This window comes from Beta vulgaris, chromosome 2 (assembly GCF_026745355.1).
Source record: "Beta vulgaris subsp. vulgaris cultivar EL10 chromosome 2, EL10.2, whole genome shotgun sequence".
Lineage (NCBI taxonomy): Eukaryota > Viridiplantae > Streptophyta > Magnoliopsida > Caryophyllales > Amaranthaceae > Beta > Beta vulgaris.
The window spans coordinates 14292675-14421259 of record NC_079203.1 but is presented as its reverse complement, the minus strand read 5'-3'; the positions used below and the strand labels follow the sequence as shown (position 1 = coordinate 14421259).

Genomic DNA, 128585 nt, shown 5'->3' with positions numbered 1-128585 from the left:
TTGAATTTGGTAGTTTTCCGGGGTGAAGGAGTGGAGAGGGTGGTTTTCGGGGGTGAACGAGTGGTGGGGATGGTTTTCGGGGATGGGAAGGGAGACGTGGTGTTTTCGAGGGTAGGGGAGGGGAGCAGTGATGTGGAGGAGGGGAGATGTGGTGTTGTCGGTGGTTGAGAGGGCAATTTCGTAGTGGGGGAAGGCGTGGTGACGATGGCCTGGCGGTTTCGTCCGTGGGGGAGGTGGGGTTAGGGTGGGGGAGGGGTGGGGTTTCAGTTGGTAGGGGAGAGGAGGAAAGGAGAGAGAAAGAGAATTTGGGTTTTTTTTAAAAAAATTACTTGTTTTACAGGTTGAAGTTGACATTGATCTACTGGAGGAATTTTGGACAAAAGTTTGTATTATTTGAAAATAATTAGAAGTTTGTATTATTGCAAGAGAACGAACAAGAGTTTATCATATGTCTCCCTTATTGTTTTCTTTGGGAATAGAGTATTTATCTAGATGTATACAGAAGCTTAAGTATAATTTTGAGTTCCATTTTCATCCAAGGTTTGATGGGTTTAGCATCATTCATCTGATGTTTGCTGATGACTTGGTGATGTTTGCTAGGGATGATATAAGGTCACTACAACTCCTTTTTTAATGCTTTTACTAAGTTCTCTCTTGCTTCTGGTCTTGAAGCAAATTTGGACAAGAGTAATATCTACATCACTGGGGTTGATATGCCTACCAAAGAGGTTCTTCAATATGTGGTCAACATGCCTCAGGGGACCTTTCCCTTCAAGTACCTAGGATCCCCCTTTGTACTAGGAAGTTATTCTATCATGAGCGTAAACCAATAATAGATAAAACCATGGCTAGAGTCGGGCTTTGATCTATTAAAAAGCTCACTGATGCTGCTAGACTTCAATTAGTCGCTTCTATCTTGCATGTCTTTCAGTCATAATGGTGTCAGATCTTTATCATGCCTAAGAAGGTTTTTAAAGAAATCCAGATCATTTGTGCAGGTTTTTTATGGACGGGTTAAGGTGATAGCTCTAAAAAAGCTCTTATTGTATGGGAAACTCTTTGTTTGCCTAAGGTGTGTGGTGGGTGGAACATCAAGGACCTTGCATTATGGAACAAAGCTGCCATTGCTAAACAATTTTGGGCAGTTTCAGGATAAGCTCTAGATAAAGTGGTTGCATGTTTATTACATCAAGCATCATATTGTGCTTACCATTGATATTCCAAATAGACTTTCGTGGTCTATGAAGAAGATCCTTTCTACCAGGATGATTTTCATTAAGAGTCAGGCTCCTTAGACTCTATTAACTGCTCCTAAGTTCTCCATTAAGGGAATATATTCTATGTTATTGAGTGACCATCCTAGGTTCATGTGGAGAAGAATCATTTGTAATATAAAAGCTAGTCCCAAAGCCCTTTTTATTAATTGGTTCGCTCTTCATGGGAGACTAGCAACCAAAGACAGGTTGTGCGCTTGGTGGGTGATTGCAGACAACAGATGTGTGTTCTGCCACACTGCTAGCGAGACCATTGCTCACCTCTTTTTTGGGTGACCTACTACTTTGAAGATTTGAAGAATCTGTCAGCAGCAACTTTTGATTGTGTTGTCTATGTCCAATCCGAAAAGTGTGATAAGCTTGACCCAAAGGTCATTAAATGCTACTTCATAGGATATGGTTGTGAAAAATATGAGTACCGTGTGGTGATTAGTCATTGTGATGTGACCTTTGATGAAAAATCCTTGCATAAGGATAATTTTGGTGGAGATTCAATTAAGAGAGGGTGGATTAGAGAAGAGCGATAATATTTGAGGTAGATGATGTTCAAGCTTCTCAACAAGATGTTCAAACTCCTAATGTTGATGAATCTATTGATTTGGAGGATGATCCTCTTGATGACATAGATGCTGAGGTTCAAGGGGAACCAAACACTCCACATGCTAGCTACACTACTCAAGTGATGAGATCTTCAAGGTTTATGAAGCCACTAAATTGATACTATCTATCATTGTATTACTTGTTGTTAACCGATGTGGGTGAACCGGAGTACTATGGTGAAGCAATGAAGTCTAGTGAATCTTCTAAATGGGAGCAAGCCATGAAAGATGAGATGAAATCATTGGTGAAAAATAAGACTTGAGTGTTGTGTGAAGTACCCAAGGGAAAGATATAGCACTATTCAACAAGTGGATGTTTCGTAAGAAGGCGTTTCAAGGCAAGGCTTGTGGTAAAAGGATTTTCAAAAAAGAAAGGGGTTGATTATCAAGAGATTTTTGCTTCGGTTGTGAACGTCATCACTATTGGAATCTTCTTGACGATAGTGGCTTCTGGAAATCTTTTTCTTGAGCTAATGGATATGAAAACCGCGTTTTTAGATGGGATTTGGAAGAGGATCTCTACATGAAGCAACCGGAACAGTTTCAAGATTCGGGTAAAGAGAACTTGGTGTGCAAGCTCATGAGGAGCTTATATGGGTTGAAGCAAGCTCCAAGACAATGATACAAGAAGTTTGACATGTTCATGCTAGGAAACGATTTTGAGAGATCGGATGGAGACCATTCTTGCTACTTTCAAAAGTACTTAAATGGTTGAAGTTATTCGCTTCTCTATGTTGATGACATGCTTAGTGTGGGTTCTAGTATGGATCTTGTGAATAGGTTGAAAGAAAAGTTGTCAAAGAAGTTTGAGATGGACTTGGGTAATAAGGTGAAGCAAATACTTGGCATGAGAATCTTGAGAGATAAATCGGCTGGTTCGTTGACGTTATCTTAAGAGGAGTATGTAAAGAAGGTGATAAAGAGGTTCGACATGGTTGATGCAAAGCCTCGAAGTTCTCCTCTTTTTATTGACCATAAGTTGTCAAAGGAGGATTCACCCAAAAGAAAAGGAACAAATGGCCATTGTTCGTTATGCTTCGGTCGTTGGTAGCATGATGTATGCTATGGTGTGCACAAGGGCCGACATCGCTCATGCGGTGGGAGTTGTGAGTATGTTCATGGCCAATCCGGGTTAGCAAAATTAGGAAGCCATGAAATGGCTCATGAGGCACTTGCAAGGTACTTCTTCCATCGCTCTTTGTTTTGGGAGAAAAGAGGTAATCTTGGAAGGGTTTGTTGATGCCGATTTTAGAGGATGCGTTGATTTAAGCAAGAGCACTTCAGGTATATTTTCACAATTGGTGCTACGGACATTCGTTGGATGTCCAAGCTCCAAAAGTGTGTCTCCATGTCTACTATGGAGTCCGAGTATGTCGCTATGTCAGAGGCTGGAAAGGAGATGGCATGGTTGAAGAAATTTCTTGATGAAATGGACATGAAGCAACAACAATGTGTGTTGCATAGTGATGCCCAAACTGCGGTTTAATTGGCTAAAAATCCTATGTTTCACTATCGAACCAAGCACATAAAGAGGGACTACCACTAAACTAGAAGTTTGGTGGATGATGGTGTCTTGGTTTTGAAGAAGATAGCTGGTTCAAGGAATTCGGCGGACATGCTTACTAAGGTGATTCCTAGTGAGAAATTGAGGTTGAGTAGGACCTCAATTGGTCTCTATTGCTAGATAGAGGGGAGTAAGCATCTTTGGTGATAATGGATTTGGATGATTTTTTTTTTATTTGTATATGGTGTTAGATTTGGGTTGCAGATGGGTCGTATGTGTTTTTAACTTGTTGCATTGTGTTCATATTAGCCCCAACTCCAATTGGGAGATTGTTGGGTCATGATGGAGTTGAGCCAACATCAAGCGTCAAAGGAAGAAGCTCACGGAGGCAAGGGAGCCCCAAATCCCAGCTGCGCGGGCGAGCCAGCTTGGGCTCGGGCGGGCCGGGACAAGCTCTCGGGGGAGCTGCTGAAGCAAGTCAAGTTCTACCTCAAAGGCAGATTATGGTATGGACGCCTGCACGGGGCGGGCTATGTCTGGCTCGAGCGGGCTGTCTAAGGTTGTTCTTTGGGTAGTATGTTGTAGGGCCCATTCGCCCGGGCGGGTAATTTGGCTCGTTCGGGCGATTCCTTTTGCTCGCCCTGGTAATCCAGATCTATTGGGACTTTTTTCGTCTTTCATCTTTAATCTCGACCCTTGATTTGTAATAACCCCCCTAAAGTATATAAACCCCTTATTTTATGTTTCAGGATCTCAACAACTCAAAAAGACATCAACATAGGGTTTAGTGAAAGAGGAGAGAGAAAATAGCATTAAATCTTCCATTAATGTTTGTATTGTTATTTTTCATCTTTTCTTCATTAATCAAAGGTGCTTACTTGGTGGGTTTGTTCTCCCGGTGCTTGGGTTTTCCCACGTTACTCGGTGTGTTTTTCATTACTTTCTCATTTGGTCTTAGTTTAATTACCTTTTCATTTGAATGTTGATTAGTGGTAATTACAAGTAATTAATTGGTTTGTTCAATCTAATTCTCAACACTTATGACTCACTTGCCTTTTTATTTTATAAGTACATTTAAGGTTGTGCTATTAGTTATTGTATTAGATTGAAAACTTACAAGTAGTATTGTATAACTTGTTTCTGGAAGCAGTAGTATTCCATACTTAATCATTCATTTTTTTTACTAATGAGCAAATTGTCAAAGCAATGTGTGATTCTTCTTCTCTTTTTTATCTTTTGAAAAAAACTGTTCATTCTTTGATAGTGTTTAATTATTTTAATTATGTAAAAGCGTAGGAAAATATTATATGTAAGCGCTAAAAGTTAAACACTTGCGTTTCTTATAAAACGTAATAGTTGGTTTCCACCTCTAATTCCGTAAGCATGAATGGCAAATAATTATGCTAAAAAACGTGTTAAATGGTCAAGGGGGAGGGGAATCATGCCCAATATCAGGGTAAAATGCCTAGAATTTTTAGCCTCCAACATAATATTTCATCGGTTTTGAAATATGTGAAATATTTTTACTTTTATATTACTCAAGCACTTCCTTAGACAATGTTTATGACATTTTGTAAAATAAAATATAGTCATGTATGATCTTGTTAGATCCATCTCAACATATAGTTAAATTTATCAACTTTGTATAATATAAATCATAGAAAATTAAAGATTTTAATGTTTGAGGTCATACATTGACAATTGTGCTTTAAGAAGTGTTTGAAGTAATATGGAACGGGGACATAGATGAAGTGTTTATCTATGATATTATGGATTGAAAATATATGACAATATGTATGATCATATTATCCTAACATTATATCTATTTGCGATATTATTAGATCATATGAGGCTATGAGCCATGGCGACAATATAACATCCACTCTCCCATCAAGAAGAATAAAAGAGAAATCACGTGCAAACTATCATTCCTTTTTCAAACTTCTCTTTTGACCTCAATATTGAGTAAAACTGTGGTATTGGTTGCCCATGCCAAGAATGGGACAATTATTTTTCCAGATTAGGGTGCATGATGGTGATGGTTTGACATAAAATTAAAGTGACATGGATTATCCAAAAGAAACATTGACAAGATTGCTAATTGTACTATAACTCAAGTTATGTTTATAATCTACAACACTCAAGTTTTTGTTCTTTCCTCTATGCTGACCTTATTAGAAGCACCAAGATTTCTTTATCAGATCATGGAATTAAAAGAAAGAATAGATCCATTTGTGAGTTTGTGTCATATTCACCTTAAGAAACTAAGTTTGAAGCTAAGTACAATAATAAAATTAGATAAATTAACATAGACAAGTGCAGTAGTGGACTTCCTCTATTTTTTTTAAATAAAAGACACGTTTTCCTTATAGGAAAATGTCACAATAAGTGACACATAGCTCAAAGTAGTAAAGAATAGTTCTCTTTTATTATATTTTTTCCGTCATTTTATTGGGTCACCTACCTACATTATTCAATACTAAAATTTGATTTGTTAAACAAGTGGTTTCAACTTTCTCTCTCTGGACTCCTTGGTATTCCCCCCACTTTTTTTTGTGTCACTTATTAAAAACAAAGGAATTATAATGTTATCTAAATTATTTTTTTGGATAATAATACATCCGATCTTTATTAGTTTACCCGTATTGCTTTTTTTGAGGAAAAACCGCAACGAACGGTCTACTTTAATAAATCAGAACGAGCACATCCAAAACAACAGAAGGGGAATCATGGTCCCAAGTATGCTCACCCACCTCAACAGGCTGAAAATGGGCTAACAAATGAGCAACCTTTTTAACTACGTGTTTAATGAAATACCAAATATACTATCAAACCAAGAAATAAATCAAGAATATCCTCTACAATAAGAAAAAAAAAGTGCTCGTTCCAGAAGCTTTTTGCTTCAAAGTCGAAACAACGGTCAAATTGTCACACTCCACGATTACCTTGTGCTTTTCTTGAGCTTGAGCAAGTTTAAGACCCTATCGTATTGCCATAGCTTCAGCAGTAGTAGCATCAAACACCGAGAGAGAGAAATACGTCCCACAACTCAGTACCTAATCACCATGATCGTCCCGTATCACCACTCCTATATTTGTGTCTCATCCCTCCTTGCACCTTGCATCTGAAGTCACCTTTACCCAGCCCATTTCGGAGCCTGCCACACCAACTGCCTCACGTTCCCACCTTCTTTCTTTCCCACCTTGACCCTTCTCTCAAGACCCTGCGTTACTTTTCCATGCACCCGCAAAGCATAGTTACAAACCTTTTCAACACTACACACTTCTCCCGCCATGACCCATTTATTCCTTTCCCCCCATATAGCCAACACATGCATCACAAAGCACGTCCCATATAGTCATAATGTCTCACTTGAACATGAGAAAAAATACTCTCATCTCAGATGGGCGAAGCCAACTTACAGCCCAACAATGCGTGCATTTTGTCCTCTATAAGGTTATCACACACACCACAAGCTGCAGCTTTACTAGACACTTTATGATTCAAATTTTTACGAGTGGAGAAGGCTTGATGGCACGCCCTCCAAGCGAAGATTTTAACTTGTGGGAGCATGGGAGCACTCCACACTTTGTTCCATAGCGAGCTTGAATAGGAACAAGATGCATCATTGCAACGAGCATCATCAAAGAAAATGGCTTTGTAGGCCTATTTAACTGTGTATTCACCTTTCTTTTCCAAGGCCTAAATCACCTTGTCTGGCGGAAAATGAGTGCTAAGAGGGATTCTAAGGATCCTCTCTTGTTCGAATGGTAGGAACATTTCAGAAATCAAGGACGTATCCAATGTTCTTGAGATAGGGTGAATAAGAGTGCAAACATCTAAATTCTCCGCATTGGAAAAAATAATATGTGTCGAGCACATCTTTTATAATATCTACATTAGAGTTAGAGGCTTTGGAAAAAATAATACAATAATCAGCAAAGAGTATATGAGAGACAACAGCGGCCCCCAGAGCAATAGTCACACCACTTAAACCTCGAGACTCTTCAGCTTTCCTAATCAAATGCGAGAAAATTTCAGCACACAGAATAAAAAGGTAGGGAGATATGGGGTCTCCCTGCCTAATCCCTCTCCCAGGGGTAAAGATTCGGTAGGCTTTCTGTTCACTAACACCAAAAAAGAGACCAAACGGATACACTTCATCACACAAGTACACCAACCCTCGTCAAAACCGAACTTTTTCAATGTAGCCTCCAGAAAATCCCACTCAATTCATAGGCTTTAGACATTTCAAGCTTCAAAGCCATGCACCCACCCACTTGATTAATGTTCTTCATGTGATGGAACAATTCAAAAGCCACAAGAATGTTGTCAGTAATTAATCTTCTTGGAACAAAAGCACTCCGGTTTACAAAAATTATTTGCGACAAGAAGACTTTTGAGACCAGCTTATACACCACATTACACAAGGACATCGGCCTAAAATCCCCCATCTGATCAGGTTCACTCTTTTTTGGGATGAGAGCAAAGAAAGTCTTACTAAAATTCGGAGGGATAGGATAACCATTTAAAAGTTTCAACACAGCAAGAATAACGGCAGGACCAACAATGTGCCAATAAGATTGAAAAAATAGAGGACACATACCATTTGAGCTAGGGGCTTTAATAACATGCATCTGACTAAGTGCCAATCTTACGTCCCCCTTCGCATAAGGTTTTTTAAGTCCAACATCCATGTCATCAGTCACACGTGTCTCGAACTCACGAGGACTTGGGAAATCATGGATGAATAAGTAGTAGTAAACATAGAATGATAGCAGCTAACTGCCACCCTTCCAATATCTCCGTGCTCCTCAACTAAAATCCCATTATGATCTTTTATTTTGTGAATTGTATTTTTACTTTTCTGTTGCGAGGCTCGTTGATGAAAAAAATTCGTTTTACGATCGCCTTCCTACAACCACAACGCACGTGACCTTTGTTTCCAAAACACCTCCTCCTGCTGGACATGGTTCAGAATTAACTGCCACCCTTCCAATATCTTCGTGCTCCTCAACTAAAATCCCATTATGATCTTTTATTTTGTGAATTGTATTTTTTACTTTTACATTGCGGGGCTCGTTGATGAAAAATTTCATATTACAATCGCCTTCCTACAACCACAACACACGTGACCTTTGCTTCCAAAACACCTCCTCCTATTAGACAAGGTTGCAACTTCCTTCACCAATGCACGCCTTTCTTCAATTTGACGTAAAGTAACTGAATAAGCCCGCCCACATTTAGAGCCTCAAGTTGTTGCCTTTTTTTTTCAACACTTCTGTCACATTCTGAACTTTAAACCGCCCCACTACTTTAGTTTACCCGCACAAGCCTCAAGCTTCGAGTTCAAATCAACCCCCCCAAACTCCTACGCTTGCGCAATGATCCCCTCACACTCATTATCACCCGCCCAAATCCGCTCGAACCAAATGGGCTTAGCTCCCAGCCCAAAATTATCTTCTCGATGGGTAAAGGTAAGCTTAAGTGGCGCATGATCCGACCACTCTCGGTCCATATTAAATAGATGGGCCATAGGAAAGCTCTCTAGCCAAGAAGCATTAGCTTTTTGGGATGTCCCTTATTAGTTTACCCTTTTTTCTATTTTTTGAATGAGACCACTAACTTTTTATCACACATACATTCAACTTTAACATAAAATAATAGTTTATATTTCTTTCTATGTCCCACAATATTGTTTCTCCTAAAACTTTGTGCAAAAAAAAAAACCGATGAAGTAATATAGACCTAAGGGAGTATTCATTATCAAAAATCTTTTTACGTTTTGGTGGTCAATTATTATTGTGTAGTAACTAACAGGTCTGCGCTTCCATTGTTTACCAAATGGCGAAAAAACTACTCGTTTTATATTTTAAGTAATGAGTTATTGCTGTTGTTTTACAGCCTTATAGGTTATGCTGAAGATAGTATAAGAGTGACGAAGTTCTCCTAATGTTTTAAAATCCTTGACGTTATTTTTTTTCAAAAGATTAAAGAAATTTTTTTACAGCAAATGAGGAAAGCATTAACTTTATTAGAGCATGTACAATGGTACATGGCTTTCCAATTAGCTCTCCATTCTCTCTCATCTATTCTCTTTCTTCACACTACTCTCAAGAACTAAAACACCCAACAACAATAAAACTCTTTAAACAGCTCTCCATTTAACTTTTCATTGTTTTGTGGTCCTCATATCAATAAATGAACCTCGTTTTATACTATGATTAAAGTTATATAAATAAAGTTATTCATGTAAATTAAATATAATTACAAAAAAAATTATCTTTTTCATAATTTATGTAATGTGGAATTTTTTTTTAAAAAAAATATTAATTTTGAATGCTAATATTTAATTTCATAAATTAAATAAAGATAGTAGATTTCGTGTAAGAAATGTATCCAATATTAAGCTCATTTTATAAATAAAGAAAAATTATAGTTGTTGGCATATTAATTAGGAAAAATTATTTTAAATAAGTCAACCTTTGTGCGGTCTTCCCATTTTAAGTATACCTTTTGATTATCCTTGATTGAGTTAGGCTTGTATTTTTATTTTCTTCTATTAAGTTTTAAGCTGTTTGTGACTTGTTTAGCAGGTTACTTATGATACGTGTTACAATGTCCCACCCCCACTCTCGCCTGTATTAGAAGAACGGACATGGTAACATGTATCATAAGTAACTTACTGAACATGTTACAAACAAGTTAAAACTCAATAAAAAAAACAGACATACAAGCCTAACTCAATTAGTGATAATCAAAAGGTAGACTTAAAATGGGAATATCGCGCAAAGGTTGACTTATTTAAAACAAATTTTCATATTAATTATTACCATGTTTTTTTATTTTTATAAAAAAGAGCATTAAATGGTGGTAAGACAAAAAGAAAACTTAAGTAATTGCAATAGCATGTGGACCCCAAACATTGGAGAGTTATCTCTCCTTACTTCAACCCCAAAGGTATCTCCCCCAAGAGCCACTTTGCAAAGTGTTTCCATGGAGAGACACCCAAGACACTACCGTCTACCAAGAGCTCCATTGTTGGGTAAGAAGTGGCTCTCCATTTTCTCTCTCTTTGGAGAGCTAGTTGGAGAACTAATTAGAAAGCCCAATTATACATAGTCATAAGTATTGCTTTCCAACTTTTCTCTTTCCTCTATCCTCTATCCTCTATCCTCTATCCTTTATCCTATATCCTCGTTCCCCTTTTCTTCTATGAAATTACTCATCAATCAATTTATTCTAATCTATTGGTAGTGATCAAAAGATGATTAGAAGTGAATATTTTTTCTTTGTTTCGGATCGGCTTTAGAGGCATGGTCCGCGGATGCTTCAAGCTCCTGTGTGGTGGTGGCCTTGTGCTTTGCAGCAAATAGGGAAAGCTTTAACTGATTGGTCGTGATCTATGGATCTAAAAGTTACAAAAGGTATTCCATATAATTATTCATGTACGGAGAGTTAAGGGGGCCTAATGAATAATGATAGGTGTTGTTATTGAAGATATACTACGATTGGTCGTGATCTATGGGCTTTACCACTTTTCCGTACACTTAACCACCTTTCTTTGTTTCAACACACTCTACTCTACTTTCAATATTCTTTTGAAAAAACTTTCTCTACCCAATGGAACAACAACCCACTATTAATAGAAATAAATAAATAGTGGGATCTAATTTATCAATTTTAATACTTCCTTCATTTCATAATAGATGCTACATTGTTGTTAAAACAGACTCCTAGGCAAAATTTTCTAAGCATGTTTAAGTAGTATAAAGTGAAGTAGATTAATTGTAGTGTTCCCATATGAAAGGAGGGAAAAAAAACTGTTGGGGACCACATATAAAGTGAAGTAGATTAGTGTACTTAAAACAAGTTAGTAAGGGTAAAATGGTAAAAGTATAAGGCAAAAGTTACTAAATAAGGAAAAAAATATATTATTGCATCTATTTTAAAACACCCAAAAATGTACAATGTGACATCTATTATGAAACGGAGGAAGTTGTTTTTTAATGCTCTATTTCCAGTGAGTTAACTACCCACCGGGTAAATGTAGCATTGCCCTCTTTCCTTCTATATTTTTTGATCTAATTTAAATGGTTCCTTTACAACGTTGGCTTAAAAGCTTACTAACATTTCAGTCAAATGTTACCCAAAAATTAATCAAAGTTACCCTACTGCTAGTCAATATCACCCATAGTAAATTTATCAAAGTTATTGTAAAATTAGTCAAAGATACCTAAATTAAGGTATCCTACAACTATTTTAAGTTACCCTTAAAACTATCTAAAGTTATCATAAATTTATTTAAAATTACCGTTATACTGCCTCCATTCTTGAGTTGCACATTTTTCAAAAAGATGAGAGAGATTAAAAAAGAAACCTATCTAATAAGGTTAGAAATAGAGAGAAAACATAATTAAATTTAGTAATTTTGCAATTAATATGAATCTTCCAAATAAGGGAAATGTTGCAATAATAAAAAAAATGGAGGAAGTATCTATCAAGATTGCCCTAAAATTAACTAAAGTTATCCTTAAATTAACTAAAATATCTTGAAATTAATCAAACTAGAATTTTTTGCACGCGATGCGTGCTTGAATTTTTTGTCGAAACAGAAACTCGATTTTCTCCGACATAAGAGTTGAAATTTGAACATTAGACATACGAAGTAGACTTGTTTTTAGTTGCAAAATTTGATTGGTTTAGTTTTTGTCACTTAAGTGTCTCACCATTCTTTTTTTTTTTTTACTTTTGAAAGTTAAATTCTATAAAAATAGAAATTTTATTGAATTTATTTATGATTTCTAATATTATAATTTTTTAGTCTATTTTTGAATTAAGTACAATACTTCATAAATTGTAAAGAAAGTGGACACTTTGATTTCAAGTCAATTTTTTCATAGGTTGTAGTTTGTAAGTAAGTTTTTATGTTTTTGTAAAGTTTTCTTCATTTTAGTGATTTGCATAACAATTTATGCAATTTTATGATTTTAGTTGACTTGTGATGACTGATTGTTATAATTATATTTTTGGTATTTTTGTTTGAAGCCCCCTTTCGTTTGTAAGTGAATTTGTAATTTAGAATAGGAATAGGGTAACATAGTCTCTTTTTTCATTCGGGGACACCATAACTCCCCTCTTCCCTTATATAATAGAGATATATTGTACTTTAATTCTTGAATGATATTCTACATAAACCTTTTTACCTTGATAATTAATCGCTGTTATATAATAGAAAAATATAGGTCCAAATATATGTAAAAGTTTCATTATATATAGGAAACACTATAAAAAAAAGTAAATAATCTTTTTCTTTGTCTAACTTCTAAATTCTGATTTCACTACATATACACCTCTATTTTTTTTTATCATGACCCATGTAATCCCCAAAAATTTTAAAGGATTTTCATAAATATATTAAGGTATTTATGTAGTTATATTTAAATCCAAATGAGTTTGGAAAATGATTTGACTTTTAAAAGGGTTGACTATTTTAAAAGTCAACTAAAAATATTTTCATAGCTTAATAAAATTGAAAATGTTTTAATTAAGCATGTCTTAATAAAAGCTTTAAGTATTAAAAGTATTTATTGAAAAAGAAGTTTAATGGAATCAAAACTCCTAAAAAGATAAAAAGGAAAAGAGTCTGGTTGATGATTAAAGTCCTAAGTTGATCATCTTATTAATCATCAAATCCTTTTCAAATCTTATCTCTTTTCCTAAACCTAAAAGGATTAGCTTTTATGTAATTATCCTAAAACCCAATTATTTTATCCCACACAATTATTTTATATACATCACGCCATTCATATTTTCCTCCTCCTCTCACTCGACATTTTTCTCTCTCCTCTTTCCTTGTGCGTGATTTCCATATTTTCCTCCCAAAGCTTGTTTCTTCTTCGCTAAGTAACATTTCTTGTTGAACAAGAAACGTCAAAAATATTTTCTTGAAGCCGAGACCTTGCTGCCGCCGGTCCTTTCTTGCTGTCACTGCTGCCGGCGCCCTCTTGTCCTCCTTGTTGTGGTTGTTTTCTTTTCTTCTTCTCTAAGATTCCATTAAAGTATTATTTTTACATTATTTTATTGTTTTTAGCATGTGATTTAAATTATTATTTTATACGAAGAATATATTTTCGGTTTTCATATGTGTAAAAATAATAATTTCAGATTTATTATTTTCAGTTTTTATTATGAAAGATATAGTTTTTAGGGTTTTCAATCACTAGAAACTATATATTTAAAGTATAAATATGAGTTTTGATTAGAATATGATTTTTATATGCATTAAATATATTTTCAGAAGGTTTATAAATTTTTATAAGTGTTGGAATTTCAGAAAGTATGTATTTTAAGGGTTTTTAATGATTTTTAATCACTAGAATAGTTGTACTATACTAGGGGTTAAAAATAACGAAAGTTTAATACATAAAAACGATTTTAAAGACGTTTAAAAGGGTTTGAGACGTTTTTAAAGTTGCTGTAAATTTTTAGTTTAAGTATTTAACTGGTTATTTTATTTTTCTAGGCGGAGAATTCATAGTAGGGGACTTTTAGATCGAAAAAGTGGTCTACCGTTTCGTTTACACAAGCTACGTACATAGTCTACGTGCTATATGGTTTAGAAACATGCCTTAGGGATGTTTTTATTTATTAGTATCATGTATAGGACTTTGTTGCTCATATATATGTTTTACTGAAATTGTTTTACATGTTATTACTTGCTTGTGTGCTACATGTAAACTAAGAATATTTATGAGTATGACTGTTTGTATGGAAGTTTGATGCAAGCAGATAAGTTCAGTTTTTGGTATTAATTCGTGAGTGAATTAATGTAAGTAGGAATCATGTGTTACATAGATTCTTGGAGATTATTTATTTATCTTATAAGAACCGGGGATCTTATTTGGTAAGTATGAGTTATACCTATATAAAGGTACGGATTTCTGTTGGCTAGGTTCAACAAAGGATAAAAAGAAATAAAAGGAGTCTTGATTGATAAGTTGTGAACACTTGTTAATCCAAAGATAAAAAGGATTCTTGTTATGATTGTGTGATTACTATTTATGTGTTATTTGCTTGGTTGTGTCAATACCAATAATAAAATATATTTTACGTAAAGTGAAACGAGAATAAGTTATAGACTTTAGACTAGTGCACGTCTAGAGTTGGATACTAAGGGTTGGAGTACATGGTGGTAGCCCATGGCTTTTCTAGGATTGGATTGATCACCATTCCTCTTTAGTTCAAAGGTTCCTCGATATCGCAGGTCATTCTGGAATATGTGGTAGCTCCCGTATTTCCTATTTTCAGGTTGGGTCAACTCGTCCAATAACTATTCCATTAAAGTAATAAAAGTTGGGTCAAGTGTAGTTCAGTAAAAGTTGTCTGTAGAGTATTATTTACTTATGTTATTATTTATTCCTGCATGTTATATTTGTAGTATCATGCTTAGGATTATTTATGTCTGATATGTAGTACTCAGCTTTGCTGATTACGTGCTTGTTTGTGTGTGTGATCATGGCTTTGCCTATTGGTCCTGTGATGATCCTTCTGGTGAGCAGAGTCAGTATTGCATTGACATTACAGGTTCGCAGATGCATCTCATTGGGAATCTAGAATGGAGAGGCTTATACTTAGCATAGTTTAAGTTGTTTTCGTAGGGACATCTTTACTTAAGTTTGAGGTTTATTTAGTTGGTGTGTTTTAGTTTTCAAACACTTGTCTTATATTTAGTGAGTTTCAATAAAGTTGGTTTTAGTAAATTGTTTTCCGCTGCAAAATTCTGAGTAAGCCGAAACGTTATCACACGGGCGATAATGCCTGGGTAATTCTCTAAGGTTTATTATAAAGTTATTTCTAGAAAAAGAGAATTATCGGGGTGTTACAAAGTGGTATCTGGGAGCTTTAGGTTAGTTTAAGACTTATAGGCGCCTAACTAACTAGCTTATTAAGTGATTTTAACTTCTTAAGTTACCTAGCTTATGGGTTATTTCAAGGAAACCTTAGTATTGCTCCTACGTTTCATTTCGAAAAGTTAAGACACAAAATATTTTGAGGATCAAAATTTCTTTTTAAGAACTGATTTTTCGGAAATTGGGGTTCAAAAATTGTGTTTTTCGAAAGTTTGAAGGGTTCGAAAAAAAAAAAAGAAAAAAAAAATTTCAAGTGAAATTTTTTTGGAGTAACCTTGGAGTCCGAATTTTTTTTATTATTTCGAAAAATTATTTTTGGCACAAAAGTAATGTTATTTGTAAAAAAGTGTCTGCATTATTTTTCATGCCTTTGAGGTTTATAGAATGGCATTGTGAGAATGGGTAGTATAAGAAGGGCATATAGGATAGAAATATTTATGCCTGCATTAAAAAGTTAGTTCAGCATCATCATTATTTCTTCCCTGCAAATAAGTGCATTATTATTTTACTTCCCTGCTAATAATGCATGAATGTTTTTCTTCCCTGCTAATTGTTTATAATTCTTGCTTGCAAAGTGTATAACTAGATGCCTTTGTTTTTGTTTACCTTTTGATTATTGGTGGGAACACGTTAGAGAGAGTGCTAAACCATTATAGGTTTATTTGTTGTAGATCTCTAACCATGTCTGTTAGGCAAGTTAATAGAGTAGGAAGCTATCATAACTCAATTATATTGAGCGATGATGAGAATATTCGATGTCATGAGCCTCGAAGTTATAGTCATTTAGCCTGGAGATCATTATGCATTATGGGTTAAAAGTAGGTATCCTTGTTAGCGATATATGAAGTAATTCAAGAGTTTGATTGTACTAGAGCGCAAACTTGAAAGGATATCTACAATGTTACTTGGAGATCTTATCTGAGCAATGTAAGTGATTTAGAGGTGGATGAAAATGGACATCATCCTAAAAGTGTTTGAAGATATACTAGATCTAGGAATTCAGATTATTATTGTTACTATTATTATTATTCTAGTGAAGACTTTGGAGACTTTGGAGATGAAATGTTTACTCCATAAAAGTATAAAGGAAATAAGGATAGGAATGATAATGTAACTCCATCGAGTATTTATTTATGGTTTAAGATTAGTTGTTGGAAAGTAGTCAAGCTACAATGGCTTAAATTTCCTCCTCTAGCATTCTTTACATTATTGAGGAATAAGATGGTTATTTTGGATTGAGAGAATATTCTTATTATCGATTGAGGAATAAAAGTTATTATTTCTTTATATGAGTGAGTAAGAATTTATTCTGGGCACGTGATGGGAAAATTTTTATTATTTAATTATTTTTCATTATGTGATTATATTCTTGCTTGCTTGTTTCCATTTGCACGTTGATGCGAATATATTTTACATGGATGATTACGTGATTATTAGAGAACACTTCTTGTTGAAACTTAGTGGAATTGTATGTTGATGCGATCTTTAATGATCAAATCAAGTGTTGCCTTATTAGATGGACATGTAAGTTATGCTGGAACCCAAAGTAGAGTTACGTTAGATTTCAGTCACGAAGTAGAGCGTCAAACAATAATGATGCCTTAGCTTCTGCTATTCGCCTGTTGGCAAAGAATAAACTGTCGTACCTTAGGGGTAAGCTGACCCTATCCTCTTAGAAAGTCGGATTAGGGCGTTTTAAAAGATTTTTGGGGCTGTGAACTGTCCTGAGAGTGTGAAAGTAGGTCAATTTATACTGTATCTGAAAGATGAGACTAGACTCGGTATTACGAAAGAGTTTATTTGGGAATCCTTTATTGCTGCTTTAAGAGAAAAGTTTTACCCTGCTTTTATGAGGAAACTAAAAGCTCAAGAGTTCATCAACCTTAGGATGAGAAGTATGACCATCTCTAAGTATTATAGCAAGTTTATAGCATTGTCTAGATTTGCACTTGAGGTAATAGCCATTGAGGAGTTAAAGGCTCAGTTATTTGAGCAAGGCTTGACTGAGGAAAATTCAATTGGGGTTTAGTAGATTTTGAAGTGTTGGATTTGCCTATTAGCATACCTATTGGAGAAATCATAAGGTATACCGAGTTGTTTAGAAATTGCCTTTAAAGATAGGAGACTTTGTATTTTCGTATGACTTAATAGAATTGAATTTGGGAGACTTAGACGTGATTCTTGGGATGAACTGGTTGAGTCATTACAAGGCCAGGATCGATTGTGAAGTTCAGAAAGTAGTGTTGAGAAACCCTTTGGGAAAATTGACCTCATATAGACGATTTGGGAAACCTAAGAACTTTGGAGTGATCGCTGCTCTGCCAGTGCAGAAGTTGATGAGAAAGGGGTGTGAGCTGTTTTTCTGTAGCGTGCAAGATATGAGTAAGGAAGCTGAGTTGAAACTTGAGGATGTTCTAATAGTAAATGAGTTCATGGACGTATTTCCGAGTGAAATTTCAAGTATGCCGCTTGCAAGAGCTGTTGAGTTTACCATAGACTTAGTTCCTGGAACTGCACCTATATCTAAGGCACCTTATAGAATGGCACCTCCTGAGATGAGTGAGTTGAAGACGTAATTATTGCAAGAACTTTTAGAAAAGGGTTATATCAGACCTAGTGCATCGCCTTGGGTGAAGAAAAAGGATGGGAGTATGAGATTATGTATAGACTATAGGGAGTTGAACAATGTTACCATCAAAAACAAGTATCCTTTGCCTAGAATAGATGACCTATTCGATCAACTGAATGGAGCGAGTGTGTTCTCGAAGATTGACTTACGTTCAGGATATCATCAATTGAGGGTAGCTGATAAGGATGTACCTAAGACTGCCTTTAGAACGCGTTATGGTCACTACGTGTTCACTGTAATGCCATTTGGATTAACAAATGCTCCTGCTATATTTATGGACTTGATGAATAGAATCTTTCATGAGTTTTTAGATAAGTTCGTAGTGGTTTTCATTGATGACATTTTGATATATTCGAGGAATGAAACCGAGCATGATGAACATTTGAGAACTATCTTGGAAACCTTGAGGAAGAACCAACTATATGCCAAGTTCTCTAAGTGTGAGTTTCGTTTGGAGAAAGTAGCATTCTTGGGTCATTTTGTGTCTAAGGAAGGAGTCTCTGTAGATCCTGCTAAGATTCAAGCTGTGAGTGAGTGGCCAACTCCAAAGAGTGTGCTGACATTAGGAGTTTCTTGGGTTTAGCTGGCTATTATAGGAGATTTGTGAGAGATTTCTCGAAGATAGCAAGACCTATGACTAATTTGATGAAAAAGGAGTCCAAGTTTGAGTGGAATGAGAAGTGTGAGGAAGCTTTTCAGATCTTGAAGGATCGTTTAACCACTGCACCTGTTTAACCCTACCGATGGAATGAGGGATTTGAGGTCTATAGTGATGCTTCAAAGAATGGTTTGGGTTGTGTGTTGCAACAGAATGGTAAGGTAATAGCTTATGCGTCGCGTCAATTGAAACCTTATGAGGCTAATTACCCTACCCATGATCTAGAGTTAGCTGCCATAGTGTTGCATTGAAGATTTGGAGACATTATCTTTATGGAGCAACTTGCAAGATATTTACAGACCATAAGAGCTTGAAGTACATATTTACCCAAAAAGACTTGAATATGAGGCAAAGAACACTAGGGGAAAAAACATAAAGGGCTGCGCAGGAAGGGCTGCACTTTTCGTAAAAGCGCAGCCCTACTAGTGAAGGGCTGCGCTTTTTTAAAAAAGCGCAGCCTTTCACTAGTAAGGCTGCACTTTTTTTAAAAAGCGCAGCCCTTCTGTAGGTAAGAAGGGCTGCGCTTTTTTAAAAAAGCGCAGCCCTTCACTGAAAAAATTTGAAATTTCGGAATCGCGGGCTTTGAAATATTGAGCGGGGATTCGTCAAATATATTATCCCTATTCTCTCTCCTCTCTCACGTCCCTCATTATTCTTTCCTCCTTTCTCTCTCATCCTCTCTTCTCTCTCATCCTCTCTTCTCTCTCAAAAACTCCCATAAACATTTGCGACAAAAACCTTGAAATGATTTGCACTAAACATGGCGACGGAGTCCGATTGCCTATTGTGATACCTTTTCGGAAGCGGAACGGGCCAACGAGTCAAACTCACTGCTATGCTGTGATGTTTAGGCTTTTTAAGCCATCCGAGTTCGTTTAAGCCTCCAAATAGCCATTTTAAGTTTTTCCGAAATTTTTTTTTTCCCCTTAAATTATGTATTTGGGTTTTGTTTTATGTATTTAAATATTATTAGGTTGTAGTTCTTGTATTTTCAGATCTATAATGTTCTTGTATACTTCTCTTTGTTTATATATTTTGATTAATGTTCTTGTATACTTCTCTTTGTTTTGATTAATGTTCTTGTATACTTCTCTTTGTTTATTTTGATTAATGTTATTCTTGTATACTTCTCTTTGTTTATTTTGATTAATGTTATTCTTGTATACTTCTCTTTGTTTATTTTGATTAATGTTCTTGTATACTTCTCTTTGTATATAATTTCTTGTATTTTCATCTGTGTTTTGATTAATGTTCTTGTATACTTCTTGTATACTTATTGTATACTTCTCTTTGTATATTAGTTTTTGTTCCTTTTTTTCATTTTCGTTTCATTCTTTTTATTGTTTTGGGTTTAGTATTTTCGTTTCGTTTCTCTTTTCTTCTGTTTAATTTCAGAAAATGTGAGATTATGAGTAAAAAAATGTCAAAAAAAAATTTTTTTTTTTAATTTTTTTTTTGGTAGGAAGGGCTGCGCTAGTTAGGAAAAAGCGCAGCCCTTCTAGCTCAGAAGGGCTGCGCTTTTTCCTAACTAGCGCAGCCCTTGTAGCTTAAGGGCTGCGCTTTTCTAGCGCAGCCCTACTTAAAAAGTGAAGGGCTGCTACTGAAAGGGCTGCTGTCAAAAAGCGCAGCCCTACATGCATTTTTTAGCGCAGCCCTTCTTCATTTTTCCACTAGTGGAAGATGGCTAGAGTTGATTAAGGATTATGATCTGGATATCCAGTATCATGAGGGGAAAGCAAATGTGGTTGCTGACGCCTTGAGTCGAAAATCGAGTCATAGCTTGAGTGCTTTGATAGTCCCTGAGGAGTTGTGTAGAGATATGCAAAGGTTGAGCCTAGAAATTCTAAATCCTGGGGAAAGTGAGGCTAGACTTAGTAATCTTTCTTTGGGAGTGTCAGTTTTCGATGAGATTATTGAGGGTCAAGCCGGTGATGAGCATCTAGATAAGATTAAAGAGAAAATGAAGCAAGGTAAGGAAGTAGACTTCAAGATTCATGATGATGGGAGTCTAAGGTTTAAAGGGAGGTGGTGTGTACCACAGAAGTGCAATGACCTTAAGAGACGTCTTATGGACGAGGGGCACAACACTCCATATTCTGTGCACCCTGGGGGTGACAAGCTGTATAAAGACCTTAAGGTGATCTATTGGTGGCCGAACATGAAGCGAGAAGTAGCTGAATATGTGTCTAAGTGTCTAACCTGTCAGAAAGTGAAGATAGACCATAAGAGACCCATGGGGAAAGTTCACTCGTTAGAGGTTACTAGATGGAAGTGGGATTCGATTTCTATGGACTTTGTGACTGCCTTACCCAAGTCGAGGAGTGGAAATGATACCATTTGGGTTTGTGGATAGACTGACCAAGTCCGCTGTTTTCATACCTATTAAGGAGACATGGAAGAAGAAGCAACTCGCTACAACCTATATCAAGCATGTAGTGAGATTGCATGGAGTTCCAAAGGACATTATCTCGGATCGTGACTCTAGATTTCTATCTAAGTTTTGGAAAAAGGTCCAATAAACCTTGGGACAACATTAAAGATGAGTACCGCCTTTCACCCTGCGACCATGGTCAGACTGAGAGGACTAACCAAACTATGGAGGATATGTTGCGAGCTTGTGCTATAGATTTTCAAGGAAGTTGGGAGGACCAATTAGATTTGATTGAGTTTTCTTACAACAATAGTTACCATGCGAGTATAAAGATGGCACCTTTTGAGGCGTTATATGGACGGAAGTGTAGAAGTCCCATTTGCTGGAATGACTATAGTGAGAATATAGTTTTGGGGACTGAATTTATTGAGGAGACCGTCAAGAATGTTAGATTGATTCAGGCTCGAATTCAAGCTGCGCAAGATAGGCAGAAGAGTTATGCAGACTTAAAACGGCGCGAAGATGAGTTCGCTGTAGGTGATAAAGTATTCCTGAAAGTATCACCCACCAAAGGCGTTATGAGATTTGGGAAAAAGGGCAAGCTGAGTGCTAAATATGTAGGCCCATATGAGATTTTGGAGGCATTGGGAAAGTAGCTTATAGATTGGCATTGCCAATGGAGTTTGAAAAGATGCATGATGTGTTTCATATATCCCAACTAAAGCGCTATATCCCTGATGAGCGCCATGTGTTAGAGCCTGAACGAGTTCAGATAGATAGTAGCCTCACTTATGAGGAAAGACCTGTCAAGATTCTCGACAGGAAAGTGCGTAGTACGCGTAACAAGATGTTCATATTGTCAAAGTTCTTGGTCTAACCACGAGTCAGAAGAGGCAACGTGGGAAGCCGAAGAGGATATGAAGAAAAAGTATCCAGACCTATTCCTTGAGGTGAGTTACGAGGGCGTAACTCGTTTTCTTTAAGGGGGGTAGAATGCGATAAATTTCGCGCTTTTGTGTATTTTTATGAGATTTTCATGCATATGTATGCCTATGTTGGGCAATTTGCACATGTTAGTGCAAAAATAGGTAGAGTCTCCGCATAAGAAAAGTGTTCATAAGTAACACAAGTGTTTTAAAAATGGGAAAGTGCACGAGAGCACTACTTTTCTCCAAAAGTTTTCGAAATGTTAGTTCAAACTTTTGAAAGTACGAGGGTTTGTGTTAAGTTTCGGGACGAAACTTCTTTTAAGGGGGGTAGACTGTAATCCCCCACAATTTTTAAAGGATTTTCATAAATATATTAAGTATTTATGTAGTTATATTTAAATCCAAATGAGTTTGGAAAATGATTTGACTTTTAAAAAGGGTTGACTATTTTAAAAGTCAACTAAAAATATTTTCATAGCTTAATAAAATTGAAAATTTTTAATTAAGCTGTCTAATAAAAGCTTTAAGTATTAAAAGTATTATTTGAAAAAGAAGTTTAATGGAATCAAACTCCTAAAAGATAAAAAGGAAAAGAGTCTGTTTGATGATTAAAGTCCTAAGTTGATCATCTTATTAGTCATCAAATCTTTTTAAATCTTATCTCTTTTCCTAAACCAAAAGGATTAGCCTTTATTAATATCCTAAAACCCAATTATTTTATCCCACACAATTTATTTTATACATCACGCCATTCATATTTTCCTCCTCCTCTCACTCGACATTTTTCTCTCTCCTCTTTCCGTGCGTGATTTCATATTTTCCTCTCAAAAGTTGTCTTCTTCGCTAAGTAACGTTTCTTGTTGAACAAGAAACGTCACAAATATTTTCTTGAAGCGAAGACCTTGCTGCCGCCGGTCCTTCTTGTTGTCACTGCTGCCGCGCCCTCTTTCCTCCTTGTTGTGTTGTTCTTTTTCTTCTTCTCTAAGATTCCATTAAAGTATTAGTTTTACATTATTTTATTTTTTTAGCATGTTTATGATTTAAATTATTTTTTATTAGAAGAATATATTTTCGGTTTTCATATGTTAAAAAATATAATTTCAGATTTATTATTTTCAGTTTTTATTATGAAAGATATAGTTTTTAGGGTTTTAATCACTAGAAACTATATATTTAAAGTATAAATATGAGTTTTGATTAGAATATGATTTTTATATGCATTAAATTATTTTCAGAAGGTTTATAAATTTTTATAAGTGCTGGAATTTCAGAAAGTATGATTTTAAGGTTTTTAATGATTTTTAATCACTAGAATAGTTGTACTATACTAGGGATTAAAAATAACGAAAGTTTAATACATAAAAACGATTTTAAAGACGTTTAAAAGGGTTTGGGACGTTTTTAAAGTTCTGTAAATTTTTATTTAAGTATTTACTTGTTATTTTATTTTTCTAGGCGGAGAATTCATAGTAGGGGACTTTTAGATCGGAAAAGTGGCCTACCGTTTCGTTTACACAAGGTACGTACATAGTCTACGTGCTATATGGTTTAGAAACATGCCTTAGGGATGTTTTTATTTATTAGTATCATGTATAGGACTTTGTTGTTCATATATATGTCAACTGAAATTGTTTTACATGTTACTTGCCTGTGTGCTACATGTAAACTAAGAATATTTATGAGTATGACTGTTTGTATGGAAGTTTGATGCAAGCAGATAAGTTCATTTTTGGTATTAATTCGTGAGTGAATTAATGTAAGTAAGTTGGAATCATGTGTTACATAGATTCTTGGAGATTATTTATTTATCTTATAAGAACCGTGGATCTTATTTGGTAAGTATGAGTTATACCAATATAAGTTACGGATTTCTGTTGGCTAGGTTCAACAAAGGATAAAAAGAAATAAAAGGAGTCTTGATTGATAAGTTGTGAACACTTGTTAATCCAAAGATAAAAAGGATTCTTGTTATGATTGTGTGATTACTATTTATGTGTTATTTGCTTGGTTGTGTCAACACAATAATAAAATATATTTACGTAAAGTGAAACGAGAATAAGTTATAGACTTTAGACTAGTGCACGTCTAGAGTTGGACACTAAGGGTTGGAGTACATGGTGGTAGTCCATGGCTTTTCTAGGATTGGATTGATCACCATTCCTCTTTAGTTCAAAGGTTCCTCGATATTGCAGGTCATTCTGGAATATGTGGTAGCTCCCGTATTTCCTATTTTCAGGTTGGGTCAACTCGTCCAATAACTAATCCATTAAAGTAATAAAAGTTGGGTCAAGTGTAGTTCAGTAAAAGTTGTCTGTAGAGTATTATTTACTTATGTTATTATTTATTCCTGCAAGTTATGTTTGTAGTATCATGCTTAGGATTATTTATGTCTGATATGTAGTACTCAGCTTTGCTGATTACGTGCTTGTTTGTGTGTGTGATCATGGCTTTGCCTATTGGTCCTGTGATGATCCTTCTGGTGAGCAGAGTCAGTATTGCATTGACATTACAGGTTCGCAGATGCATCTCATTGGGAATCTGGAATGGAGAGGCTTATACTTAGCATAGTTTAAGTTGTTTTCGTAGGGACATCTTTACTTAAGTTTGAGGTTTATTTAGTTGGTGTGTTTTAGTTTTCAAACACTTGTCATTTATTTAATGAGTTTCAATAAAGTTGGTTTTAGTAAATTGTTTTCCATTGCAAAATTCTGAGTAAGCCGAAACGTTATCCACGGGCGATAATGCCTGGGTAATTCTCTAAGGTTTATTATAAAGTTATTTCTAGAAAAAGAGAATTATCGGGGTGTTACAACCCACCATTAATTATTAATGGTTCTTGAAAATAGTGATTTGTAAGTAAATTTTTGTAAATATTTTTGTATGTATTGACGTTCTAGGTTATTAGTTTTAGTTTGTACGTTAATTTTAAGTTTTAATAAAGTTTCTTGATTATTTGAGTGATTTGCGTGATTTTTATAATGTGATTTTCTCAATTGTATGAGTGATGTGTAAAGTATCTTCTTTTAAGTGATTTGTGAGTGCTTTGTAAGTGAGTGTTGTAAATAAATTTTCGGTAGTTTTCTTTGAGTGTCGATTTTGATTTTGACAATCCTTTTGTAATTTAGCAAGGGAAGGGGGGAATATAGGCATTTCAAATGAGGACACCATTCGAATATAATGTAAAAGTCAAAATGTTTCACACATATTGAAATGGAGGAAGTATATATAGCTTTGATTAGCAAGGGAAGGGGGGCAATATATATAGGCATTTCAAATGAGGACACCATTGCTCCCCCTTCCCTTATATAATAGAGATTAAAGTTACCCTCAAGCTAATCAAAGCTATATATACTTCCTCCATTTCAATATGTGTGAAACATTTTGACTTTTACATTATATTCGCCCACTCTCGTCGAACTGTGTTTTGCTAAGTCAACATAAAAAGAAGATAGTCGTATAGGATCTTTTTAGATTCATCTCGACATATGGTTTCAAGATATTAACTTTTCACAATTTTACTTATAATTATAAGCAAATAGAGATATTTAATGATTAAAGTTATGTCTTTGCAATGTAGTATGAAATGGAGGAAGTATTTATTTAAATTTTTTACCCTAACATTAATTAACATTATCCTAAAATAATCAAAGTTACTCCTAAAAAAAAAATCAAAGTTACGCCAATATTAACTAAAAAAGTTACTCTAACTGTAATACTTCGTATTTTTCGTAAGTTATTAATTATAATTTTTAAAAGGGTTTTATTTATTAAAGAGGTTTATTATTAATTATAAAGGTTTTAAATAAACTTTTAAGATATATTACGGGGTTTTCAAATAAATTCGAGCCCAAATTATATATTAGGCCTAAGTTTAAAAATTATATTCCATGGAGTTAGTTTAGTAGTTGAAGGTATTTCTTAAAACAAAATCTAAAAAGAATTACATAAAAAAGAGAAAAAATAAGTTTTATAAAAAGAAAAGAAAAAAAAATGAATTCCGCCTATATCACACGATAGTTTGATAAGGTTTTGGTTATCTTTTGTTATCTTTTTACTTATATTTTACTTATTTTACCTTATATAATTATGTATTATGAGATAATTTATATCTTTTCCAAATTTTAGTTGGATAATCTTAAATTTTAGCTATATCTTAGCTAGATTAGTTTATCTTTTTTTCTGAACTTATCTTTTAGTTTCCTAGTCCTATTCCTATTCTACCTATCCAACCAGTATAAATAGGGGTCTCCACCCATCATATTCTTCACTCCAAATTTGAGAAATAAATATTTTTTTCTCAAGTTTAAACTCTCTCTCCCTCTTAAGCTACATTTCTCTTCCTCCCTAGTAATTATTAATTTTCAAGGTGCTTGTATATGTAGATCTTTAATAATTATTTTGCAACCTTTGTATCATGTTTTTAGGAAAATATTTGGATTGAAGTCCATGTTTTTTATGAGTTTTATTATGAACGGCAAGTGTTTTGTCTGAACATGTTTGAATGTTTATTAATTTTATTATGCACTTGAATCATGCCTTTAGTTCAATATTATTATAAAGTTTGATCTTTTAATCTATGTTCATATAATTTACAAGGAGTTTGATATTTAAATGCATGTTTAAATATTAAAAAGGAGAGTTTTTGAATTATTATTATTTTTCAAAAGTTACCTCTTAAACAGGTTATTTTATTTATGCCTTTATATGGCTAAATTAGTAAGAATTATTATTCTTTTTGTAGGTGGATTATTTCAGAAGGATTTTTATTAGTTATATGATCTTTCATGATCACAATTATAAAGAGGCAACGACTTGTTATTTATTAGTAAGAACGGTAGCTATTATATAATTTACCCATGTACTTTTTGTTAAGTCATGTGGACAAGGTAGTAACCTCTCGTAACAGACTCATAAAGGAATACTAAACTTGGGGGGTGTGCACACTTTAAAAAAGGTACCTAGGCAAGGAAAAAGGATTTTTGTTCAAGGTTATATACTTTATATTATATAAGTATTATCAAGTATCCAAGAAAGGTTTTTTGAAATTAAATATTTCAAAAGTTTAATTAAATAAAGTGTTTAATATTGCGCATGTACATGTACTCAATATTTTTACTAACACGCTTTTATTTTGTTTTATGGCTTTGTCCCTTTGATGATCCTATTTTGGCGAGCATAATTTCCAGGTTGATATGATGCATACTTTCATATGGGGGAGCTAGTGGGGAATCATAACTAGTCAAGGAGTTGTTATTTTATTTTTTTTATTTCCATTATTGTCGTCATAGTTGTACAATAAAGTTTACATATATGAATAAAGAGGAGTAATTTAAGTTATTTTCGCTGCATTAGTTTATAGTTCAGTTAGTAGTTAGTATTAAAGCATTTAATGTTATCACGTGGCGGTAATACTCTCAAGTTTAATTTCTCAAGGAGTTTTATATTAAAAATAAGTTTTCCAAAAAAGAGAAATTTGGCGGTGTTACACTAACAATACATGAAGTCACCCTAAAAGTGAACTAAAGTCACCCTAAAACTGACCAAAGTTAACCTAAAACTAATCAAAGTTACCCTTATTTAATTAATCAAAGTTACCCCTCTATTAATTAAAGTTACCCGAAAAATAATCAAAATTATCCTGAAATTAACTAAATAATTGATATTTTATATATTCATCAAAGTTACCATAAAACTAATCAAAGTTTTACACTTACTTTGGTTAGGAAATTTGCTTTTCAAATTAATTAAAGTTATCTTAAAAATAAACTATAAAGTCACCCTTAAACCAATAAAAGATTTCCTTAAATTGATTAATGTTACTCAAAATTGAAACAAACTTATCCTTCAATGTAACCCTAAACTCATTTAATTCTATGAAAAATAGAATTGAAAATACTAGCTTCACGACTTCATCAACTCTCCTCTCTTAATTTATTTATCTGAAATAGGGTGTGTTCTCTTTACTTGAAAAAACCTGAATTTATATGAACTAAACTTATTAGACCTGGTTGATCTTTATTGGAACTTATTTTGAGTGTTTTGTTACACCTGATCTAAACTTATTAGACCTAAAAATTTCTTTAATTTTAAGGTGAAGGAAATACACCTATAATGATGTTGTCTTTCAAAGACATGCAAAAACAAGAGAGAATAATGCACAACCGACTATGAGAAAACTTGTCTTTTCAATCTTTTGCTTTTTTATTATCGGCAAAATTTACTTTTTATAAGCAATTTTTTTTTCAAAAAAACACCTTTTAAAAAACTACCTTATATAACAAATTCACTTCAATATACTACCACTTTACGTTTATATTTAATATTAATCAATATATGATCGTCGCAGGTGTTATTGTCGGTGGGGTCGCAAGAAAAAAAAGGAGAGAAACGAGAAGGGAAGAAAGAAAAGCAATTTACGGTAACTCAATTATTAGTGTTTAAACCCCATTAACGATAAAATGGAAGTATATTGAAAGAAATTTATTATATAAGGTAGTTTTTTCAAAAAAAAAAATGATTATAGGAAGTTGTTTATGAAATTTTTCCTTATATATTTGGTCTTTTGGCTTTTATGTCATTTCCTTTAGCTTTATTATTTTTATTTTATTTTTATTTTATAGTAGCTAAGATAACCAACATTTCTTGCCTACCATCTTCTTCTATGGTTTAAACTCTCAAACTTTATTTTTGTTTCTTTCATAATTTATACATCTAAGAAAGAACTTAATATATGTTCTCACTAATAATTAGTATTTTCAGGGTTTTCTCTCCATGGTGAAAGGACGATTGCTTAGGTCTTAAGCTAGTTGTTGCTTGTCCTCGATGGGTCGTCGAAAAAACCCCCAGCTTTCTCCTCAAGCTAATCAAGTTAAGGAAGGTAATAAAGATAACAGTTTTGTTTTACCTTCTAAGGAAGCCAATGTAACAATAACTCGTGAAGTTACTGCTAATGCTTCGCCTGCCATACAAGCTATCATGCGATTAATGAAACCTTCAAGGCTCATAAATCTAGGGCACGGGTGAGTCCTCCTCTGATATACATCGAAGGAAAAGCCTATGCAAATCAAGGAGCCATAGGTTATTCTAGAAGAAACTGATGTTGGAGCTACTAATGACGAGGCGAGTGATTTGGGGACAGAGATTCCACAAGACAAAGGAGGAGCTTCTAAGCGATCGGAGCCCCTGTAACCAAGTGGTCCACTGTTGAAGCAAGGAATTACTCATAGCTAAGGGAGTATCTCTCAAGTTCATCCCACCACTGGTAAAGGAAGGTAAAAAAAAGTAACCTAACTCCCTCAATCTGAAGTAGATGATCTTTTAGAATTTTGGTCTACTGCTGTAATTTTGTATGTAGTGGGGCAAACACCATCTATTAGTGTTATTACTAGATATGTTGAGCAATCTTGGAATCATATGTCAAATCCTAGAGTCTTCTTTCATGATAAGGGGTATTTTATCGTCAAGTTTGCAAGTATTGAGGATAGGACTTAAATTCTTTATGCTAGGCCCCACAAGATTAACAGCCGACCCCTAGTGATTAAAGTTTTGGATTTTCAGATGGAGATCCTATAAGAGTCATTCCTTTGTGGATTAGGCTCTATAACTTGCCTTTGAACTATTGGGGTCATGAATCTTTGAGCTGAAAATGGAGTATGATTGACATTTCAGTCTATGACGGGGAGTGTACCACTCATCAACAGAATGTTACTTTTGCTCATTTATTAGTTGGATTTGATATCACGAAGGAATTTGGACCAAAGTAAGGACTAAAGTGCAAAAAAATATTTATAAAGGAGTTGAGTAAAAGGTATTCTGATTTTTTACCGATTTTTTAAAATTAGCATACACTTGTTTAGATATACAGACACACTTGTTTTTTTATGAAGACACTTGTTTTATATATGAAGACACTAGTTGAACATATTAATCTTGTTTAAATAGCATACATTTGTCCCTTTTACTCAACTCCTTTGTAAAAATTTTTTTACACTTTAGTCCTTATTTTATTAGGACCAAAGATGATCTTGTTTTATCACTCCTCATAAGCCAATACATATTTAATTACTTTTCAGTTCTGAATCATACAGTTTTACTGCTTTCTTTGTAATAATGTTTGTTGTATGTTTAAAGTTACTAATCACCTCCACCTTCAGGTAAAATTATGAATTTCTTATTAAAGCCACAAAACCAGTCTTTGGTCCAAATAGACCAAAGCTGCTCTTGTTTTATCACTCCTCATTAGCTTATAAGGATAAACTTAACCCAACTAAATACAAAATGTACTACATGGAGTATATGGGTGATTGTGCCGAGCAAGTCTCAAAGCTTCGATATGGACCTATCGCAATATATGTGGCGCACGTTGTGGGATCCTCCATCTATGTTCTTTTGGTCCCTAAATTTTCATTTATTCTTTTCCGTCGATACTATCAATTGTTTGTTCACTTTTGTACTTGGCTCTAAATTAAAGCGACTTATTGAGTCCTCGAACATGGGCCATACAGATGCTTATTGGTTGATGACTTATAAAGTATAACTTATTAGTTGGTCACATAAAAATAAGAAATGACACCTTATGCCCATTCAAAGTTCTTTGTTGTAGAGTATACTTAGCAATCGTGAATAAATTATGCTAGAGTATGTATGTGGCTCTAAATTAAAGCGAATGATTGGAATCCGAAGATATTGGACATACAAATGATTATTGGATGATTACTTAAAAGTTGTAACTTATTATCTGGTCACATAAAAATAGCAATAACACCTTATACCCATTTAAAGTACTTTATTGTAAACTCTACTTAGCTATCGTGAATAAATTATGATGGAGTATGTATTTGGCTCTAAATTAAAGCGACTTATTGGAATCCTAAGACATTGGACATATCAAGGATAGGAGTTAACTCAAGTGAGTAGAGCGCTCCACCTTGGCCCTTGAGGTCAAGGGTTCGATCCTTACCCCCAGCATTATGCTGGGGTATTTCCTTAGTATGTTATGCATGCCTTACCAGCCAATGTGTTGGTATTTTCTATATGCTAGTAGGCTTGTAGGAGTTAGCCTTTGGACTAACTTAATTTCCTAATAAAAAAAATAAAAGGAAAAGACATTGGACATACAGATGTTTATTGGTTGATCAGTTATAAGTTATAACCTATTGGTTGGTAAAAAAAAAAAAAATCAATAGCACCTTATGCCCATTCAAAGTTCTTTATTGTAGAATGTACGTAGCTATCATGAATAAAAGTATGCTAGAGCTTGCATTTGGCTTTAGATTAAAACGACTTATTGGGCTTATTGGGACCCTAACTTTCTGGACATGCAGATGCTTCGTAGTTGATCACTTATGACTTTTAACTTATTGGTTGTCACATAAAAATAAGTAATAATACCTTATGCACATTCAAAGTTCTTTATTATAGACTATACTTTAGCTATCGCGAGTAAATTATACTGAAGTACTTATGTTTGGTTTTATCATAATATAACTATTCAAATAAAGCACCATTAGCGTCCATTTGTCATCCTTTTGAGTTTTGACATAATATGTGTAAAACATTTGGAATGTGGTAAAGAATTATTTGGATTTTTCTTTTGTGTGTATAGGAAAAATTGACCCTAGGGTTTCAATTATGTATCATTATTTTTTATAGAACCCAATTATTGATTATTCTTTAGAAGATCCAACTATTGCTGTTTATCATTTTAATTGGGCCTAACTGGTAACCAATCTGTTGTAGTAGGTTATGTGTCATGTGATTTCATTAACTTTGGTACCCAATATATTAGAAAAAAGGAGTTCAAATTAGTTGCTAAAAGTCGCTAAAGTAGTAAAGTTCAATACGTAAAACTAACTTAACGAGCCTTCTGCAAAAAAGAACAAAAAAAAAATACAATAGATTTTTCATTTCTCAGATGTACGTTTGCATCGTTAATAATCCTTAATTATAAAAGTTTGAATTTTCTAATATACACTATGAGTAGAATCAAGCAAGACGCATATGACTATGCTTTTTCTTATATATATTGGAATTTCTTTTAAATATTTTCCTTACCTATGAATGATGCTCAAATGAGATTTAAGAAATCTATTAAGACGGATAGACTAGGGAGTACATAGAATAATATACTTCTAGAAAAATTACTTATTAAGTTATTATTATCTTATGACTCACTTGTCTTGTTATCTCACAAGTACATCTAAGGTTGTGCTATTAGTTATTGTATTAGATTGAACATTTACAAGTAGTATTGTATAATTTATTCTGGAAACAGTAGTATTTCATACTTAATCATTCAAAAAAAAAAAATTCTGCTGATTAGCGAATTGTCAAAGTAATTCATCATTCTCCTTAACTTTTTTTTTTTCTTTTGACAGAAATTGTTTATTCTTTGATAGTGGTTGATTATTTTAATTATGAAAAAGTGTAGGAAACATATTATATATAGCCTCTAAAAGTTAAACACTTGTGTCTCTTATGAAATGTAATACTCTCTCCGTTCCAAAATATTTGTGTGTCCCAAAATATAGTTCTCATTTCCATATTTAGTTCCATATTTTTCCGTACTTTGTCTAGAAAAATCGTGTCCCATCATTTATTTGCTTCTTAAATTTTATTTTTCCTTTGTTTATTCAACCAAAACGTTATAATTAATGTTCTTTCACCAATTATTCTTCATTCTCTCTCCTAAAATCATCTTTTTCCATACAAAATATATTTAAATAAACAAAAACTCTTTAATATCCCTCTTATATTCTATTTGCATAAATTACTATGAGAAAAGGGAAATGGAAACTATATTTTAGAACGGGGGAGTAGTTGGTTTGCATCTCTAATTCCCTAAGCATTAATGGCAAATAATTAGGATAAAAAAGTGTGTTATATGGTGATGGGGTAGGGGAACTCACGCCCCATATCAGGATAAAATGTCTACACTTTTTAGCCCCCAACATAATATTTCAATGTTTATGAAATTATGTAAAATAAAATATAATCATGTATGATGTTGTTGGATCCATCTCAACATATAGTTCAAAATATCAACATTAAATAATATAATATTCACTCTCCCATCAAGAACTAACTTCTCGTTTTATCTCAATTTTTAGAAAAACTATGGTATTGGTTTTGGTTGCCATGCCGAGAATGAGACAATAATTTTTCATGATTCGGGTGCATAATGCTGATGATTTTACATAAAGTTAAAGTGACATGAATTATTGAAAAGATACATTGACAAGATTGCTAATTGTATTATAACTCAAGCTATATTTGTAATCTACAACACTCAAGTTTTTTTTTTCTCTATGCTGACCTTATTAGTAACACCAAGATTTCTTTATCAGATCATGGAATTTTTTTCTCTATGCTGACCTTATTATTAGCACCAAGATTTCTTTATCAGATCATGGAATTAAAAGTAAGAATATAACATTTTTGAGTTTTTGTCATATTGACCTTAAGAAAACAAGTTTTAAACTAAGTAGTAAGTACACTAATAAATTTACATAAATTAACATAGAGTTATAGACAAGTGCAATACTAGATTTCTTTTAGTACTTCTTCTGTTTCTTTTTAATTGTTACACTTACTCTTTTCATGCATGTCAATATAAAATTTTAGGACATACTTCATCCATTCCATAATAAGTGAAACACTTACTATGTTAGAACGTTTTAAAATAAGTGAAACATATTTTAAATGAAAAAAAGAAAGTGACAAAATGACAAGGGTATTCATCACAAACTTGTGTGGTTTGCTTTTCTCTCTCTCCTGCTTTTGATAATGAAAAGGGTATTTTATGACTTTTTGCCTTTTGAAAATGATGTTTATTAAATCTTGTGTCCAATTCATATGTTTTACTTATTATGGAACGAAGGAAGTATATCTTTAGTTTTGTATTTGTAAAAATTATAAAAAATACAATCATAAAATACATGTTACGACGAATTTAACAAGATCCCACGTGACTATGTTCTTATTCACATATAAATGACATACAATGGTCAAAGTGAAATTTATGAATAGTATAAAATGTCAAAGTGTATCAATTAAAAAGAAACGAAGATAGTAATATATTTGGCTTTCAAAGTGAAAGTTCCACAAAAAATTACTTCAAAGTATAATAATGTTATCAAAACAAATTTTTTCGAGATATATGTATATATATATATATATATATATATATATATATATATATATTTAAAATCCAAGACAAACAAATGTCATGTTGTTAAATGTACTTTCTCCTTTCCCACACAATCAAATGGGACATTAAACAATAAAATGTTTGTTTCAAGATTTGAATCCATGACCTTTTTTTTGTGAGAGAAAAAATCATTTCAAACAAAATATTATTTTTATTTTTGAAGATTTCAAATACACATTTATAAATAATTTGAGACGTATCGCCCGAAACAACAACTAATTTATTATCAAAAGTCCTAATGTTTTGCAAAAAGAAAAGAAGAAATGTTGCAGTAAATGAGAAAAGTATTGCTTTCCAACTTTCCAACTTTCCAACTTTCCTCTATCCTCTATCCTCTATCCCCTTCTCTGGTGTGATATCAGTCATCAATCATCATCATCTTTTGTTCTAATATGTTGGGTACAAAGATGATTAAAGAAATGAATATTTTTTCTTTGTTTTCGAATCAGCTTCGGAGGAATGGTCCTCGGAATCGGATGCTTACAAGTGTCGTGGACTTATGTGGTGGTGGCGTTGTGCTTTGGGCGGCTGTAGAGTTAAGTTTTTCTTTCTCTCTTAATTTTTTTTTCTTCTAATTTTAAGTACAGTTGTGAATTGTGAATGTTTGAGTACCTTACGAATTCAAATCATCAGTAATATTATTCTTATAATGGGAGTAAGATCATGTTTTTGCAACTGTTCTTTTTTAAAACTCAATGATTGTGGGGATTATGCCATAATTTAGAGAACCACAGGGAAGCATTTCCCTATTTTTGTGAAAATATATTTTCTTTGTGAAATCATATTGTTGACATGTTGTGGTCTTAAGCATGGGCAGATTCAGTGTAAAGACCAGTTCTTTTTTGGTAAAACGGAATTTTCTTGAGTTAAAAAGAGATTAACTGATTAAGTAATTGGATTACTAGTTTGAGCCTTGAATTAGCTAAAAATGGAAAAGACCCCCCAACAACGATATCTTACTTGTCCACTTGACACCTACATTATAACTTCCGACTTCTATATATATGCATGTATTCCCATGATATCATACTCAGAAAACAACAAACTGTCTTCCTTTCAGTCTAAATCTCTAAGCTCATTCTATTCTTTTTGAGTAACAACACAAATTTCCAAAGTTTTTTGCTCCAACTATGTCATCATCTCTGAGAAATCTTGTCTCACTTTCTCCTTATTTTACTAATTTCGCCTATGCAATATTATTGTTGGTTACCTAATTCACCTTAGCACACTCCATCGATATACAAGGCCAAGCTCTTGTATCATGGAGTAACACTTTAGACACCACAACAAACACATTCGATTTCTGGAACCTTTCGAACCCAAATCCTTGCAATTGGTTTGGTATTCGGTGCAATGAAAATGGACAAGTTGTTGAACTAGTTTTGCAATCGATTGAGTTGCATGGTCCATTGCCTTCCACTTTACAACCCCTCAAAAATCTTACCACCCTTATTTTATCATCCACAAATCTCACCAACAACATCCCGAAAGAGTGGGGAGCCATTGAATGCTTAACTTTGATTAATATAAGCAACAATAATGTCTTAGGAAATATCCCTGATGAACTCTGTATGTTAAACAACTTACAGATTCTTGCACTTGACTTTAATTATATTGAAGTTTCTATCCCTTTGTGCATTGGGAACCTTAAAACCTTATTATATCTCTTTCACTTAGTAATAATTTTCTCTCTGGCAAAATCCCGAAAAGCATTGGCACTTTAAGTAAGCTTCAATTGTTTCGAGCTGGTGGTAATCAAAATCTCACGGGAGAACTCCCGTTCGATATCGACAATTGTACTAACTTGGTCATGCTCGGACTTGCTCATATGAGTATTTCAGGTAGCCTACCATCATCTATAGGATACCTGAAGAGAATCCAAACAATAAATACATACATACATATATATATATATATATATAATATATATTATATATAATATAATATATATATATATATATATATATATATATATATATATATATAATTAGCTACTTTCTGGTTCACTTCCAAAAGAGCTTGGAAATTGCACTAAGTTGCAATATCTATATCTGGAAAGTAACTTGATTTCAGGCTCAATTCCAAAGAGCATAGGACAACTTCAAAATCTTCTACATATGCTTTTATGGAATAATAGCCTTGTTGGTACTATTCCTGATGACCTTCGAAACTGCTCCAACCTCAAACTTTTATCCTTGCAGGAGAACTTCCTTTCAGGAAGCATATCGAAAAGTTTGTTCTTTGAATAATCTAACAAAACTTATTCTAAACAACAAAATTTCTGGTGGAATTCCTCATCAAATAAAATATTGTAATAAAATGTTGTTGTTGGATTTGGGAAACAATTGCTTGACAGGGGAGATTCCAAAGGAACTCGGTCAACTCTCTTCTTTGGAAATCTCTATGAACCTTAGCTTCAACCTATTGTCAGGTGACGTTCCATTTCAATTATCTGGCTTAGGTAAGCTAACAACCATTGATATTTCTCATAACCAACTTAATGGTAAGTTAGATGTCTTTACAAGTCTAGCAAGCCTTATGACATTAGATGTCTCTTTTAATAATTTCTCCGGTGAAGTGCCAAATACCCTTTTCTTTCACCAACTCCCTCCACATAATCTTGCTGGAAATACGTATCTTTCTCCTTCTAATAGGCTAGTGCATCCGACTCAGCCACATGTCCACCATGTTGATCTTAGTGTGAAGTTGATTACTTCAATCTTAACGTGCATTAGTGTGGTCTTAATACTATTGGCATCCATAAATTACATCAAATTTTGTGGTAAAACAATGGTTGATCCAAATCTGATTGAGGAGGATAATTGGAATGTTACGCTTTACCAAAATATAGACCTCTCAATTGAATATTTAATAAGTAACTTGAACTCGGAAAATGTGATTGGATTTGGGAGCTCTAGTATTGTATATAGGGCTTGTTTGCCTAACGTAGAGAGATCAGAATAGCTGTAAAAAAAGTTATGTATAGAAGAAAGAGCGGTATCGACCTCAGAAGTTCAAATTCAAGGTTATATTCGCCACAAGAATATAGTGAAGCTTCTTGGGCGGGCTTATAAGAGAAGTATACAGCTTTTGTTCTTTGATTACGTACCAAATGGAAGCTTAAGCTTGCTCCTTCATGGTGCAGAGACGACAAATATAGGGGAGAATGGGAAGTCCGATATAACGTTGTTCTGGGTGGCTCATGCACTTGCTTATCTGCATCATGACTGCCATCCTCCAATAATACATAGGGATGTCAAAACCTTGAATGTTTTGTTGGGACCAGAACATGAACCTTATTTGGCTGATTTTGGGCTAGCTGTTTCTGCTTCCAATTCGGAAATGAATGAAAGACGCCACTTTGTTGGATCGTATAAATACATGGCACCTGGTATGCTCCTTATTTGCAATCATTTGATGCATATACTTATACTCATGTGCTTGTACTCTTAGCTATAATATATTTTCTGTGATTATTAATTGTTGTGCATTTTTTTGTGTGGTACAGAACTTGCTTTGACGCCGAGATCGAATTACATTGAATAGTGGCGTATATAGTTTTGGGGTGCTTATTCTCGAGAGTTTAACCGGAAAACATCCATTAGACATCTTTCCTGAAGGGTCAAACCTTGTGCAATAGGTACAAGACCATATGCGAAGAAAAGGTGATCCAACACACATTATTGACGAAAAGCTTAAAGGATCTGATCCTGATATACTTCTTGAGATGCAAGAAATGTTGAATATCTCTTTATATTGTGTTTCCAGACGAGTTGAGGATCGCCCCACCATGAAGGATGTAGTGGCTATGCTAATGCTTATTCGACGTGCTAATGATCCTAGTGCAGAACCTCAGGGCCTTATGCAAGATCTTTCTGTACCTTCTGCAAGTGCAAGTCATAGTAGTATCCAATAAGAATCAATCAAACAAAATAATGAAACTCCTCTGTTTCTTTGCATCTTTGTTTGAGTTGTATATATAGAGGTTGGGATTAATGACTGAGATAATTAATTGGTTTCCATTATCATCATTGTATGTTGCTATTGGGTGATTTATCCAATGCGTACTTTAAGTTTATGCGTAAGTCGTTCTACATATTATATGTTGGAATTTAGGAGGCAGGTTACTTTCTAGTTCAGTTCAGTTCGGTTCAGCTCAGTTCAATTCGGTTCAGCTCAGCTGTTCTATGCCGAAGAGAACAAGACTTAAGTAATAAAATACAAATTTACCATCTTTTATCATTATATCCTCAATTAACAAAATATTACATCATTGTCGATTTATTGGCTTTCAAAAAACAAAGGAAAAATATACAATGAACTTTATGAATAATTTTTCATATATATTATTACGCAATTGACCTTTTATTTGTTTCGCACGCATAGCGTGCATATAGGAGTAGTATAAACAACTTTAACTAGTGTAATCAACCTCAAATACAGTAACCTCTCCTAAAAAAAAAACCTCAAATACAGAAACCTTTATTATAAAAAAGGAGGAGTATCTCGCTTCTTTATGTACCTCAATTTTTCCAAATTCGTTTGTAATGCACATATCTTTTATGTACAAAATTAATAGAGATACCCTTTGATTTAGTTCGCTAATATTATGTGATTCCATATTTACCTCAAATTTCCATTAATTTATAATCTGCGTATCTTTCATATCCTTTACCATGTTTACAACTTCATAGACATGCGCATGTATAAATTGTATGGTCCTGTATATAACAATGAGCATGTGTCAAAGAAAAAGACAAGGAAAAAATTATAACTCATGCTCTCCAATTTCGAAGGCACAAGATGGCCACGATAAAAAGAAAATTTGTCATCCTCTTTGTTTGCCTCATTTGCTCTATTGTGAAAGGTGAGTAATTTGACTAATTTATTTGGTAAAAAATGTGAGGTAGTGTACAGTACATACACATATGTATTGCATGTGCATATTTTTTTTAAAGCTAAAAAGAAATCTTTTGAACTATTCAGAATAGGACCTCCACCTAGGAGCCATCACAAGACATACAATCCCAACCCCCTTTTAAATCTCAAACAAATACATGGTTAGAAATTAAACCTTAAACTTTGCTAATTCCTGTCTTGCATGTGCTGATGTGCATATGACTTGTTAATGAATGCTCATTTTTCTTAACATCTACATGAATATTGGAAAAAAAATGTAGATTGTTTCCTATGAATATATATATAATAATAAATTGCAGATAAGTAAAAATTATAAAATGCTTATATTTAAAACTATATCTTAAAACATATTTAACAAGCTAAATCTCATATAGCTTTTGTTCTTCATATATATACTAGCTTTTTTTGCATATTATTTGTGCGGTGACATTTTAGGCATAATTATTACTCGCTATTAAAAAAAATGAAAAATAAAATTATGAAAGTATGTATCTACGTTCATCTTAATTTGGTGAGTAAGAAGTATTTAAATACTCACAAATAGTTATCTAAAAATATTTTAAAAGTAATTATAAATGATAAATTGCATATCCAAGTAATGAAAAAACTAAATTTTTTTTGGAGTTTGTATTTGTGATTAATTTTGTATATGAGTTGTCTTTGTAATGAGAAAGTCATATTTTTTTATTGTCTGTGGTCTTAATTTTTGGTAAGTTTTTGATTACGAATTTTGTTAGTTGATTGTATCTAAATTTAATTTGATTGAATCTTAATATTTGGTAAGTTTATGTGATTGACAATTATATAAGCTGATCTCTATTATATGAGCCAAGGGAGGAGGTGCGGTTTCCTCTTTTGAAGTGACTAGAACACCCTTTAATAATTTAAAACAATGTTTTCCTTTTTATAAAAAAATTGAAAAAATGAGAAATCAATGAAACTTGCCATATGAGTAGGTCAAAAATAGAATATGCAATACTATTGATAACTTGACAAACTAGATTGACACAATCAATTCAGGAAATCAATTAGAATCTTCAACCAAAATCTTTTTGCAATATATCTTGATAAAATAATATTTCATATTTACAAGGTTCAAACAATATAGTTCATTAAAATTTGTAATTGTTAAAGAACAATACTAAAGTCGCGAAAAGAAATTATTAAATCATCTACCAAATTTGTAGTGACGGTATTGAACAATTAAAAATCATTCACTTTTAATTTAAAAAGATAATAACATCTAAAAAAAACTCAATAATTTAAATACATCACTACCAAAATAATTTTAGATAAAAAAACATGTCAATTTACATATAATACCTAAGATTGTCACGCACGCATAGCCTGCATATGCAACTAGTTTGTTTTAATAGAGACTCGGTTGAATTTTTTTGGTAAGTTTATGTGTGTGTAATGGTTTTATGTTGTGGATGGGTGAATATGTAAATTCAAAAGGGGACACCATTGCTCCCTTTTGGCTTATATAACTAGCCTTCATATGCACGCGATGCGTGCGTTAATTTCAAAATTTGTTATTCTATTAGATACTCCATTCGTACTTTATTTATGATTAAACTTAAGTGTGAAAAATTCAACAGTTAGATGAATTTAGATATATTAATTCGCTAATGTAAAAAAATAAAAAGGTTGTGAGTGATTGTTAACATTAATTTTTTGTGAATGAATATTGAACAGAAAGAACAAAAATAATGAGTTGCTTTAATTGAATTAAAGAGTATCAAAGGTAGTGAATGTTCAGACTTTTCATGTGCACGTTATGTATGTCATCTTTTTTATAAGGTATAAATATTTTGTCCATTTAATTTTTGATTGAAGTATTTGATGCATATACCATTTTAAACTTGTTTTAAATGGCAAGTTGGAATGAGAATTTTTAAATGATTTGCTTTTGTAATTTTTTTCATTCCATTAATTAGATCATTAAGGGTATTTTAGTCACTTCAAAAGAGGACACCACACCTCCTCCCTTGGCTTATATAATAGAGATAGAGATTTATGAGAATTTAAGGTTAAAATTTGATTATACTATTGAGACGTCTATACAAATATATTAAAAGGCGTGCATAAACAAGAAACTGTGCCACGTGGGGAGTTTTAGTTCATGTAATCCATGTACAATAAAAAATTTAGAAATTGCATAGTATAGGGTTTGATCCCAAATACATATACTAAACTCTTAACCACTAGGCTAAGTTGTATTTAGTGTTATAATTATAAAGTATTATATTAATAAATGAAATTTTTCTTACCCGGACATAACCCTAATAACTAGTTGTAAGATAAAAAACAAGGGGGGGGGGGGAATCAGGAGGGAGCAACATATATAATGAATATTTGCCAATTACATTAACCATCTCGCATTTAGGTCACCCATATTTTTTCAACTATCTAGCATTTACTCCAATATATGGTTTTATGGTATGATTTATTAATCATGAAAATTTCAGTCAAATTTAATCGCCTGCTTTCTTGAAAAGAACGTTGTGAGTCTTGTGAATAGTGCTCCCTTCGTCCCAAAATATAGTTCCCATTTCTATTTTGGGTGTCTCAAAATATAATTCCCATTTTCATATATAGTTCCACATTTTTCCGTAATTTGTCTAGAAACACCGTGTCCCATCATTTATTTTCTTCTTGAATTTTGTTTTTCCTTTCTTTATTCAACCAAGATGTTACAATTAATGCTCTTTTACCAATTATTCTCCATTCTCTCTCCTAAAATTATCTTTTCCCATACAACATTTATTTAAATAAACAAAAAATCTTTATTATCTCTCCTATATTCTACTTGCATAAATTACCGTAAAAAAAGGGAAATGAAAACTATATTTTTGGACGGAGGGAGTAGTATTCTTAGTTGGAAATCAAAAACTCTTTATAAAAACAAGTAGGAGTATTTTCTAGTAGCTACTTATACGGCGCAATAACAATTCTTAAGTATTACAATAAAGTACTCAGAAATTACATCAGAGAAAAGAATAGGTTAATTGACTTCAGAAAACTTAAACATCCAAAATTACAAAAACAATAGGTTAATTAAGATCACTTTTTCTGTCTATATTTATTAGCTACATCTCTTTTTCACGGTTTTTATGATTTTCTTATCGTATATATCTCTTATTCTATCAAAAAGAATTATAAAAATTTGATGATATCAATCTACATTGAGACGCATTTAAAAAGGTTACATGACTAAATTTTTAGTTGTAAAAGTAAACAAAATAATCCGTCAAACTTAGGGTCTGTTCTCCCCAACTTATTTTTAGTTCAGTTCAGTTCAATTCAGTGCAGTTCTACTTTAGACAATGCTTTTACTCTCACATATCACTATTCAATTAAGTTAAGTTCAATTCAGTTCAGCTGTTTTATGCCGAAGAGAACATGCCCTTAATAATTTATTTTCCTCAAAAATAACTATGGCAAATAAATATAAATGGAGGGAGTATATGTCATTAGGCGCACGTTACACAAACTATTTCTGATCTTTATATTCTTGATTTACAGTTGCAAAAACTAATGCAAGAGAAAGTAAAGCAACAACAATCCGCCATGAAGTTCAAAGTATGTCAATGAATGATGATGGCATAACAAATTAAAAGAGGTGGGAGAGATCGATGAGAAACCTAGAGAGAGAAAGTGAGAGAGAAAGAGACGCAAAGCTTCATGGGTGGAATACGGTAAGCCATCGGAATCGGAGACCGAAACAAACCGCCTCCAGAACCTTATTCATCTCAAACCTTCCCCTACCCTTCACCATTAGAGACCTTGAAACTTTGTTCAGGCCATTCGGAAAAATCACGAATACCCACATCGCCCAAAATGTCAAACCTTTCTAGAAACACAAATTCGCTTTCATTCAATTCGAAAGAACCAGCTCCCTCCTTAACGCAATCCATCAAATGCATGATCGGAGGGTGGGAAACTCTCACATTATCCTCCAACCGGCAAAATATGACAGACACCCAAACCACCAACCAAAACCACATTCCAACGCCCTCAGACAAAGCTATACCAGACTTCCTCAAAAAAATTACCCCCCAGCCATGAGAGACCATAGAACATACAGGGATGTAACCTCCCAAAGACCTGGCCAAGCTCCAATATCCAACATTCCAGAAGACCCCCTCTATCAAAACACTGCTATCCAAACTGTCGCTGTCAATCCAAGACTGAAAGCCAACCAACCACCAATTTCCCCCACTGACTTAAATGACAAAAACCCATTCACTGACCAATTTTTCTTTGAACCTAGTAAGCATCGGCGTATGAGCTCGCGTAAGCTTGGGCCTGACGTTGAAAGGGTTCGTGACAACCTCAAGGCAACTAAGATGAACGATGACTTCTTCGCTGTTCTTAAAGGGTCGGAAAACCATGAAATCACTGAACTTTTTGAAAGAAGTGTCATCGCAGTTGCAGCTTCATCCTCACTCTCCAATTCCATCCTGGACGGCATCCTTGCAGCAGGAGTGACCTGCCTCACTATTCATCCTATGGGAGGTATGCTTCATTTAGTCACTTTCACATCTGTAGAGGACAAGACTACCATGATAGATAGTAAGTGGCTAAAAAATTGTTTCGATGCCCTCGTCGATGTGAACGAATCATCATCATCTCTTTGGAGAGAGACATGGATAAAGGTTTATTGAGTTCCTTTAATGGCATGGAGTTATGAGAACTTTTACAACATAGGATGCATCTTTGGACGGGCCATATCAATAGATCATTCCCGTTTTGATCATACTAATATTCTTGTCTTTACAGATTGTCAGTTTAAAATCAATGCTAAACTGGATCTTGAAATGAACGGAAGAGAATACAAAGTTTTCACTATTGAGGATGGTCCTCCAATCATGTCCAAAACCACTCCTCCCCCTAACAAAGATCTAACTGGTTGTATGCCAACTCACCTCTCGCCGGAAAATTCAATCTCGAGCAAGCAATGCTCGAGGGGGGCCAGTCCTCAAGACAATCTAGATACTGGAAACTTTTCATCTCCCACCATCCGCCCAATCATTAATGAACAGAGGCTTTGTTTCCAAGATTGTGCCGCCTCTCCTTCCAAGAATATTGGGAAAGTGGAACCTCTATTAAATCAAAAAATCTGTGTGGCCCCTCACTCTCCTATGACGTCACAACTTTCCTTTCCAAAGTCAAACTCCAAAGCCCAATCATTGACTCCCAATCATTTCACACAAAGCTGTCAGGCCTAGCCTCCTCCCCCTGACCAAATTGTCGTTACCTCAAACAGATTCATACCTCTCCGTAGGCCCAAGCCCAAACTTTCCTCTTCCTTATCCTTTGGGCCCCTGTTTCCACCTGGTTTTGAGGATAAAATTCCTTGTGAGGTCAAGTCTGCCCACGAGGAAAGAAGGTCAAAGAAAGTTAAAAAAAGTGGGCCTCATAAAACTAACCAAAATCATCCAGCTTCACCCCACTAAAACACTAAACCCACTCAAATCAATTCCCCTCCTCCTAAAAATTAGCCCACACCTTCCCCTATCTCCCTCACTGCGAATGACATCATGAAAATAGCTGAGGAACTTGGTATTTGCTTTAACGGCCCAACATCTGAATTGCATAACAGAATTGTTGCCATTCTAAAACGGTAGAAGTCAGCTTGGCTCGCGGATCAAGCCTAAGTTATTCAGAGCCTAGCCATCATCACCCAACCCAAACCCAAATGATTATCTTGTCCTGGAACTCTAGAGGCCTTGGGGCTCGTATAAAACGTAATTCAGTACGAAAACTCATATCCTATTATAATCCAAACTTTGTTTTTCTGCAAGAAACAAAGCTAGAAGACATCACCAGCAAAACAATAAGGTCAATGTGGGGGGATGAGGATATTGAATGACCCCTCAGCCCCTCAAATGGGAACTCTGGTGGGCTTCTGTCATTTTGGAAGCCCAATTATTTTGCAATTTCATCAAGCCACATGGCAAGCAACTGGATTGACATTACGGGTAACATTCTCTCCCTCAACTTCAATTACCTCATCATCAATATTTATAATCCTTGCTCACTGAGTTCCCGAGCGAATGTATGGAATGAGATTCTTGATTTATGCTCCTCGACCAATCTCCCATGTCTAGTAATTGGGGATCATAATGAAACCCTCGAACCAGAAGACAGAGGCACTCAGACTCTATCATCACAAGGGTCCAAGGACTTCCGAAATTTCATTCAAAACTTGGGCCTCATGAAAGTCCATGCTTCTAATGGGCCCTTTACTTGGTTTCGGGCTCAGTCCAAGAGTAAACTGGACCGTCTTTTCGTTCAGTCTGACTGGATAAGCTCTTTTCCATCCCTGAAATTATCTCCCCTAAGGAGGGGTCTATGTGATTATACTCCACTCCTTGTTTGCTCGACCAACCTTGACTGGGGGCCCGAACCGTTCCGGTTTCTCAACTGTTGGCTTACTAACCCACAATGCATGAAGATCATAAAGGAATCATGATCTCGAAACCATGACTTCTCTATCCCCAAGAAGCTGTGTGCTCTTAAAATGGAATAATAGTGAGTTTGGACTTATAAAAGATCATATCAGAAGATGCGAGGAAAAAATTGATTTTATTGATAAAATTGCAAATGTTCGTTTACAATGCGCTAACGAAATGCATGTACGAAAAGAAGCCCAAATGGAGCTGTGGACGTGGCAAAAGCGGAATGAGTCATATTGGGCCCAACTTTCTAGGGAAAAGTGGATCAAAGAGGGTGATAGAAATACCAAGTATTTCGTTCCACACCCTTGCATCTGTTAGAAGGCATAGGAATCAGGTCGAGAGTCTTGTGATTGATGAAGAAATTATTGACAAGCCTGCCGAAATAAAAAAAAAGAAGCAGTGGCATATTTTCAGGGCATTTTTCATGAAGTGCATCCGGTTAGGCCTACTATCAATGGGCTGGATTTTAAAACTCTCTCATTTGATGAACTATCTTTGCTGGTAAAGCTTTTTTCTGATGATGAGGTTGATGCTGCGGTTGATGCATGTGACTCCCAAAAAGCACCGGGCCCGGACGGTTTTAATTTTAAAGTCATTAAAAGCTTATGGGAGGTGATAAAACATGATATCTAATGCATAGTAGATGAGTTCTCGGCTACTTCGAGACTTCCAACGGGCTGTAATAGCGCCTTTATTGCCCTAATTCCAAAAATTCAGCATCCTAAAGGGTTTAAAGACTATCGACCGATCAGCATGGTAGGGTGTGTGTACAAAATTATGGCAAAGCTTCTAGCCCATAGATTGCAACTTGTGATGGACAAACTCATAAGCCCTTCCCAGTCCTCCTTTATCAAAGGAAGACAAATACTTGATGGAGCTCTCATTGCTAGCGAGGTGATTGAATCATGCAAGAAGTTGAAGAAAGAAGCTGTGATCCTAAAGTTAGATTTCCACAAAGCTTTCGATTGCATCTCGTGGGGATATATAATTAGACTGGGTCCTCGATCAAATGTGTTTCCCCTCACTCTGGAAATCTTCGATTAAATCATGTGTCATGAGTGCCTCAGCTTCGGTAATTATTAATGGCTCTCCCACTTCACTCTTCACCCTAGAGAGAGGTCTAAGGCAGGGGGACCCCCTCTCCCCCTTCCTTTTTAACCTAGCGGCCGAGCCTCTAAACCTCTTGATACAAAAAGCCATTTCTAAGCAATTGTGGAAGGGACTTGAAATATCAACGCGAGGTTTATCAATTTCGCATCTTCAATATGCGGATGATACCATCATTTTTTGCCCCAAGGATATTAATGCTCTCATGAATATTAAGAAATCCTTAATTATTTTCCATCTTGTTTCCGGTTTACAGGTTAACTTCCATAAAAGTAGCATTTTGGGATTGAATTTGGACTCCAACTGGATCAAATTTGCCGCGGACTCTCTTCAATGCAAGATAGGGGAATTTCCATTCACTTACCTTGGATTACCTATTGGGGGTAATTCGTCCCTCATAAGCACTTGGGATTTGGTTATCAACCGCATGAATCAAAAGCTTGCAACGTGGAAAGGCAAGTTACTATCATTAGGAGGCCGCATAACTCTAATCAAGGCTTCGCTATCAAGCCTGTCCTTGTATTATATGTCTCTATTCCGTATCCCGAAATCGGTCATCTCAAAAATTATAAAGCTTCAAAGATAATTTTTTTGGTGTGCAGATTCAGGAAAGAAATCATTTCCTTTGGTCGCATGGAGTTTGATTGAGCTCCCAAAATTCCTTGGGGGACTTGGTGTTGGTAATCTCTTGCATAAGGACTTGGCTTTTCTCTTCAAGTGGTGGTGGAGATATTTTAATGAACCAAACGCGCTTTGGCACAGGGTCATTAAGGATAAATATGGCTACTCCCAATTCACATCAATCGCAGATTTCTCAATTCCAAGCAGAGGTGGCCCATGGAGACACATCTGCTCTTCCATCCTTTGGCACCCTTGCACCAAAAGCCTAGCAAGATCTACTGTAAGGAAGTGGGTTGGTGATGGGCAAATGACTGCATTTTGGCTGGACATCTGGTTGGGCTCATCCCCCCTCAAAATCCTGTTTCCTCGGCTCTTTCGAATATGTAGCAACCAGCGGGCCTCAATGGCCTCCTTGGGCTTTTGGGACGGATCTAATTGGCTTTGGAGCCTGGAATGGAAGCGCGAGCTTAGGCCCCATGACCTAGCGGAACGCGATAGTCTTATCTCAATGTTGGACTCGGTTGTTCCAGACCCACTTTGCAGCGACATATTCATTTGGTCCCCCGATTTTTGTATCGTATGCGTTGCTTGGCAAATTGAATACGCGAGGGAAGCTCTCTAAACTCTCTATTATTCCATCTTCGGAGGCATTATGTACCATCTGCCATACACATGAAGAGGTAGAAGACCATTTATTTATTCAATGTGAATTCTCGAGAGATGTTTGGAATTGGTGGCTCTCCTTATGGGACTTTTGATGGGTTCTACCAAAATCTCTAAAGGACCTCTTCTCTCAATGGCAATGTGCTTCATCTGATTACCTTTTCAAGAAAATATGGAGAGCCTCCTTCTATATCATTGTATGGACCCTTTGGAAGGAGCGCCATGCTCTAATATTTAGAAAGCAATCTTGCTCGGCACGACAAATTTAAGACTCGATACTACTTCGCCTGTGTTGGTGGATAAAGGGGTGGAAGGACCCCTTTCCTTACTCATGTAACGACGTTCTTCAAAATCCCTCATGACTTAGAGGAATCTCCTTTGTAAAGTCAGAAGCTGCCCCACTCTCCAATTGCGACAAGGTGTGGAGTCGTCCTCCCCTTCTCTCCCTCAAATGCAACATTGATGCATCTTTCGACCCAATTTATGTAACCTTAGTGCAATTGGAGGAGTCCGTCGAAACAATGCGGGCCTGTTTATATGCCTCTTCCCTGTTTATATGCCTCTTCTCATGCCTTAGAGGAACATTGATACATCTCTGGAGATAAACTCTGCTGAAGTATATGCAATATATAGAGCTGTGAAAATCTCCCTCTCATCTCCTGAAATTTCATCATATCCCATCACCTTTGAATCCGACTCAGCTAACGTTGTTAGATGGTGCAACGAGAAAGTTGAAGGGCCTTGGAATATGAACTTCATGTTGAATTTCATTAGAGTTGCGATCAACTCGCAGCTCGACGCGCAAATCATTCACAAGGGCAGAAGCTCGAACGCAGTGGCAGACTCTTTGGCAAAGCAGGATTTACGTAGGGAGAATGATTTTATAGCTTGGTTGTAAGATTGTCTTTAGCTCTCAATGCTTAATATGGTCTCATGAAAGTAACTGCCTATATCATTGTTCTGGGCTGGCTGTTGTGTGCTTGATTGTAATATTCCCTTTGTCATATTAATAAAATGTGAATAGCTTATCCAAAAAAAATTGATGATGGCATAACAGATATAGAAAGTGCATTCTGGTTGACTATTCCTCCGGAGGAAAAGCACCTCGACACAGATCAGGAGGTGCGGTGTCGGGCCGTCCTCGTTCTTTTTTTTTCTTTTTGTTTGCAATATCCTCCTTCTTCAGACACAAGTATTTAAAGAAAATTATTGATCATGCACATGAATATGATAATTACTTGTCCTGTAGTTTGAATACTATTTCATCTATTCTGAATTACTTAAAATAATGGATTTTCAAATTATTCATACTTCTTTTTGACCATCTAGTATGATTAATTAATTTTTTGACCCATTCAAAATGTATGGGAATTGTTTTTCTATAAATTTAAAATTTTAGGGTCTTTCTCCTATTATCATGGTGTGACTATGAGCTTGTTAAAAAATTTCACAAATCATATCGTGTAATAAGAATACTTTAAAACTGCTCTATAATTCGTGTGTTCGGTGACTCATATAGTTAATAACTTAATATTATGGTGGAACCATGACCAACCTTTTTTGAAAAAAGTTTTCACTCTGCCCATTGCTTTGCTCAGGTGAAAAATGCATCTATATTACTTACAAAATGATAAATCCTATGTGGCATGCTTACAATCACCAAGCAAAACTAGAGCCCTTAAAGAGCAAAACTCTTGAATAGGGTGTCCACGTGACACTTAGGCATATTGATTCTCAAAGTTGTTATGTATTAGGAAAAAAACGTTAATGGCGTTAAATATGGTATAAATAAGGAAATTAATATCATGATTCCCATAACCTCAATGATGTTATTGTTATTGTTATTGTTATTGTCATTGTTATTGTTATTGTTATGGTTATTGTTATGGCTATTGTTATGGTTATGGTTATGGTTATTGTTATTGTTATTGTTATGGTTATTGTTATGGTTATTATTATTGTTATTATTATTATTATTATTATTATTATTATTATTATTATTATTGTTATTATTATTGTTATTGTTGTTATTTTACTATTATTACTACTATTATTATTAATATTAATTTATATAATTACTATTACTACGAACATTACTATATAATAGTACATCTATTCAAAAGGATTATTATAACATTTTTATACTTATTAATTATTAATTTTCGTAATTATTATTATGTCGTTGCTATTATTAATATGTCATTGATATCACTATTTGAAGTTATTTGTGTTCAAGAAAATGAATGTTCTTTTGACATTTGTACGTGTTCCTTTTTATATTTGTTATAATTAACCATTTTAATATGTGATGTTCTTTTTGACGTTGTACGTGTAATGAATATGACAATAGTATATGTGTTTATTTTTTTTTCAACAATTTTGGCAGAATAATATAAAGTATATGTTACTAATTTATATAAAATATGAGTAGCATGGGGTAACCTAATGGTGTTGGCATCACGTTCAAAATATTCCCTACAAGGGATTTTAACTTAGGAAAAATTATTTGGAATAAGTAAACCTTTGCGTGGCCTTCTTAAATTAAGTCAACACTCGGATTATCTTGGATTAAGCACATGTTACAATTACTTAAAATTTTATTAAGTTTTTTTTACTACTTATCGGTTGAACCCATTACTAAAAACCCTTTGACTTATTTCCCCCCCTTTTTTTTTCAACTGCTCATCCAATGCTCTCTCTCCTCCTCCACCTACCATAATTACTTCTCCTAACCTAACCTCTGCAAATCATTAACGCCATCATTGAGGAAGCTTCAATGTTGAAGTTTGGAGAAGAAAGCTGGGTGTGAAGAGGTACGGTTCACCTTCCCTTCTTTTGATTTTTTTAGGGTTAACACCATTCTCTTAGATGAACTGAAATAGTTCGAGGATTTTTTCACTGTAAATTTTGCTCCTTTATGTTGAATGCTGAAGAATTGTGATGTCGTTTTGTTTTGCGTGTTCAAAATTATGCTATAATAAGTGGTTTAGTTGCACATTATTATGTAAAATACATTGTGGTTGAGTTGCTTAATATTGGTTATGTTGTTGATTTGTGGTAACTTTGTTCCTTAAAAAATTGAAACTTTATTATTCTTCTTGTTATGTAAGAATGCAAATGACACTGTTAATCTGAGATCTTGGCATGGAGGAAAGTTTAAAGTTGCTAAAACTGGTGAGATGATATAAGTAGGTGGGGAGGGGAGAACATTCCCGATTGACCCTGATGAGTTATGTTATTGGGATATCCTAGACCTAGTCAAGAAATGTGGATCTTATAGCACAATAGGTGGGGTTTATTTTTTGATTCCTGGATAGAGCTTAGTGGAAGGTCTTAAAAAGGTAGTTGATGATGCAACAGTGGTTGAAATGGGAGGGATAATAGTGAAATATAGGTCAATTGATTTGTTTGTTTTACATGAGGGCACAGAACTGGACTTAACAGTAGGGGTTGAACCAATTCTAATGTCACACAACCAATTTTATAGACCAAGTAAATTGACACCTAAGAGGGGACCATAAAAATGGGACCTAGCAACATAAAATGAAGGCTAAACAAGACTACTGACGTTCTCTCTCTAGACTCTCTCAAACCCTAACCTAAAAAAACACAAAACATAACCCCGCCGCACAGGCTCGCCGGAGGCCGGTCTGAGCGTCGTGCCGCTCCTCGGTCGCCGGCGAGCCCCCTGCTGTTAGTTTAGGTAGTTAGTTTCTCTCCTAGCCCTCTGTTTGCGCCCGTTCTCTCCACCAATATTTCGTCCCCTTTCCCCTTACCTGCGCCTCCCTCTTCGTTTCTCCCCCTTATTTTGCGTCGGTCCCTCCGGAGATTGTGTTTCCCCCTCCGTGGATCGGGTTGCCGGTGCTTTCGATTTGTTAGTTCGTTTTTGGTTTTTTATGTTTTCATCGTTTTTTTCTCTTCGTCGCCTTTTGTTGCTCGTCGGTGCGTCCCCCTCCCCAGTTTCGCACCACCCACATCTTTAGTGAGTCGGTCGTCCCCAGTCCTTAGTTGTTCCGGAGTCTGTGCGAGTCCACCCTCTCCCCTGTTCGATGTGTTCCCCTCCCCGTTACCCCTGTTTATGGTATGTTCTTTATCCCACCCCTATTTAGGCTCGACTGTGTGGCGCTTAACATCCAGCTTCCTTGGTCAAGAGTCTCCCCTCCCCGATCCCCCTTTAAGGTTAGTCTAAGATTCCCCTCCCCCGTCCCCCTAGTTAGGTTTAAGTGTGTCGCTGTCCCCCCGTCCCCGCTAGTGTTAGTTGGCGTCAGTGTATTTAGTGTGCCAAGGAAGCGTGTGCTGCAGGTTCTTGCCGGTGTTGTTTGCCGGCATTGCTCTATGTTTCGGGTGGTCGTTAATGTTTTCATTATCTTCATGGTTGTTTGTTTAAGATCTGTTGTTTGTCGATCTTCTGGATTTGGGTTTGTCACTTTGGATCTTAGGATCTGTCAGTGGGGCGTAGTTCATCAATCTAACTCGCCCCAAATACTCGTGATGACTTCATGTGTCATCACACCTCAAAAACGCATCTTGTGGGAGGCCCCCCAACTTGATTTGGGGCACGTGAAGACCTCCACCTCGTTTTTCGGGTTTCAGTCTAATGTGACTGATTTTCGAAGACCCTCGCAGCAGGGTCCGAAGTCACTCTCGAAAGTGACTTCTTTGTTTAGCAAATCAGGAGAATCCCAGGAGGCTCATCAAGGACCTTGGGATTTCGTGCTTAGTGGACAGGATCTACTAGCAGTTGTACGACAATCTCTCTCTGAAGATCGTCAGAGTTGTGTCTTTCAACAGATTTTCTCCCACATCCACCTTCACTCCCCATCGCACAAGACAAACGTTCTTCGGACTGGTTTTTTATTAGTTAGTGTTTATGTTAACTTGTTTTTCCGCGTTTTTGTAGTTTCACTAATGTCTGTTGTTTCTTGTTTCTGTTTAGTTTGGTTGTATTACCATTAGGTTGTACTCCCAATTTTCATTAATGCAAATTTCCTTGATGTCAAAAAAAAAAGGGACCTAATAAACACACATCTGCATTAGAACATCTACAATGGGGTGGGTTGGTCTTACTTGGTTTTTATGTTTTGTCATTCTCTCTCCTTCCCTCCTTCTTACACCTCACATCCCACTAAAACTCCCACCAACTCATCTTTTTTTTCTCACAATGGGTGGTTAGTCTTACTTGGTTTTTCCATTTCTCTCTCGTACTTTTACCAAACCCCACCATATACTCTCTCTCCTACTTTTAGCAAACCCCACCATATTCAATGTTTAATTTTTTTTATATGAAATAGATGATTCAAATTAATAAAAGCTAATTAGATTTCGTTAAATTAATTACGAGCTAATTAACTTACGTTAAATTAATTACGATAAATGAAACTACGTTAGAAGCTAATTAGCTAATTAGCTTACGTTAAATTAAATTAGCGTTAACTTGAGATTATAGTATATGTGTTAATTAGCTTACTTTAAATTAAATTACGTTAACTTGACATTATAAATTAAAAAAAAATGAACACATTACATAAGATAGATAATAAAAAAAAACAGACATACATGAAATGTGATACATAAACATAGATAATTTAAAACACAAATACATGATAGATTGATACATAAAGCTAAGATAGATAATTTAAAACACAGAAATACATGAAATTTGAAATTAACTTAAACCATAATTAATTAAATAAAGTTAGTTAATCAACTTGACGATTAGGCCCAAACTTACGCCATATGTGTTCAACCAAGTTATTTTTTAGTGAGATGTGAGTTTCTGCATCTCGCATCTTAGATCTTCTCTCCATGTATGCACCTAAATTTCGCGCATCGAGTCTTCCGTTGTGCACAACGAATAAGTCTTCTCCGACTTAGTTAGATGATCCCTCGTTATTTTGAGTTTCAAGCTGATCATATTCGTTTGGATCTCGGTAATTTTGATAAGTATCACGCTCATCTTCAACAATCATATTGTGCATGATGATACATGCCATGATTATTTTCCACAATATGTCTTTATCCCACGCGAGAGTGGGTTTTCAATTGATTGCAAATCTAGCTTGCAATACTCCAAATGCACGCTCTACATCTTTTCTAACAGCTTCTTGATGTTGTGTGAATAGTCTTTGTTTGGGGGTTTGGGGGAGTTTTATTGCGGGGATGAATGTTGACCATCTCGGGTAGATGCCATCAGTAAGATAGTAACCCATGTTATAAAATGTCTCGTTCACCGAGAAGTTGACCTCTGGGGCTCTTCCTTGTAGGACATCATCAAAGACGGGAGACCTCTGCAATACGTTTATATCATTGCATGAACCCGGGGTGCCAAAAAAAGCATGCCATATCCATAAGTCACTTGAAGCAACCGCTTCTAAGATTTTGGTTGCTGTTTTGCTTCTTCCTTGATACATTCCTTTCCAGCCCCGAGGATAATTCTTCCAGTTCTAGTGCATGCAATCGATGCTTCCCATCATGCCTGGGAAGCCACGACGCTCGCCTTCATGTAGGAGACGCTCAATGTCATTTGCATTTGACTTCCTCAAGTATTCATCTCCAAATCTAGCAACAACCGCTTCGACAAAATGAAGAAGGCACTCTCTAGCGGTACATGTCAACAACATCAGAGGATGAACCATATGCCAACATCCTGATAGCCGCTGTGCATTTTTGTAGTTTTGATGCACCCATCCTTCCAGTAGCATCTGGTTTTTGCACAAAGAATTTATCATCTTGAATTGTTACACCTTCGACAATACGAAGGAAAACATGCTTATGCATACGAAACCTATGACGAAAAATATTCTCGGGGTATAGAGGTTCGTTGCTGAAATAATCATGAAACAATCTTTCATGAGCTTCCTCACGTTCCCTACGCACAAAATTTCTAGTGCGGGGTACAATTTCTTCTTCATTTTGTTGCTCAGCATCAACGGACTGACTCCATTCTATGTAATCTTGAACCATGTAATTAAAAAACTCAGAACCTGAACTAGAAGAACTTGAATCATAGTTCATTTTGGAGATATGTTGATTGAAGTGGTGCTTTCTAGAAAATAAAAAATTGAGAGGAAAAGTGAATGGAGTTGTGATTTTATTGTTGAAGTTATGCTCTATTATATAGGAAAAATCCATCATATGTACATAACAATAATTGATTTACAGATTAGACATATCAATGCAATATAGGAGCAGACAATTCAATGCAATGTAGGAGTAGACAATTCAATGCGGCACTATGCATCATACTATTCAAAGTCAGATGAGTTGACAATTCAATGCAGTACTATTTGTGACATAATTTAATATCAGGTGATTAGACATGCAATTCAATGCAATAATAATAATAAAAATAATACTACTAATACTATTACTACAACTACTAGTACTACTAGTAGTAGTACTACTACTACTACTACTACTAATAATAATAATAACAATTAATAATAATAATAATAATAATAATAATAATAATAATAATAATAATAACGATGATGATATGGTAATAAATAATTATAACGATAATGATAATGATACATTCATAATCAAACGTTACGACCGTACATATTCATAATTAAAAATTACGATACAATTAAATTGTGAAATAAAACAATTAAAAACATGAACACTAACTAAACATATTTGTCCTTAAATTGTAGTTTAAGTTTTTCACACATCTCTCTCTCATCCGGGTCAAGGGAAGACTTAGCCATTAATATATTTCAAATTTTGAACTTTCTATCTTCCTCTTTCATTGATTCTCTCAAGGCATCACGCTCCTTTTGATACTGAAGTAAGTCATCTCCCACATTAATCCTCCTCGTAATTTCCAAAGAGGATGGAGATGTAGAACTGGATATTGGGGCTTTTCTCCTACTCTTAACTTTCTTGATGCCGTCAGGACATTTTGAGCTCACACCTTCATCTGGACCGGACCGTTTTGAGCTCCCGCCGCATAATTGGGTGCCATCTGTCCATTTGTCATAGTGTTTCAGAACATTCCATGCATGCTCCAATGTAAATCGGGGACCATGGACTTTTATCCACATCTCACGGGCTTCAGTCAGGACGTCTTCGTCATTGCAGCCGGACCCCTTCTTCCTTTTCGCCTCGGTATATATCCCGACCCATGCATTCACATCTCCGTTGATTTTTTTTCAAAGACTAGTAATAGCTCTGAATGTCCTTGGGCGTAAAGTTGGATTGAGTCGTCGTGACTCTTCAACCCTCTCAAATACTGAACCCCAAAAACCGTCACCATTTTGGTCGGTTCCCTTCAACACATCTCCTCTGCACTCTAGATATGCCGAAATGAGTGCATGATCTTCATCTGCACTCCATTGAAACTTTGGTGTTGTGGTGTTTTTTGAAGAAGGAGTGTTTTGAATTTCCTGTGATTGGATTTCGTTTACATCGTCGTTTTCGTTAGGTTGTTCATGTTGTTGTGAAATATGTTAGGATATAGGAAAAGATGGTTGAACTTGTTGTTGGGATAGATGATTAGAACTTTGTGGAGATTGTTGTGTAGCTTGTTGAGAATTTTGGTAATTCGATTGGCTTTGGAAAAACATAAACATTCTTTGAAATTCCGGATTTTGTAGCACACTTGGATCGATTTGGAAATTATTTTGGGGATTTTGTGGGTGGTTTGGATTATTTTGGGAGTAATTAGAATTATTTGAATCCATAATATTTACTTAGTTCATAGATAAAAATATTTTATGAAAGAGGAGTAGGTAGGAGAGAGTAATTAGAAAAAAATATATTAGGAAGAGGTGTGGTGAAATATATTGCAATTTGGGCTCAATTTATAGATAAAAATATTTTATAGCCGTTATTGTAATTTTTTTTTTAATCTGGTTTTTTTTATTAACGTTACAAAATTTTGTAATGTTAATAATTACAAAATTTTACCGTTGAAAGAGGGAGGAAGCAATTGATTGAGCCCAGCGAAACTTTCCAGCAACGTGGCATCATCTCATTTGCGCGTCAGACCAGTACAACTGCTGGGCCTCAATCTGCGCGCCACTTTCCGCGTGGCAGCATCTTGTGCGAACCAGCTGCTGAAATTCCCACATGGCAGCATCTCCTCACCCCAACTCAGCGTGTGTTTTTTTTTAAAAAAAAAATTGGGCCCAGCTTTTTTGCCACTTGTCATCTTCTCCTTTACCCAAAGCACGCCATCCGAGGTGCTGTGGGTCTGGTATTCTAGACCAACCAGCTCCAAAGTCCAAGTTCCTCAATGGTAAAACCAATTAAAACTAGTTTTACTATTTGCTAGACCAATTAAGACTCATCCATTGTAAATGCTCTTAGTACATAGTATATACTGCCATATCAACAACTAGGGGTGAAAGTTCGGTGTGCGGTTTGGATTAGGGCCTAATCCAATCCGATCCGAATAAAATTTGGATTTCAATTTTTCAATCCGAATCCAAACCAATTAAGGTTTGAATCTGATCCAATCCAATCCGAAATTTCATACTCTAGATTGGATCCGATCCGAAAATCCGAGTTTTTTTAAACTTTAATTTTTCGATGAAATAAATTATGCACAACAGCAGCCTATTAGATTTAGGAAATGAGGAATTAAGTGCAGTTAGTGTTTTAAGGGAAGGATTGAAGTGCTATGTGTATTGGACTATGGAGTACGTTTTTTTATAATAAAAAATCAATTAAGAACTTAAGCCCAATCCAGATACATAATACAAGGCATATTACTATTCGGTTATATTGGATTTTTGGATCCAATTACCCTCAATCCAATCCGATCCGAAAATCCAATTTTTCAAAAATTCTCAATCCGAATCCAATCCGAACACAGTTCGAATCCGATCCGAATTACTAATTTGTATTGGATTGGATTGGATTTTGGATTTTATCCGAATAACTTTCACCCCTATCAACAACACCAATAGATGCTGCCAAGTGATCAACTACATTATTTATCCTCCCCTCTTTAACTGATCCCACCCCCTTGGTTATTTCTTCAAACCCTAGCCCCAACCAAATACTTCTCACAACACTCCCCAATATTGAATCTAGGCAAGATAGCCCTCCTCACAACACTTCCAACACTGAACTTATACAAGATACCCCTGACCAACATACTGATAATGCTTTCTTAAACAACTATGAGTGGGAGGATCCTAGGCAAGATAGCCTAATAAGATATGAGGATATGTTTGGTGGTGAGAGTCATGATTCAGGTGACCCTAATTATCAACCTGAGCTAGGTACATCTAGGTTGGATGGGGATGGATTTGTTGGCATTGATGAAGAAATTGACCCTGACCTAGTAGATGAGGAATTTGAGGTGGATGAAGGTGAGGTGATTAACTTATTTTATTGCATACTTTCACCCCTATATTTTAGTTATTTGAATATATTTTATATCTATATATGAGTTTTTCAGATGACTTTTAATATTGCGTAATTATTCCATTGAGTTAATATTTTTATCGCCTATGGAGCTTAATTAGTATGTATTTTATGATAGGTATTTAGTTTGCAAAATAAGCTAAGGGAGTATGGGTCCAAATAACAAGCAACCCAAGTCAAAGATTACACAAGAAAAGAAAAGGAAGAGAAAAAAAAAAGAGTAAACTCACCTCATCTTCGCAGTTTCACGAGCAAAACCAAAGAAAGGGGAATACTTTCTTTTCCAAGTCAACCCAATTCAGAACAAGAATCTCCAATATACAAAGGCAAACGTAATAAGGGAATTATGGAGCAAATTAAATTAGAGATCGTATCTTTTTCTCTATAACTAATTTCGAAAAATTTGATAATTGGGGTTTTTGTTCAATTGGGTATAAAAATCCCTTAATTTCTACAAGAGAGGGGGGCGGCAAAAGGATAGTTTTCGCACAATACACGCAATAGATATTAGGTTTTAGTTTTTACATTCTACTGGTTGATTGGCCCAATTGTTATTGGAGCCGACGACGTTTCAGATTCTTGTTTCTAGTTTAATTTGAAGGCCCCTGGTATTTTTCGTTCCTTGCTTTTAACTGACTTTAGGCTCCGTTTGGTAGGGCGTAAAATATTTTCAGTGTAAAATGATTTTCATGGAAAACGATTTACAATGGAAACACAATTCCAAAATTAGTTTTCTGTTGTTTGGTTACATGTAAGAAAAATGATGAAATGAAAGGAAAATGAGAGGGAAAGTAAGGAGGTAGTGAGAGGAGTGTATAAGAGAGATAAGGAAAATAATTTTCCATTCATTTTGAAAGGAAAATGGTTTTCCATCATTGGGAGAGTAATTTTACCCCAAAGGAAAATGGTTTTACACTCTTTTGCCAACCAAACAATGTAAAACTAAAAATAGAGGAAAATAGTTTTTCGGGAATACGTTTTACGCCCTACCAAACGGAGCCTTAATCTAGTTTTGCTTTATCATCTTCTAAAGTTCTACTCAATCTATTTTGTTGTTCTTAATTGTTTGTAAAAGCTTTGTGTACTTTGGCAGCATCAACGTCAAATTCGATCTTGCTTTGTTGCCTATTTATTTGCTGCATCATTGTATGTTATTTTAATCATCTTAATTTATGTCCTTTGATTTCATATCTTAAATTGTTTATGAACATAGGAGTATTCACTTGTTTGGCTTATATCAAATCATATCTTAATCATCTTGATGCCAATGCTTCTTACGGGTAAGTTAAGTTTGTTTGTTTGCTAGTTTGGTTCATAACGGTGTCCTATTTTTACTTTTATTTGATTTATTTATAGTTTCGATTTGGTAGGTTCTTTACCAGTTCCTTTATTTATTTTTTTTACTATAATTTTGGTCTTAGTTAACTTTCTTGCTTAATTAGATGATTTCTTGCTGGTAGTTGTAGTTGACTCTAAGTGACCTAATTCATATAATTAAGTGGGTAATACGATTTAATAACAATATCCTTGTGGGTTCGACCCATATTCTCTAGTTGTGCTATATCGTACGCAGTGCACTTGCGGTACTAGTTTTTCTTCATACAAGTTTTTGGCGTTGTTGTCGGGGATGTTGTGTATTTAGTTATATTACCTGTTTGATCTAAGTCATTACTTGTTTGTGTGAGTTATAGCTTTATTACTCATTTAGCACTTTGCATAACATCTCACTTAAATTTAGTCTAATCTGTTTCATTTCATATTCTGTGCTATTTTTTTTCTTTCTAAAAAAAAAGTTGGTTCAATTTGTGTCTCTTTGCTTTATTTAGTTTATGAAGGTTTGGAGTACCGACCCTAAGACCTTTCGCTTATTTAGTATCTAACTGGATCAAGACTTAGATAAATTTTTTAGTGACTTAAGAAACGATAAAATGGGAGATGAGACACCCCCTCGTAGTACTCTAAATGACATCTTTTATCCAGCTAGATCTTCTCAACCATCTTGTTTTGGACTTCCTACTATACGTGGTAATCTTAATTTTTGAGCTTAAACATCTCAATAGTGTCCTACTCTCTAAGTTTTCTGGTGTTGAAGATCCCTATTTGTTTCTTAGAGAATTTGATGAAATTTGTGCTACAATGTAGTATCCTGGAGTTACTAATGATGGTCTAAGATTAAGGGCTATTCCTTTTGCTCTTAAAACTGATGCTAAAAAATGGATGTATGGTCTTCCACCTAATTCAATCGAATCATGGGATGCTTTTGTATTTGTCTTTTTTAAAAAAATATTTCCCTAATGGTAAGACCGTAAGACTTAGAAATGAAATTAACCAATTCATTCAACTAGAACGTGAAAGTTTTTGGAAATATTTAGATAGATTTAAGGATTTACTTGCTCAATGCCCTCACCATGGATTTGAAAAATCCCGTTTGTGTCAAATTGTGTATGAAGGGTTAGATCCTAACTCTAGAATTATGCTTGAATCTATGTGTCAGGGAAAATTCTTGGGTAAAACTATTGATGAAGCATGGGAATTTTTAGAAGACTTAGCTGATAAGACATTGCAATCGATGACCACTAGAGCTGATAGTAGTAGCCTTCCTGCCAAGATTTCTAGTGATAAAGGTGGCTTGTATAATGTATTAGATAACATGAATCTTGAGACTAGGCTAACATTGTTAGAAAATCAGTTAAAAGGGTTATCTGTCCCACAATCCCAAGCTCACCAAATTGCATCTTTTTCCTGTACTCATTGCCATGGTTTAGATCATATTTCCAATGTTTGCCCATACATTGCTCCACAAAGTCATAATAATATAGAACAAGCTAATATGGCCTTCCAATAACCTAGGAATGACCCATACTCCAATACATATAATCCAGGTTGGCGTAATCACCCTAACTTCTCTTGGAGTCAAGGCCAACACTTAGGAGGCTCTAGTAGTCAAGTGGGAAATTTTATTAACACTTCAATACCTCAATCTTCTATGTTTCCAAATCAGAATTTCTAAGGTAATCCAAGGCCACAAATTTCTCAAACACAACCTCCTCCTAGATATACTGAAACCGATAAGAAGATAAGTAGTTTAGAAAGAACTCTTAAAACATTAACGGACACTGTTGCTCAGTTAGTTTCTTATAACAGAGAGAAAGGAACATTCCCTAGTCAACCTGAAATTAATCCTAGGTACATGAATTCTAATTCACAAGTTCAAAATGAGAATTTGAAAAGAGTTAATGCTGTGATTTCTTTATGATTAGGTAAACAAGTTGATAATCAAATAAGTGACATATCTGATGAAGCTCTTAATCCTTCTTCTTCTACTTCTATACCTAGTTTTCCTTCCATAACTAGTGAGAAGAAGAGTAATAATGAACCTGTCACTGATAATTTAGAAGAACTTTGTGAAAAAGAGGCTAATGATGAAACTGATAAAAACAAGCATGTACCTACTGTTAATGACCAAACGTACAAGCCTAAAGCACCTTTTCTCACAGGTTCACTAAAAAGAAAGATGAAGGTCAGTTTGAAAAGATAAGGGAAACGTTTTCACAAGTTAAAATTAATATTCCTCTTCTTGATGCCATTAATCAAATGCCACCTTATGCCAAATTTCTAAAGAATTATACACCACTAAGATAGCCACTAAAGTACCTAAGAAAGCATTCTTAGCTTCTAATGTAGAGTTCTATTATTTCTAATCAGATTCTAGTGAAGTATAAAGATCCTGGTGCCCTACTATTTCTATTGTTATAGGCGATAAAACCATTCATAGAGCACTCTTAGACTTAGGTGTAGTGTCAACCTGCTTCCACTTGTCGTTTATGAGCAACTTGGCTTAGGTGAGCTGAAACCCACTAAGGTAACCCTTCAATTAGCTGATAAGTCTGTTAAGGTACCTAAGGGAGTGGTGGAAGATGTCCTAATTAAGGTAGTTGAATTTATTTTTCCTGTCCATTTTATTGTTCTTGAAACTGAATACATTCCCAATCCTGAAAATCAAATTCCAGTCATCTTAGGACGACTTTCTTAGCTACTTCGAATGCATTGATTAATTGTCATAATGGTATGATGAAAATCTCTTTTCGAAACATGATGGTAGATCTGAACATATTTAATCTCTATAAACAACCATCAAATGACGAGTACTCTGATACAATTAATTGGTTAGAATCATATCCTACTGGTGGTATAGATGATGTTGAGTCAGTACACATTAAGTCTTCAGATTCAGACCATGAAAATGTTATGTTATCTGACTCTACCTAGTCTGTAAGTTCTGTTTCACCTACTCTGCTTGTTGCCCCTGAGTCTACCCCCTCTTTAGAGCTTAAACCACTTCCCGAGTCTTTGAAATATGCTTTCCTAGGACAAGATCACAGCTGCCCAGTCATTATTGCGTCTGATTTAGATGATTTGCAAGAGACTAAACTGATGGAAATGCTTAAAAAGTACAAGAATGTTATAGGATGGAGTCTTAATGATATAAAAGGGACTAGTCCTTCTATTGTTCAACATAGGATTCATCTTGAAGAAAACACTAAACCACATAGAGACCATCAAAGACGTTTGAATCCTACATTACAAGAAGTAGTAAAGAAAGAAGTAATTAAGTGGTTAGATCACGAATAATTTATCCAATCTCTGATAGTGAGTGGGTGAGTCTTGTGCAAGTTGTTCCTAAAAAGACCGGTACACTGTGGTTAAGAATGATAAAAATGAGTTAGTTCCTACAAGAGTCCAATCTGGTTGGCGAGTTTGCCTAGATTATAGAAAACTTAATGCGGCTACTAGGAAAGACCATTTTCCGCTTTCATTTATGGACCAAATGCTCGAGAGACTAGCTGGACATAGTTATTATTGTTTTCTTGACGGGTATTCTGCTTACACTCAAGTTTCTATTGCTCCCGAAGACCAAGATAAGACCACCTTTACTTGCCCTTTTAGTACATATGCTTTTCGAAAAATGCCTTTTGGTTTATGTAATGCGCCTGCAACCTTTTAGTGATGTATGAACTCTTTATTTCTAATATGGTTGAGCAATGTATTGATATATTCATGGATGACTTTTCTGTGTTTGGTAATTTATTTGAAAATTGCTTAGGCAATTTATCTAAGGTCTTCGAAAGATGTATTGAGAAAAATTTAGTTCTAAACTGGGAGAAATGTCATTTTATGGTTAAGAAAGGTATAGTGCTTGGTCATATTGTGTCAAATGATGGTATAGAAGTTGACAAAGCCAAAATTGATTTGATTTCTAACTTGCTACCTCCCTCTTCTGTTAAAGATGTCCGGTCATTCTTAGGCCATGCAGGGTTTTATAGACGATTTATAAAAGACTTCAGTAAGATCGCTAAACCTTGTCTCAATTACTAGCTAAGGATGTTCCTTTTAATTTTCCACTGAATGTTTAGAAGCTTTTAACAAGCTGAAAAGTGCATTAACTTCTTCTTCTATTCTTTATCCTCCTATATTAGGGTGAACCCTTTGAACTTATGTGTGATGCATCTGATTATGCAGTAGGTGTTGTGTTAGGACAGCGAGTTGATAAGAAACCTCATGTAATATATTATGCTAGCCACACTTTAAATGAGGCACAACTTAATTATACAGTGACTGAAAAAGAGTTTCTTGCTATTGTCTTTGCTTTTGAAAAGTTTAGATTATATTTGATCGATTCTCATGTTATTATTTATAGTGATCATATTGCTATTAGATATCTCCTTAATAAAAAAAAGATGCTAAGCCTAGACTACTTAGTGGATTTTGCTTTTACAAGAATTTGATTGTGAAATTAAGGATAGAAAAGGTTCTGATAATCCTGTAGCAGATCATTTGTCTCGTATACTTGTTAAGCAAAGTGAATCTCTTATTTCTGAGTGTTTTCCTGATGAGCAACTTTTTATGGTGCAAGCTGAACCATGGTATGCTGACATAGTTAATTATTTAGTGACTAGAGAGTTGCCATCCCATTGGAATAAGCATGATAAATCTCGCTTTCTGTCATATGTGAAGTATTTTATTTGGGATGATCCTTATTTATTTAAATATTGCCCTGATCAGATTATTAGGAGATGTGTCCCCGATTCTAAAATTCAGAGTATTCTTTCTTTTTTCCATGATCAAGCTTGTGGGGGCCATTTCAGTGGTAAGAAAACAGCAACTAAAATTCTTCAATCAGGTCTATATTGGCCTACATTATTTAAAGATGCTCATGTTTATTGCAAAAACTGTTCTAGGTGTCAACAATTAGGAAAGATTACTAGAAGAGCGAGATATGATGCCTTTAACTCTAATCATTATTGTTGAAGTGTTTGATATTTGGGGTATAGACTTTATGGGGCCCTTTCCCTCGTCTTTTGGTAATGAAAACATCCATCTTGCCGTGGATTATGTATCAAAATGGGTAGAATATAGCTACTAGGAGTAATGGAAGCCAAGTGGTCGTGAGATTCCTTAGGGAAAATATTTTTGCTAGATTTGGTATGCCTAGGGCTATAATTAGTGATCGTGGTACTCACTTTACGAATCGCAATTTCGAGGCATTATTGAAAAAATATATGATTGTTCATAGGCTAGCTACTCCATATCACCCTCAAACGAGTGATCAAGTTGAGGTTTCAAATAGGCAAATCAAGTAGATTTTAGAGAAAATAGTAAATAAAAATCGGAAGGATTGGTCTGATAAACTTATTGATGCATTGTGGGGATATAGGACAGCTTATAAGACCCTATTACGTATGTCTCCTTATAGAGTAATGTATGGTAAAGCCTGCCATTTACCCCTAGAGTTAGAAGACCTTGTATTGTGGGCAATTAAGATGCTAAATACTGATTTAGATGCTGGTGATGGTGTGAGAAAGTTACAAATTAATGAGTTAGAAGAGATTAGAGATGAAGCTTATGAAAGCTCTAGATTACACAAGGAAAGAGCGAAACTAATTCATGATAAGCATATTCACATAATGGACTTTGTTGTAGGTCAAAAAGTTCTGTTATATTCCCAGGTTAGTTACGATCTCGCTGGACTGGTCCATATATTATTACTCACGTAGTTCCTCATGGTGTAGTAGAGGATCGCGTTTCAAATTGAATGGACAAAGGCTTAAACAATATCTTGAGTTGCCAGAAGAGAACACGGAAGAAAATGTAGAGTGTTTGCTATTCTACGAACCTGAATATGATGACTAATGGAGTCTATGCAAGCTGCTTGGATGTACCTCAGATCCAACCCGGGTAAATTTTTTCCATGATTTAATTGTTCTTAGTTTATTTCGTTCTACTACAATAAATGAAATCTATGACTACTTCGTGTCTTTTCCTTTTTTGTTTTTCTTGTTTCTTTCTCTCTACATTCACAACTTACATTGAGGCCAATGTAAGAAAAAAGTGTAGGGTAGTGGCCACTAACCAATTTTTGAAATTTTTGCTTGTTATGACTGGATATGCTGGAAGATAGAAATCTTTCCTCTGTTTGTGCTGATATTAGCTGGGCTTATGCTGGTTATGCTTGCTGGAAATTATATACATGATTTATAGGTTATTTAAAAATTTGGATTTGTCAATTTTATGGGGAAGTGCTGCAGAAATTTATGCAAAATAGGCCTCCATATTACTTTTATCTAAGCGTAATTTAACATGTAGTTATGAATGCCTCCTACTGCTGTCTTTTATTACTAGTATTCTGCAATTTCGTTATACTTTACACATTAGAAATATGAGTGCAAATAGCAAGTTAGCCACCTCCCCACCTCTTTAAAGGACTAACTAGTAAGATAGTTGACAGTAGACTCTAACCTTACAATTTGTTTATTAAATTCTGTTTACTTAAGTTATCAATCTAAAAAAAAAAAAGAAATTTTCTTTTTTTTTGAAGTTATGAATATCAAGACGTCATCTCTAGCAACTCCTAAATATACCTTAATAATGCTAGGCTTATATGTGATCTAGCACACTATCTTTATTGGCTTAGATGTGGGGTATGGAGAAAGACTTTTATACTTTAATCTACTTAACTAGTACCTCTTACTTTCCTTGGTGACTTTTTCACTATTCTTGGTTACTGGAGAATTACTTGACTTTGTTAAAGAAACGAGAAAACATGGTTTTCAAAAAAAAAAAAAATAAGCTGGATTAGTAATCCCAAAAGGTGAGATGTTGAACCATTGGAAAAACAGAGTGATATTAATCAGGTCTTGAAATAAAAGAACTTGAAAAAGCAAATTAAAAAGCCTAAAAAGCAAAGCAAATGCCAAAGTATTGAGTACTCCTTTGAGACCAATGAGTGGTAAGTGCAATGTCATATGAAACGGAACGATCCTTGTACAGGTAAGGGAGAATCAACTTGGAACAATAATCAAGTCAGACTAAAGTACCTCGTATTCGAATGTCAATACACTTGCACTTGAACACCTAGATTACATGTGAGATCAAACTAATTATAAAATGTTGCTTGAGTGTAGTAGCTACATTGTGTTCATACCTTGCTAACCTAATGAAAACATTTTCATGACTAACTTGAGATTTCTGAAATAAAAATATTTTAGTTTATCATCATGCTTATTAGTTTAGTTTCATTTGAGGTTGGGTGGTTAACTAATGTCTTTTTTTTACGATACACTTGGTTTAATAATCTCATTTGCTCGAGGTCGACCAAAGACTAAGTATGAGGGAGTTTGATTAGCTTATTTTATTGCATATTTTCACCCCTATATTGTTATTTGAATATATTCGATATCTATATATGGGTTTTTCGGATGACTTATAATATTGCGTAATTATTCCATTTAGCTAATATTTTTATCGCCTACGGAGCTTAATTAGTATTTATCTTATGATATGTATTTAGTTTGCGAAATAAGGGAGTACGGGCCCAATAACAAGCAACCCAAGTCTAAGATTACACAAGAAAAGAAAAGGAAGCCCAATGCTTCCACAACCACAATAACAACACAACAAGCAAACAAAAGGTAGAGAAAAAAAAGGAGTAAACTCACCTCATCTTCGCAATTTCACGAGCAAAACCAAAGAAAGAGGAATACTTTCTTTTCCAAGTCAACCCAATTCAGAGCAATAATCTCCAATATACGAAGGCAAACATAATAAGGGAATTATGGAGAAAATTAGAGATCGTATCTTTTTCTCTATAACTAATTTCGAAAAATTTAATAATTGGGGTTTTTGTTCAATTGGGTATAAAAATCCCTTAATTTCTACAAGAGAAGGGGGCGGACAAAAGGATAGTTTTCGCACAATACAGACAATAGATATTAGGTTTTAGTTTTTACATTCTACTGGTTGATTGGCCAAATTGTTATTGGAGCCAACGATGTTTCAGATTCTTGTTTCTACTTTAATTTGAAGACCCCTGGTATTTTCGTTCCTTGCTTTTGATTGACTTTAATCTAGTTTTGCTTTAATACTCAATCTATTTTGTTGTTCTTAATTGTTGGTAAAGCTTTGTGGACTTTGGAAGCATCAACTTCAAATTCGATCTTGCTTTGTTGCCGATTTATTTGTTGCATCATTGTTTGTTATTTTAATCATCTTAATTTATGTCTTGTGATTTCCTATCTTAAATTGTCTATGAACATGGGAGTATTCACTTATTTGTCTTATATCAAATCATATCTTAATCATCTTGATGTCAATGCTTCTTACGGGTAAGTTAAGTTTGTTTGTTTGCTAGTTTGGTTCATAGAGGTGTCCTATTTTTACTTTTATTTGGTTTATTTATAGTTCCGATTTGGTAGGCTCTTTAGCAGTTCCTTTATTTTTTTATTTTTTATTTTTATTATAATTTTAGTCTTAGAAACTTTCTTGATTAATTAGATGTTTCTTGCTGCTGGTTGTAGTTGACTCTAAGTGACCTAATTCATATAATTAAGTGGGTAATACGATTTAATAACAATATCCTTATAGGTTCGACCCGTATTTGCTAGTTGTGCTATATTGTACACCGTACACTTGCGGTACTAGTTTTTATTCAGACATGAGGCTGAGGAGTTAGAAGGTTATGAAGTGTTGTGAAATGAATCAGACAAGAGTGATGAGGAGTTCCGCATAGCTAGGGAAAGAGTGAAGTCATGTCAGTCTAGGTTGTTTCAAGCTGCTCAACAAATCCAAAGGAAGGCTGTAGAAGGTAAATTGGGGGCACAAGAGGGTTCACAAAAGCAACTTGTTATAGAAGAGGGAAATAGAGGGGAAAGAGGGTATGAGAGTGAATATTATGAGAGAGAGGATGACATCCATAGACCTCCTGACAGTGGGGATGAAGGTCAGAGTGATAGGAGGCCAAGTAGTGGGTTGTTAGTGGGGCCAGAGACTGACTTTGAGAAATTTGAGTGGAAAGTGGGTCAAAGATTTGCAAATAGGGAGGATTTCAAGAAAGTTGTTGCAAAGTATGCAATAATGCAAAAGAGAAATGTGTACCTCCAAGTGAGTAACAAGAACAGGAAGCTTGAATTAGGTGTGAGGCGTGTGCAAGGCTGCCCTATTTTATCTTTACTCCTCTTGCCATTCACACAAATCTAGCTTCATAGTTAAGAAAGTGAAGAGCTTGCACCAGTGTCATAGGAATATGAAAAAGAATAGGCAATTGAAAAATACCTGGGATGTAAAAGAGATGTTGGAGGTGTTTAAGGTTAGGCCACATTGACCAGCCAAGGACATTATTGAGACAATTAAAAGGGCTTATAAGGTGTTGGTTAATAAACCATTTGCTTATAAAGTGAAGTACTATGCCCATAGAATGTTACATCGGAGCATGCAAGACCATTACAAGAAACTGGGTAGGTATGTGGCAGCTTTAAAGGCAACTAATCCTCAAACTGTGGTAGAGCTTGTTGTTGACAGAAGCAAGCAATCAAACCCCCCAATTTTTTAGAGATTTTTCGCTTGTTTTGATGGATTAGAAAAGAGGTGGAGAGATGGTTGTACGAGAATTATTTTTGTAGATGCTGCATTCCTCAAAACTTTCTTAGGAGGTCAAATCCTTGTTGTTGTGGGTAGAGATGCTAATGAACAAATGTTCCCCATAGCATGGGCTGCTGTTAAGGGAGAAAACTTGAACTCCTGGGAATGGTTCTTCCTTCACCTACAAAGCTGTCTTGAACTTGGATATGGCACTGGAAGTGCAATATATAGTTTCATATGAACATCAAGTTAGTCCTTTAATATTTTTCAAACTTTAGTTCATATACATGTTGTATTATACATACTTGCATTAATGTGTCTTCAATATTATCTTTCTTATACATGCTAATACATGCTTATACATACTTATACATGCTTAGACATACTTATACATGATATCTCACTAGTGGAAAAAAGCAGTAGGGCTGCGCTGAAAATGGCATGTAGGGCTGCGCTTTTTGAGGGCAGCCCTTTCCATTGCAGCCCTTCAGTATTCAAGTAGGGCTGCGCTAGAAAAGCGCAACCCTTTTTAGCTGGAAGGGCTGCGCTTTTTTGTAAAAAGCGCAGCCCTTCTAAGCTAGAAGGGCTGCGCCTTCTTCACAAGCGCCGCCCTTCTACGTTTAGAAGGGTTGCGCTAGTGATGAACTAGCGCAGCCCTTCTTATTAGAAGGGATGCGCTAGTTTAAACTAGCGCAGCCCTTCACTATATATATATTTTTTTTTGCGTGCACACAGCCTGCACATACACAGCAGCACAGCCTGCACCCACACACCAGCCCCACCCCCACCTAAAACCTCCCTTGGACAAAAAAAAAAAATGCAAATTGCAATACGATAATATATGATAATTAACTTCAAATATATTAATAATAATGTAAAAAGTGTACATAGGATTGATAGAAACTAGTACATTGTTGGAGCTAAATCTCATCCTAAGCAATCATCGGTAATGTGGGACGCCAACTTATCCCGAACTTCGTCAATTTCTTCTTTGGTGAAGTTCCTCAAACGTGGTATGGAATTCGCATAAACCTTGCAAAACAACCAAGGAATAAACATATACAAAAAGTCAATCATTTTACCGTAGTTAGTACTTCTAAAAATGACATATACCTTCCCGAAATGGAATCAAAATCAAATGCAAGCCTAAAAGTCTACACACTAGTTATAATATATCTCATATAATCATGTTCAAAGAAAATTTGGGGTTAAATGACTTAATAAGTACATTTTGGGAGCGAAAAAGCCAAAATAGGCCGGAAATGGCCTTTTCTTTCCCGAAATGCAACCAACAACAAATGCAAGCCTAAGAATCTAACTACTAGTTATATTATGCCTCATATAATCATATTCAAAGAGAATTTGGGGTTAAATCACTTCATAAGTACATTTTGGGAGCGAAAAGGCCAAAATAGGCCAAAATAGGCCGGAAATGGCCTTTTCGTTCCCGAAATGCAACCAACAACAAATTAAAGCCTAAGAATCTACATACTAGTTATAATATGCCTCATATAATCATGTTCAAAGAAATTTGGGGTTAAATACTTATAAGTACATTTTGGGAGCGAAAAAGCCAAAATAGGCCGGAAATGGCCTTTTCGTTCCCGAAATGCAACCAACAAAAATAAAGCCTAAGAATCTACATACTAGTTATATATGCCTCATATAATCATGTTCAAAGAGAATTTGGAGGTTAAATCACTTCATAAGTACATTTTGGGAGCGAAAAGGCCAAAATAGGCCAAAATAGGCCGGAAATGGCCTTTTCGTTCCCGAAATGCAACCAACAACAAATTAAAGCCTAAGAATCTACATACTAGTTATAATATGCCTCATATAATCATGTTCAAAGAGAATTTGGGTTAAATCACTTGATAAGTACATTTTGGGAGCGAAAAGGCCAAAATAGGCCAAAATAGGCCAGAAATGGCCTTTTCGTTCCAAAATGCAACCAACAACAAATTAAAGCCTAAGAATCTACATACTAGTTATAATATGCCTCATATAATCATGTTCAAAGAGAATTTGAGGTTAAATCACTTCATAACTACATTTTGGGAGCGAAAAGGCCAAAATAGGCCGGAAATACAACAAACAACAATTGGAAACCTAAAAGTTACATACCTTTCGAAGATCAACAACATCTTTGCAACAGTTGACGATATCGAGCATGAACCTCATAACGTAATACCCACACCGCAAGTCCACCTTCTTGTACCGGACACTAAAATTCACCAAAGATGCAATAAATGACATGTTAATGTGTATTATGTGTTTGTATAAAAGGATGCAAAAAATTATTCATGTTACCTCGACTAAATACCAAACAGGAGCTTTTCCTTGTCGAAGTCCAGATGAAGTAATCTTCTTCATCACACTACATCAATACACATTATTATAAGATTAGATGTACATTTAATATTTAATAAGCTAAGTGTGCATATAGTTTCGATTAGGCTACCTATTTAACAATGATTTGACTAGTAAGGACCGTATTGTTCCTTTACGCAAAGAATCAAAGTGGTAGACTTCGTTACGTGACACACATATTGCAATGAGTGTCCAATGGTGCCTACAACAATAAAAATAATGTTATTGTTATCGTAGAACAACTAATAGGTCAATTTAATTAATTAAAAAGTCAGTTTAAGAAGCATACGATTCAATGTAAGGAAGAAGAACGATCTTATATCCAAGCGAGAACATGCGTTCAAAGAATCCTTGAGATATACTTTCACCTCTTTTTCGTTTTGTACGCAACTGTCATCTCGTACAAAGCTTGGACATAACCAACCAAAGATTGGCTGACTAGATCGCCTCACATCATTGTATAATAGCCTGAGAATTCATATTGATAAAAATAAAACTTACTTATTATGGAAGTTATTATTAGTTGGATTGAATACTACTTAATTAATAAAGTATTACCTCATGAATGTTTGTATCATGGAAACATTCAACTCTTCCCAAGTAAGAATTCTTTAATATCAACCTTAGAAATGAAGGTCGATGTTCCTCAATGTAGTGGAATTGGTGGCCGACAACTTAATCTCAATCATTGCTTCATCGTCTGCATCGCTAATGCACTCATGTAGCCAGAAGCACGGTTTAGTAAGGCGTTGCACCACCTCCATATCCGTAATGAGTGGATACTTTGCCGTAGAATTCTTTCCCACTTGGGCACGTCGGCCTCCCTGAGGTGAAGCTACCTTCTTTCCCTTCCTGTCGGCCTTCCCGAACCCTAGTAATTAGTTAAATTAAAAGATATTACTGACAATCATATATTGGAACTATAAAAGGAAAACTATGTATATAACTTATGTTAGATTGTACCTGATCTGATAACCGCACCAATGCACGCGGCCATAGAATATAACTGCCAATGGAATCAGACAATAACTGTAGACCAACTCCTGCATTCGGCAGCGGAAGAGGAAATGCTTCGAAACCGGGCACAATGTCTGAACGCTGACCACATAGTGAATATCAGCACTGGCTGGTTGTGCAATAGTGGCCGGTCCCTAGGGGGCTGTACAGATCCATAAGCCACGATAATGAAACTACCATGACCATCTCCTTGATTACATAGCTCACATGGTGTCTCTTCCTTTAAAAAAAAACTCTATTCAAGTTAGTCTATGAAACAACATATTTAAGAACAATAGTTGTGATATTAAAATATTACCGTGAACTCCGGATGTGGACAAGGCTGCGTAGGAACAGGTTGCATAGGAACATTGCCCTGCGTGAAAGCACCAAAAGTCGGTAAGCCCATCCGCGCCAAAATGGCGTTGAAATTCTGAGTCATCTCCGCTCTGAGCTCCTCCCGAAGTTGGCTTTCATAGCCTCCACATCTATGGAAGGTGATGAATTGACACTGGAGGTAGTGGATCTTGGACGTAGAGGTGTATTGATCACCATACACCTTTCTCACCCCGAGGCGGACACCTCCTACGCCCCTCACACGTCCATACTGGTCCCGTCCTAGAGTCTCGTGTAAGGCATCAACTTGTCCTCTAGGAGTGAACTCACCAGCTGCCTCCTTTTCCTTCAAGCCAATCTGCATAATGATAAGAGAGAAATACTCGTGAGCGCACAAGTTATATTATTATGTAAACCTTATCAAAAACTTATAATATGTACTTACAATGGCATTAGCTATCTGTTTTGTTCCGGGATCAGGTATGACTCTCTGTCCCTTTGCATCAACCCCATGCATGGAACACCACCAATCGAGCACTCTATCTGGTTGCCGCTGTGCAACTGTCGTCGTAGAGCTAGTGCCCGATGTCGTGGTCGACGCAATCGTGGGGTAATGGTCATACATCCACGATTCTCTCGCCTGACCATACGACTGAGAACCTAGATGGTGATAGTGCTTCCTAGATTTTGCATTCGCGCTATTTTTCTCACGATTGCCTGAAACACACAAATATAAACAAAGGTTAGATATGGTGTTATATAATATTGGATCTAAGTATTAAATCTTAGCTAGTAAAAAATTCTTACAACAACTTCTGGGGTAGTTGTTTTTTGTGCAACAAATGCATGCCACTGCTCAGCTGTGATATGCCTCCATATCTGATATGGAAGCTTGGAGGGATCCTCAAATAATGTGTCCTGTGAAGCCTCAGAAGAAGGTGTTGCTTCCCCGTCGTAGATTTTCTTCTTCTTTGTTCCCCGACTTTTCTCCGCTTCGTGATCCACCCCGACACTAGCTTGGCCTTGAAGTCTCGGAACCTTTGGGCAACGCGGATAGAAACAAATTCTTCTTCGTTCATCATTTGGAATATGGAATTGTTCTACAAAGAACGCATTTCACAAATTAGTCAATATTACATAGTATATTTAACTAAAGTGTTAAAATTCTAAATAATTATACGCGAATCTTACCATAGTATCTTCCCAAATCATCTTCTTCAAAGACTCGGGGACCTCTTTCCATGAGTGGAGAATGGAGAGCTTATGCATGCAAATCCCAATTTGCATGGCATACTTTTGACGCCATTTTCCACAAGGTTGCCCCAAATGATCGTACTCCAAAGTCATTAGGGTGGGTTTCCCTAGTGACTTTGTAGGTCCCCTTCCTTTCCTCTTTTTCGTCTGCAAGTTCTTACTTGCAAATGGCGTTTGTATACCTTTTTCTTCACGGCGAGCCATAACCATTTGCCGTTGTTCCTTTTTGTAATCGAAACACTCATCCTCGGTAGTGTGTTCCACACTCGTATCCGTATGCACATCCTCCATGTCCCTGAAATTGTAAAACATACGAATTAATTAAAAAAATAAATAGGAAAATTAAAAATAATTAATTAAAAACATTCGAAATTGTAAAAGGTGGGTGCAGGGGGGGAAGAGGCAGCAGGGGGGAAGGGGGGCAGCGGGGGGTGTGAAGGGGCAGCAGTGGGGTGGGAAGGGAGGGGCAGCGGGGGGAGGGGCTGCAGGGGGTGTGCGGGGCAGCAGGGGGGTGCAGGGGGCAGGGGGAATGGGGGGGGGGGGGGGGAAGGGGCTGCAGGGGGGGTGTGCAGGGCAGCAGGGGCGGGGGCAGCAGGGGGGGAAGGGGGAAGGGGCTGCAGGGGGGTGCAGGGGCAGCGGGGGGGGGGAAGGGGCAGCAGGGGGTCTGCAATACAGCAGGGGGGTGCAGGGGGGCAGGGGGGGAGGGGTGTGCACGTTGACGGAAAAGGCCAAATAGGCCAAAATAGGCCGGAATTGGTCTTTTCGTTCCCGAAATGCAACCAACAACAAATTAAAGCTTAAAAATCTACATACTAGTTACATTAGACATCATATAATCACGTTCAAAGAAAACTTGGGGTTAAATCACTTCATAAGTACATTTTGGGTGCGAAAAGCCCAAAATAGGCCAAAATAGGCCGGAAATGGCCTTTTCGTTCCCGAAATGCAACCAACAACAAATTAAACCTAAAAATCTACATACTAGTTACATTATACATCATATAATCATGTTCAAAGAAAATTGGGGTTAAATCACTTCATAAGTACATTTTGGGAGCGAAAAGGCCAAAATAGGCCAAAATAGGCCGGAAATGGCCTTTTCGTTCCCGAAATGCAACCAAACAAAATTAAAGCCTAAAAATCTACATACTAGTTACATTATACATCATATAATCATGTTCAAAGAAAATTGGGGTTAAATCACTTCATAAGTACATTTTGGGAGCGAAAAGGCAAAATAGGCCAAAATAGGCCGGAAATGGCCTTTTCGTTCCCGAAATGCAACCAACAAAAAATTAAAGCCTAAAAATCTACATACTAGTTACATTATACATCATATAATCATGTTCAAAGAAATTGGGTTAAATCACTTCATAAGTACATTTTGGGAGCGAAAAGGCCAAAATAGCCAAATGGCCGGAAATGGCCTTTTCGTTCCCGAAATGCAACCAACAAAAAATTAAAGCCTAAAAATCTACATACTAGTTACATTATACATCATATAATCATGTTCAAAGAAAACTTGGGGTTAAATCACTTCATAAGTACATTTTGGGAGCGAAAAGGCCAAAATAGGCCCAAATTGGAGAAATTACACACCTGAGTTTATGTCTCATGATTTATTGAGCTTCCGCCTTTTCTTAGGATCCTCAAGTACATGTATCCCTTCCGTGTGATCTACACGCATATAATTCTCCGACATATTTACATCATCTTCCACACGAATTTCAGGATAGGTAAAGGGGGGAGGTCCTCAAATGCATCATATTCTTCCTCATTATCAACATCACCAATACCGAGGATACTCCTTTTACCAGGTACAACAATTGACCACTTATGATCAGTTACAAAAAATACTTGCTTGACTTGTGATGCAATTACAAATGGCTCCTCAGTTTCACGTAGACGACTAAGGTCAACAAGGGTGAAACCGCAAGGATCATCGTTTCTTACACAACTCGATTATTGTCAACCCACGTGCAACACAAGAGGCAAATATTAAAAGTACAGTAGTCCAGCTCCCAGATTTCTTGTATTCGCCCATAGTAGTTGCTTTCAGCATGTACAGGCGACTTATCTTTCGAGCTTGCATATTGTGTAGACGACGCCACAAGTGAAACACCACTATTTTGTTGCGATCTTGACTTGAGATCTTGACGTTCAGTCCAAAAAGTATACCCATTAATATCATAACCCTCATAAGAGCGTACAGCTTCACGAGGACCAAATGCTAACCACTTGACTGTTTCAGGAACACTTTCATCCAAATCATTGAGTACTCGTTTATGAAACCAATCAATGAAAGTCTTGTTATGCATTTGCGTCAATGCCCTCACTCCTTTTCCAGGATTGCTAACACGTAATTCCTCCATATGTTCACTTAAATAAGGATGGACATCTGGTACGTGATGCAATACAAATAAGTGAGCTTGTTTACGCTTTTCTACGGAAGGTGTGATCAATTTTGAACCAATTGTACCCTTGCCCTCAAGTCTGCCCTCGTGTCGGGATGTCGGAAGTCCAACAGGATCAACACTAGCAAAATACTCAGCCACAAAATTACTGATCTCTTCACCCACAATCCCTTGAATTATACTACCTTCTGGTTGTGCAGGATTACGAACTTTATCTTTCAAAGTTCCCATATATCTCTCAAAAGGATAGCACCACCTCAAAAACACTGGACCACACAGCTTAATTTCTCGAACTAGATGGACAATGAGATGGACCATAATGTCAAAGAATGCGGGGGGAAATACATCTCAAATTTGCATAGAGTTTCAACTACTCTAGTCTGCAAGGAATCGAGGGTCGACGGGTCTAGGACTTTGCTGCAGATTGAATGAAAAAATGAACACAGTTCTGTAATGGTGTGCCTCACATGCTTTGGAAGTATCCCACGAATTGCAATCGGTAAGAATACTTGCATCATGACATGACAATCGTGCGATTTCATACTCGATAACTTCAACTCACCATTTAAGTAACAAAGCGCTTCATATTCGATGAGTAGCCAGTAGGGACCTTAATGCCATACAATGACTCGCAAAAAATCCGTTTCTCTGCACGCGACATCGTGTAGCAAGCTGGTGGCAAATAATTCTTCTCCGAATCCTCCACCTTTTTATTTTTTAGTTTCATCATCAACCTTTCCTCCCCTCTTTTCTTCTTCCTTCCGTCCCTTTTCTGAGCCCACAACTCTGGTCGAATCCCCTCTTTTTCCAAGTAAAGTCGTGACGCCTTAACATCTTTTGTCTTGCCCGGAATATTCATAAGTGTCGCGATAATAGCTTCACAAACATTCTTCTCTATGTGCATGACATCCAAACAATGTCTGACCTTTAGATTTTCCAATATGGGAGATTCAAAAAAATGGACTATTTTTTTCCATAATCCTATAGGTCTATCAACCTCACTAGCAGGTTTACCAAAGACTTTTCAATGCCCTTCACCTGATTATAAACTTCAGTACCAGTTAATGGTCTATGAGCAACTTCTTCTTCAACCGTCCCATCGAATGCCTTCTTCTTAAACCGATAGGGATGGTCGCGGCTAGGAGCCTTCGTGTGCGCATATACACATGTTTGCAGCCCTTAAGGTGTGTAGATTTCATGTCATCTAAACAAATCGGGCAAGGTTGTTTTCCTTTAGTCTTATACCCAGATAAGTTCCCATAAGCTGGATAATCGTTCATAGTACAAAAAAGCATGGCACGCAGAGTGAACATCTCATTAGCATACGCATCAAATACTAACACTCCTTCGTTCCACATCTTCTGTAAATCTTCAACAAGCGGCTGAAGGTATACATCTATGTCATTTCCAGGTTGTTTGGGCCCCGATATAAGAAGCGACAACATCATGTACTTGCGTTTCATGCACAACCAAGGAGGCAATTATTAAACCACTAAAACTACTGGCCATGTGCTATGCTGCGAGCTGAGATTGCCAAAAGGGTTCATGCCATCCGTACATAATCCAAGCCTCAGATTCCTATCCTCATTACCAAATGACTTATGCACCCTGTCGATAGTTTTCCACTCAGGCGAATCAGCCGGATGCTTGAGCAGACCGTCTTTCTTCCTACGATCTGCATGCCACCTCAAATTCTTCGCATCTCCTTTAATTGAGAACATGCGCTTAAATCTAGGTATTATGGGTAGATACCACAACACCTTGGCTGGTGGTCCTTCACTACCTCCAGCTCCTTCACGCTTGTACCTCGACAATCCACAACGTGGACACTCATGTAAATGCTCATACTCATTACGATAAAGCACACAATCGTTAGGACAAGCATGTATCCGCTCGTACTCTAAACCCAAAGGACACATCAACTTCTTCGCATAATAGTACGACTTTGGCAGTTCATTTCCTTCAGGGAGCATCTCAGCTAAAACTTCCAACAACGATGTGAAACTAGAGTCCGTCCAACCAGCGTTCGACTTAATGTTGAACAGTGTTACCACCGCGGAAAGTTTGGTGTACTTTGTACAACCTGGATACAACGGCTTTTCAGCAGCCTTAGACATAGACTCAAAAATACGAGGTCGTCTACACGACTGATCTTCAACCTCGTGTATCATCTCGTCTACCCGATCCCTATCATCATCTCCAAATTCATCATCCAAATTCTCATCCCCTAACTCATCATCATCCTTCTTTTTTTCTTCACATACATCATTCTTTAATCCAGAGCTTCCCATATACCTCCCCTGCTCACCATGCCAAATCCATACATGGTATTGAGGCCTAAACCCACGGCGAAAGACATGCTCCCTAACCACATGTATACTACTAACCTTGCTCACATTTCTACAATCCAAACAAGGACAATAAAAGTCGACTGCTCCAGAGGATGTTTGATATTCTAATGCACTTCTACAGAATTCCGAGACCCCATTCACAAACTCAATCGATTCACGACTACCATACATCCAAGTACGATCCATCTCATTCAAGAAGACCACCTCTAATAATTAAACACAACATTCATTATAATGCATCAATCATTATTAAAGTACACACACTCACATATTCAAATCACACACGTATACAACAAGCTAAGATAGTCACATGTTCAATTGTATGCATGCAGTCAAAGGTCCTTATCACTCCAACCTAACCCATCCTTGGACGTCTAATCTCACTAGTGAATATATGCCAACTTTTCAATTCTAAGGCAGCATTTCCCTACAGTTCTCCAAGTACACAATGTAGATAATTGCTTATCTACATATGTACCCAGAGAACAATGTAGCGAAACGATAAGCCAAGATTTTCCTCAGAATTGAAAAGAAGACACACATTCACCACCTAAGTGAGATCAAACGTCCAAGAACAGTCCCAAACCGGGGACTATTCAAGACTTACCCTAATGAGTAAGTCTTGAACGGGTATCTAGGCATATATGATGATGATTCAAACAACTAGTTATATATTTCATATATATAGCTAAATCACATTGCGTTTTCATACAATCTCATATCAACAAATAATATATATATATACATTATAAAAAATACATATACATTCAATAAATTATCAACTTTGTCTACATGTTAAACTATCTATTAGTTACCTCTTAACACCAACGACGAGCAATGAAGAGAAAAGAGCTACTTGGGACTTTATTTGCCTTCCTTAGCCTCTTCTTCCTACAATTGACAAAACCCACATTGCACATTAATCATTTAATTCAATTAAGAAAAACAAAAGTAACTTAAAAACAAAATTAATTCATACCTTATTAACCACTCAAATGGTGGAGAAGAGAAGAGAAAGGTAGTGGTGATGGTGGAGAAGAGAAGAGAAGAGAAGAGAAGTGAATAAATGTTGTGGGCGGCGCGCAAGGTGGTGGCCAAACCACAATGTTGGTGGAGAAGAAATGAGAAGAGAAGAAATGTTGTGGTGGAGAAGAAATGAAAAAAGAAGAAATGTTGTGGTGGTGGTGGTGGAGAAGAAATGTTGTGGTGGTGGTGGTAGTGGTGGTCGCGCAAAGTGGGTGGTGGTGGTGTGTCGAATTAGGGCTCGCAAGGTGGTGGTGGTGGTGAGAATTAGGGCTCGCAAAATGGGTGGTGGTGGTATGTCGGTTTTTCGCACGAAATTGAAGGTGAAAGAAAGAGGGAAAGAGGAAAGAGAAAATATGGGCGCGCATAGAAGATACCGAAAAAAAAAACCCCAGCTAGTAGGGCTGCGCTAGTTTCAAAAAAGCGCAGCCCTACCTAGAGAAGGGCTGCGTGTTTTAAAAAAGCGCAGCCCTTCTCTAGGTAGGGCTGCGCTTTTTTGAAAAGTGCAGCCCTTCACCTAGAGAAGGGCTGCGCTTTTTTAAAAAGCGCAGCAGCCCTTCAACAATAGGGCTGCGCTTTTTTAAAATGCGCAGCCCTACTTGCGCAGCCCTTCTGCTTTTTTCCCCTAGTGTATGCTTATACATACTATACTTATACATGCTTGTGTGAAGGCAATATTGAATGTTGTGGCTACTGTGCTACCTAAGGCAGAGCATAAGCACTGTGCAGGACATGTTTTTGCACCTTGGCACAAAAGTTATAGGGGAGATGAAATGAAACTTCAATTTTGGAAGATAGCCAAAGCATATAACATGACAGATTCTAATGATGCACTTAATGAGTTAAGTTATTTGAGTGCTGATGTTGCTTTGGCTTTTAAAGCATATAACCCAAAATGCTTTTGTAGAGCCTTCATGGATCCCACCATTAAATCAGATGCCATCCCCAATAACATGGCAGAAACATTTAATGGATATATAATCAATGCTAGGACCAAGCATTTGATTTATATGATGGAAGACATTAGGGTGGAATTAATGCAAAGGCTTGTAACCAAAAGACAAGAAATGGAGAGGCAAACCTCAGAAATATGCCCTAGGATTCAAGCAATCATAGCAAAAGAAAAAACCAAGGCTGCCTACTATGATGTGATTCCCTCATCTAAAAATATATTCAATGTCAAACATAACCTAGACCAGCTTAATGTTGACTTAGGTGCTAAGAGTTGCACCTTTAGGAAGTGGGATCTGCTAGGGGTGCCTTGTTGCCTTGCTATAGCTTGTATATACTTCCAGAACAGAGAGGAAGAATCATTTGTTGATGAGTTTTACAAGAAACATTCCTATTTGAAGGCATATGCAGGGGCCATACCTCCATGAGGGAGAGAGACACTAGCCAAGAGTGGAGTGCAACTTAGATCCTCCCCCAATCAAAATAGGCCCTAGTAGGCAAAGAAAGAACAGGATCAGAGATCCCTTTGAGAATCCAAAAAAAACCAAGGACTAGGCATGGGATGGATATGACATGTAGATTAAACATGCAAAAGGGCCATAACAAAAGGGGGTGTCCACAAAAAGACATTGTTGTTCCTCCAGAACCTCAGCCTAAAAAAGCAAGAGGGAGGCATGGGAAAGACTCTGCCCCACTACCAATGATTCACCATTCAACAACAGCACATCTAACTCAGCTTGGCAGAGGTGGGAGAATGATTTCGGGTGGCAAGGGAGCAAGAGGAAGAGGCACTGGAAGAGGGAAAAAATCTAGAGGTAGGGGATTGAGAGGAGGTTCAACAAGAGCTGGACATGCAAGAGGAGATGGTACAAGAAAGGGTGGGTCAGTTGGTGACACTGTTGTTTCAAGAGGAAGAGGAAATTCAAGTAGAGGAAGGGGTAGAGGCAGGGGAAGAAATCAGGTACACATTTATTTTTATAAAAATTTGCATTCCCTAATTTTGCTGTTTGCATTCCTCTAATTAATTTTTTTTTTCTTGTTCACAGGTGCCTGTTGGAGTTGGTGTATATTTTGGCCAAGATGGAACACCAATTTCCAGTGGATGTAGGTGCAATCCTACTGTATTTTTATTTTTGATGGAAATATGCCCTTGTGATGCATAATCTGATTGTTTGTGTTACAGCTACCTAGTGGTCATGGTGGTCCAAGAAATCTCACCCTAGTGCCAAATGTGGGATCCCAATCAAGTCAAGCATCATCAGTATTACATCTAACTCAGTAGGAAGCATGAAGTACCTATTTTTTGTCAGAAGTAGCAGTGTTCAATTGGATTAGTTTTTAACTTGTAACTTGGTAGTACTCTATTAGAGAGATACATGGATCAATTTTTGATAGTGATCAATTATGATTACTTTTTGTATGTCATCATTATATTACATCATGTTTTAGGGTTTATTGAGTAATGTAAGTAGATGAAACTTGATGTTGGAAACACTAATCTGTAATGGGATTACATTTTGTGCCTATTATTACAGCAACTTTGTTGTCATCACAGTTTGAAGTTCAATCACTAAATTAGATGCACAATTAGGCTAAATTGGTTGTTCTATTATTAAACATTACCAAAAACATACATATTCAATTGGCATCAATTCCAAACATCATCACTCATAATTGATCTACAATACAATCAAATGTTTACTTAAGAAAGTAAATAACAGCAAATGCAATCCAAGATGTACAAAGGGCCATGAACAAATTTCTTTCATTTGTTGAAGATTTTGTGAACGCAATTTGCAATTGGCATAGTTCATCCCTCAACCCCTCAACATCTTCTTTCAAATTCACCTTCTTCAATTGCAACTTTTTAATCTTATCTTCTTTAACTTTCTGCACGACCTCCATCTCTGATATGGTGGTTTCCTTCTCAAAAAGTTGAAATTTAAGCTCCTCCACACCACTGAGGCTCATCAATCAGCTTGAACATCTCACATTGAGTATCCTACAATTCACAATTCTGCGTAAAATTACCAACCATATATATCACAACTTTGATAAAGAAAAAAAAAAGCAAAGTTACAGGCCACAATGGACTGATGTGATTCTTGATGTAAGATTCACTTACAATAGTACAGAAAAGGCAATTTGCGTCAGATGTGAGGCGCCTATTTGCGTTGGACTATGGTGCGACGCCGAAGCCCTCGACGCAAATGACTCAGAAACGATCTGCGTCGTATGCGGAAACGACGCAGATGGTTCATCTATTTGCGTCGCACCTTTATACGGTACGACGCAAGTGGTTCTCCCCAGCCCAACATAGAGCACAGAGGGTAATGTGCGTCGCACATTACCTAGGGTGCGACGCAGATAAGTAATTTGCGTCGCACCTTGGGCTACGTGTGACGCAAATTTCAATTTTTTTAATAATGAAAATTTTTTTTTAGGAAAAAAAATTAATTTTATGAACAGAATGAGGCTCTATGCAAACGCAATCATAGATTTGTAATAATAAATTACAGAAAATAAAGAAAAAGAGATAAATTACAACTCCACAACAATATTGTGTTGATTCTGCACATAATTTATTACTGTTACTATCAAAAAATGTATTACAAACTAATCGAATGAGAGGAAAAAATATGTAAAATAAATACAAATAAATTACATTTTGCAGTAAAAAAAGATGTAAAAGCAAAACTGAATCTAGAATCATGAGAAATAATCTTGAAGAGGAAGAAGGCTTCGAGAACATGGCTTCGATAACAAGGCTTCGAGATCTGAAAACGAAAAAAAGGAATTTCAGAAGAGAAAATTTAAAAGAAAATCCTAAATCTGAAAAATAAACCCTAAACTAGGATAAATACCATAAAAAAAACAAAAAAATCAGATTTAAGAAAAACGAAATAAAAAACTTAAATATTCAGATCTAACATACAAAAAAACGAAATTAAAAAAATAAACCTAAAAAAACAAAATCAGATCTAACATACAAGAATGAAATTGTACTAAATATATTTTAAAAAAACCTAAATCACCAAAATCAGAGCGAGGAATTCGGACTCGTCGGCGAAAAAAGGATGTTGAAGATTCGATGCTTGTCGGGTCTTCGATGCTGAAGATTCGCTCGCCGTAATTACAGTTGAGTGAGGGAGAAATTAAACGGCTGAAGATTCGATGCTGAGAGATGATGAGAGTTGATGATGATGAGATTTGAGAGAAATTAAACGGCTGAAATATGATGAAACGGTCGCCGGAATTACAGTTGAGTGAGGGAGAAGGAGAGGGAGAGAGGGGGAGAGAGAGAGGGAGGGGGAGAGAGAGAGAGAGAGAGAGGGAGAGAGAGAGATGAAACGGCTGAAACGGCTGGAGATGACTGAGGAATTAGGTTAAGTGAGGGAGAGGGAGAGATCTGATGAAACGGCTGGAGATGAGTGAGGAATTAGGTTAAGTGACGCGGCGTGTTTTTGAAATAAAATTGGGCTATTCAGAATCTGCGTCGCACCCATTCCCTTGTGCGACGCACATTAGTCTCGCTTAATTCCCACTACACGCAGCATTTTGCATCGCATCAAAGTACCATGCGACGCAAAACCCTAATATGCGTCATACCAATGTAGCATGCGACGCATATTGCTCGTGTTCTGGTATTGTTTTTGTTGTTTAGCGTCATACACTGATTGTCATGCGATGCAAATAGGTGTTTTGCGTCACTTCCGTGTCTGTGCGACGCAAATAAGGAGACGCAAATCGTCCTTTTTCTACTAGTGTTAGTTGAGGGCTCTTTGATGTAGTTTAGTGGATTTTGTATTTTTCATATTATATTTAGTCGAGTATGCTGGCATATTTCGTCGCAACAACTCAATTAGTAACCAGGATATGAAGAACTTAGGCGTATTTCGTCTCAAAGTTCAACTGTGGTTTTTGGATTCTCTCCTAAATCTGTAACTCAGAAGAATTAACTCACAAATAGACTCTACCTTTATTATTATGGTCGAAACTTATATTTATAGTACAAGTTTCCTAAACCGACTAAAACTAGTAAAGCTTAAAGATAACAACTAACAAACTTATCTATTTTTATCTTAAGGATAAAGACAAATAACAACCTAAAAACTATCTATATCACACGCCTAGTATAATAAATAAGACTCAATGATAAGGAATTAAACTCCTAAGTATAATAGGATTCCTTTATCACTTAAACACTTAATTAAAATAAAACTGAAACTATAAATTAAAACCCTAATTTACATAGAATTCTAACAAAACTAGAACTCTACATAAATACTACTTCTATTTCATATCATACTCCCCCTTTAGAAATACACTTGTCCAAAAGTTTTAATCTTCGAAACATGGTACTAAATCACATGAAGGAAATGTTGCACATATGCCATCTCCTAGCAACACCTTGAATGTTTCATAGCCTATCTTTTCAACAATTTCAAATGGTCCATCATCCATAGGCTCTCCATTCTTGTGGTTCACATGAAGTCTTTGAGGAGCAAGGGACAACCATACTTTGTCTCCTAATCCCAACTTAGTGCCTTGGCGTAGTTGCAGGACTTGTTGTCTACCTTCTTTCTTGTTATGTGCCGTTTTGAGTACTTCATGATGACACGAACTTATGCACACATGAGCGCCATCTTGTTTCTCCTTCTCCCTACATGGCGTGGCAACATCTATGGGTGGGGTACGCCTTGCTTTAGGTGGCAAAGATTGCAAAATCAGTCGTTTATCACCCATTAAAAACGAATAGGCATTAGTTTTGCCATTATGCATCACATGTCTATCACTTTGCCATGGGAGCCCTAGCAATAATGAGCATGCAGTCATGGGCAAGGAATCACACCATAGTTGATCCATGTATTCACCTACACGGAAGCCAACTAATGCTTGTTTACGTACCCATATACCATCATCATTCAACCAGCTTAGTTTATAGGGATGTGGATGCTTGCGTGTTTGGAGATTCAATGATTCAGCCATAGACAAATCAAACACGTTAGTACCTGAACCACTATCTATGATAAAAGGACAAACTTTACCCTGGATGATACAATTCGAGTGGAATAAGTTTGTGTGTTGATCATCCATAGGTTCATCATGGCTGGAAGATAACAAAGAGCGACGAATTAGCAGAGTAGGATGCTCTTGTTCTGGGGCACAAATAGGTTGGTTGGACCAGAAGTCCCCATCATCCAAAGGTGGATCAGTGGCAAGAGGGGTGTGTAAGTCTTCGGCCAAATAGAGCACCAATTCCTCCCGAGTGGTGAGAGTAGTATTGGGGCAATTTCGAGCAATATGACCGAGGCATTAGCAACAAAAACATTGAGGTTTCTTTCCCCTAAGGGGGGCACTAGCAGACATAATAGTAGAGGTAGGGGACGGGGCGGCCTCTTTAGTTGGAGCACTCGGCAATTCAGTCGAAGGGTTTGGAGGAGTGCTCGAAGTGTCAGTCAAAACCGTGGGTGCAACCCATGGAGTACGCTTGAAGCGATCATCGTGTTGTTGACGTTCAATCTTGGAAGCCAGGATGCAAACATCATCAAAGTGACATACTGCTGCAATTCAACTATATTGGCGATTGATTTATTCAGACCAACAAGAAAGCGAGCGTTTTTTTGTTCGTCCTCTTCTTGAATGTCACACACCATATGTAGTCTTTCAATCTCCTTAATGTATTGCTCAACGCTCAAAGTTGTTTGCGCAAAGATATTAGGCGCACAAAAAGCTCTTGGTGGTAGGTGCGAGGCACAAAACGTTTGCGCATCTTAGCCTTGAGAGACGACTAAAAATCAATGGGAAGTTTGACCTCTCGTGCACGTCTGGTACGCGTAGATTCATACCATAGGGATGCATATTTTGTGAGCTTTAGGATGGCATAGGAGAACTGAGAGCCATCACTCAAGTTCTTTTGGTCAAAGAACCTATCCATCCGGCTTTCCCACTCCAAATATGTTTCTGGGTTGAGGTCCCCATCAAAGGAAGGCAAGTCAGCCAATCGTAAGTCATCATCATGTCGAGGTTGGTGTGGAGGTGGACGTGCGAAGTTGATATCACGTTCAACGTGATTAACCTTCGTGATTCGAGTTTGTGGTTAGTAGCCTGGAGGGCGGCGAGCATGTCTGACTGAGTGTCGGGCATGGTTGGCGGAAGTGAACTAGTAGTGTGCGAGCAAGGTTGGCCAGGTGTGCGGGCGAGGGGAAAGGCGCGCACGAAGTTGGCTAGGCGGTGTGTGCGAGCGTTGGTTGAGTCGCGCACGAAGTCGGTTGGCGATGTCGGTTGGCAGGCGAGGCTAACTAGTGTGACGAGAGGGGTGCATGAGGCTCGCTGACGAGGTAGCAGGGTGATGTGTGCACTGTGCGAGGGCGTTGGCCAGGCGTGCGGACGAGCTGGCATGGGCGTGGGTTGGCGAGGCAGCAGCCACACCACTTGATGTGATTCTTGATGTAAGATTCATTTAGTTGAGGGCTCTTTGATGTAGTTTAGTGAATTTTGTATTTTTAATATTATATTTAGTCGAGTATGCTGGCGTATTTCGTCGCAACAACTGAATTAGTAACCGGGATATGAAGAACTTAGGCGTATTTCGTCTCAAAGTTCAACTGGGGTTTTTGGATTCTCTCCTAAATTTGTAACTCACAAGAATTAACTAACAAATAAACTCTACCTTAATTATTATGGTCGAAACTTATATTTATAGTATAAGTTTCCTAAACCGACTAAAACTAGTAAAGCTTAAAGATAACAACTAACAAACTTATCTATCATTATCTTAAGGATAACGACAAATAACAACCTAAAAACTATCTATATCACACGCCTAGTATATGAAATAAGACTCAATGATAAGGAATTAGACTCCTAAGTATAATAGGATTCCTTTATTACTTAAACACTTAATTAAAATAAAACTAAAACTATAAATTAAAACCCTAATTTACATAGAATTCTAACAGAACTAGAACTCTACATAAATACTACTATTTCATATCATGGACATCCATAGAACTTTGAACCAAGATTAGGCCCATTCTTAACCGTTCGCACTACCGCATCATTCCCACAATTACACTTCACTTTTGGTTGGGAAATAAAGCCTTCGTGAATCCGTAGAACTTCCAGAGCTGGAGGAATTTTGTTTTCTCCCAGTCATGGCGTGATGGTGAAAGAGATTTCGGGAAGAAGATGATGCAGAAAAGAAAAGGAGGTCTGCTGAAGAAGATGAAGACTTAGGGCTTTTAACAGGTTTTAAAAAAAGGAAAAATAAAAACCACAACGACTTTTGACACATCAGCATTTAACTTGCTATTACCAACTGTTGCAGGTAGCATTTATTTTTGACCCAATAAAGTTTTAAGTAATTGTAAGGTGTACTTAATCTAAGATAATCCAAATATTGGTTTGATTTAAGAATGCCCTACAAAGGTTTACTTATTCCAAACAATTTTTCCTTCAACTTATCTTTTAAAAAAAGTGTATATAGAACTGAACAACGATACAAGAAGAATATTTAACAATTTAGTTCAAGATCATATGATTTGTTGAACCCTAGTTTTGATAATGACAAAGAAACAAAGATGCAAACTAGTTGTGAACTAATGAGTTATTTAAGTGTATGGTGTTTAAGGTATCAATGAAAGGAACTGGGAGAATACGAAGTCAAGGAAGAAGTCAAGAGAGGATTCCAAAGGCTAAGTAAAGAAGTTTCTATGTTGATACTGGAGCAAGCATTGGATCAAGAAGAATATAAGTTAGGTGTTTTATTTTCTAGTTCCAATGTAAAGGAACAAAGAAAGAATGGTAAGGAACAGTGGCAGTCTATTTGAGAATGAGAGTTTGTTCCTTTGTAAGGAACAAACTAAGTGGCACTAAACGAATATGTTAAAGGAACTTAGTTAATAAAAGGAACTAGACTTAGGCGTGCAACAATATAACGGTTAAAAATATATTTGAGTAAGTCATGCCTAAATTATAAGAAATTAGTTATATCTAATTTCAAATGATAAAATCAGTTTTAAAAAGAAAATCTGTTTAGAAAAGATTTTATTTTTCGGAAAATAAGAAAATAAATATCCGGTTTTAGAAAGATTTTTTTAAAGATATTATTTTCTTAAAGATTAAAATTCAGATTTAAAGATAAAAAGAGTTTTATAAAACTGATTTTCGGATAAGCTCAAGGAACTCCTATTATTAGGAGTAATGGCTATTTATCCACGTTCATTATAGTTCATGGGATCATGGGACATGATGTAAACGTGTTCCTTAGGGGAAGGAACATCATGGGTAATGGATTAAACTGTACTCTAATTAATATCCCACGTTCTTCATGATTAACACTATAAATATAGAAGTCTAGATAAGTTCCAAATTGGTCTGACTAAGTAATTAAGTGAGTTTAACTTATTAAGTGTCAGTGCCTTCATTCTCTCATAATAGCCATTTGTTCTTTGCCTTCTTACTCTAATTCCACTAAGCTTATTTCGATCAATTGTATTTTGGTTTTTGGGGTAAGGGAACTTTGAGTGAAGTTCTGTAAGAGAAAGGCTTTGAGTGAAGCTTGTATGTGTGAGAAAACTTCGAGTGAAGTTGAGAGGAACTGCTTTTAGGGAACAGTGGCAGGAACTTGAGTTTAGGAACTCAAGGTGGCTCGAGTTAGAATTAGGTTGTAACAGAGTTGTTTGGCCTAATTAGTGAAAGTGTTGAGTTTAAAATCCCTAGTGGTCGAGGTTGTTTCTTCTTGTTGGGCCCAAGAAGTTTTTCCTCGTAAAAATCCCTTGTGTTCCTTTAGCTTGTTTATTCGTTTAAGTTTTAATTTCCGCAAAAAGTTACGTTTATTTCTACACCTACAATTCACCCCCCCTCTTGTAGTGTTCCTAGGGAAATAACAATTGGTATCAGAGCTAGAACTCACGTAAGATAGGAAACCCTATTGAGAAAAGATCCAAGGAACAATGAATACCACCGAGAAACTTGAAGAAGGTTATTCCACTCAAAGGCCTCCTATGTTCAATGGGAAGTACTACAACTATTGGAAGAACCGCATGGAGATATTCATCAAGGCTGAAAACTATCAGGTATGGAGAGTCATTGAAGTTGGTGATTTCGAAGTCACAACTACAAATGACAAAAATGAGGTAACTCTTAAACCCCTCTCTGATTATGACAAATCTGATTTTGAAAAAATGGAAGTAAATGCCATGGCTATTAAATTTGCATTGTGGACTTGGACCCCATGAACATAATAGGATCATGGGATGCAAATCCGCAAAGCAAATATGGGATTTACTAGAAGTAACCCACGAAGGAACTAATGAAGTTAAAAGATCGAAAATTGATTTACTTATGAATCAATATGAACTGTTCTGCATGAAATCCAAAGAAAGCATCCGAGACATGTTTACTCGTTTTACTAACATTATAATGAGTTGGCTTCTCTTGGAAAGTTTATTTCATCTGAGGAACAGGTTCGAAAGGTTCTTAGGAGTCTTCCTAAGGACAGATGGATGGCTAAAGTCACGCTCTTCAAGAAACAAAAGACTTCACTAAGTTCAACTTAGAACAGCTGGCAGGGTCACTTATGACTCATGAGCTTCACCTTGATACTGAATATGGTGAAAGCTCCAAATCAAAATCAATTGCTCTCAAAGCAGATGATGAAGATGATTCGGACTCTGAAGAAGAAGAAGCAGCCCTCATGGTTCGAAAATTTCGAAAGATGTACAGGAACATGAAGAATGGAAACTTCAAAGGTAAAACTAAGAAATTTTCTAACAAAGCTGCTTGTCATAAATGTGGAAGTACAGATCACTTCATCAAGAATGTCCTCTTTGGGAAAAGACAAAACCAAAGAAAGGAACAAGGAACGCTTTGCTGAAAGGAACAAAGAATCAAAAGCACCTTTCTCTAAGGCAAATGTGCGCAAAGCTATGATAGCTGCTTGGGGAGATTCAGAGACGGAAGAAGAAGAGGAACAACCAACTGAAGAAACAGCAAACCTTTGCCTCATGGCAAACATGACGAAAAAGAAGATGAAGAAAAATTGAGGTAAGTCAACATGGACTTGAGTCAGAACTAGATGGTAAAACTAGGACTGAAATATATGATCTTCTTTATGATGCAATTCTTGAATGTAGAGATGAACGTGAAAAACGTGAACAAACGGAACAAGCCTTAAAGTTTGCAAGGAACACATAGAATGGCTTAAGAAAATGAGAACTGATGTCGAAACTAGATTTTTGATTTTTTGATAAAAACTTAAAAATCAAAGAATGTTATGAAGTTTGAAAAATGAAAATTATCTAATTAATTTAGAGATTTCACACTTGAAGGAATTTGTCCCTGTTCTGAGTTCCTTTGATATAAGATCAACCCCTTTGAAAGGATACAGATCTGAGATTGAAAAAATAAATAAGAGAAAAATTATTTTAAAGGAACAGATCTGTAATCTTAAAAAGGAACTGGTTGTCGCAAGGAACAGAGGCAAAATCATGAAAGTTCCTAAGTGGATTGAGAAACCACAGACCAAAGGAAGGAAGGTCTTGGTTTTGAAAACTACAAGAAAAGGAACAAGACAAAGAAATATGTTGATCTACCTAGTGATAATTCTGTATGTATTGTGGCAAGGTAGGTCATTACATAAATCAATGTCAATAAAATCTGAGATGATTGGGAAAAAGTGACAATAAGTAAGAAAAAATGGGTTGTCAAAACAAATCCTAGTCAAGAACAGGAACCCACGAAAATGGGGTTCCTTCAACTAACAACTAGTTGATTTTTGCAGGTTGGAGTGAGGGGAACAACACTTGGTATCTCGATAGTGGTTGTTCCAAGCACATGACAGGAGACAAAACGAAGTTTCTCTCACTCACAACCTATGAAGGTGGAGTGTAACATTTGGTGATAATAAGAAAGGTAACATTGTTGCTATGGGTAAGGTCGGTAAGTCACCATTACACTCCATTGAAAATGTATTTTTAGTTGAAGGTCTAAAACATAATCTATTAAGCATTTCTCAATTCTGTGACAAAGGAAATACTGTAAAATTTGATAAAGAAAAATGCTTAATCATCAACATTAAAACTAAGAAGGTTATTGTAAGGAACAAGGAAAGGGAACACATACATTGTGGATCTAGACCTTGTTCCTCAAATCAATTTAACTTGTCTTAGTGTTATTGAAGATGATTCACTTCTATGGCACAAGCGTCTAGGACATGCTAGCTTTTCATTACTTGAGAAACTTAGATCAAAAGACTTGTTTTAGGATTACCATCCATAAAATTTCATATTGATCAAGTTTGTGATGCATGTGCACGAGGTAAACAAGTAAGATCCTCTTTCAAATCTAAAACGATTGTAAGTACCACTAAACCATTAGAGTTAATTCATATGGACTTATGTGGACCCATGAGAATTCAAAGCAGAAGTGGAAAGAGGTATGTACTTGTGATTGTAGATGACTACTCTAGGTACACTTGGGTTATTTTTCTCCTAGTAAAGATGAAACTTATGATGAGTTCCTTGTCTTTGCTAAAAGAGTTCAAAACCTAAGTGGACATAAAATAATGCACATTAGATCAGATCATGGCAAGGAATTCGAAAATTATAAATTTGATGACCTAAGCAGAGATAATGGCCTAGATCATAATTTTTCTGCCCCTAGAACACCACAACAAAATGGTGTTGTAGAAAGGAAAAATAGAACTTTGGAGGAAATGTCTAGAACCATGTTAATTGCTAGTGAACTTCCAAGGAACTTTTGGGCTGAAGCTGTTAATACTGCTTGTCACATAATTAATCGTGCCATGATGAGACCTATCATTAATAAAACTCCTTATGAACTTTACTTTGGAAAGAAACCAAATATCACCTATTTTAGAACATTTGGTGCAAATGTTATGTGCATAATAATGGAAAAGATAATCTTGGAAAATTTGATGCAAGGAGTGATGAAGCAACATTTTTAGGATACTCCTCACATAGTAAAGCTTATAGAGTATATAACAAAGAACTATGTGTGTTGAAGAAAGCATTCATGTAATCTTTGATGAATCTGACAAAATAATCCAAGCATACAGGTTGATGACTATGAGATAGGGTTAGCACAACCAGTACAAGGAAACGCATTCACAAGAAGAAGAAGAAGTGAAAGAGGAAAGGAACGAGGAATTGAAAATAATGAATCAAATATTTCCTGTTCCTCAAGGAGGAGAAGATGTCTTGTTCCTCAAATGAAGGAACTGAGTCCACCGAGGCTAACAGAGGAACAACTGAGCAGAGTTCCTCATCACTCAAGGAACTCATGAGGAACAACATGTTCCTATAAGAGAGTTTCAACCAAAACCTTGGAGATTACAAAATCACATCCTGTGGAACTCATAATCAGCGACATATCCAAAGGTACGCAAACTAGATCTCAGTTAAGGAACTTTTGTGCATTTCATGCGTTCCTATCAATGATGGAACCAAGAAATCATGAAGAAGCCTTAACTGACTCTGATTGGATTATGCAATGCAAGCTGAATTAAATGAGTTTGAAAGAAACAAGGTATGGCATCTAGTTCCTTCATCTAAAACAAAAAAGTAATTGGCTTAAAATGGGTGTTTAGAAACAAACTAGATGAATATGGAACCATTGTAAGAAACAAAGCTAGACTTGTAGTAAAAGGTTATAACCAACAAGAAGGAATTGATTATGAAGAAACCTTTGCTCCTGTAGCTAGATTAGAAGCCATTAGAATTTAATTGCATTTGCTGCTTACATGGGATTTAAATTATATCAAATGGATGTTAAGTGTGCATTTTTAAATGGCTATCTAAACGAAGATGTATATGTTGAACAACCCCCTGGTTTGAAAATAATAATCTCCCAAATCATGTCTACAAGCTTGATAAAGCTCTTTATGGGTTAAAACAAGCACCTAGATCATGGTATGAGAGATTATCAAGTTCCTTTTAGAAAACATTTAAAAGAGGAAAGGTTGATAAAACCTTGTTCCTAAAATCTAAAGGAACTGATATTTTGCTTGTTCAAATATATGTTGATGACATCATATTCGGAGCTACTAATGAAACATTGTGCAAAGAATTCTCAAGTCTCATGAGCAATGAATTTGAAATGAGTATGATGGGTGAGTTAAATTTCTTTCTTGGACTACAAATCAAACAAACTGAAAAAGGTATAATTGTTCACCAACAAAAATACATAAAGGAACTATTAAAGAAATATGGCCTCGAAAATTCAAAGATAAATCACACTCCTATGGGAACTTCAACTAGATTAGATGAAGACTCCATAGGAACAAGTGTTGATCAAACAAAATATAGAGGAATGATTGGTTCACTTTTGTATCTAACTGCTAGTCGTCCAGACATAGCTTTCAGTGTTGGTTTGTGTGCTAGATTTCAAGCAAATCCAAAGGAGTCTCACCTCACTGCTGTGAAGAGAATTCTTAGATATCTTAAAGGAACAGATGATCTTGGACTCTACTATCCAAGAAGTGATACATTCGAACTAAAAGGATATGCAGATGCAGATTATGCTGGAGATCTTGTAAATAGGAAAAGCACCTCAGGTATGGCACAATTCCTTGGTCATAGTTTAGTTTCTTGGAGTACCAAGAAACAAAACACAGTTGCTTTATCCACTGCTGAAGCAGAATATGTAGCTGCTGCTGCATGTTGCTCTCAAATGCTTTGGATAAAACAACAACTTAGTGACTATGGAATAAACTTTGAATGTGTTCCTATTTATTGTGACAATACAAGTGCTATAAGTATATCTAAAGATCCAGTGCATCATTCTAGAGTAAAGCATATACATATAGACATCACTTTTTAAGAGAAAATGTTGAAAAAGGTTTGATTAAACTTGAGTTTTGTCAAACTGATTATCAGATTGCTGATATCCTAACTAAGCCTTTGCAAAAGATAGATATGAAAAATTAAGGCTTGAGTTAGGTTAATAAAAATTAAGTGATTGTTCCTATGTCATTCCCCCATGTTTGAATCAATTTGAGTGACTTTGTGTGCTAAAAATAATTGTGTTTAATTGCCTAAGACCATTGCAAATTGGAATGTTGCAAAACATAACATGAATCAAAGAAATTAAACAACTCACAAATGTCACATAATACTCCCCTTACTGTTCCTAAGGTCAAGAAACATGCATGTATGAAGGAATTGATATGTAGCATTAGTTGTTCCTATAGCACAAGTTCCTTAGCATTTATTTTCTTTCAAAAATTAAAATTCATAAAAATCCGAAAAATCCGAAAAATCCCAAAAATAAGGGGAACCAGTTTAATTAAATCTTGGTTCTTTATTTTATCTTTTCGTTTTTTTCTTTTTTATTTTATTTTTTTCTTTATTTCTTTCCCGCGTGTCATAATTACTATTACATGCAAAACTTCCTTCTTAATTCATCTAAGAAACCGTGTTCCTCTCAAACGCTTCATCTTCACCAAATCCGAAACCTCATCACACCCTTTGATACTCCATAAAAACCTCCAAACCTTCAAAATCATGGCAAAAACTTCAAGAAACTCCCTTTTCCAACATCAAAAACACCACACTTCAAAAATGGAAATTTCATCTCCAACTAAAACCCTTGAAACCGACATAATTCAAGAAAACCCCATAGAGGAACAGCAATTAGAATCTCCTAGAAGGAGCATGGAGAAGAAAATTATTGGGGAAGAGATGAAGAAGAAACCCCGGAACAATCTCAGGGGGAAGAAGAAGAAATCACCTGTTCCTTCCAAAGGAACTGTTTCTTCGTCTTCCAAGAAAAGGGTCGAACGAAGTGAATCTAGGTATGTTTGGGTTTTTCGTCGATTTAGAATGGGCAATAAAATTGAATTTCAGAATTAACTCCATTCTAAAGGAACAAGGCATGGAATTCTTGTTTGAATTCGCCTTTAAAATGCTCTTGTTCCTCTAGCTATGGATGATTTGTGCAAATTTTGTTAATACTAATGGAACTTGCACAACTGAGTTAGAGGAAAGAAAATAAGGTTTAATCAAGCAACTTTAGCAAAGTATGGGAAGTTCCTTGCAAAGGAACTGATTTGTATTTTAAAAGGAAAGGAAATGTTTTCTTTCCGAATTTTCCTCAAGACAAAATCTTAGAATATTTTGGAGGAACAGCTGGCCAAAACAAACTTAACCATAACCTACTCTCTCCCCTTCACAAAGTACTTTTAACTTGGTTTGGAGAGCACTCATTCCTCGAACTGAAAAGAGGAATGAAGTGGGTCTCTTGGATATGTGTTACATGTTTTGCTTGGACCACCAATACAAATCAACTTCCCTTCCCTCTTCATTCAACATCTTAACTCACTGTATTAAGAATCATTGTGTATTGGTACGGTGCCTTGATAACTTCTTACTTCATCATTTGAAGTAAGACTTACGGTTGGACCACATAGGAGTCAAACAAGGGAACATCTTGAATGAGAAGACCCTAAATGGACTTGGTTGTCTGTCCAAGAAGGTGTTCTCATTCAAGGAGAATGGCTTCCAGTTCCTCAGAAAAAGAAAATGCCTAACTGATTAGAAGAAGATAATGATGTAATCTTGGATAACCCTGTTCCTAACCGGAGGAACCAAACCTAAGAGGCGCAAACACATTGCCATAAGCCTAAACCCTCTGTTCCTTGAGAGTGAGAAAGAGCACTCGTAAAAATTGCTCCGTTCCTGTTCCTTCCAACAGGACTCTCCTTTAGTCCTTTCGGATAATGAGGAACAGGACCCTCACTCTCAAGGAACCACTCCACCCATCTCCCAAACTCTCTGTTCCTTTCACAAAATCCCTCCATTTCACCTCTCCTTCTCTGTTCCTTCAGTTTTGAGCAGTTGAAGGATGAAATAAAAGGCCAAATCCTTTTGCTTCCACCTCCACAACTCTTCCACCCACACCACCATTTCTTCCTCCCATTTATCACCCTTCACCTTCTGTTTCCATTCCGGAACAGATGAGCCTTCCACTCAAACCTCCAGTTCCTTCACAAATCCCCCATCTGCCTCAGTTCCAAGGGTAAGGAACAGGAAATCCGGATGATCTAACTGGGTTAATGAAGTCTGCCTTCCTGCACAACATATGATAAAATTTTAAATCATCTTCATTGGACTTTGGATGCCAAAACTGATACTATGTAAGTCTTATGAAGAATTGAGTGATACGTGGTTGCGCAGACAAAGAAGATGGAACTTATGGCTCGTCCTTGGAGGAGCTGAAGGAACAGGTTGACTCAACATGGGGTGGTGATGAAAAATTGGAGGATGTGGTTGAAGAAGAAGTTGTAGAGGAACACCATTCCCCTTCCCTTTCTTAGTTTTTTTTTGTTGTTCCTGTTTCTTTAATGGAACACAACTTTTGTTTCTTCTTTTTTCTTTTCTTCTTTGTTTTGTTATGGAACAAGTGCTATATAATCAATGACTTTTGCTATATTGTCTATGTTTCTAAATGATTTGCATAATTTCTTCCTTGGAATGGCTAGTATTATGTGATTGATGTTTGAGCAAGTTTACTCTTTGATTTTCTAACTTAACCACAACTGGTGCTTGCATATTGGTCTTAAGGTGATAAATCAATTCATCAATCATGCAGGTCTATTCTTTTTGAGGATGACAAAGGGGGAAAAGGATTTAAGGAACAAACTGTACATAAACCTAAAAAAAATGAAAATTGAAAAAAATTAAAAATGGATAAGGTAAATGAAAAACAAAAATAGGTTAAGGTAAATGAAAAATCAAAATTCAGTTACTCACATAATTGTGTTTTATTTTTCATTTTCTTCTTTATGTTTTTAATTTCATTCACTTATATTATTTGTTATTTTCCTTAGTTTGTACCTTTGTTGTCATCATCAAAAAGGGGGAAATTGTTGAACCCTAGTTTTGATAATGACAAAGAAACAAAGGAACAAACTAAGTAGTGAACTAATGAATTATTTAAGTGTATGGTGTTAAGGTATCAATGCAAGGAACTGGGAGAATACGAAGTCAAGAAGAAGTCAAGAGAGGATTTCAAAGGCTAAGTAAAGAAGTTTCTATGTTGATACTGGAGCAAGCATTGGATCAAGAATAATAGAAGCTAGGCGTTTTATTTTCTAGTTCCAATGTAAAGGAACAAAGAAAGAATGGTAAGGAACTGTGGCAATATTTGAGAATGAGAGTTTGTTCCTTTGTAAGGAACAAACTAGTGGCACTAACAAATATGTTAAAGGAACTAGTAATAAAAGGAACTAGACTTAGGCGTGACTATAACGGTTAAAATATAATGGAGTAAGTCATGCCTAGATTATAGGAAATTAGTTATTTCTAATTTCAAATGATAAAATCAGTTTTAAAAAGAAAATCTGTTTTGAAAAGATTTTATTTTTCGGAAAATAAGAAAATAAATATCCGGTTTTAGAAAGATTTTTTAAAGATATTATTTTCTTAAAGATTAAAATTCAGATTTAAAGATAAAAAGTTTTATAAAACTGATTTTCGGATAAGCTCAAGGAACTCCTATTATTAGGAGTAATGGCTATTTATCCACGTTCATTTATAGTTCATGGGATCATGGGACATGATGTAAACGTGTTCCTTAGGGGAAGGAACATCATGGGTAATGGATTAAACTGTACTCTATTAATCCCACGTTCTTCATGATTAACACTATAAATATAGAAGTCTAGATAAGTTCCAAATTGTGTCTGACTAAGTAATTAAGTGAGTTTAACTTATTAAGTGTCAGTGCCTTCATTCTCTCATAATAGCCATTTGTTCTTTGCCTTCTTACTCTAATTCCACTAAGCTTATTTCGATCAATTGTATTTTGGTTTTTGGGGTAAGGGAACTTTGAGTGAAGTTCTGTAAGAGAGAAGGCTTTGAGTGAAGCTTGTATGTGTGAGAAAACTTCGAGTGAAGTTGAGAGGAACTGCTGTTAAGGGAACAGTGGTTCAGGAACTTGAGTTTAGGAACTCAAGGTGTGGCTCGAGTTAGAATTAGGTTGTAACAAGTTGTTTGGCCTAATTAGTGAAAGTGTTGAGTTTAAAATCCCTAGTGGTCGAGGTTGTTTCTTCTTGTTGGGCCCAAGAAGTTTTTCCTCGTAAAAATCCCTTGTGTTCCTTTAGCTTGTTTATTCGTTTAAGTTTTAATTTCCGCAAAAAGTTACGTTTATTTCTACACCTACAATTCACCCCCCCCTCTTGTAGTGTTCCTAGGGAAATAACATGATTATATATCTAATATATATATATATATATATATATATATAACTTGTATATATATATATATATATATATATATATATATATATATAGGTTTATTTGTAATAAAAAATAATAATTTATTGATATAACATAGAATATATTGTTGTTAAATTCAAACATGCACAAATATAAAAGTAACATCTATCTTGTATTTTTAAAATGTGTTGGTTGAATAGATTTTATCTCTCTTTCAATATATGTTTTTTTTTTTATCATTATATGTTATTATTAGTACTACCTAAATTCATAAACGGACCTTAGAAATAAACAATGTATTCTCTTTACCATGAATAGTATGTCCTCTTTACCATGAACAATATGTTTTTTTATCTAAAAATGTTTTCTTTTATTTTTAATTGTATGTTCATATACTAATGTGTTTTTTTATAAAAAAAACTAATAACAATAATAATAATAATAATGATTATTATTATTATAATGATTATTATTATTATTAATATTATTATTATTATCATTATTATTATTATTATTATTATTATTATTATTATTATTATTATTATTATTAACAGTTATACATAGTAATAAAATGATTGTAATAGTAATACTTGTAATGAAATACAAAGTAATAATAATATTAGTAATAATAATATGTTTTATAAAAGATAAGTTCAAATCAAATAAGTTCAGATCAAATAAGTTCAGATCAGATCAGATAAATTCAGATCAGGTCAGTAAAAATAGGTGAACTAAAAATAGCCTTAGTTTAACTGGATGAATGATTTTGGTAAAATTTGTTGTTATTAAATAAAGATTTTCCAAAATTTAAGTGACTTGATTTTTGAAAAGTTAAAAATTTTAACTTATATTTGATATTAGATACTTCTCAAATACTACTATATCATTTAAGAACCCTAAAATGCTTCTCAAAATATAATGCAAGAGTGGTTTATTTTGGTATTGTAAACTTTATCAGCCAATGTGAGACTTCATAAACTTATCTTGGTAGGTATGACTTTATGAAATAGTCTTTATCCCTTATAAAAAGAATATATGTAATTTATGTTTTGTTTCTCCAACCAATATGGGATGAACTCAACAATCTTTATACCTACTAGTTGTTGGACCACGCATGGTCCTCCAAGGTAGCAAAAATAATTGCGAACAACTAAATGTTCATCATTAGCATAATCCATTTAAGGAAAACAAAGGCATCTAAACTTGGTAGTTAAGAACATAAGCTACGTAGTTATAATTTTAACTTTGGTATTTCTTATTAGCCCTCAACTAAAGTTATCTAAACTATTATGAACTTAGTGGCCTTGTATATGACTTATCTAAACGTATTAGCTATCAACTTAACTTATCTATGATATTTTTTCCTACAATAAGTGAATATAGGGTTCCCCTCAAAAAAAATTGAATATAGGGTGATGAAATTCTTTTTTTGTAGGAGGAAAAAAACTTCCTCGACTCCTTTACGAGATAAATAGAAGTCTATATTTCATATGAAGAAAAATGATAACATAAAATTGGAGGATAGGGAGGCCATGGCCAACTCTACTCCCTTGGATGTTCAACACATGTAATTCATAAAAAATGAACTCGATAGGACAGATGCAATAAAGTTCTCGTACCTCTACTGGCAACTTATAAAGAAAGGGAAAAGAAAGAACAACCTATGACTATATGAGTACCACTTCAATTAGACTTAATAATGTATAACTGTTAGTTTCGGAATGCATTAACTTATGTAAATTTCTCATGTTAAATATACCATATTTTTGTAATTTATTCATAAAAATTGATGACAATTGTTTTATCAAGGGTAATGATGAAACTATATGACTATATGAGTACCACTTCAAGTAGTCTATTTATAAATGAACTTCCATTAAGAGGAAACCCTTAAACTCATTTAATGCATTCGGAAACTAACTATCCAAAATTTGCTAAATGATACCATATATATATATATATATATATTCAAGTTGTTACGTCAGCTACCAGAGAGCAACTACTGAAAACACTATTGGCTATCAACTAATTGTTATATAGAGGCATAATCCAAAAACAAGGAGACAAAAAAGATAAAAGTTATGAATCTCTGGTATGATTAGTCCGTCAACCAATTATTTGTAATGGTGTACGAAAAGTGGTCTACCAAAAAAAACTAATGAAATAGAAAGATATGTGCTTTATCTTATTTACATGGGAGTTCAGCAGATTTCGGTTATTGTAAAAGCTAAGTGATGCTCGTCTGGTTAGTCTTTCCAAGATAGTGCCACTTCTAGACTGAAGTACCAGAGCTCCATTCTCCGCGAAAGTCCATATCAAAAAGTAAATTACAAATTGCTTCCTAGGCAATTTTTCCACCAAAAAAAACTAATGAAATAGAAAGATATGTGCTTTATCTTATTTACATGGGAGTTCAGAAGATTTCGGTTATTGTAAAAGCTACGTGATGCTCGTCTGGTTAGTCTTTCCAATATATTGCCACTTCTAGATTGAAGTACCAGAGCTTCATTCTCCGCGAAAGTCCATATCAAAAAGTAAATTACCAATAGCTTCCTAGTCGATTTTTCCTTGGGATGCTACGTGAGAGCTCCTTGATTACTACAAGACATAATCCAAGTAGAACTAATAATCTAACTCTGGCTTGGAGAGGCATGAAATAATACCGGCAAATTCATGTAAGATTAATTAAATAGCAAACACAAAAATATTGAACATTCTAGACATTCCAAGAACAAGGCTACACATTGCAACAAAAATTTCATGTTTAGTTTTGAATTATATACGTCAAAAAGCAAAAATTGACGTCCATGAAAACCTCTATCATTTCAAGCTTACAATGCAAGTTATGTTCTCGTCTAATTAATGTGATACTAAGCTTAATACGCACATTTCACTCCTAAATCTCTCATATATCACAATGGTGTTCACGTAATTACTCTTTAGTTAAGTGGTTTTTCCAACTGTAATTATTCATGTATTTTTCTATTATTCATATTTATGTAATAAGAAATAAGGTCGAACAACTCTACTTTTCTCTCCAAACTCGACTCTTTCTTTCTCACTTTAATATTCTTATTTTTTTCCCTCCCTTACTCAACCTCTAACACTTCATATCTTCTCCTCAACTCTTCTTTACCTAAGATCTGCTCATCTTCCCTCTTCTAGACTTTTCTCCATCCTTCTCAATATTTCTCCCCTTCCCTTGTATTACCATTACTTTTTTCCAAAAAGAAACTCAAATAACTTTGTCTCAAACTCGCTCTCCATCCTCAAAAGAACAGTGGAAGTGTATCATATAATAAAATGGATATTAAACAGCCATTCCTTGCAACGAGGAGTTTAGACAAGGCAAACTGTTTCTGAAATTATGCTCCTCAAATTACGGGTCACAGCCACAGTAATTGTCAAGCCTTATATACACCTTGTGGTCAAAAATAACTTGAGGACTTATTTTAACATGATTTTGCAAAAGCGCATTTCAAGTAGGTGAATTGTTTTTCTGGGCTTCCACAATTTAATAGAAGCAACATTTATACTCCTTCTGTCCCTTTTTCTTTCAACTTGTTTATTTATTTAACATATAAATAACTAACAGCTAGTACATATTTTACCAAACATCTTTTAATAAGCTAATGCTAACCACTGACTCAAACTCCCTTTAGTACCATCCAGGTCAAACCAGCCAAGTAAACCGGCTAACAGTCAACTCACAAAAACTCACTTAGACAACGGTAGGACACTTGACACTAGGTCCCAAATTTTTCTTTTGTCATCGAGTTAATGCACATGAATACTCAGTAGGAATAAAGATTGCCAACAATTGAGGGTACGCAATGACTTAATGTGTAGCTAGCTCTAAACAAATGCAAGCATTGATTAATGTTAAAGAGGTGAAGAAGCTAACCTTGCAAAGAGAGTCCATGTAAAAATATTTCCGAATTTCAAATCTCAAGTCCATAGGAAGTGAATCTAACATGGCCTCATCATCCATGCCATTCTCTATCCATTCAGATTGGATAGCAAGATCAACACGTGCCTTTAATTCTACTGGTAGTTGGTTGTAGTCTATCTATCCCTTCACTTATCTTTGTCTGGTTCTCTGTTGCTCTTCTCTCTCCTCCATGGACCGAATGCCATGCTGCCAGCATGAAGCCAAAAACTTGAACTTCGTATTATGTCAATAATAGGGTGCTCATCCAAAACGAAATATACACATAACAAGGCTCTTATTGAAGTCCGGATACTCCAGAAATGAAACTATACAGTATGCAATCATAGCAATATTTGCAATATGAAGCAAAATACCTCCGTACGAGTAATCAAATTTGCAAACAAAATGAGGCCATACAAGGTAACAGCAATACTTGTGATGCTCTCTAAAGTAGAAAAGCTTTAATAGAAATTCTGGCCCAAGGAACTTCAACACGATATAAAAGAACTTCAGTTACAGCCAAAGCTTTATGTTGTTCAATTTGGAGTGTTCCCAAGCACAAAGTTAGTAATATTAAGCTACTAAAGCCATTAATATTAAACTACTAAACCTACAATGGAGGTGACATAAGGAAACAGAGCAATAAAAAAAGACAACAGAGCAAAATTAACTAACAAATCAACATTTCCGCACTCAATCCTATCACATAATCAAATCCAAACAAAACCATCGACGAAAAATAAAATTACGCACATATCAACTTCAATCCCAAACCAAACAATCTAAAAACATAATCAGCTATCACTAACATCAAACAGATCTATCAATCACGTAATCTCAATAATCATCTCAAAAAACCATTTCACCTAGAAAAACAGATCAAATTCCAAGGAAGTTGAAGTAATTACAGAAAGAATGAATTGAAGATGGCTTCATGCTTGTGAATGTTGTGGATTGCGGTAGTGATGCTTTTACAATCATATTCCATCACCTTTATCCAATTCTCAAAATGATCGATTTCCTACTCACACATTTACTCACAAAATCAACGAATTGAATTCCAATATAATCTAAAAAATAAAATTTAATGACATTGATTTGCTTACCTTAGTCTCAAAGTTGAAGAGCGAGAATCGTTCAACTATTCCTCTGTTCCCACCGCTTGAATTGCTTCTTGAGCCAAAGCCTAAAACCAAAAAGGAGAGGGAGAAAAATAATGAGAAACAGGAAAAAAAGGAGAGAGACGAAGGAGATTGAGAAAGTGAGAATAGAGGGGAGAGTAGGAGGCACTGGTCGAAAATGAAGGGGAATCATCTAGGTTAAAGAGGACTCAGGAGTGAGGAGGATGAAGATGGAGGGTTGAGAGAAAAACCGGGAGGAAAGAGAAAAGAAGGTGGGCAATATTAGTGTATTCTCTATATATTCACTAATAATAAGTCATAACAAGGAGTAACATGTGGAGGAGGAGTTTAACTCCCACCTCTGATCCCTATGGTCGAGGGATCGATCTTTTACCTAGTGTACTTTCAGATGAAACCCGAAAATGCCTAGAACTTTGAGGTTCAGTTGTTTTCGTCTATATAACCCCACCCAACTCCATCCTACTTTCTTTGTTTCTAAAAATTTACAACACTTTGTTTTTTGGGCTATACATGTATGAACTTTGGCCACATTTTTTTTACTAATCTTTATAATTAAAAAATAAATGTATCAAAGTTGTTCCCTAGCAAACGTGAAACTCAAAAATTCCTTGTTGCTTAATATTGTGAAGTATATATTTTGAAACTAAGGAAGTATGTAGCAATATGCATGCTATTTTTCAACATTGTTTAAGCTTAATATAAGAAATATACAGTAAATGGACTTACTCAAGTCCTCTACTAGACAAAGTTGTAATGTGGGTTGCAGCAGCCACAGCACTTTTAATGACCCAATAAACAGCAGTTGGAAAATGAGATATTGCAGCCTTGACTTCAGGATCTTCAGCTGTAATGTAAAGTGTTGGTAACTCTCCAAAATCAACCATACATTTGATAGTTTCAAGCATGGCTCTAATAAGAACATTAGTGGCTTCAAATTGGTTCTTAAAGCCTCCTTCGTGCTCTACCATCATTGGTAATCTCTTGATAAGCGCCATGGATTTTGCGAGGGAGTTTGAGTAAATTTGAACAAGAAGCCAAATGTCTCCAAAGGTCAATGCAAATGCTGCTAGTGATAACACCACCTTAGCTTCCCATGAAAAGTGTTGCAACATGCTCTGATAGGGTCGTGCTGTGTGCATCAACACCACTCAGCACCTTGCTTGTGATCTACTTTATATTGTTTATGAACTTAAGTATATTCTTATAATTCACAGCTAAATTTCAGATATTTTTGAAATTTCTATAGTTTGTATTATATACCCTTTAGTCTACTATAAGCATGGTACAACGGGTTTGGGAAAAAATGAAAACATAATTCCCAAGGATCTCGCCTCTCTCTAAAAAATTCTCCCTCCAACCCTAAAAACTCTCTCGCCGCACATCGAAAACCCTAGCGGGCTCGACTGTCGCGTGGGCACCGCGGCTCCTCACGCCGGCAGTCGAGCCCCGCCTCTCTCTCTCTATTTTAGGTTTGTCATAGTAGTCTGGGCTAGCTGGTGCCCCCTTCCCCGTCGTCGCTGGAACGCGATGTCCCCCCTCCCGTCGTCGTTAGATTTCCCCCTCCCCCGTCGTCGTTGGTTTTCCCCCTCCCCCGTCGTTGCATCTGCCTGCGTCCCCCTCCCGCCGTCGTTGTCGCTAGGTCTGTTTTCCTCTTTGGCTTGTTGTGCTGGTTCCCCATCCCTTTGTTTCGTGGTTTTCAGTCGAGTCCGGGCATCCCCCTCCCTTTCCCCAGTTTCACGGTTTTCGGTTGGGCCTCCCAATCCCCTTTCCCCCTTTGTTATGTCGGGCCTCCCTATCCCCTTCCCCCCTAGTTCGCGTCGGGTCTCCCTTTCCCCTTCCCCTTGGTTGTTAGTCACCCTAAGTGGGTTCCTAGTATGGTTGTTTATCAGTAGTTTCAAGAAGTTTATCAGTCCGTTTCTTACAAATTCAAGAGTCATTTGGTTGGATAAGGCATGGGGTTTTAGTGCAGTCAAATTTGTGGTCTTTTTGGAATTTGTGTTGTGGATACAGGTGAATCAAGTGGCTTGTGCGAGTGGTCGGGGTGATGCACGTTTTTCATGGTTTGGATCTCTGTTTTCCGGTTTCGCAAACCGGCGAAGTGTTCGGAGCTCACTTTATTTAGCTCTCTTTCTAGCTTGGCATTGATCTTTCTGATCTTTGCCTTGACAAAATCAAATCTGCAGGCGGCACACCAGTTGTATCTGGTGGTTTTCAGCACGCCCACACGACAACGTTTCTACCTTCTATCGGAGAAACCTGCAATACTCTCGAGCGAGAGTATCGAGTCACATAGGACTGTGACTCTTCACGAGATCATGAGCCCAGAATCCCAAGCAATAACAGTTTGCTGGGATTGTTCATGCGGCGAGGTACGACACTCGCCATTGGTTGTTTGCTGTCCGAATCGTGAACGACAATCGTTCCTCTCACCACATTCATCAGCGATCCACGTTTTACCTCCACTATCACTAACTTTGACCAGCGATGCCCTCCGTCATATACGACTCTTTCTCGTTTTCTGTTGGTTTTGTTTTCTATGTATTGTAAGAACTCTTAAAGTTTCGTTAAGTTTGTTTGCTTGTTGTAGATGTAGGTGTATTAGTATTAGGCTGTGATTCCTTTTTTATTTAATATACGATTTCTTGATGTCAAAAAAAAAAAAAAAAAAAAAGCATGGTACAACGGAGTGGTTCAAATGAGTAAAAAGGCAGAGTCAAAGTTTCAAATCAGCAATGAGCCTCGGGTGTAAATTGGTAGCTTGCTCAGGGTACACGTAGTTGTGCGGTGGATTTTCCGGTAAAGTTGAGGCACCTAATGTATGTGAATATCCGAAATGGTTATGACTTATCAGCAATGTAGATGAATTGGCTAATCCTTCGAAAGTTTAAGAAAGCATGCTGTTTCACAATCTATACAAGATATTAAATTTTATATCAAGTAGTACGAAAAATTGGTACATATATAAAACAAAAAAGTTTAGATTAAGATTTAGATTCCTATTAAGAGGTTTAGTTCAGTACATGAATATGGTGAAGAATACATATAATTACCTCACACGATATTCTTTCGACAATGAGTGGCAATTCTGGAACTTCCTCAAAGCCATCAAGGCTAAATTTCGCATTCATGGGTTCCTTTTGTGAACTTCAATACACAAAACAAAAAAACGAAAGTTATTTACCATCCCTAAATGAATTTACGCTTTTGTTTTTTATGCGCAGATAATGATGAAACTCCAAAATTCGAACTATAAGTAAATCTTGGGAAAAACACGAATCCCTAAAAAATCCATGAGAAATTAGTTCTTAATTCTAGCAAATTCGAAAAAGTATCACAAGATCTAAAACAAATAGCAAATAAACCCATAATCTAATTAAAAGAATTGAAATTTCATGGAAATTAAAGATTAGAGATAAAATTGACTAACCCTTGAAATATAAAGCCAATAATCGAAAGCCGCTGCTGAAAAAGGAGGGAGATGGTGTCGATTCAACGGTTTAGCAATGAAAACGAAATGCGAAACGAACCAATGTAGAACCTTATAAATCGTGCAGTAATTTAGCAATTTCAGAGAGAAATTGTTACAAAAATTGAAGATCTAGGGTTTAAAGAGTGAAGAGAAGCCTTACGAGTTGACGAGAATGAATAGCGAGAAGAGATTTCCGAGCTAAGATTGCCGCCATTGATGGTAAAAAGGTGCGAGAAAGCGAGAGAGGAGAGATGAGAGAAGAGGATGCAGAGAACACGGGGCAACAAAAGGCAGCATAGCAATTCTAACAAAGTGGAGGGGTAAAATAGTCATCTCACTGTTACTAAACAAAAAAAATGTCATGCTATCATATGCACTCTCCCCTTCCCCCTACAAAGAAATGAGACATCTATATATATATATATATATCTAAAGAAGAATCTTTCAGGCCACGTGTCGCAAAGTTATAGGTTTCAATCCCATGTGGCATGACGTGGCATGCTCCGTTGATCAGTATTTTTTCGAAGTTCATTTAGAGTATCCACGTGGCAAGGCAATCAAAGAATATGAAATTCTCATAATCACGCATATCCCTTCCCTTAATCACGCATATAATTGATTCAGTAATCTAAATAATTAACATCAATTACGGATTTTAATTGATACGTAATCTATATAATTAAGAAAACAATTATTTCAATCACATAATCTATGTAATTGATGCATTCAAATTGCACATTAAAATTATAAAAAAAATTGAATATCAATCACGGTTGTAATTGATACGTAATCGAATCAATTAAGGCAATAATTAATTAGTTACCAAATCAACCAGCCAAGCTAATATTAAGAAAATTATTTTTCCTTACTATAAGTAAATTACATATATAAATAAGTTAAATATTAAAACGTTAATTATATACGGCCATATATAAGTAGTATAAATATGAATGGTGTTTTGGCCTTTATCTCACCACACCACACCATAACACAAATAATCAGAATTTTAAGAAGGTACAATATTTTTCTCTAAAGGATCTAGGCATCTAGGGCACTCCATTAAAATCCAAAACTAAGAGCATGCCCATTGGTAGATCCAAAAGTTGGATCATGAGGAGAGAGAGATTAAATGGGAATAAAGAAATAGGAGAGAGAAAAAAAAAAAAGAGGAGAGAAGGCAATGAACTGAGCATTGCAATGATCTATTGGAAGAGTGGATCATTGCCACATGGCGGAAAGGGGAGAGGAAGAAAAAAAAGGAGTGGGCCCCACTGCTGCTGCATGGCAGACATCCAAAGGCTCTTATTTCTCTAATCTAACGGCTAGGATTATTTGTAATTGTTAACGTTGCAAATTTTTGCAACGGACATATTGTCAGTTTAAAATTTTTTCTTTAAAAAAAAAAACACCAACAGCTATATTTTTTTTTTGTCTATAAATAAAGACCAATATTGAACTATTTTTACACATCTTATTTTTGAGCTTATTTTGTTATTGGAAGTCATATTTGTTTCCTTTATTTATTTATCTACCCCCACAAAAACAAATTATCTCCTAATTAAAATTAGTTATGGATCCCAAAACCGGTAGAAAAAAAAAAAACCTTCCAAAATTCAAAGGACCTCAACAACTTCATATTAATCCAAGTTTTCAATCGTCTAGTTCCCAAATTGAAACAACTTACAAAATATGATGTATCCTACTCAACTTAACCAGCAACTCTCCCAACATAATATGAGTTTCTCAAATACACAGCCTTCTCACTCTCAATTTGCTCCACATTCACAAGAAAATCTGTATAATTCGAATGAGAATTATAGTTATTCTCAAGATGAAACATCATTTCCTATGTCTCAACATTTCCAGCAGTCACAAGGTGATGGGTCATTTCCAAACTTCAGTAGTTCATATCGGTCTCGAGCTGCATCGGTTGAGCGTGATGATGACAACAATGAAGAAGAAGATAAAGGATTGGGGAAATTCTGGAGGCCATGTGAAGAAGAGGTTCTCGTGAAGGCGTGGCTAACAGTAAGCCAAAATAAAGGTAGTAATACTAAACAAACTGCAAGTATCTTCTGGGAAAAAATTACTAAAATGTTTAAGGAAGTTAAGTGTTATAGAAATCGATGCTGGGAAGAAGAAGTTGAAAGTTTCAAGGAGTCTGATATCTTACCATTTGACAGAGAGTTGGGTCAATTACAAAGTCAATGGAAAAGAATACATGCAAAAGTATCCAAATTTGTTGGTGCATATGCTCATGCGAAGGCTCGTCGGAAAAGTGGTGAGTCTGATGACGACGTCATGAAAACTGCATTTGCAATCTACAAAAAGGATAAAAAAACAAACTTCAATAAGCTTCACTGTTGGGAAATTTTAAGGCTTAATGATGTATGGAAGCCTATGGGAGATACTGTAAAAGCTTGCAAAAAGAAGACAGTTAATCAAGAAAGTGGCTCAAAGAGGTGGAGGATCAATGAAGCTGGCAACTACTCCACTTCAAGTGAGCCAAATACGCCAAGCAGTGGAGACCCAACTACTCCAAACGACGGATTCACCAAAAATAAAGGCAAGGGAAAAGTTTTGAACATGCCTGCAGAAGCCTTTCAAGAGTTGATGGATCAAGTCCAAAAATTAAATTTGGAGAAAAACAATGAACTTCAAGTCGAGATCCAAAGGATTAATCATGAAAAGGAAAGCAACAGTGAGATGGTCCGCTAGAAAGGGAGAAAATTGCAATTAAAAACAGGAAGATTAACTTGGAGTTATTCAAGGTGCTTTCATCAAGGAATGATTTAAATGAGGAAGAACAACAACTTAAGAGAGATCTAGTTAAGGTTTTATTTCCAATGTAATTTTTATTTTCCTTTAGTAAGATGAATGTTATTTAATGTATTTCCTACTTTCCAATGCAATGTTATTTTAGTTCTTAATTAGTCTTAGACTCGGATGTAGTATGAAATTATCAAATTAATGAATCTAAAAGTTTTTAGTTTTTTAATATATGTATCCAATGATTCAAATCATGATATTATTGATGAGCTATGTCTTGATTTGACAATTCACTCCATAAATCAGTCCATTATTACTGCAATAATGAAGACATTGATTTGACAATTCACTTCATATATCAGTCCATTATTACTGCAATAATAAAGATCTTGATTTGACAATTCACTTCATATATCAGTCCATTATTACTAAAACCATGTGATGACTTGACAAATTCACTCCAATATCAGTGTAATATTGCTGACAATGCACCTTCTCTCTATATATACCTTACGATGCTAACTACTCAACCATTCACACAAAACCATTCTACCCTACAACCCCATTCTTCCCCTACAAAAATATAGAAATCATGTCATCAGAATCAAGTTACAATAGCAATATTTCTTCTTCTAGTTCTTCGAATTCTGATGATCCAAATTCTTACACACACATTCAAATAACTCGTAACAATGAGTACATGCGTCGTTCGGAAAGGCGCAGACAAACGACTCGGTTGATGGATCAAATGATGGAAAGGTTTGTGATGGCCAATCCAGCTCATTTTGTTATAATTCGACAACCAGCTCTAGCGCGTGATAAAGAAATGTTAGGGAAAATAATGATCGCCTGCTTTATTATCCACAACATGGTAGTTGAAGATGAACGAGATTCATATTCCTTTCGTTTTGATCCTAATGATTATGACCATCCTCCACGCCCTACTACTTCAACGCAAAGGAATGTAGAGACCTCTGATGAGCCTTTCGCATATGGCACTAGCGAGAATCGCATAGCAAGTCTAGAAATATATATGAACAATAGGGGTCGAGTTCATGACCAAGCTATGCATAAACGTCTCAAAGCAGACCTCGATGAAAATATTTGGCTTAAATTCGGGCAACATAGGGGTTAATTAAGCTGCTACGTTTTTTTTATTATTATATGTTATGTAATTCTATATGTATGTGTTATTTCTATTGTTTAATGCAATATTTTATTATTATTATATTTTTCTGATTAAGGTAATTACCGTATCTAATTATGTACAATATTAACGAAATTAATTTTTACTAATAGTTTTTAATCACAAACATAAAAATTATTTACATTCAATAATCATTAATTGATTCTTAAATAATCCACAATAAATAAAAAAGATGGGATGGAAAGGAGATTGAGGAGAGAGAATATATGGTGGGGTATAGTAAAAAGTAGGAAAGAGAAGGTGAAGATCTAAAATTATAGATCATCCATTGGGGGTGAAGAGATCATTAAAATCAATTGTGGATCATAAATGGGGTGGAAGAGTGAGAAATTAATAAAGTAATTGATGATCCCAACTTTTGGATCAACCAATGGGCATGCTCTAAAAGCTTGAGAATTTTAAGAAACAGGGTAGCAACATTAGAAATTGCAATGGGGAGGAAATTTGGAAAAAAAGATTCCACCTTTGTTGATAATAACAGAGGAAGAGAAAAGAAGAAGAGAGTGCAAGCGAGCGAGGGTGGATATAATGGTGGGCTATGTTCACGTACTTGGAGGTGTGAGGTTGTCAAGCATACTAGTGAAGTCTGGGCACTCAAATTCAAAATTTATTGCTGAAAGTATTTGCTTGATAATTGCTTTGGTGCATAGCAAAAAGAAAATCAGATTTGCTTTATTGCTTTATTAAATTGTGTTGTAGAATTCTCGAATTAATACTGAACATATTTTTGTTGGCTGCATGTTGTTCGGTGGCGACGGTGCTGCCGTGATGCACGACAGAAAACCAGCTGGTGATGGTGGTCGGGAAAATAGAGGAGTTGGAGTGAAGAAAAGGGTTTTTTGGGGTCATATCAATCACGAGGTTTTCTTAGCTCTCCTCATTTGTTGTTGAATTATGATTTCAATATAAGTTTATCAATAAAATTGAATTACAATTGCTGTTTTTGTTTTTCAATATCATTTTTGCAAGTGCAAGTTGAAGGAAATCTAAAGCAGGTACAAACTTAGAAGAGGAGAGAGAGATTACAAGGTTTTATGATGGTAAAAATGTAAAGGATAACTAACAATCTGCCATTGATCATGCAACGGATAATCATAATCCCATATATCTTGCAAGACAATCACGACAATCATGCATGCCAATCTTCCTTATTATTCTTTGTTGTAACTATAATGTACTGTTACCTACATATAGCTGTATAGCTTCTTTGTAATCTTTTATTTTAGGTAGCTTTCCTTCTATGTATAGCTATATGTTGTACTATATAAACTACCAAAGTTAATAATATTATTCAAGCATTGTCTAAACTCTTTAAAAGATAGATCAATTTGTTTTATCTAAGTATTTTTTATAGTATTTGCTAAATTATTTTTTGACTTAGAATTCTTTCTTTAAAGTAGCAAGGGTAGTGGCAGAGCATTTTTGTGCTGTTTGTATGCTTCCATGACTTATAAAATACTCCCTCCGTTTCCTAAAGATCTTCACTCTTTCCATTTAAGGGTGTTTCCAAAAGATCTTCCCTCTTTTGCTTTATTCCTTATTTGGCAAAACAAATTTTCCTATTTACCCTCTCATGTCACTATCATATGGTCCACCATTACATTATTAATTCAATTTTACTCCCTTTCTCTCTCCTACTTTAACCCCTTTTTATTTATTTATTTATCTTAATCCTTTCTCTCTCCTACTTTACTCACACCATGCCCCACACAACTTGATTTTCCTTGGTATCTATAGGAACAGTAAGTGGGAAGATCTTTAGGAAATGGAGGGAGTAGATGAGTGTTTGTATGCTTCCATATTCCATACGAATAAATAGGGATTAGTAAGCTTTTGCATGTCCATATAAGCAATTCTTTATCTGCATTCCCTCCTTTAGACATATTTTATTAAGTTTTTTTTTTTTGGGAGGAGGGGTTTACCGAATCAGTATTTTATTAGTGACGTAAATAATAACCCGTGCAATTTTGACGTAAATTGAAACTAATTAAAAGTACGGTACTTATTGAGGGGAAAAATAGTTATTATTTTTGTATTTGAAGTGAGGAAAAAAAAGGACCCAAAATTTGTATGCCTATAGGCAAGAATTGTAATGTTGTGAATTTTGATTTTTTTTTTTTAATACTTCTGTAGTGAATTGTGATTTATTTTTTGTATAATTCTGTTGTGAATTGTAAATTTTTTTGTGTATTTGTGTTATAAGCAAGACACTTTTGTAACTTTTTTAATTTTGGTGTTGTTAATTATTTTGTTGGTTAAACAAAACATGAAAAGTGAGATTTTCTTGGAAGCAGAAGAAGCCATATTGTATTGTTTGGTTGAAAAAATATGAAACTTAAAACTTTCTGTAAAATGGAGAAATTTACTTATTCTTTTGGGAAGTTAAAGATAAGGTTATACACTTTCTAGAAAATACAAGTTCATGTGAAAACTAAAATTTTGGAAAAAGCTACTTCAGACGTTGGACTAAACAAGCACTTAATTTGTACTTCAATATTTTTTTTTTTTGTAACGGGTACTATCATAATAAATATTACGCTATCCCTCATTCAAATCCTGTATCCGCCCTTAATCCTCGAGATTTGTAGACCAACTTTTGCACTTTTGGTTTTGAACTTTTGTGGAACAAAGGTCGAGCTATTGTAATTGATATAACAGATAATAAAAAAGAGAAGAGAAAATAGAAACAAGTATCACTAGAGCATTATAGCTATTGCAATTGATAGATCTCAACCATTGATAAGGTTGACTTTAGATTTATCAAAATATAATACTACGATTGATAAATTTTCCAAATTTGAATCAGTATAAACATCAATATCATCTTCTGATCAATAATCAAATCTCTCCCCTAATTTGAAGGACATTAATCATCTGTCGCTTGATTTTGTTTGGCAATTATCAATGGAGGTTGAGATGTGATTGTAGGAATCACAATTCACAAAAAGAAGAAACTAACTAATACCGGCTTTCTACAGTGATAAGCAAAATAATTTGTAATTAGTAGATCAAGAGAGAGAAAAAATCGTGGAAATTAGTTATACTATTGAAGTAAATTAGATCTACAAAAAATTACAATAAAAATGGAAGGTATAAATCTAAGACTTTAAATGGATGGTTGTGCTGTAAAACTTATGATAGTTAGGGTATGTTCTCCCCAACTTATTTTCAGTTCAGTTCGATTCAGTTCAATTCGGTTGTAAATAGTCCAATTCAATTCGAACCGGTTCCTACGTTATCATCTACTTCAGTTAACTTTATAGATTAGGCTGCATTTAGGACTTGGTATATACTCCTATACACTCTAATGCACCTTCTAAATTGAGTATTTACAAATTTATAATAAATAGTATTGTGAGATATGCATAACTATATTAGTACTCAATTTTTTCCCCATTAGTCAAATTAACACATATGCTATCACATTATATGAGGCATTGATTAAGTTATTACAATTATATAATATCTCTGCAACATTTGGTGAATCATTCATATTTTGTTGCTTCATTATCAGTCTATTACCCCATTCCAGAAAATTTTGTGTCAACATTTCATAGTTTTGTTGCTTTTTTATCTTCACATTCCTATTCCATAAATCAAGTATAAAATAATGAAAAACAACCCTTAGAATCTATCATTCCTTTCCAATTAATAAGATAAGTATATTTTAGAAATGATAGTAATTGCATATCAGTTTTGATAACATTGAGTGGCTCCCTACACTTCATCATCTGTAAATAAAACGTGGTATAATAATATGAAAAAGAATTGCTATAAAAAATTCTAGGTTATGTAATATGCAAGTTGCAATATCGAGAACTAAACACAACATATATATGCCTAAAAGTTTCTATATATTGTTTAACAAAGTATTACCACCATGACGTGATACAGTAACTAACGAACGCAAAAACCCTTCGAATGAATGAAATGTATTATACCAAATTCCTATATACGATCATATTTTTGGGGTTACAGAATCATAGTGCAACATTGAAAGTTCATACAATGATCGTATATAGGAATTCAAGTATGGATGCATCACGTACTTCAATGTTAAAGTGTTTTGGTGAAGAGAAGTTAAGTTAGGTTTAGGAAATAGGTTGAGAAGAACGCACCCTAAACTTTAAAGCATTTATGATATGGTGAATCATATGATACATTATCAATCACGAAAACATGAAAAATTCATGAAAGATGACCATAAATTTTTGGGGTGAGAGTTCATGTTGTAGAGAGAAAATTACTTGGAAAGTGATATTATATATACATATACATATTTTTGGGTAAGATAGTTATGTCTTACAATTATATAATCCATAAAATATTATCTGTTAATTAATCTTCTACAAAAAGAAATGAATATATTAAAGTTCATATAATAAATTGGGTTAAATCATATTGAGAATTGAATAAGATGTGTGTGTGTGTGGGGGGGGGGGGGGGTTAATCTACTATGACTGAAATTTCGGGTCTAAGTTGCATAATTTGTAAAAGAGGGAGAACTTAACTTGCCATATGAAGATTGTCGTTAAATTTGTTTGGTGAAAGTTAACATTATGATAGCGAAAAAAGGTGGAATGTAAGTATGCATATTTTTGTAGGTAAATGTATAGTTATATGTAATCAATTATTATATTTTTCTTATTTTTTTAGGTAAAGTCATAGACAACTTATTTTCATTTCATTATAATTGATCACATTTATAAATATAATAGATTGAGTTAACATTTCCTTTATCTACTCATAATTTTGAAAACCATGCGTGATTGTTGGTTGAAATGGATGTTAATAATGACTATCAAAAATTTAAATTTGTACACAACCATTAAATAAAGTATGTATTTAATTATTTTTTTTGAATTATAATATCTCTATATCTAAAACAAAATCCTTGAAGCCACATGGTATGAAGTTAGAGAATTTTTCAATGAAGCTAAAAAATTGAGTCATCAATCAAAATGGTAGATATCACTTGGTGAAGGAACACATATCACTGGTGAAGGAAACAAAATTGAAGATAATTTAGTCAAAACAAAAAAAAAAAAATCAAAGAAGTTCAGTTGATAACATCATAACATTATGGTTCAGATTTAAGGAATTCTTTAGATCTCAATGAGAAGAAAAATAAGTAACTATTTGATAACTTAAATAAAGTTCGTAGATGATTAGGAGATTTCATTTATGCAATTATGATATATTAAAGAAGGAAGAAAGTTAGAAAATCTTTATATTCAATAAATATATGTTAAGATATAACATAATTAAAATTAGTTTCATCATAAGTGGAGTATAATCACCTAGAACTAATGCATAACCAAGATCGAACTAGATCTATTCTATCACATGAAATTTTCAAATGTAAAGAAATGGGTTACTTATTTTATTGAAACACTATCGAATCGTATTAATCATACTATAAGTTTAAATATTAAAAAACAATTGGCGTGTTAAATTTATTTAACACCTATATATTCAATCATGATTTTTATAGTGGAACTAAATACATGTCTATAATACCCTTTGTTCTAGAGAAAGGCGATATGTGAATGTCACGTATAAATTGAAGTCAATATTTTTGTTCAATTTGAAGTTAATTGTATGATTAGTGGGGTGGCTAATTTATTAAAAATAAAGGGATGAGGGTGGTTTCTATTTGAGGTTGGTTTACATTGAGTAGGGCAAAACAATATGAAAAATAGTATATGCTAAATTCTAATTTTACTAAGTTGCATAATAGAGGTTGGTTTAGTGTGCATTTTGGTCGAGTAGGACCATTTCTATTAGTAAGTTATGATAGTTATGGTAATCATAATTTTTATGTTATTCTCTTATAATTCTTAAAGAAAAACCATAATTTTGTTTGAGTAAAATTAATAACTTTAAAATAATGGATTATACAAATAATGACATCAACGTGATGTATTTATCATGTGTTTGAGTTTTTTTTATTGCACGGGATCTCATCCCGTGCATTTTTATTAAACATAAATTATGAATTATTTAATTTTCTACAAAACAAGTCATGTTTTCTACCAATACGTAGCGTATTTCTTCTACTAAATTTGGTTAATTGTGGTACATGGATAATCGAACATTCATCTTCGAGGTCATAAACATGTTCAAGCTAAGGGGCTCCAAATAAAAGGAGACTACACTACTAAATGAGAATAAAAAAAGATGGAAACAACAACCAGGCGGTGGCAAGGACACGGTGGCTCAAGGAGCCAAACAAGAAAATCAATCACGTTAGTTTTTTAGTCGGGATAAGGAAAATGATCCTATATCAGCTATAGTAGAAAATATATATTGGTATTTTATAGGGAATCATTTAAAGGGGGCCTGAGTATGTCAACGAAAGGTGAGTAGTATGGTATTTATACCCCGTATGACACTCATTCTGTCAAATGGAACAAAATTTCCATTGAATTGTGTTTTGCAATGATTATAAATAAAAGTCAAAGATATCCCTATCACATATGGGTTTGTATCTCCCAAATTCGGTTTTTAGCCATAGCCAATTTTATGTGGTCATTTTTAAAGTCACGGGTAGAAAGTGTATAATAATACTGATTTGTAAGAAAGAACATGATATGTCTAATATTATAGCTAATGACATATATAATAAGTCTTCTACAACCTAAGAGTGTCATGTATTTGCAAAACAACTTCATAATTAACATAAAGGAGCATTTTTTGTCTTTCTGTATAAAGTGCATCATTGATGCTTTGTTTTTGGTTAAATATGTATAGGATTATTCTGTATTTCAATACATCGTCCAAAGTTTATTAATTTAGTATAGGTTAAACTCATTTCAGTTTCGAGTAGTACATAAGCGTATATTAAATCGAGTGGACGTAGAGAATCTTTTATATGATGCTTATTAAACAAAAAAGTTCCCGTGCATTTTTGCACGGGTCCAAAAACTAGTTAAGCAATAAAAACTAGCCTTTTGTGCACGCAATGCGTGCGATGATATTTTTAGGCTTAATACTAAGTAGTAAACAAACTAAAAATGCAAGTTAGTATTTAAATTCACCTCCATTTTGTGAATAAGATTCTTTCATGTTCTTTTTATGTTGTTATTCATTTTTGTGATTTTGAATAGTTTTTTTTTTCAAGTCTTATATGCGCGTGTTCTTTTATAATTAGTATGATGTTCTTTACTAAATATCGTCATGTTCTTTTTTTTTTTTTATTCATTTTTGTAATTTATAATAGTTTTTGATATGGAATTTCAGTAATTTTCTTGATCCCAAAATTGTAACCGAAAAGTATAAGACAATTTCAATTTTTTTTTCCTTGTCTAACTTCTAAATTCTGATTTCACAAATTGATATTTAAAAATTTTCATCATTTTAAATGTTCACACTTTGAGTTTCAATTATATTTGAAATAAAATTTTAAAATTTTCATACATAATCTGATTTTGCATGAAATGGTCATTTTAATTTTTCTCTTTTCTAAATTTTAACACTTTGAGTTTCAATTATATTTGAAATGAAATTTTAAGTTTTTCATACACAATCTGATTTCGCATAAAATGGTCATTTTTTATTTTTCTCCTTTTCTAAATTTTAACACTTTGAGTTTCAATTATAAGTGAAATGATATTTTAAAATTTTCATACACAATTTGATTTCGCAAATTAATGTAATTTTTTTTTTCTGAAAATGTATGGATTTCTGCAAAAAATTGTTCGCAAAAAGGTTTGATTTTGTTTTGTTTTTCAAAATTTATTTCTGAACATGGATATTTTGCAAAAGTTTTGGGCAAAATTTATATTGGAATTTTGAAAAAAGAACTAAATTTGAACTTTTTCATCAGTGTCATAAATGAATCAAATTTCATACACATCTTGTTTTCAGATTTTATATGAAAATGAATCAAATTTGTCTAATTATATAAAACCTTTTCAACTAATTTATTATCTCATTTTTTCAACTACATAACAGTCGACTAATGTGAAATAACTTTGAAGATTAAAAAAATTATGTACCTGTTTGAAAGTTCGCAAATCGTCGATGGACGAATGTGTGATATCACTGTCAAAATCTTATGTTTTTCTCAGATTTGTGTTTATAGGTAATTTTTGTGAGTATGTAATTATGAATGGTTATTGAGAACAATGATTTGTAAGTAAATTTTGTGAATATTTTTGTATGTATTGACGTCCTAGTATATTAGTTTTAGTTTGTAAGTTAATTTTTAGTTTTTGTAAAGTTTCTTGATCATTTGAGTGATTTGCGTGATTTTTACAACGTGATTTTCTCAATTCTATGAGTGATTTGTAATGTTTCCTCATATAAGTGATTTCTGAGTGATTGTTGAAATTAATTTCCGGTGGTTTTGTTTGACCCCCATTTTGGTATCGAGATTCCTTTTGTAATTTAGAAAGGGAAGGGGAGCAAAATAGTCAGTTCAAAAGAGGACACTGTTGCTCCCCCCTTCCCTTATGTAATAGAGATGTATGTTTCAATATTTGAACCCATGATGTCTCATTTAAGATGCTAATGTACTAACCAACTACACTACAATAGTGATGTTGGTCATTGTGGGGGGGAAAAATTATTTAAAGATAGATAATATTTTTATTTTTGAAGACTTCAAATACATGTTGGTAAATAATTCAGGACATATCGCCGGAACAAGAGCTAGTTATTTTCTGAGCATCAATTTGTACATAATTCCCGGGTCAAATGATAGGAATTATGATCCTCATTTGAATAACTCCACTTTCCATTAAGCCAATTGTTTCAGCCTTGGCTATGGCTCATATTTCCATTTAGGGAGTGCTTATTACATTGGATTTTTATTAGGAAAATTGATGACAGGTGTTCTAATTATGGGTGTGCTTTTTTCATTAAAAAAACTAATATGAACCCGGTGCACACTAATTAGTGTGCACCCGATCCATATCACGTGAGTTTATGATAGTGTATATTGATATGATATAGTGTATGTTAAAATGATATAGTGTATGTTAAAATGATATAGTGTATATTAAAATGATATAGTGTATGTTACAGTAATATAGTGTATGTTAAAATGATATAATGTATGTTAAAATGATATAGTGTATATTAAAATGATATAGTGTATGTTACAATGATATAGTGCATGTTAAAGTGATATAGTGTATGTTATAATGATATAGTGTATGTTAAAATGATATAGTGTATGTTAAAGTGATATAGTGTATGTTAAAGTGATATAGTGTGTGTTACAATGATATAGTGTATGTTAAAGTGATATAATGTATGTTAAAGTGATATAGTGTGTGTTAAAATGATACAGTGTGTGTTACAATGATATAGTGTATGTTAAAGTGATATAGTGTATGTTAAAGTGATATAGGGTGTGTTAAAGTGATATAGTCTATGTTATAATGATATAGTGTATGTTTAAATGATATAGTGTATGTTTAAGTGATATAACAGGTCACGTGTCTGGACCTGGTCCACACTATTTTTAGTGTGAACCGGGTCCACGCAAGTCGGATTTTTTTTTCATTTGAATTCTTCTGAACTTATCGGGATTGAATTTATCTAAATTAAACTTATCAGAATTGAATTTATCTAAATTAAACTTATCTGAACTCATTAGAATTTATCCGAACTTTTTTTAACTTTATTTTGTAAGGTGTTATAACTTATGACTAATTTGAAGTTATCTAAATTATCTGAACTTATCAAAACTTAACCCTGAAAGTTAAATTTTTAAAATGAAAAGAATACCCTCGTTCACTTTTCTATAAAGTCTCTTTTGATTATTGAGAAGCAGGTCCAACATTTCCTTACTGTTAGTTATAGATGTGTATAATGTTAGGATTTGTTATACTCCCAGGAGCCTGTGAGTATTTTATAGCAGAGAATAAAAACTAACCAATCCTGTAATTTCAATTTTGAACCATCATGTAAGATTTATTAGTAAGACACAAATGAAGTCAGAATAGATTGTTTCAAACTTTTAACAAACAAAGTAACAAACAGTGTCTAACACATAATATCACCAAAACAAGCAAATTTTATTTATGTGAGAAATCAGTTCATTTACATTTTCCATTCCCGACAGTAGTAGTCCACACTTCCAAACTGAACCCAGAAGGGGACTGAAAAAAAAGAAGTTAGATATACATTTCTTCAACCTAGCAAAGCTTACACAGGCTGCAAGCTCCACATTGGAAGCGTTGTTAGTTACTCGTACGAGCACCAGTCAAATCACAAGTGCTATCTATCAGCAGCAGATGGCTTGCGTTCTTGGAGAGAGATCACTGATTCAAAAGCCCCAACCAAAGCCTTTACTTTACTCTTCCTCTTCTCGACAAGCTTATTCGCAGTTTCTTCGATCACATTATTCAACAAAACTTGCTCATCTTTTTTCATCTCAATTTCTTGGTGCTTTAAAACAACCTGGACCAGACCACTTTCTGCTTGTGTTGTCTCATCGTCAGCAGCTGTTTTCTTGTAGCTCTTCAGTTGAGCCCCACCATTAGTGGCTTGCTTATCATCACTCAAGGTCTTGCCTCTCCTAAACCGCAGTCTTCTTGGACTTTTGGTTTCGGATGGATGTTCAATAACCTTTCCCTTTCTGAATTTCAGCTTCAAAGTCCCGGGGTGTTGACCCTCAGAACTTTGGGTCACTGCCTCTCTCTCTTTTAAGCTATCAGCTGGTTTTGAATCCCCAGAGCTATTGTAGTTCAAGACTGAGTCATCAGCCTCACTATCATCAGTATATTCTGAATCCAGTTCACATAGATCATCAACTTCTTGAGAGGTGAAAGAGAGAGAGTTTGTTCCGGAGGATGAATTGAGCGACTCTGGCGACAAAGGAGTAGGAGAGAGGACCAAAATCCCAGCATCTGGAGCAGTTGATAGATAATCCTCCTTTGCGTCAATCATATGCAATGTTTTCTCCTCGGCCTTCTCAACAAGAGGCTCCTTTGCTTCAGGTCTGTCAGCTAATATCTGATTCTTTGCAAAAGCTGGACTTCTCCGACTCTGATCCTTTAACCTTTTACCAGCTGTTGTTGGGTGCACGAGCTTTTTCACCTCCACTTTTGGAGTTCTTAGAGGCAATGGGGCAGCCAAGGGGCCCACAGTCTTTACGACAGCAACTCTAGAGGTTCTTGGATTATCACCCATCTTACTTTCCCTAGTCTGCTTGCCATTTGATCTATGGAAAGAGCCTCGAGAAGATGATGGCTTCTCACTCCTTCCATTCTGTTTAAAAAGACCCTCAGAAGCATTCCGTTCCTTAAGACTCAAAGGAGTCCTCTTTGATGGAACATTTTTCTTGGCAGCCGAAGCAACTTCTTGCTTTGAGATTTTCAAGGGATTGGGAAAAGATGACGGCTTCTCACCCCTACCATTTGGTTTCAAAGAACCCTCAGAAGCATTCTTTTCCTTAGGATTTAGAGGTATCCGCTTTGGTGTAACATTCTTTTCCGCAACTTTTGGCTTCGACATTTTTGAGGTATCAGAGAAAGATGTCTTCACAGTAGATTGAACAACTACCTTCTTGATCACTTTTGGCACATCAGGTGAAGGAGACTTGGCCAATGATCTAGCTTCTTTCCTAACTAGTTTTGATGAATCATGAACAGGGGATTTTCTAAATGATGAGGAATCTTGCTTCAATTTAGTACTAGCAAGAGCAGACTCCTTGGCGTGTGGAAGCTTAAGCTCATCAGAGTTAACTCTTTTCTGAACATTTTTATCAACATAAATTTGAATCTCTACTCTGTTTCCACCATCTGATAGTGATGCCGACATTTTCCTTCGTACAGGACGAATTGGCTTATCTTTGATTTTGTGGGGATGCCCATACTTGCAGGCCTCGTGACAGGAACCAGTAGAAGCTCGAAGATAGTGAGGAACTTTCTTCGCAACACGAGGCTTTTTCATAGAATGATCTGGTGAAATCTCTTCATCAGCTTTATTTGTTTCATTACTAACTGAAATGTGGTCAGTCTCTTCAGCCATTACAAATGTATGGTCAAGCAACTACGGACTCTACGTCCTACGACCTGAGAACAACTGTAAACACCCATCAGTGCTAGCATAAGTAGACATCAAGCATAAGAAACAACTTCAAAAGAATTATCAAGTAGAAAAAAGAATGTGACATGACAACTATCCACAATAATATAAATGGTCCAAAATAAGGCTAGATTACTGTTAACCTCAATCTGTAAATGGATCATTTTATAAAGTTCATCAGCTTGTAGAGAAAAATTCTTTCAAGAATACTAAAACTTGAGCCTTGGAATGTCCCATGCCAAGTATAGAGAATTATTCAACTATAGTACGGTAATGGAGCTTTGTCTAATTCATATCAAATATGAACAAAAATTGTTCACATAAAAAACTACTAGTATGTTGGATATAGACGGGTAATTTCGCATGATATTAATAGGTATCTAGATCAAACATGAAAACGATTATTCCTTTCAAATTTCATCTAGCAAAGTCATACCATAAACAGAATCATAAATCTCATCATGAGGCAAAGGGTATTCTAACATGAAAATTTAAAAGCGTAAAAATTAACCTCTCATATTCAACCAAACAACATTTTCGGAAAAACTTCTTCCTAGAAAATTCTACTTCCTATGATCTAGCAAATGATAACATAATGCGCAGATATTGTTATATAGTAATAGGGAAGATGTAACGACAAACAATTAAAAATGAAATAATTTGTCATCAAAATAGATTGATGATAACAGATGCAAAATAGCAATTCAATGATTAATACAAAAAGCTATTTTCTGAGCTACCCACATTACCAACCATATCCCCTCAACACGGGTTCAATAAAAAAAACCAATACGAATATTGTTCATCAATCATGAACAGATAAAACCCATTCTCATTTTCAGCATCATTTTAATTCAATACGACAACTATTACCATTATTATCATAGTATCAACCACAATCAAAAAAAAAAGAAAAAAAGAAATTGCACCTTTTTAAATCAGATACGATACACTACTTTCACCAGAAAGTCAACAATCAACACTGCTCCAGATTTAACAAACACCCAACTTCAACGATACAAACCTAAAAAAAAAAAAAAGAGAAATACATTTAAGTCTTAACAGCAGTCAAACAAAATCCCAAAAAACTTAATTCTTTTTTATTAAAAAACTAAACCAACAAAATATTTTTGCAAAACAAGAAAAACCCATAAATTAGTTTTATTCATACAGACAAAAGGAAGCTCATATGCCCCTCAAAATATTTTTGCAAAACAAGAAAAACCCATAAATTAGTTTAATTCATACAGAAAAAACAAAACCCTTTTTTTCCTTTTTTTTTTTTGAGAGAGTCGGTGGTGTAAAATTTAGTGGAAAGAAACGCGTTGAAAAAGATTACCTTTCCTTTGCCAGAAAGCGAGGAAGAAGTGTTGAATTGGTAGTTCTATATTGGAGGACAAAAAAAATAAGTAGAGTAGTTTAAATGGTTTAATCTATGAATCTTTTGATATTATTGAAAGATTCTAAGCAGAGAGAAAAGAGGAGGAAGATCGTGCAAGCAAGCAAAGTTTGTTAACGTAGAGTTGATGTGTGCGTATATTCAAAAATCAAAATGTGAAAAAATGGGGATTTTGTTTGATGATTTCCAAGTTTTTGAAGTTGTTTGTTAGATTTGTTGCGCACGGAATTTCTGCATCTCCGTATTGGACGGGGGAAGGTGGACTGGAGACTCAACAAGAGAGTGACTGTGTGAGTGAGATATAGAGAGAGAGAACGATTCAGTTTTCTAATTTGAGACGTTTTTTTGGGGGGTGCAATCTTAATGTGTGAACTTTTGGAGGTAGGGGAGTCACGTACTCTCAAAGTCTCAACAATGATTTTGTGGGTCCAATGTAGGGCGGTTTATTTTCGATTATTCGATCCGAAATTTTGAATCCGTAAAATTATGATTCGAATTCGATTCGAAAAGTTTCAGATATTTGAGAATCGGATATTCGAAATTCTTGGATGCGATACCGATATTTGGAATTTGTAAACTGTCAAGTTATCTGTTCTCAAAATTCAAAAATTCAGTGTGGATTTTTTTTATAAAAAAGTTACTCCCTCCGTTCCAGAATAATCTTTACACTTTTCTTTTTTATCTGTCCTAAAATATTTTTTACACTTCTATTTTAGGATATAACCCAATATTATTCTAATCATTCTACCTTTTAACTACTGGCTCACACTCTCTCTCCTCCAAATAAAATAATACCACTCTTATTACCTAACAACTCTAATCATGGCCCACATTCTCTCTCCTTAAAATAAAATAATACTGCGTTTACTAACAATTAACTCATATCACATACTCCCTCCGTTTTTTTTAGATGTAACATTGGACTTTTCACATTTGCCGAGGCACAACTTTGACCGATAATATCTCCAATTATATAAAAGTAAAAATTATAAAAAATATATATTTGGAAAGTGTATACCGTGACGAATCAAACAAGATCCCACATGACTATATTTTTTCTTATGTATAAATAACAATTAATGGTCAAAATGTATTGGATGAATAGTACCCAAAGTCAATATGTTACATCTAAAAAAAACGGAGGGAGTATACTTTTTCAACAAAATAACAATTGATAATCAAACAACTTATCATTTAAAACTACGTGCCTTGATACTTCCTCCGTCCCAATTTAGTTGTTACATTTTGATCGTAGGCACTATTCACGTCATAACTTTGACTATCCTTTACTCCATATATACATAAGAAAAAACATAGTCATGTTGGATCTTGTTTGATTCGTCCCAATTTGTATTTTCCAAATATATAATTTTTTATAATTTTTTCATATATGTAACTCAAGATATTGGTGTTTGAAGTTGCATCTCGTAAACTGTGATAAAGCAAATGTAGCAACTAAATTGGGACAGAGGGACTAAATGACAAGAGTAATGTGGAAGAGGAAGAAGAGTTGAACACCAACAACGAGAAGAATGAAGTATATGAAGTGACTTGCAGCAAGAAAACAATTATATTGACCTTGTATACACATAAATTAATAAAAAAAATTCCTATCATGGCATTGCATCATCGCTATGGTGCTGGCAGCTGACTAGTGGTATCGTTGTCGCCGTTTGGTGGCAAGTGTGGAGGGGAGTCAGTGTAATGGAGTATGGAGAGAGTCTCAAATAAACTGATGAGAGAGAATAGAGATAGTGGCGAATATTTTCCTTTTTGCCTTCGGTGCTTCACGGCTTCACTTGTTGTTTAGAGTTTATTTTTTTTAAAAAAAATCGGATATTTCGGATATTCGAAAAATCAAAAGATCGTGACCTTATCCAATCCGATGTACCCGAATCTTATAAATTCGGATTGGATATCCGATTTTTCGAATTGGATCGTTAGGAACAATCCTAATCCAATTGTCTAATGGAGGAGTTTTCTAACCTCGTGATAATTGCATTATCCTCGATAGCACGATCATGTCCCTTTTTATGAGCTGGTACACATGTTTCTAGAGCTACTCGATTCGCTACATCATTGATAAATCATTTTTATATAGAGTTTTTATGCATATTTAGGTTGCATTATTAGAGCATATTAGTTCATAGAGTTCCAATTTAGGTGTCATTAGCATAAATTATCTATTTTGTGCTCATTACGATTCGTTTATGGTTTGATTAATGTTTCAAGTAGTTTCATAGCTATTTGGACGCTTTCGAAGAAATTTTTGATGAATTGGTTAATTCTTGCAGTGGAAGTTGGTGAATTGAGGTTTTTGATCGATGACTATATGATCATAGATGTTTTTGTTGAAGATAGCTTCCATGAGAATCGCGACATATCTTTAAAGAGTGAATTTGAGTTGAAAACGAAGAAATACGTTAGTTTGCAAAGTAATAAGAACCTATACATATTCACTCTTTTGATAATAACTTGAGTTACACAGATCGGATTCAAGTTATTCAAGTTATGTTAGAAACTAGACTTGAGAAACTTCATAATGATAGGTCACATGTCCATATACTATGCCCACAACTCATTTTACGGCTTTTGGAAAATGACCCAGTGAAGCTGCCAAATTTCCAGCGGGCCGGGTAACCAGCGCCCAATGGGTTATTGTAACACCCCGTATTTTTATACCTGTTCAATAATTATCTGTATTAATTTATTTAATGAAAATGATTTCAGATTTCTTTTATTAAAAATATATTTTTTACTAACTTTGACTTTACCTTTGAAGTGGTTAAAAAAAAACTGATTCCTAGATTTACTAGGTTACTATCTAATACTTATCAATATATTGTTAGTATTATAGTATTATAAGGAGAGAGGAAATTAGAAAAAACAAAAAAGAAAGGAAAAGAAAGTAGGAGTTGTGCTGCTCCTAGTTTCCAAACACCAAAACCCACGTTTCACTTTACCTTTCTTTTCTTTCTTCTTCAACCTTTTACTCCAACCAAATACCTCCATCGAAGCTAAAATTTTTATCATTTACCACCATCAAACATCAACTCTATCCATCCATCTTAATCATGTCTTGATTTTGGGGGTATTTTGAAGAGGGAGAATCGAGTTTTGGCTTTGCGGTTTCGAGTCGTGAATCAAATCAAAGAGCGTTTTGTTAGGGGTTCCTTTTAGAGAGTAATTTCACCCTATTACTTCCCTTAATCAAGTAAGTTATAATCTTAAGTTTTATTTTCATATTTGGTGATTTATTTTCAGAATTTGGGGTTTTATAAATTAGGGTTCATAACAAAATCAAATTGGGGGAAATTCCTACTATGCGAAATTGGTATAATTGGTTTGTGTTTCATGTTTAATTCGACTTAGTTAATGTATTTTCAAGTTGGATTTGTGAAATTATTGTTTCTAAAGTTTACTTTAAAATTATTGTTATCTGTGGATTGTTTGTTCTGTTTTGCACGCAGCTACTTGATACAACCTGGTTTATGCCAGGTGATATTTGATCAGACAGATTCCTAACAATGTAGGAAT

General features: G+C 35.2%; 4 protein-coding genes, 4 long non-coding RNA genes and 1 other non-coding gene across 18 annotated transcripts; 4 read left to right on the top strand and 5 right to left on the bottom strand.

Moving 5' to 3' along the window:
- Positions 1–34354: 34354 nt before the first annotated feature.
- Positions 34355–38329, top strand: LOC104887281 (uncharacterized). The gene is made up of 2 exons (XR_007270995.2): positions 34355–34619; positions 37593–38329. It is a non-coding gene; the product is annotated as an uncharacterized LOC104887281 (long non-coding RNA).
- Positions 38330–50533: 12204 nt separating this feature from the next.
- LOC104885288 (uncharacterized) lies at positions 50534–67753 on the top strand. Its single transcript, XR_008967953.1, has 4 exons — positions 50534–50675; positions 58358–59385; positions 65310–65455; positions 67088–67753. It is a non-coding gene; the product is annotated as an uncharacterized LOC104885288 (long non-coding RNA).
- Positions 60548–60654, bottom strand: LOC125495419 (small nucleolar RNA R71). Its single transcript, XR_007272056.1, has one exon. It is a non-coding gene; the product is annotated as a small nucleolar RNA R71 (small nucleolar RNA).
- Positions 67754–71350: 3597 nt separating the features above from the next.
- LOC130590336 (uncharacterized) lies at positions 71351–71820 on the bottom strand. The gene is made up of 3 exons (XR_008967954.1): positions 71615–71820; positions 71464–71530; positions 71351–71377 (listed from the first exon to the last, which is right to left on the bottom strand). It is a non-coding gene; the product is annotated as an uncharacterized LOC130590336 (long non-coding RNA).
- Positions 71821–72834: 1014 nt separating this feature from the next.
- LOC130590450 (uncharacterized) lies at positions 72835–73549 on the bottom strand. Its single transcript, XM_057392885.1, has 3 exons — positions 73301–73549; positions 73032–73213; positions 72835–72862 (listed from the first exon to the last, which is right to left on the bottom strand). Exons 1-3 carry the CDS (start codon positions 73478–73480, stop codon positions 72835–72837), a joined length of 390 nt encoding a protein of 129 aa, XP_057248868.1. The 5' UTR covers positions 73481–73549.
- A 6985-nt stretch (positions 73550–80534) lies between these two features.
- On the top strand, positions 80535–82402 carry LOC130590335 (uncharacterized). The gene is made up of 3 exons (XR_008967952.1): positions 80535–81809; positions 81895–81952; positions 82032–82402. It is a non-coding gene; the product is annotated as an uncharacterized LOC130590335 (long non-coding RNA).
- A 943-nt stretch (positions 82403–83345) lies between these two features.
- LOC104885159 (uncharacterized) lies at positions 83346–107938 on the bottom strand. Of its 6 annotated transcripts, none has more exons than XM_048638464.2 (8): positions 107792–107918; positions 107590–107624; positions 107213–107306; positions 104889–105006; positions 104127–104206; positions 103929–104041; positions 102994–103227; positions 83346–83625 (listed from the first exon to the last, which is right to left on the bottom strand). In XM_048638464.2, the coding sequence occupies exons 1-7, from the start codon at positions 107843–107845 to the stop codon at positions 103167–103169; spliced, it is 555 nt and encodes a 184-aa protein (XP_048494421.1). In that variant the 5' UTR covers positions 107846–107918; the 3' UTR covers positions 83346–83625; positions 102994–103166. The 6 variants fall into 6 exon arrangements, 5 of the variants coding, with proteins under 5 accessions (XP_048494421.1, XP_048494420.1, XP_057248491.1 ...); XM_048638463.2 differs by lacking the exon at positions 83346–83625 and adding an exon at positions 101156–101687; XM_057392508.1 differs by lacking the exon at positions 83346–83625 and adding an exon at positions 101156–101687 and having other exon boundaries at positions 107590–107621; positions 107792–107912.
- Positions 107939–109365: 1427 nt separating this feature from the next.
- Positions 109366–110349, top strand: LOC130590449 (glutathione S-transferase T3-like). The gene has a single exon (XM_057392884.1). The coding sequence runs from the start codon at positions 109366–109368 to the stop codon at positions 110347–110349; it is 984 nt and encodes a 327-aa protein (XP_057248867.1).
- Positions 110350–121616: 11267 nt separating this feature from the next.
- On the bottom strand, positions 121617–125456 carry LOC104906340 (hypothetical protein). 5 transcript variants are annotated; one of them, XM_048638459.2, is made up of 3 exons: positions 124989–125455; positions 124579–124673; positions 121617–123646 (listed from the first exon to the last, which is right to left on the bottom strand). In XM_048638459.2, the coding sequence occupies exon 3, from the start codon at positions 123590–123592 to the stop codon at positions 121838–121840; it is 1755 nt and encodes a 584-aa protein (XP_048494416.1). In that variant the 5' UTR covers positions 123593–123646; positions 124579–124673; positions 124989–125455; the 3' UTR covers positions 121617–121837. The 5 variants fall into 5 exon arrangements, with proteins under 5 accessions (XP_048494416.1, XP_048494417.1, XP_010693382.1 ...); XM_048638460.2 differs by having other exon boundaries at positions 121617–123636; XM_010695080.4 differs by lacking the exon at positions 124579–124673 and having other exon boundaries at positions 121617–123636; positions 124989–125456.
- Between the last annotated feature and the right edge of the window lie 3129 nt (positions 125457–128585).

Excerpts from the sequence above, each read along its gene's own strand:
- LOC104906340 (XM_010695080.4), bottom strand. The coding sequence starts at position 123,592 with ATGGCTGAAGAGACTGACCACATTTCAGTTAGTAATGAAACAAATAAA.
- LOC130590450 (XM_057392885.1), bottom strand. The coding sequence starts at position 73,480 with ATGTATGACCATTACCCCACGATTGCGTCGACCACGACATCGGGCACT. Across the intron at positions 73,214-73,300 it reads AACAGATAGCTAATGCCATT|ATTGGCTTGAAGGAAAAGGA; the intron begins GTAAGTACATAT and ends ATCATTATGCAG. Across the intron at positions 72,863-73,031 it reads TCCAAGATCCACTACCTCCA|CCTTGTCCACATCCGGAGTT; the intron begins GTGTCAATTCAT and ends GTTCCTACGCAG.
- LOC130590449 (XM_057392884.1), top strand. The coding sequence starts at position 109,366 with ATGAGTTTCTCAAATACACAGCCTTCTCACTCTCAATTTGCTCCACAT.
- LOC104885159 (XM_048638464.2), bottom strand. The coding sequence starts at position 107,845 with ATGGCGGCAATCTTAGCTCGGAAATCTCTTCTCGCTATTCATTCTCGT. Across the intron at positions 107,625-107,791 it reads CTATTCATTCTCGTCAACTC|CAGCGGCTTTCGATTATTGG; the intron begins GTAAGGCTTCTC and ends CTCCTTTTTCAG. Across the intron at positions 104,042-104,126 it reads TCTTCAACTTTGAGACTAAG|GAAATCGATCATTTTGAGAA; the intron begins GTAAGCAAATCA and ends ATGTGTGAGTAG.